General features: G+C 48.9%; 7 protein-coding genes across 37 annotated transcripts in view; 3 read left to right on the top strand and 4 right to left on the bottom strand.

The window, feature by feature from the left end:
* Positions 1-10,859: 10,859 nt before the first annotated feature.
* On the bottom strand, positions 10,860-26,679 carry ZNF251 (zinc finger protein 251). Its single transcript, XM_087447234.1, has 3 exons — positions 25,484-26,679; positions 24,933-25,046; positions 10,860-11,865 (listed from the first exon to the last, which is right to left on the bottom strand). Exons 1-3 carry the CDS (start codon positions 25,566-25,568, stop codon positions 10,946-10,948), a joined length of 1,119 nt encoding a protein of 372 aa, XP_087303360.1. The 5' UTR covers positions 25,569-26,679; the 3' UTR covers positions 10,860-10,945.
* A 19,500-nt stretch (positions 26,680-46,179) lies between these two features.
* Positions 46,180-48,347, top strand: COMMD5 (COMM domain containing 5). Of its 3 annotated transcripts, none has more exons than XM_004442990.3 (2): positions 46,180-46,254; positions 47,439-48,347. In XM_004442990.3, the coding sequence occupies exon 2, from the start codon at positions 47,496-47,498 to the stop codon at positions 48,162-48,164; it is 669 nt and encodes a 222-aa protein (XP_004443047.1). In that variant the 5' UTR covers positions 46,180-46,254; positions 47,439-47,495; the 3' UTR covers positions 48,165-48,347. The 3 variants fall into 3 exon arrangements, with proteins under 3 accessions (XP_004443047.1, XP_087303368.1, XP_087303369.1); XM_087447242.1 differs by lacking the exon at positions 46,180-46,254 and adding an exon at positions 46,285-46,793; XM_087447243.1 differs by lacking the exon at positions 46,180-46,254 and adding an exon at positions 46,285-47,022.
* A 5,473-nt stretch (positions 48,348-53,820) lies between these two features.
* Positions 53,821-75,718, bottom strand: ZNF7 (zinc finger protein 7). The gene is made up of 7 exons (XM_087447090.1): positions 75,697-75,718; positions 72,110-72,393; positions 71,404-71,988; positions 70,033-70,077; positions 69,514-69,640; positions 64,149-64,265; positions 53,821-59,804 (listed from the first exon to the last, which is right to left on the bottom strand). The coding sequence occupies exons 1-7, from the start codon at positions 75,716-75,718 to the stop codon at positions 58,018-58,020; spliced, it is 2,967 nt and encodes a 988-aa protein (XP_087303216.1). The 3' UTR covers positions 53,821-58,017.
* A 5,149-nt stretch (positions 75,719-80,867) lies between these two features.
* ZNF517 (zinc finger protein 517) lies at positions 80,868-93,325 on the bottom strand. 21 transcript variants are annotated; one of them, XM_087447208.1, is made up of 9 exons: positions 90,770-92,528; positions 89,431-89,789; positions 88,270-88,330; positions 88,111-88,163; positions 87,316-87,452; positions 86,923-86,980; positions 86,151-86,309; positions 85,753-85,866; positions 80,868-84,982 (listed from the first exon to the last, which is right to left on the bottom strand). In XM_087447208.1, exons 5-9 carry the CDS (start codon positions 87,397-87,399, stop codon positions 83,763-83,765), a joined length of 1,635 nt encoding a protein of 544 aa, XP_087303334.1. In that variant the 5' UTR covers positions 87,400-87,452; positions 88,111-88,163; positions 88,270-88,330; positions 89,431-89,789; positions 90,770-92,528; the 3' UTR covers positions 80,868-83,762. The 21 variants fall into 21 exon arrangements, with proteins under 21 accessions (XP_087303334.1, XP_087303332.1, XP_087303328.1 ...); XM_087447206.1 differs by having other exon boundaries at positions 88,270-88,327; XM_087447202.1 differs by lacking the exons at positions 88,111-88,163; positions 90,770-92,528 and adding an exon at positions 93,257-93,325 and having other exon boundaries at positions 88,240-88,327.
* A 383-nt stretch (positions 93,326-93,708) lies between these two features.
* Positions 93,709-96,194, top strand: RPL8 (ribosomal protein L8). 2 transcript variants are annotated; one of them, XM_004442989.3, is made up of 6 exons: positions 93,709-93,727; positions 93,934-94,080; positions 94,160-94,301; positions 94,574-94,792; positions 95,658-95,773; positions 95,998-96,194. In XM_004442989.3, exons 2-6 carry the CDS (start codon positions 93,943-93,945, stop codon positions 96,154-96,156), a joined length of 774 nt encoding a protein of 257 aa, XP_004443046.1. In that variant the 5' UTR covers positions 93,709-93,727; positions 93,934-93,942; the 3' UTR covers positions 96,157-96,194. The 2 variants fall into 2 exon arrangements, with proteins under 2 accessions (XP_004443046.1, XP_087303367.1); XM_087447241.1 differs by lacking the exon at positions 93,709-93,727 and having other exon boundaries at positions 93,788-94,080.
* A 2,159-nt stretch (positions 96,195-98,353) lies between these two features.
* ZNF34 (zinc finger protein 34) lies at positions 98,354-121,157 on the top strand. The gene is made up of 6 exons (XM_087447179.1): positions 98,354-102,836; positions 103,356-103,408; positions 103,808-103,895; positions 104,197-104,323; positions 104,774-104,893; positions 115,883-121,157. The coding sequence occupies exons 3-6, from the start codon at positions 103,863-103,865 to the stop codon at positions 117,481-117,483; spliced, it is 1,881 nt and encodes a 626-aa protein (XP_087303305.1). The 5' UTR covers positions 98,354-102,836; positions 103,356-103,408; positions 103,808-103,862; the 3' UTR covers positions 117,484-121,157.
* Positions 121,158-129,940: 8,783 nt separating this feature from the next.
* Positions 129,941-139,815, bottom strand: part of ZNF250 (zinc finger protein 250) — a 16,589-nt gene continuing 6,714 nt past the window's right edge. For 2 of the 8 annotated variants that reach the window (XM_087447182.1, XM_087447183.1), the window contains exons 2-6: positions 138,457-138,552; positions 138,058-138,199; positions 137,723-137,836; positions 135,814-135,876; positions 129,941-132,823 (exon numbers count right to left, since the gene is read on the bottom strand). In XM_087447182.1, the coding sequence (XP_087303308.1) occupies positions 131,502-132,823; positions 135,814-135,876; positions 137,723-137,836; positions 138,058-138,199; positions 138,457-138,498 (1,683 nt within the window). In that variant the 5' untranslated portion in view covers positions 138,499-138,552 and the 3' untranslated portion in view covers positions 129,941-131,501. Of the gene's footprint in view, positions 132,824-135,813; positions 135,877-137,722; positions 137,837-138,057; positions 138,200-138,456; positions 138,578-138,857 lie in introns of those variants that run through there. The other 6 variants (XM_087447185.1, XM_087447186.1, XM_087447181.1 and 3 more) reach the window with 4 other exon arrangements.

Raw genomic sequence — 139,815 nt, 5'->3', positions numbered from 1 at the left:
CTCTTGCTGGAAGCTGGGTGTGAGCTCCAAGTGGCCTGCAGCTGAGGGCAAGGCTGAGGCTCTCTGGGCAGCAGTCACCTGTGATTCCAGGACATGGTGACCTTTGAGGAGGTGGCTGTCTACTTCACTCAGGAGGAGAGGCAGCACCTGGGCCCTGAGAGTGCTTTACTGGGACGTGATACTGGAGACCTACCACACCCTGATCGCTCTGGGTGAAGGGGACTTGAAGACACTCTTGTTCAGCCTCTTGCCCTCCAGGCTCAGTCGGGCTGTGACTGTCTCAGGGTTATAGCTGTCTCTCCCTCGCCATAGTGATTTGAGGCAGTGGCCCTGGCCCCACCCCACGGTGACAGGTCTGGGCTCTCAACGCTCAATAGACCAAACACCTCCAGTCCATATTGGGGGCGCCCTTGTCCCTGTGGGGAGCACCCAGTGGTCTGGTTCCTCATTACTTTTCTTCTCTGAACCTCCCCTGGAGCCCACTTCCTCCCTCGGCTTCTGTGGCCCTCTGCTGGGGCCAGTTCTGATCTTCCAGGACTGATCATTATCTTCTTGATGAACAGTCTTTCCAGTGTCCAGACTCAGGGTCATCTCCCAGCTGGAGCAGGGGGAAATGCCATGGGTCGTGACCCTGCCAGGCCCCCCATGCAGGTGAGTGACAGGGTAGGTTTGTTAGGGAAGGCTGTGATGTAACGCGTGGGTGAGCTGTAAGGATGGAAAGGCGGGTGACCAGATTGTCCTTTTGGGCCCCCACCTTCCCTCTAAACGCAAGTCTGCTGTGATACACCGTGTACTGCCCTTCAGGGAGGATCGTCATTTTCCACTGGTGACTAGGCTCTCACCTGACGATCTGATGAGTACTATGTTTCAGAGTATAAAGAGAACTCTGCATTGTGTTTACATCCGGGACATGCCGTCAGAAATAGCATCCCCTCCCATCCTTTCACTCATTCATTCAACAAATGTTTTTTGAGTGCCACCTGTGTGCAGGCATTCCTCTAGGTGCTGGGGTTAAGAGCAAGCAAAACCAAGTCCTTGTCTTCGTGGCGTTTGCATTTTGGTTGGGGAAGAACATTCCAGTTTGGGGAGGAATTCTCTGTCCCTACCTGATGTCCTGTCATATATTTATTTGTGTATTGTCAGTCTCCTCATTAGAATGTAGCTCCAGGGAGCAGGGACTTTGGTCATCACCAAATCCCAGGCTAGAGTGGTGCCTGGCATGTGGGAGGCACTTGGCAAGCATCTGGTGAAATGCACTCATATGCTTGTTTGGTTGTCAGCACTTGCTTTGTGCACAGTGCCATCAAGATGCCACAGAGACCAGTGTGGGAAAGCACCTGCCCACAGCATCTCAGGTCCAGCTAGAGACACGAACAACTACAATGATTGAAGACAAGGTGGAATAAGGTCTTTAACAGAAGGGATGAAGCTCTGATCAGGCTGATGTGCAAGCTGCGTGGAAACTTGATTTGGCTCCATCATAAGAGTAACTGCTTCCTTTCTTCTTTTGCAGGGAAGCTTTTAGTCTCCATTCTTTGTTTCATATTCTCAGGTTAAGACAAAGCACAAACAGTCAACTCCAAAGGAAAAATCTTCTGAAGATTTTTGGAATTTTCCTGAGTCAATCCAGAGGTGTTTGAGTTTCAACAAGCTTGTGGGACTGAGACAGGAGCAGAACATTCAGATAAAATGCACAGTAAAGGCCAGGAGGAAGCTCTTTTCCCAAAAGAGAGATTCTGGGCAACTGTCCAGCTCTCCTGTCAAAACTAATGGAGCAGAAAGAGACCAAGAATGTAACAAACTAGGGAGAAGTTTGACTCTGAGCACAAAGCCTGTGGCACCTCAGAGGGACAGACCATGAGAGAGAGCCAGCCAACAGAGGACATGTGGCAGAGGCCTTCCATGTGACTCAGGCCAGAGTGGACACCAGACAAGTCCAGTGTGTCAAAGCTCCATGGGTGTGATGTGCGTGGGAAATCTTTCAGCAATAGCTCACACCTTATTCGCATCAGAAAATTCATACAAGGGAGAAGCGCTATGGATGTATTGAATGTGGGAAGAAGTTTAATCAAGACAATCCTTATATAACATCAGAAAACTCACACTGGAGTGAAACCCTATGTGTGTAATGAATGTGGCCAGGGCTTTAGGGAGACATCAAAGCTTGTTATACATCAGAGAATTCACACTGGAGAAAAACCCTATAAGTGTAATGAATGTGGTAAGTCCTTTAGTGGCAATTCAAACCTTATTAAACACAAATTGATACATACTGGAGAGAAATCCTATAAATGTAATGAATGTGGGAAAGCCTTTAATCAGAGAGCAAATCTCATTAAGCATCAGGGAATTCATACAGGAGAGAAATATTTTGAATGTAAAGAGTGTGGGGAAAGCTTCAGTTAGCCATCACACTTGATTCACCATAAAAGAATGCATTCTGGAGAGAAGCCCTATGAGCGCAGTGAGTGTGGAAAAGGCGTTGGTCAAACAGCACACCTGATTGATCATCAAAGAATACACCCTGGAGGGGGCCGGCCCCGTGTCGTAGCCGTTAAGTGCTCGCGCTCCACTGCTGGCGGCACAGGTTCGGATCCCGGGTGCGCATGGACGCACTGCTTGTCAGGCAATGCTGTGGCGGCATCCCACATAAAGTGGAGGAAGATGGGCACGGATGTTAGCTCAGGGCCAGTCTTCCTCAGGAAAAAGAGGAGGATTGGCATGGATGTTAGCACAGGGCTGATCTTCCTCACAAAAAAAAAAAAAAAAAGAATACACCCTGGAGAGAAGCCTTATGGTGTACCATGTGCGGGAGAGGCTTTGTTCAGATGTCACACATGATTTACCACCACAGACCACATTCTGGAGAGAAGCCTCTTGAATGTGGGAAATCCTTCAGTCAGAGCTCAACAATTATTAGACATCAGGTCATTCACACCATGGAGAGTACCTATAAATTACTTGAACATGACAGGCTCTCAGTATGAGCTGGCCTCTCAGTCACTACCTCACAATTCCCCCTGGAGAGGAATCCTTCAATTCATAGGAGGAAAAAACATCTGTAAATGCAACAAAGGTGGGAAAACCTTTTATTGTCACTTGTTATACAATGTCTGAGAGTCGCTATTGGAGAGAACCCTACAGATGTAAAGAATGTTGAGAAAGCATTTAGTTGGAGCTCACGCCTTATTCACAATTGGATAGTTCATATGGGATGTAACGGATATAGGAAAGGCTTTGATGTGTTATGGGCAGAAGGTGAAACTCCAGATGCCCACCATTGTCAGCCACTCCCTTTTGAACAAACCCCCAGCAGTTCTTGCCCGTGGACATGCTCTTTAGGTGACCTGTTGCCTTTAGACTGGGGTGTGGGATGGAGACAAAGGCAGCCTTATTTCCAGCGGTAGGGGAAGCCAGTAATCTATGATGTGGCTGGATCCCAAATAGCAGAAGAATAAAATGTGCAGAGAGAAGCAGGTAGAGAAACGAGTCCCCAAAGTGGATTTACAGAAAACAGCAAAATTGCTGGAGTTCGTGTTGGGTCCCTGGAGCTGTTTCTTTATCCAGAACAGTGACGAGCAATGATCAGGGTCTTCATGAAACCCAAATGGAGAGTAGCTGAAACAGTTTCCTGCATATCTGTACTAAGTTCCTTAAATCTGAAAGCATGTAGAATGGGTGTCAACCCTGCCTCCATGTAGCATCTGGGTTTTCATCAGGGAGCAATCAGTGGAAGTACTGGGTGCAGTGAACACTGCATTCTAAAATCAAGGGTCTGTGAAAGATTGCTTATTTGTGGTTCACACCTCCCAAAAGTAAGCTGAATTAAAATAATGATATACACAATAAGGTCATGAAAGCAGAAAATAAAGGTTATAAAGCCATCATGAACTTCAAACCATAGATATAACTGAATAGTTGGTTGTTTATACAAAAGGGCTGTTGAACAGTTTCTGACTATTTTTGCAATGGGTTTGCTCCCAGAACACAGGAGTCATGAAAATCACCACTAAATCTAGGCCAAAATGGGAAAGGAAAAGACTTACATCAAAATCATCATCATTGGACACACACCTTTGGGCAGGTCCACCATTCCTGGCTATCTGATCTACAAATGTGGTGAGATCAACAAAAGAATCATGGAAAAATTTGATAAGGAGGCTGCTGAGATGGGAAAGGGATCCTTGAAGTATGCCTGGTCTTGGATAAGCTGAAGGCTGATTGGGAGCCTGGTATCACCATTGATATCTCCCTGTAGAAACTTGAGACCAGAAAGTATTATGTGACTATCATTGATGCCCCACGACACAGAGACTTTATCAAAAACATGACCACAGGCACATCTCAGGCTGACTGTGCTGTCCTGATTGTTGCTGCTGCTGTTGGTGAATTTGAAGCAGGTATCTCCAAGAACGGGCAGATCCATGAGCAGGCCCTTCTGGCTTACACACTAGATGTGAGACAACTAATTGTTGCTGTTAACAAAATGGATTCCACTGAGCCACCCTATAGCCAGAAGAGATGGAAAGTCACCCATAAAGATGGCAATGCCAGTGGCCCATGCTGCTTGAAGCTCTTTCTGCCTGCCACCCCTGTCCCACCCACCCCTCTCTGCACAGAGGCCAAAGCGAGCTTTCTGACACTCAAACCCGATTGTGTCACCACACCCATGGGGCACCCAACTCCCGCTCTTCCCACTCTCCATCCCCACCCCCAGCACCAGCACCACCCACCGCCATTCATCGCGCCACACTTTCTCTTTGCCCTTAGGATAAAGCCATAATATTCAAGAGGACCAAGCCGCCACAACATTGTAGCAGCTGCAATTATTTACGATCCCAGAGGAAGGGACGTGGCCCTCGTGTTCACCGCTGTTTCTCGCACAGGGCCTGGCAAAGAATGGCCTCTCCGTAAATTCCTGAACCAAGGACTGAAGAGACGGTGCCTGCTGGGAACCTGCTCTCCCTTCTCCATCCCTGCCCGGGGCCAAGGAGGATGGGGCCGCGGAGCAGCCACAGAATCGGTCTTCCGGGCATCCTAGAGCAGCCCGAGAACGCGCGCGCAGACCTCGCCCCTGGGGCCGCTTCCCCGCGGCGCTGGACGACCCGGGCGCAGACCCCGCCCCGGGACTACTTCCCGCCACGGGGCCCTCCTGCCCGGTGGGTCAGTGTTCTCTGGGCTGCTGTTAGGCGGTGACTTGGGTCTGACCGGGCGGGCCAAGCCTCGGTGTCCGGGGGCGCAGGGGCAGCTGTCAGTCGCCGGTGAAGGGCTGCCCCTGGCAGATGTGAGCAGTGGGGGCCGGCAGCCCGAGGGCAGCCGTCTGACTGGACAGGCGGTGCTGGCTGCTGGGAGTCGGGGCATGTAGATGGTCAAGGGCCCGAGGGACGTGACGGGGCCGTGGCTGCCGCAATATGCGTGGTTTCGTTAAGTCCCCCAAAACACAGCCTTGGTCTGAATCTGAGAATCCTGTTTCTCTAGGTTTAACTTTTTGAGGAAGTGCCAAACTGTTTTCCAAAGCAGCTGCAGCAGTCTGCCTTCCCCTCCTGCATCCCCCGCACATACAGCAATACAGGAGGGCTCTGGTCGCTCCACGTCCTGCTCAACACTTGCTCCTGTCTGTCGTTTTTATTATGGACGCGCTAGTGGGTGTGACGCGGCATGTCACTGTGGTTTTGATTTGCGTTTCCCTGATGGCTAATGATGCTGGGCATTTTTTCATGTGCTTATTGGCCATTTGTACATCTTTGCAGAAATATTTAATCAAATCCTTTGCCAATTGTTCAACTGAGTTATCTTTTTATTATTGAGTTGTAAGAATTATGTGTTCTGGATGCAAGCTCCTTATTTCAGATGTATGGTTTGCAAATATTTTCACCCTTCTGTGGGTTTTCTTTTCACTTTAATAGTGAAAAGTGAAAAGAAAACTTTAATAGTATCATTTGCAGCACAAAAGTTCTTAATTTTGATGTGGTCCAATATTTATGTTTTTGTTTTGTCACTTGTGCTTTTGTTATCTTTTTCAAAGAATCTGCTTTTGGTTTTATTCATCCACTCTATTGTTCCCTTTTTTAAAAAGTTCATTTTTTCCTCTTTATTATTTCTTTCTATTTTCTTTAGATTTGTTTTAGTATTTTTTTGTCTAGCTTAAGTTGAACATTTAACTTTCTAACCTATTAATTCTGATTTAAATTATTAAAGGACAATAAATTATTTGCTAAAAGTTTATAAATTAATAGACTTAAGATTGGACTTAGTAATAGACTGATTTTTCAGCTTCTGGGTAACAAAAATTGAAGAAGGTAGGAAGGGAAGGGGGAAAGGGAGGGCACTGAGAATTTTATGGGAGGGAAATGGACAAAAAGAGAACAAAATTCAGAATAAATGGAAGAAGTAGTCAGCCTTTTTCTCCTCTGACTCCACGGAATTTGTTTAGTAAGTATGAGAGCAGGTGCAGGTATTGTAGTTTTTCTGTAGTTATCTTCTGTATGTCAATATTTCTTGCTTTTGGATCACATGCATTTAGAGAAGATATTAGTTGTTTATTTTTAAGCTTTTTTATTTAAACTTTTTATTTTGAAATAATTTCAAGCTTATGGGAAAGTTGCAATAATCCAGAGAACTCCCAAATAACCTTAATTCAGATTCATCAATTTTTAATTTGTGCCCCATTTATTTTATCATCTCTAATTTTTCCTGAGCCATTTGGAAGTAGGTTGAATAAATGGCTTCAAAAGATGGCTTTTTCTTTAACTTCCTTCTTGTGTTTGATCTCTCATTGAATTTATTCCTGTTTTTTTTTTTGGGGGGGGGATCCATTTTCATTCTTTGGTTTGAAAGATCTGATTCTAAGTGTTGTCAATATCGCTGAAAATTAATAAAATCATTTAAGATGGAGTCAGGAGGCTGGAAGGAGGAGCTCTCACATGGGACCACTTGAGGTCAATTATAGGAAAGACAGTCAATTACAGACCCCAACAGAAAGAAGTCATCAGGGCCGGCCCCGTGGCTTAGCGGTTAAGTGCTCGGGCTCCACTGCTGCCAGCCCGGGTTCGGATCCCGGGTGCGCACCGACGCACCGCTTCTCCAGCCATGCTGAGGCCGAGTCCCACATACAGCAACTAGAAGAATGTGCAGCTATGACATACAACTATGGGGCTTTGGGAGAAATAAATAAATAAAATTATTAAAAAAAAAAAGTCATCAACAGGAAGATAGTCAATTACAGGTCCCAACAGGAAGAAATGTACATTGCATCCCAAACAGAAATCAATTACCGCAGCAGCTCAGCCAATGAGAAACCATCACCATGTGAACTCTTGCTTTTCTCCAACAGACTTTTGCTCAAAACAACCCTCCCAATTTCCTCCTTTGTCCCCGTAAAATAACATTCCTCTTTTGATTGTTGGACTTGCCTATAGCTTTTGCCATAGCATGTGGGACCCGAATTGCAATTCTTTGGTTTTTCCCAAATAAACTGGTAAAATAACCAGCTGTTATTTATTTATTATTTTTATTTATTTTTTGCAGAGGAAGATTCGCCCTGAGCTAACATCTGTTGCCAATCTTCCTCTATTTTGTATGTGATATGTGAACCGCTGCCACAGTATGGCCACTGATAGATGAGTGGTATAGGTCTGCACCTGGGAACCAAACCTAGGCCACCAAAGCCGAGTGTGCCGAACTTACACTGGCTGTTATTTTTAAGGTTGACAGCTACAATGCTTGTTTGCAGATATTTAGTTCAGTTTGGTACATTACAGTTTTCTTCTGCTCCCTTTGACCTCTAGCCACCTTGGCCTCCTAGAATCCCAGCTCCAGCTCCTTGACTCATGAAGACTGCCCAGCGTATCTGTGCAAGCAGATAGAATTTCTTCTAGTTTATCTTACATAGAGAGTATAGCTCTCTGGGGCTCCAGCTTTGGACAGGGGCCTAGGTTCCCACCATCCTCCTGGAGTCACCCAGGCCTCATCTATTGTCTTCACAGAGGCTGTAAGTAGGCCAAGGCCCCCAGAGCTGCCATAGCATCAGTTTCCAAGACTGAAGCTCTGATTTTCATTTTTCTCTTCATTTTTCACCCTGGGGTGTTCCCTCACTCCCTTGGTGCCTAACCAACCATGAATTTTCCCACTAACATTCTCATCCTAGGTTCCACAGCAAACAAAGGCAGAGTGTTAGAGCCCCACACAAGCCCTGCCTGCACCAATGCTTCCACTGGACACAAAAATGAGATGTGGACCTTTCAGGGAAATGTCAGTGTGGGGCCCTCCGGTAGCTAAGGAGGGAAACTGGTTGTAATTCACCCAGCATGCTTCACAAACAAGACGCAAGCAGAAACGACTCACGACACAGTTTTCCTTTCTTTTCTTCCTTCCCTCCTCTCCTTTCTTCCTTCCCAAACATGTCTGAAGCACTTACCTGTATCATGTGCTGGAGATATAAAAGTGCCTAAAACAAAATCTCTGGCAGCTAAAAGCTAAAGGTGTAACGTAGGAGAACCAAATAGAAAGAGTAAAAGAAAATATGAGCTTAATCTGGTGTAGGTATGAAGGTTGTGCTGTGAGATACAAGAGTAGGAGAGTTACTTTTTCTGAAGGATATTTGTTAAATGGGGTAGGTATTTTTATCCCCATTTTAGAGACAAGGAAAAAGACCTAGAAGATGAAATGCTTTACCCAAAGTCATAGAGGAAGCCTGAGGCAGAAGGGGACTAGAATGCAGGCCTTCAGATGAGGTCTGCAGACCCTTCCACACAGACCACACTGGGGCTAGCCAAGCCCAAACTTAGAAGATGCTCTGTGCTTAAGAATTTTAGTAATATAACAAGAGAGAGAGAACATGAGCAGGTGGAATAAGTCAAGCAAATCACAGAACAAATATTAAACCAAATGCAGGGGGCTGGCCTCCTGGCTTAGCAGTTAAGCGTGCGCGCTCCACTACTGGCGGCCTGGGTTCGGATCCCGGGCGCGCACCGACGCACCGCTTGTTCAGCCATGCTGAGGCAGTGTCCCACATACAGCAACTAGAAGGATGTGCAACTATAACATACAACTATCTACTGGGGCCTTGGGGAGAAAAAGGAAAAATAAATAAATAAATAAACCAAATCCCACTCCTAGCTGTTTACCCAAGAGAACTGAAAAGTTAGGTTCCCAAAACAGCCTGTCTTAAATATTTACAGCAGCTTTATTCATAGCTGCCCCAAACTGGAAGCAACCCAAATATCCTTCCATGGGTGAATGGATAAACCGCCATATGCATACAGCAGAAAGCTATTGCACAGTAAAAAAGAATGAACTATTGACACATGCAACACCATGGATGAATCTCCAATACATTACATTAAGTGAAAGAAGCCAGATTCCAAAAGCTACACACAAAATGATTCTGAAAATGTGAGGCTACAGGGAAAGAAAGCAAACCAGTGGCTTCTAGGGGCTGGGGATGAAGAGGAGTTGACTACAAGGGAATTTTGGGTGTTGATGGAAATGTTCTATATCTTGATTGTGGTGGTGGATATATCACTGTGTGTTTTTGTCAAAACTCATAGAACTGTACGTTTAAAAGAGTGAATTTTATTGCATATAAATTATACCTCAATAAACCTGACTCATCAATAACTATAATTTTCAAAAGTAGAGCTACTTGGAAGCCCCCTGCCTTGCTGGCCCCGAGGTACCCTCTTTGGCTGAACTGTAGAGCTCTTTAGGGTGAAAAAATAAACCAAAGTGATGTTACAAATGCACACACTGGGGCTCCAGGCAAGGAAGGCACTCCCACCTGCAGTTACCCTGTGGGTTCGTGGGGAGATGAGCCAGACCATCCTGAGGAGGGGAAATAAGGCTTGGATGTGCCCAAGGGGCAAGTTTCTCAGCACTCACCTGGAGGCAGGTGTGTAGGAATGAAACTAGATAATCTCAGCTACAAGTCTGGGCTTAGGTAGGAGGGCAGAGCTGAGGCAAAATACATCAGGTTGAGTCGGTGCAGAACTGAGCAAGCTCCCTTTTCACGGCCTCCATTCATTCACCACAAGTTCCTCATGGCCACCTGAGCACACAGGTCACCTTCCAGCACAATGTTGACCTCTGCACATCAACCTTACTTTCCAGAATGAATTCTATTATGTTTACTTCCCAATTTAATGACTTAATAGTCATCTGAACCGTTTGCTTTGCTAGTAACATTTAGACCTTCTTACTTGACTTTCATTATGCCATCCTATCCAACATAAAATGAACAATTGCTAAATTGTTTCCCACATTTATCACATTAAAAATGTTTTTCTTAGAAAACCTTTTTGATATGAATAAAGTACCTTTCAGATTCACCATTTACAGGGGGTTTCTCTCCCACGAGTTCGATGATGCAGTGTGAGTTGTGAGCTCTGGCTGAAGGCTTTTCCACATCCATGGTGCTTATAGAGCTTCTCCCCAGCATGAATTTTCTGATGTTCAATGAATTGTGAAGTGGGACTGAAAGGTTTTCCACATTCATCACACCCAAAGGACTTCTCACTAGTGTGAATCATCCAATGCAGAACGAGGTTTGCGCCATGGCTGAAAGCTCTGCCACGTCCATCACACACAGAGTGCTTCTCTCCAGTTAGAATCTGGCCATGTGGCCTAAGGCTGGAGCTGTGAACAAAGGCTGGACCACATTTTCTGCATCCACGGGGGTTCTCTCCAGTATGAATTCTCTGATGCTGAGTGAGGGTTGACCTCTGGCTGAAGGCTTTCCCACAATCACTACATTCATAGGGTTTCTCTCCAGTGTGAACTCTCTGGTGTAGGGTGAGTTGTGAGCTCTGACTGAAAGCTTTCCCACATTCAATGCACTGATAGGGTTTCTCCCCAGTGTGAACTCTGCGATGCTGGACAAGAGTTAAACTACGACTAAAGGTTTTGCCGCACTCATTACAAACATAGGGTTTTTCTCCAGTGTGAATCCTTACGTGTTCAGTAAGGTGAGAGTTAAAACCAAAGGATCTGACGCATTCATTACATACATAGGGCTTCTCTCCAGCCCAGTATGAACCCTATGATGGAGAAAAAGGCTTGGACTTCGACCGAAGGCCTTCCCACACTGATTACATTCATGGGGTCTCTCGCCAGTGTGAATTCTCTGATGCTGTGTTAATTGTGGGCTCTGGCTGAAAGCTTTTCCACATTCATTATATTTGTAAGGTTTCTCTCCTGTGTGAATTATACAATGTTGAAGAAGAGTTGAGCTTCGACTGAAAGCCTTCCCACATTCACTACACCCAAAAGGTTTTTCTCCAGTATGAATTCTCTGATGGAGGAGGAAGTAGGAATTGAGACCAAAAGTTTTCCCACATTCATTACATTTAAATGGTTTATTTCCAGGGTGAACTCGATGGTGCATAAGAAGGCTTGAGCTATGAGTAAAGGCTTGGCCACACTGACCACATTCATAAGGTTTTTCTCCACTGTGACTTCTCTGATGTCTAGTTAGGTCTGAATTATATTTGAAGGTTTTGCTGCATGTTTCACATGTAAAGCCTCTCTCTCCTGTTTGATTTCTTTGAAGTCTAACAACATTTTGGTTCAGATTCAAGTTTCTATCAAATGCACCACTCTCCTGGGTTTTTTCTCCTGGAGAGCTTTCCCTACACACAACAGTTTCTTTCCTAAAACCTCTCTTGTGAAGATGAGTTTTCCTCAAATTCTGCCCATCAGAATTTCCCAGGTGTCCTTCTAGTTGACCCTTACAGTCCCAAGCTTCCTGCACCTTGGGTGCCTGTGGATTACCCCTTGAGAATCTTCTTGCTATCAATTCTGGGGTTTTTACTTCTTCAGAACACTTCTGGTTTAGAATGAATACTTCCTTCTCAGTCCCAGTCTCAGAATCTGTTACACAAAGCATAAAGGAATTACTAGAGAAAACCATCTATCAGGAACAATATCCATAATGTGTTAAAAGCTCCTATACATTGTCATGCAAAAGGTAGACACTCCAATAGAAAAATAAGTGGCAGGCAGAATTCAGAAGTAAAGATGGAAGGGCCGGCCCCGTGGCTTAGCGCTTAAGTGCGCGCGCTCCGCTGCTGGCGGCCCGGGTTCGGATCCCGGGCGCGCACCGAGGCACTGCTTCTCCGGCCATGCTGAGGCCTCGTCCCACTACAGCAACTAGAAGGATGTGCAGCTATGACATACAACTATCTACTGGGGCTTTGGGGGAAAAAATAAATAAATAAAATTATTAAAAAAAAAAAAGAAGTAAAGATGGCCAATCAACAGGATAAAAATATTTAAGCTCATTAGTAATTAAAGAAATAGAAATTAAGACAAATTATTATTTTTCACCTATAAAACTGGCAATTAATCCACTCAACAAAATAGAAGGCCAGGCATGTGCTAGGTAAGGAATATCACAGTGAGGAAGACAAATACAGTCTCTGACCTCATGAAGCTTACGTTCTGTTCAGATAGACAGATAATTAAGCAAGTAAATTTTTAACAAGGACGATAAACCATGTGACATGGGAATTACATGGAAATATGTGAAAATACATCATGGGCTCCAAGCTAGTCTACATGGTGAGAGAAGACCTCTGGGAAGAAGTGAGGTTTAAGCTAAAACCTGAAGATGACAGTTAGCAGTGGCAGACACGAGGGCCTGGATGTGATGTATGACAAACTCAGGTTCAAAAATTAAAAGAAACTCACTATGGACAGAGCAAGAAGTGTGAGGAGAGAGCAGCAAGATGGGGAAGGCAACAGATCACGAAGACACTAAAACTCAAGAACTTTAGACTTTATTCTAAATACTTAAAAAAAATAGTACCCAGTGTTGATGAGAATTGAAGAAACAATCACTGTCTTTTTCTGTTGGTAGGACTATAAATAAATATGACTTTTTAAACAGAAAGTTGGAAATAGGTACCAAAAGAATTGATATATGACATATTCTCTGTCCCAAAAGTATGCTTCTAGGAGTTATTCCTAAGTGCACAGTCATATGCACAAAGAGATGGTGACTCAAACAGTCACTGAAGAGCCCTTTTTAATTGTAAGGAAACAAGAAACAACCCAAATGTCCAAAAAATGGGGGATTGTTAAACTGGTTATAGACTACTCATATAATGGAACCGTTCTGCCATTAAAATCATATAGTAGAACAACATATAATTAAAAGTCCACGATCTATTATAAAGTAAAAATCATGTTCTCAAATTATATATACTGCATAAACCAAGTTTTAAAAATATATATGTAAGATAGGTGCTGTTTCTTCCTTGCATGTTTAGTACCAGTTGGTGAAGCCATCTGGGCTTGGCATTTTCTCTGAGGAAGGGTTTTAAATTGCTGAGTCAATTTTTTTAATACTTACAGGATTACGTAGTTAACCTTTTCTTGTGTCAATTTTGATACATTGTACTTTTCTAGGGTACTTATACATTTTATCTTTTTTTTTTTTATGATTATTTCTGCCCTTTTTTTTTGTGAGGAAGGTCAGCCCTGAGCTAACATCCATGCTAATCCTCCTCTTTTTGGTGAGGAAGACCGGCTCTGAACTAACATCTATTGCCAATCCTCCTCCTTTTTTTTTCCCAAAAGCCCCAGTAGATAGTTGTATGTCATAGTTGCATATCCTTCTAGTTGCTCTATGTGGGACGCGGCCTCAGCATGGCCGGAGAAGTGGTGGGTCGGTGCGCACCTGGGATCCGAACCCGGGCCACCAGTATCGGAGCACACACACTTAACCGCTAAGCCACGGGGCCGGCCCTATACATTTTATCTTTTTTTTTAAATAATTTTATTTATTTATTTATTTTTTCCCCCAAAGCCCCAGTAGATAGTTGTATGTCATAGCTGCACATCCTTCTAGTTGCTGTATGTGGGATACGGCCTCAGCATGGCCGGAGAAGCGGTGCGTCAGTGCGCACCCGGGATCCGAACCCAGGCCGCCAGCAGCGGAGCATGTGCACTTCACCGCTAAGCCACGGGGCCGGCCCTACATTTTATCTTAATGTTCAAAATTTTTGGCACAAATGTGGTCAAAGTATCTTTTTATCATATGTCTGTAGTATGTGTGTTGATGCCTCCTTTTTCATTTTGGTTATTTGTTCCTTTTCTCTTTAATTCTTGATCAGTTACATCTAGAAAATAGAAAGAGGTGATATATGCCCCAATTCCTTTTGTGAGGTTAATTCAACTTTGATACCAAAACTTGACAACAGCAATATGAGAAAGGAAAATTTCAGGCCAATCTTACTCAAAATTACAGACGCAAAAACCCTAAATAAAACATTAATAAACCAAAACCAGTAATACATAACAAGGATAACAAGTTGGGTTTATTCCAGGGATGCAAGTTTAGTAAAAATCAATCAGTGTAACTCACCACACTTATAGAAAAGGGGAGAAAAATCATATGATTGTCTCAACAGATGCAGAAAGAATTTTTGATAAAATTCAACACTGATTTCTCATTAAAACAAACCCCCGAACTCTTAGAGAACTATGACCAGAAGGAAACTTCCTTAATATAAGATTGGTATCTACAAAAACACCTACAACAGACACTATACTTCCTGGTGAACGTGGAAGTTTCCACTAGAGGTTGGGTATGTCTGCCATCACTTTCTATTTGGTATTGTCCGGGCCAGACCAGAGCAATAAGACAAAAAGAAATACAACAGTCAAAGATTAGAAAGAAAGAAATGAAATCATCATTCACAGGTAAATTACCAGAATTAATAATAGTTTATCAAGTTTGCTGAATAAAAAAATCAAAGTATTAGTTACATTTCTATGTACAAAAAGTAGTTAAAAATAAATAGGTAGAAAATTACAATGAAAAGATATCATTTAAGCCCAAATAGGAAACCACCCAAATGCCCATCAACAGCAGAATGGATGACTAAATAACGGCAAACCCATGGAAGAGATTACACAACAGTGAGAATGAATGAACCACAAGAGCACACAACAGCACGGACAAATCTTACAAATGTAATTTTGAGTGAAAGAAGCCAGACACGAAAGAATATGTGCTATATAAATTCCATTTATACAAAGTTCAAAACCAAGCAAAACTTAGTAGCTACCCTGGGGGGCAGTAGTGACCAGAAGTGGCATAAAGGGGGCTTCTGGGGTGCTGCTAATGTTTTGTCTCTTACTCTGGTGGTTACATGGCTGGGTCCAATTCATGAAAATTCAGTAAGCGATACAGTTACAAGTCGTGTGCTTTTATGTATGTATGTTACATTTCAATAAAAAGTATTTTTAAAGAAAAAAATTAATATACTGCCCTGACTGTAATATAAAGGACAAATAAAAGTAATTTACAAACAAAACAAACAGAGAGAAAGAGAGAGATACCATCTATATTAGCATAGAAAAAACATCAGACACCTAGGAGTAAATCTAATCAAAGAGATAAAAGACCTTCTCACAGAAAAATAATCATTATTGAGAGAAATTAAAGAGGACCTAGGTAAATAAAGAGATATAACATGTTCATGGATTGGGGTATTCAGATTGTAAAGATATCCATTTCTCCCCAAATTGATTTAATGCAACCTTGACCAAAAGCCCAACTATTTTTTTGTTTTTTTGACAAGCTGATTCTAAAATTAATATGGAAATGCAAAGGGTCAAGTATAGGTAAGATACCAATGTGGACAGACGGACAAGGAGGTGGAAGACTAGCTTTCCTGGATATCAAGACTGGTCAATCAAGACTGGTCAATGACAGACAACGGAACGATGGAGAAGAAATTAAATCCACGTGCTCTCCTGGCTTCACGGAGCAGGCACCTCCCCATGACCGGCACCAAGGGCTACTTCCTCGCTGGTCAAGAGCTCGGACTGCGAAGTCAGGCCCAGCTGGGGCAAACGCTCATTCACTTTAAGCTACACTTTTCCCTTTCAGAAATAAGTGATAATAATTTTCTTTAAAATTCTTACGTAAATAAGATTTGAAATTTTTAACATGAAATAAAAAACACATACACTACAAGAAGACGCGAAAATGTACATTTCTCAGTTTGAAAAAGCATTACCTGAAACATGAGATTAAAATAAAGAAAATCTCTATGGAAAATTAAATGCCCTTAAAAGTGGCTTTGTTTTTTATGCCCCTGGTAAGGGCACCATTACCAGACAATCTGAAAACGAAACACAGATATGGTACTTTTTAATCCATGTGAAGACCTGGACTTTTATACCAAAACAACTAAAACTGCTTATATTTCTTAAAATGGGTTTAATAATAACAACAAAGTGACCCTTATCTAAACTGGGACTTACTGTATGGAAATGCAGCACGAACATGGGTTACTAGTAAATGTAATATAATTTTTTAAATAAAAATACAAATGACCCTTTTGAGTGGAGTCTTATTACAAAGGAATTCCAACAATATTGTAAAATGCTGTAGACCAATAAACTTTGTCCACTTGATCTGAGTACAATATAAAGATTTATACAATTTTTAAACAATTGATGTTTAGTGATTCTTAAGGTTAATTTTGCATTATATTTTGCTAGTAATGTGTTTTTTTGTGTGTGTGTCATTCATAAATGATTTGGGAATCTTAAGACTATTTCAAAACTGAGATAATAAATGCCGATATTTCTATAAAAATTTTTAAACAGAGTTCAACCGTAAAGCTCCTTGTTATGAAAGTTAAAAGAAAAACTGGCAAAAAACCCCACCATTTTTCACGTCATTTTTCCTATGTTCTGCTTTTAGCAATCGTACAAATTCCCTGTTAAACGCTAGGTTCCTCCCTGATGTCTTACTTTAACGTAAATACAAGTTTAAAAATAGGTCTCACGCTGTCACAAACACTTGACCTCCTTTCTTGAGACCCCTCGGGTAACAACGTTCCACGCGGCAGGTCCCTGGCCCCGCAGAGGCTGCGCCGCCGCGGCCCGGTCCCGCGCGGGTGACCTCAGCCACCGTCCTGCGCGTCCCGGCAGGCCCAGCAGAGCCTCCGCGCTCACGTCACCGCCGGCCCTGAACTCGGGGAACGCACCCCGCACCGGCCGGGCGCAGCCAGGCTCCACCCGCCGCGGCCCAGGCTCCGCGGCCACCGGGGCCCCGCGGTGGGACAGCGCATGTCAGGTGAAACCACTCAGAGCAGGACGGGAGGAGGCCGGAGGACGCTAACGCACGTCCCTGTGACCACAGCCTGGACACAGTCCACGTGCAGGCACTGCCAGAGCCCCGCAGCGAAGATCAGAAGGCACAAGGACACGGACAAGAGCGTGCCTGTGGTTCCCCAGGAGACACCGCTCGGTGCTGAGAACTCCTCTCCCTGCATCCAAGCCCATCAGGTTCAGCCTAGGCACCCTGCCCCCAACAGACTCTGGGGAGTTTGGGGTAATTACTGTCAAAGCAGGACGCCTGCGCTCACCACTGCTCTTTTGCAGGAGAAAACCCAGCAGAATCACCTTTTCCCACGCGACTGAAAGGGATGCCCACGTGGCTCGGACACCCGGCCACCCTGCGGGCGCTGCCTCTCTGTCAGGGGTACCATCGCACCTACACTGTCTCCGGCGCAGCACCATCCTTCCTTAGGACCCATCCTCCTTCCACCGGCCCAGACAGGGCTCCAAGTCTTCCCATGACCCCTGAGGGGAGCCCATGATGTCAGATCCCACCTGCGATGATCCAGGTGACAACTGGACAGCAGAGCTACACCACACTGGGCATCTTGTTCTACGTGTGGCACTAACCATATATAACAGCCTAATTCCACTACAAGTTTAGAATAGCTCAATCAACACTTTAGTCAAAATTACCACAAAACAGTGGCTATTGGAACCATGGTTTTATAAAACTATTCAGCTCTTAATTTTTCTCTAGCCAGTAAAGACATATGTGTCCTCAATAAAATGTACTGCACACCAATGGAACTTTCTGGTGACTATGATGTTTGTTTTTTTTTTAAATTTTTAAATTTTATTTATTTTTTCCCCCAAAGCCCCAGTAGACAGTTGTATGCCACAGCTGCACCTCCTTCTAGCTGCTGCATGTGGGACACGGCCTCAGCATGGCCGGAGAAGCAGTGCGTCGGTGCGCGCCCGGGATCCGAACCCAGGCTGCCAGTATCAGAGCGCGAGCACTTAACGGCTAAGCCACGGGCGGGCCCTGTTTTTTTTTTTTCAATTTTATTTATTTATTTTTTTACCCCCAAAGCCCCAGTAGATAGTTGTATGTCATAGCTGCACATTCTTCTAGTTGCTGTATGTGGGACGCCGCCTCAGCACTGCTGGAGAAGCGGTGCGTCAGGCCGGAGAAGCGGTGCGTCGGTGCACGCCCAGATCCGAACCCCAGGCCCCCAGCAGCGGAGCGCGCGCACTTAACCGCTAAGCCACGGGGCGGGCCCCACGATGATGTTTTATATCTTGCTGGAGGTTTGGTTTACATGGATGTGTCTATTTATTAAAATTCAGCAAATTTACACTTAAGATTTGTACATGTCACTTATGTAAATTTTACCTCAAAAGAAAAAACTGAAGAAATACTTGTCTCCCGTTAATGATACACACGTATTAAAAGGAAGTGAACTGATGTCTGCGACTTACTTTGAAAAGCAGCAACAGATTACGTGGATGGAGGGATGTGTGAACACATGGGAGTCAAGCACAGGCAAACATTAGAGGCAGGATCCAGGGGCAGGCATACAAGCGTTCACTGTAAAATTCTTTCAACTTTGATATATCTTTGAAAAGTTTCATAATAAGATGTTGGGGGGAAAGCATTGCATATAAATTTTAGAGAATCCAGAACCTATGTGTGATTGACAGGTCACAGTAAAAAGAAAATTTTGGCCAGCTGCATCAGATTGAATGTTAGGACCTATCGGAACTCAAAAGCAAATTATACTAAGTAACATTATAGTAGTACTAGTAGTAATAATCGTTTGCTTGCATTTAACAGGAATATTGACAGAATGTTACTTAAGTCCACATCAATAAAAAAATCCCAAAGAAGTTCACTATACTAAAATATTGGCTAAGTGATAGATAACATGTAAATAAAATAAACTACATGAAGATGAAAATAGATTAGAAGAAACATTATGGAACCTTTACAAAATTCAAGCATCTAAATGGGTAATTGTGGAGAAGGGCATAGATCCCTCTCCCCACCCCAACCTAGAAGGAAATATAAAATCATAAAGTTGGATTTTAATATTATGTCTCAGTAGAAACACAGTTTAGTTCTGAATCTTCTCATGTCTTCACAAAGCCATAAAGAATAACAGGGAGTACAGACAAAAAAGAGCAACCCAACTTCCCTACACCAATGAAAAATCATCAGAAAAATGTTGTCATGAAGCAAAAGGAAATGGTAACCTAACATGCCAACATGAATTAAAAAACAAACAAAAACTTGAAGCTATGAAGGACTCCACAAGCAGAAATACCAGAACTCAACAGACAGCTAGACTCTAGGAGGTGAGGGCCAGACAGGAGGCAGAGAACAGACTGACAGAGTGGGAGGGGGAGGGGAAAGAAAAAAATGTTTAGTGAAGGACTGCAGGGAGAACAGACACCACACCAAACAAAGATAAAGAAATAAATTTTTTTTTAAAGATTTTATTTATTTATTTTGTTCCCCCAAAGCCCCAGTAGACAGTTGTATGTCACAGCTGCACATCCCTCCAGTTGCTGTATGTGGGACACGGCCCCAGCACGGCCGGAGAAGCGGTGCGTCAGTGCACGCCCGGGATCCGAACCCGGGCCGCCAGCAGCGGAGCGCGCGCACCTAACCGCTAAGCCATGGGGCCAGCCCAAGAAATAAATTTTTAAAGGATTGGAGAGAAAATGATAGATGTAGAGACAGATAAAGTCTCCAAAGAGCACTAAATAAATGGAACAGGACAAACAAACCTATAATTCAAGAATGCTTTTCTGAAATGAAATGCCTCAATCTACATACTGAGAGGGCAAACTAAACACCAGGGCAAACTGACCCAGAACAATAAACACTGAGGCATGCCCTAACAAAGTCAGTGGGCTTTAAAGATAAAGAATTTGGCGGAGCATCCAGGTGAAGAGGCCAATTCATTTAGAAGGGAAAGGAGGCAGGTTGGTGTCAGTGACATTTGATGCCAGAAGATGGTGGAATAAGACCTCCAACTTATTTATGGAAAGAAAATGTGAGCCAAGGATTTTACATCCAGTCAGGCGGTCTTTTAAGCGTAAAGGTCACATATGGCTTCTGCCTCTGAGTATGATGGGCAAAGATGCTATTGGACAACCTCCCCGACCCACTGCAGAAAATAGCCATAAAACCTGGACATAACACAAAAAGCAACCATCTGAAGGTAGTGGAGTGAACAGAAGCTGATGTGTGCTGGTGGAGGTGCACACCCACTCAGAGGAGGGGCCCGGGGCATTAGAGTGAGTCCCCTTCCATCGCTCGCAGCCTGAGGCTAAGGGCAGCCTTGCCATGTGCAGAGGCAGGTGCAGATGCAGGGGCACAGGTGAAAAAACACACAGCATTTGTGGCCTGGGGAGCCAGAAACGAGAGGCCAGGCACCGTGAACTCTAAAGATAGTGGAGGATTCCTGGAAAGGAAAGAGCCAGAAAGGGGCACCCCAAACTCTTTCCACCCACATCTCTGACTGATGCCTGAACCACATGCACAGGACAGACTCAAAGCAGCCCAGCTAAGAACAAAAGGCCTGAAGACACCACAGAGGCTGCATGGGAAACAAAGTTTTCAGTGCAAGCCCAGCCATGAAAAGTAGCTTAAATAAAGAGAGTAATGCTCATCAGAGAAAAATAACAGAATCCAGAATCTCCGCTCCAAAATTAGCCAACACACAAAGAACCAAGAAAATGCAACATTTTCATGAGAAAAGAAAATCAACCAAGTTGGACCCTGAAATGAACCAGATGTTGGAATTAACAGACAAGGATTTTAAAGCAACTATTACAATTATCCTCAACGAAGTAAAACAAAACATGAAAATCTCAGGGAAGTGAGAAGTCTCAGCAGAGAAATATAAACAATAAAGAAGAACAAAATACACATTTTAGAACTCAAAAACACAATTTCTAAATTAAAAAGTTCACTGATGGACTTAAGAGACAAGTGGACGTGGCAAAGGAAAGAATAAGTGAACTTGAATCTAGATTAATTATCTGAAGTGAAGAACACAGACAAAAAAGACTTTAAAAATAATAAACAGAGCTGTAGGGACCCGTTAGATGACATCAAATAGTCAAACATATGTATAATTGGAATCCCAGAAGGAGACCAGAGAGAGTACAGTGCAGAAAGAAATTTCAAGATATAAAGGCAAAAATTTCCCAAATTTGATTATAAAGACAGAAATTTGCAGAATCAAGATGCTAAACAACAGCAAGAAGAATAACCACAAAGAAGCCCATATGGAGGCACATCATAATCAAACTGTTGAAAACCAAACATAAAGAGCACATCTTTTTTGTGTGTGTGTGTGAGAAAGATTAGCCCTGAGTTAACATCCATTGCCAATCCTCCTCTTTTTGCTGAGGAAGATTGGCCCTGGGCTAACATCCATGCCCATCTTCCTCTACTTTATATGGGCCACCACCACAGCATGGCTTGACAAGCAGTGCGTCAGTGCACGCCTGGGATCCGAACCTTTGAACTCCGGGCTACCGAAGTGGAGCACCCGCACTTAACTGCTACGCCAGGGGGCCAGCCCCCAAAGAGCACATCTTGAAAGCAGGAGAATGACCTGTTACATCCAGAGAAACAATGATGCAATTAATGGCTGACTCATCATCAAAAACCATGGAGGCCAGGAGAGTGGAACAACATCTTTCAAGTGCTGAGTGAAAAAATGAAATGAAACAAAACAAACCAACCTCTGTGAATCCAGATTTCTATATCCAAAGAAAATATCACTCAAGAATGAAAGGAAAATAAAGGCATTTTCATATAAAAGAAAACTAAGAGAACTGACGGAGCAGATGAGCACCACAAGAAATGCTAAAGGCAGTTCTTCAGGCTGAAGGGAAATGACACTTGGCAGACACTCAGATCGTCAGAAAGGAATGAAGGGCACTGGACACGAAAAATATTGGGGTAAACACAAAAGACTATTTTTTGGCCTTTGTTCTCTTAATTTTTTGTAAACTACAAAACTGTTTAAAACTAAACATAACATTTTCTTGTAGAGTTTTAAAAAATACATAGACATATTACATATAACAATGATAACATAAAGGATGGGGAATGGTTGCAAGATTTCTGGATTTTTTGTGAAGTAGGACATAATGAACTGTGAGTAGACTGCAAAAACTAAAGTAGGAATATTTAATCCCTAGGAAAATCACTATAAAACATGCAAAAAGATTACTTAAAAAGCAAATAGGGGGCCGGCCCTGTGGCTTAGCGGTTAAGTGCGCACGCTCCGCTGCTGGCGGCCTGAGTTCGGATCCCGGGCGCGCACAGACGCACCACTTCTCCGGCCATGCTGAGGCCACGTCCCACATACAGCAACTAGAAGGATGTGCAACTATGACATACAACTATCTACTGGGGCTTTGGGGGAAAAATAAAAAAAAAAAAAGCAAATAGGAAAATTAAAATGGAATTCTAAAAAACGTTCAAATAACCCAAATAACAGCTAGAGAGAGGAACAGAGGAACACAAAACAGAGGAGATAGCTATAAAATAAAAAATAAAATATTATTCACAAATGCCTTTCTGAACCATATCAACAATTATATTAAATATTAATGGGCTTCACACTCCAATTAAAAGGCAAGGATCGTCAAGATGGATTAAAAAACAAGACCCAGGGGCCAGCCCAGTGGCATAGCAGTTAAGTTTGCACGTTCTGCTTCAGTGGCCCAGGGTTCACTGGTTCAGATCCTGGGTGCAGACCCACTCACCGCTCATCAAGCCATGCTGAGGTGATGTCCCACATGGAAGAGCTACACCTCTACAACTATGATACATAACTATGTACCAGGGCTTTGGGGAGAAAAAAGAAAAAGAAAAAGGAAGACTGGCAACAGATGTTAGCACAGGGCCAATCTTCCTCAAAAAAACCCAAAAAACAAAAAACAAAACAAGACCCAATTGTGGGCTGTCTACATGAGATTCACTTGAAGTATAAAGACACAGCTAGGTTGAAATTAAATGGATGGAAAAAGATATACCATGCTAACAGTAAGCATAAGATGGCTGGAGTTGCTATGTTAGTATCAGATAAAATATATTTCAAAACAAAATTTATGACCAAAGATAAAGAGGAATGCTTTATAATGATAATCATAAATGTGAATGACACCAATAACACAGCCCCAAAATACATGAAAGAGGGCCGGCCCCGTGCCTTAGCGGTCAAGTGCGTGTGCTCCGCTACTGGCGGCCCGGGTTCAAATCCTGGGCACGCACTGACGCACCGCTCCTCTGGCCATGCTGAGGCTGCATCCCACATACAGCAACTAGAAGGATGTGCAACTATGACATACAACTATCTACTGGGGCTTCGGGGAAAAAAAAGGAGGAGGATTGGCGATAGATGTTAGCTCAGAGCCGGTCTTCCTCAGCAAAAAAGAGGAGGATTAGCATGGATGTTAGCTCAGGGCTGATCTTCCTCACACACACACAAAAAAATACATGAAAGAAACATGGAAAAAATTACAGGGAGGAACAGGTAACTCCACAATCATACTGGATATTTTAACACCTCTCTCTTAGCAACTGAAAGAGTAACTAGACAAAAAATCAGCAAAGACACAGAGGATGTGAACAATGCCATCAACACCCCCACTCTATTGATATTTATAAACCCCACAACAGCAGTATCTCCATTCTTTTTAAGTACAAATGATACATTTACCAGGATAGACCAAATTTGGAGTCATAAAACAATAACAAATAAATGTAAAAACAATGAAATCACACAGAGGATGTTCTGGACTGCAATAGAATTAAATTACAAATTAATAACAGTAAGAACTAGGAAACACCAACTATTTGGAAATTAAACACACATGTCTAAATAATCATTGGGTCAAAGAAGAAACAGAAGAAAAATTAGATAATATTTTGAACTAAATGATAATAAAAGTACTACAACATATTAAAAATTTGTGGGATGCATCTAAATCTGTGCTTAGAGGAAAATTTATAACTTTAATTGCCTATAAGAAATATCTCAAGTCAATGATCAAAGCTTCTACTTTTAGAAACTAAAGGCCTCATATAACCAATTTTGAATGTGCACAAATTGTGGCTATATTATTCATAAGCGCCTTTCTGAGTAAACTACTAGAAGACAGTAACCATCCAACCCAGAGACGATGGAGAAAATTTTGGTAAAAGGACCAGGGGCAAACAATACATTTAGCTGTAGATCTAAGGCACTAACAAAAGAGGGGATACGAGTGAAGAAGTATTATATGCTTTGACAATGTACAAACAATACAATTGACCAAAAATTGGGAGAAAAAGGGAAAGCAGAGCAGTCACTGGTGTCTCAGTAGCTGGAAGTCAAAGTGAACACTTAGAGCTGACAAGTCAAACAGTAGAAGCAAGTTCAAAGGTAAACATTAAAAAAACAAAAAGGAATATTATTGACTAAAATTGGCAGATGGAGGAAAAAAGAATATGTTTATTTTACAGGTGAATCTGGTGGAGAACCAATAGCTATTGTCTAAAGAAAGAGGGTAAGAAGGTAATTATAGAAAGAGGGAATGAGGCTATTACAAGGTTTAACCACAGAGGAAATCACTAAATGCAAACTTCTCTAATAATCAGAAGAACTGTACATTTTTTAAAGGCAAAGCAAACAAAGCAGTAAGATGAGAGCCTTTACAGCGTGTGCCTATGTTTGCACAAGTATAGGCTGCTGTGTCCGTCTGAGGCTGCCCCCAGGAGCCCAGGGAAGTCAGCATCATTACCCAACCAGCACCCCACTCTGGGGCAGCCCCCAACCTCTCACCTGTCCTGCAGCCGCTCAAGGCCTCCGGTTCCTCAGCTCCCAGAAGATCCAGGACCCACAGCTCTTCGCCTTGTTCCAGCTGGAAGATCAGCTCCGGTTTAGGGACAGGGAGTCCTGTTGAGGACACGGCCCTGGGTGAGCTGGTGTGGACCTGGAGCTGGGGCAGGCCACTCCCCGCCGGGTCTTCAAGCCAGGTGAGAAGTGCAGTCTCGGGACCACCCTGGGCAGGTTGGAGGGGAGCTCTCGCGGTGGGGCGGGGTCACAAAGTGTGTGCTTGTTGGGGGAAAAGAAGGGGTTGGTCAGGGGAGGCAGGGGTGAGCGCTGAAGCAGAATGCACTCCTCAGTCCTCCCACCCCTAGAGGCACATGTGTGGGCGTGGGCAGCGCGGAGTGAAGTCGTTGGAATCGGGAGCAAGGCAGGCTCTCCCACCGGGAATATGCGGTACCTGGGGACAAGGGGCCGGACCCTCTTCTTTGGGCTCCAAAGTGCGGAAGCAGCCCCTCCTCCCAGCTCCCTAGAGGCCCCCACGCAGGCCAGGCGGAGAGCCTCACCCAGCGAGGCCACGTGCCCGTAGTTCTCCAGCATCACGTCCCTGTACAGCGGCCGCTGGTCCGGGCCCAGCCGCCGCCGCCCCATCGCGCGAGAGAAGTACACGGCCACGTCCTGGAAGGTCAGCGGCTCCGCCTCCTGCGACGACAAGTGGCCGCTACCCGGGGCCGCGCCACTGGGCAGACCCGCCGGCCTCTGCGCCGTGGGGACCAGCTGAGCCCCAGAGCCCCTCTCGCTGGGGGAGGGAGTGATGCAATCCCAGGCCCCTGTCTTTGCGTGCTAGGACTGTCGCCTTCTCCGGGCGCGGGGCTCACGGCTCCAGGCGAGGGAGGGCAGGGAGCACGGTGAACTCACGGTGAACTCACCGAGGTGCCGCTGCCATCCTGGGGGAGCGGGGTCTCAGGGAAGACTCAGGACCTGAGGACCTGCTGCCCTGGCCTGGGCCTTCCCTAGCGCACCCTCAGGGGAAGGGGACTCACACTCAGCCCCAGTGTCATTAAGTCACTCCTCTAACTCCCATGGCCCACGGGTGTGGAGGGGGGCCAGGTGAAGGACGGCAGAAATGGGTTCCTGCAGTGGCCTCTTGCGGCCACGCGTCAAGTCCGCCGTAGAAGTTGCTGGTCAGAGGCAGGTCACTGCAGCACGAGCCAACGCGTGTCCGATAGCCCAGAGGTACACGGAAACTCCCCAGAACCGGCAGAGGAGAGCCCCGGCGGGTGGAAGCTGGCAGCTCCAGTGGGCCACTTTCCCGGGCCAAGCTGGTGCGAAGAGCCGCACCCGGGACAGGCCGCGCAGCCCCCAGCCTGGCCCCACCAGGGGGGAGAGGACGTGGGAGGGCGGATGGCGCCGGCCTTCTCACGCCCTCGTCCCCAGCCCCTTGGGTCGGCCTCCCGCGTCCCTCGCCGCCCCTTAGGCCAGGCTGCGGTCGCATCCTCACTCCCCACAGCCTCCCCTCCGGCCTCCTCCACAGCCCTGCGGCCTCGCTGGCTCCGGCCCGCGGGCTCTGGCCGCCAGGACTGCAGGCACAGGGCGCGCGTCTCCCGCGCTCCAGGCCGGTCGGGCCGACCCTCCGCCAGGCAAGTCTCCCCCTAAACCTCGGCGCGGCCGCCCCTCGCCATCGCGACCTCGGCTGGGACCTCCCGAGACTCCGCCTGGACACACCTCGGCCCGCGGCGCCCGCCCCGCCTCCCAGGGAGCCCGCGGGCAGCTCGCGCCCACCGCCCCGGCCACAGCGCGGGAGTAGGAGCCGGGGGGCGGGGCCAGGCGGAGGGGCGGGGCCGAGATGCGCGCGGGGGACGCCCCGCCCCTACCCAGGTGGCCGCGAGGGCGCCCTCGCCCGCGCCGGCGTCTTACCCCCGAGATCGCCGACGCCGGAAACGGCAGCGCGGCCCTGCCCCCGCACTTCTGGGGCTGCTCTAGGACGGCGCGGCGTCTCTGGTCGGCTCAGAGCAAGCCTCGTGCGCGAGGGAAGCGGGTGGGCGGGCGGTGGGCGTCAGGGCTGTGGGACGCTGATTCTCCTCCCACTTCTCTGCTCCAGTCCAGGGAGTAGGTGTTGGGGCGTAGCAGGACCCGCCCCACGCACCTCTTGGCCCCCCGGGGTCACGCTTCTCGCCTGATACCTCCAGTTGGCAGGCCGCGCTCCCACTTATGTATTCTTCTAAATAACAACACATTCACAAATAAAGATGTTCAAATAAAACATGGTTTAAAAGTAGCACTTGAGGCAGCCTTGCAGATGAGGGGAAGGGACTGTCAACTTAAAAGCAAATTTGCATGTTATTTTATCCTCAAAAGGAGTTTATTGTGGACTAGCCAAAAGAATTGCAATTCAGGTACTGCATGCTATGATGAACCGTAGGGAAACCCAGAAAAGAAAGTGATACCTGCTCAAGACAAGGTTGAGGTAAGGGAAGCCATATTGTAGAAACGAAAAACTCTATTGAAACTTTGAATGCCCTCTGACAGACCAACCCAGCTGGATACAAACCCTCTGGGAGATCTAACTGCACTGTAGATATTACGACCCCTGCTTGTGCATGTACCTCCCAGCTGCGATAAGATGATAACTGCATTTTTGAATTACTTAGGAATGTGATGACTCCCGAACAGAGAATCTATGCTGATAGCCATCATCAGTGAAAACTGAAAGATCTGGTGTGGCACTCCCAGTCTGTAACACCAGAAGGTCAACATTCCTAACCCTCTCCCCAATAACCCAATGGCCTATATAACTACTGTAAGATTTCCTGCCCTCTTAGGTTGGTTCTTTTGGACATCAGTCGGCCATCTTCCCTCTTGCTAGCAAGCTGTAATAATAAAGTCCTTTTTCTCCTACCACCCTGCCTCTTGACTATTGGCATGTCTTGCCACCAGCAGAAGGCCCCACCTTCGAGGGTAACAAAAGGAGGGGAGCTGCTTTTATAGAGAAAAAGGGGAGCAGGGAGGGGCTGTTCTGAAGGGAAGTCTGTTGGGGGGAAGTAACACTTCAGGGCAGCAACAGCTTCTCATTGGCTGAGCTGTGATGTTTCTCATTGGCTGGGCTGCTGTGTTTCCCATTGGCTGAGCTGTAGAATTTCTCATTGGCCGAGCTGCTGTGTTTCTCATTGGCTGGGCTGAGGCATTTCTCATTGGGTGAACTGCTGTGTTTCTCATTGGCTGGGCTGTAGTGTTTCTCATTGGCTGGGCTGTAGTGTTTCTCATTGGCTGAGCTGAGGCATTTCTCATTGGCTGAGCTGCAACATTTCTCATTGGCTGGGCTGTTGCCAGGTTGGGAGAGAAATCCCTCAGTAGTAAAGTAGTTGTACTTCTTACCCAAGATGAAGTGTATCTCTTCCTGTTTGGTGTGATTGATGGTGTGTGATGGGGGCGAGAACTCCCCCTACAGGCCTTCCCCACTTTAGTTTAGTTGAGGTTTCTTTTACTAATTTCCACATTTCTCCCTTTTGATCAAGATCTTTCTCTGAAAGCATCACTGATCAATAGTCAGGTTCTCTGCACATGGTGATCTTGTCCCTCGGTGCCAGGAACAACTTTTCCTCGTTGTCATGTCCCACGTTGGAGGGAAAGTGCATAGTGATTGGAAGCCATATCAGCCACATTGAGTGACAAGGAAGGTTAGGAGGGAGAATTCACAGGCATTTCCCGTATAAAGTCTATATTCTCCAAGGTCATAGGCCTCGGAGATCATCTTCAAGTGCTGAGATAGCATCACCTTATTAGGTACACCATTTCTACAGAGCTTCACCAGGCAATAGGTACAGAACTTCACAACAAGTAGACAGAGTAAGATTAAGAGCAATACTATAAGCCCAGTTTGCAAATGGTTCTAAACCAGGAGCCCAGACCTGAAGGTACCAGCTGAACAAATCAAAAGACTGGATCGTTAGGTGAAATTGGTTGTAGACACTATGGCTGCTCTCCAATCTGATGTAACTGGGTTTCCACTTCCCCAGAGGCACTTATCCATGTGCACCAGGAGGCGTTTGCCACTGCACAGACACAGCGAGTGGATAATTGAGGGCTACACAATTATCCAAGACCACCTTGGCCAATGAGTTAAGTGACCATTGCTGAGCTGAAACTGCTTTGGCTGTGGAATCGGCCAGCTCTTCTAGAGTCAGGGAGAGATTCCTGATCATTTGTTCATTGCCACTCACTCTGATCCACGGGAAGAAAGTTCTTCCCACGGAGGCAAACCCGGAGTCATGTACGCCTCCTAGAAGTTCTCATTTAGGGTGGCTATGGAGATTTAATGGGAGAGACCAATGAGAGGTCTCTGGTTATGCAGAGAGAACAGGACAGTGAAGACGGCAAGGGCACGCTGTCCTTGTATTCTTCAGCTGTCAAGGCGATGAGTTGCCCAAGCATAAAGGCCATTACTGAATCCTCCACAGATGAAGACATAACCAGGGGGTGTGCATAAGGCCCCCACATAAGTGATAGCATCTATAGAGTTCTTCATTAGCATAGAGGCATTGGCATTATATAACCAAGGCTCAGATACTATGTTGTTACACACTGAGAGGTTGTCTAAATATATGGCTACATCAAGAAATTTAAGATGGCCTGGATTACACTGGCAGCCTCACAGAATTTTTTATATAAATATTCAAAAGATCTTGTTTTTCTTCCAAGGTTGGGTCAAATTAAAGCAAGGGATTAGTTTAGGTAGGCTTAGCACCCTGAGTCAGTAAAATGGGCCAGCAGATCAATTTACACAAGAAACAGCACCTGGAACCCCATTGAAATTACTTATAGGGTGTACTAAGGGGTCATTACTGTCTTGGACAGACTGAGGTTTCTGATGGCAAACCAGCAATCAGAAAGGTTTCCCTCTTTTGCAAGGGATTGGGAAATGCGGACAAGGGCATTGTCCCTCCAGGAAAGGGAGAGAGAAAATAAAGTAAGAAACAACAGTGGTAAGAGGGTGTACAGGCCTGGTCCAGTCATCTCGGGAAAGCTGTCTGCCTCAGATATCAGCTGCTTCTCTTCCTGGTCAATGTGATCTGGAGTCTCCAGCGTTTGTGAAGGACCAGATGTCAGGTGGAGCCTTCTTCAGCTGTGAGAGGTGCACCCAAGGCTTGAGTTTCTGAAGTTTGGCTGCCATATGGGTAGTGAGGAGGACCTATTATAGTCACTTCCAAGGAGATTTGAAGGGCAGTAAAATTGGAAATGTCGGTTTGGAGTATCATAGCTGGACATTTAAGGAAACTAGAAGAATTTAGGATCCAGTACAGCTTACAGGTATAACAAAACCCTAAGGATAATTAATAGGACTAGAATTTAATATCTACAAAGGTGCAAACATGATTTCTCTCTCCACAATAATCCTCATTTTAAAAATAAAGATAATCATAGTAAAACATTTGTTTGCATTAAGCTTGGCCTGATTATTAATATAAATGCAGCAAGAATAGTGATTGACCATATAAGCTCTTTTTTGAGATTGCTTTGCTGGAACCTTGTAAGCAAGGTACGAGGCTGATTTTTTAGCAGTTCCTTAAAGCTGTCTGGTCATGTCTGGATCTGTGTACGTCTTTCCTGAATATAATATTCTAGTCAAAGTCTTGGTAATGTAGCCAATACTTTCTATGGTGTCCGGTTACAAGGAGAACAGACCTTCACTGAACCCATGCAAATAAGTACGTAGTTATGAAAAGAATACTTACAGAATCAGCAGGGAGAAGAAGATAGATGCTTCAACCTTGTTGCAAAGATACATTTTACCAGATTGCTGCAAGTTATAGACAGCTTAAAGGAGAGGAGAAAAAAAAGGAGTCCTTTACATCTAGAAAACAAAACATCAAAGCAATCCTGAGCCCTCCACTCACTTCCAGGAACTCGCACCCAGTTCAATGTTATCAACACCTGTATTCAGAGTACTTGTCAAAGCCTTTTCCATAAGTCTCTTTGAAAATGAAACATATTTGTAAAAGAATCAGAGTAAAACAATAACTGTCTATAACCAACAGAAGACTTTTTTTTTAAAAAAAAGGCAATGAGTAAATACAATTGACAAGGAAATTTGGGTACTTTCGTGACACAGTTTAGATAGTAACTAGAATTACAGGTAATAACATTATATTAGGACATATCAGATGTTTAGGAATTTTATACAATTTCTAGAACACTTTAGTAACATTCGCCCATACAATATAACCTAAAAAGGTTTATTATTGTTTATTGGACTGTGCTTCTCATGTAATTGGACATACCAAATAAGCCTAATTAGTGTAATATCTTTCTTTTTATAAGGAGATGTCCCAGGTATCCTCTGGAAAATCCCAAAGTTACATCCTGGTAGAAAAAATGTCATTTAGAATTCAAATAATTTGGGAAGCTTGCCAAAAATATCAAAAGGTTTGGACACTTGACCAAATAGGATCACAGATCATTATTAAACAGTACTTAAGTATCTATTTGACCAAAGTAACAATGACAGGTTTCAAAGGCAAATACAAAAGGTTACATAGTTGTAAGCAAAACTTAACTCCTCAATATTATGAAGACTCAATTTTCTTACATAATTAAAGACATGATAGAAACAGCACAAAATTACTTTGACAAAAGACAAAAATCTCTGTTTTCTAGGCATATTGCTTACAGGTAAAGAAACTTTCGCAATATGCTATCAAGAGCAGACCAATAGCCAAAGAAAACTTTGTTCTCTTAACAGAAAATAAAACCAAATTTTTATTTTGTATCAGCTTATTTTGATATTAAAATTTATTCATTCCAGTCTTAGCCAGTCATGACTGCTCACAAAATTCTTTTCCCTCAACGGAATGTGTTTCCATTCCTCAGACCTCCTTTAACCGAAACACACATCCAACTTTCCCTGCATAGGGAAATGTTTCCCTTTTATTTCTAGTAGCTTTAGTTACATATATTAGAATTCTTAACCCTTAGGATCCCCAATTCCTAGTGAAAACTAAGCAGTAAGCAATCATGGACTGGAAGGTTTATAAATACATTTCACAATTTTTTGGAGCATATGCCCTTTTGAGTAGTGCAATCTTTCAATGTGGCACAAGACATGGTTACTAACAGACCCAAATTTATTTTTAGTTTCTTTGCAATAGGAAGCCAAAAGTAAATAAACTTATGTTCAGTAATTAATGTTTATCCTATTTGGAAATGATTTAGATATTTAATGACTATCCATTGTTTAGTTTAAACTTTGTAGAAACATTGATCTTATTTACATTTATTTTAATTACTCGGTTTTAACAATCATGCTTGGATTAGACATTAAATAGCCAACTAACATCCTAAGTTACTTTCTCACTGACAAATTTTGTAACAGAGACAGCATGAGCCTACTTGACTAGTAAACCCAGGCAGAGAAAAAAGTTGCACATTTGCATGACACCCAGTACTATCAACTCTGAAGACAAGCCTTTGTTTTTATTTACACCAACAAGCTTAAGCTAGCTTTTGTTTACTAAAGATTAATCCTAGATCATGAAAACTTGAAAATCACTTGAGTTAGTTTCTATATTTCTGAGATTTAGGAATACTTAATTTATAAGCACTTAATTTCAAACCAATTAAACAGAGCTCTTGGGGCCGGCCCCGTGGCTTGGTGGTTAAGTGAGCGCGCTCCACTGCTGGCGACCCGAGTTCGGATCCCGGGCTCCCACCGGCGCGCTGCTTCTCCGGCCATGCTGGGGCCGCGTCCCACATGCAGCAACTGGAAGGATGTGCAGCTATGACACACAACTATCTACTGGGGCTTTGGGGGGAAAAAAATAAATAAATAAATAAACAGAGCTCTTTACAAACCACGTGTAGCAATACCATCTGGAGGTAGAAATATATCACATCTCTAACATACATACATAGACACACAGACAGACATAAACAGAGATCTCATAGCTTTTTTTCACTGAGGAAGATTCACCCTGAGCTAACATCTATTGCCAATCTTCCTCTTTTCATATGTGAGCTGCCGCCACAGTGTGGCCACTGACGAGGGGTGTAGGTCTGCGCCTGGGAACCAAACCCAGGCTACCAAAGCAGCGTGCACCAAACTTAACTGCTAGGCCACCAGGGCTGGCCCCTTCATAGCTTTTATTTTAAAACTTTAGATATGTCTCAGGTACAAAACTCAAAAGAATAGTTGGAGGGGGCCGGCCCCGTGGCTTAGCAGTTAAGTGCACACTCTGCTACTGGCGGCCTGGGTTCAGATCCTGGGCGTGCACCAACACACCACTTGTCCGGCCATGCTGAGGTGGCGTCCCACATACAGCAACTAGCAGGATGTGCAACTATGACATACAACTATCTACTGGGGCTTTGGGGAGAAAAAAGGGAAAAAAAAGGAGGAGGATTGGCAATAGAGGTTAGCTCAGGGCCGGTCTTCCTCAGCAAAAGGAGGAGGATTGGCATGGATGTTAGCTCAGGGCCAATCTTCCTCACAAAAAAAAAAAAAGAAAGAAAGAAAGAAAAAGAATAGTTGGATCCAAATTGTATTTATGGCAGATGGACTAAGTTAAGATTACTTGTTCAGGTGGCCAAAGTCTTCTACTAAAGATTTTTATTTGCATGCTGTAAGGATCCTTTTAGAGCTATTTTTGGAGTCATTTGTCTATTGTCAAAAGTCTATGATAACTGCTATTTGAATTTTTTCTTCTACTTGTTTATTTGCTCCAGTTAACTTAGAAATAGTAATTAGGGGGTTAGCATTTGAATCCTCAGAGGGTCTGATTTAAAGGGGCAGGTTTTCGCAGAGGGGAAAAGAAGAAGATGGGATCAAGGATAGAGCCTGGGCACAAGGTGGCTGCTGGGGTGGAGTCTGAGACAAGCAGCCTGGGAGACAAACAAGATGGCGCCTGAGACAGAGAAGAATGTGGGGAGCACAAGGTTTCAGAAACCATTTTGTTCTCCCTCAGCTTTTTAATTGTTTCAGCTGATTTAGACAAGATATCCCATAGTGAGGTGATTTTTGAGCTTTGTACATATCCAGAAACCCCCAGGTACCAAGGAAAATAGACATACCACTTGTTTTGCTTAATTTTAAAGCCACAGTCTTCCAATTTGGTTTTAAGAAAAGCTAGTTTGGGGCCGGCCCTGTGGCTTGGTGGTTAAGTGCGCACACTGCAATGCTGGTGGCCCAGGTTCGGATCCCGGGTGCGCATCGAGGCACCACTTCTCCGTCCATCCTGAGGCCGAGTCCCACATACAGCAACTAGAAGGATGTGCAGCTATGACATACAACTATCTACTGGGGCTTTGGGGGGAAAAAATAAAATAAATAAAATCTTTAAAAAAAAAAAAAAAAAAAAGAAAAGCTAGTTTGGGGAGATCAAAAATTCCTCATAACAGCTATTGCAATTCTGGACTGATTTGGTCTTTTTGGCCCACTTAGTTAAAAATGCACATGCAGGGGACCCAAAGTTCTTAAACATAAACCCAACCGAGGTCCCTGAAGCAGGGTTTCCCTCAAAACATTTGGATGATTGGGATCCCACTTCTGAAATTTCCTCTGAAAACACAAGGAAGTTGCTAGAGTCCTAGCCCTGCTCCCCAAAGGAACTTAAAAACAAAAGAAAATTGCTAGATTTCCAACCCTGTTTCCAAAAGGCATTTGAAAACCAAAGAAAAACTCCTGATTTTCAGCAAGCCTGAGACCCAAAAGGAACTGAGTACTCACCAAGGACAGCGCCCTGAACCTGGAGGACAAAGTCCCTCCACAAGAGGACAAGCTTCTCTGGATCTGAAATAAAGTGTGAGAGCTCAGAACGCAAAGGAAGTGGAGCTCAAAATCCAAGAGGAGACTCACCAAACGGAAAGGAGGTGGCAACTCACAGAAGCATGAGCATAAGGAGCTCCGTATGGGTACCTCACTCTATTCTGGGGGTCACTGTCTCTCCGGGGGCCACCTCCTTTGGATCCCACTCTTCTGACATCATATATGTCAACTTAAAAAGCAAATTTGCCTGTTATTTTATCTCAAGTTTGTTTGGGAATAGCAAAAGAATCTTAACTCGATATGTGCATGCTGTGATGAACCATAGACAAATCCAGCAAACAAAGGAGGGGAGCTGCCTTTATAGAGAAAAAGGGGGAGTAGGGAGGGGCTGTTCTAAAGAAAAGTCCGGGGCTGGCCCCGTGGCTTGGTGGTTAAGTGTGCGCGCTCCGATGCTGGTGGCCCGGGTTCGGATCCTGGGCGCGCACCGAGGCACCACTTCTCCGTCCATCCTGAGGCCGAGTCCCACATACAGCAACTAGAGGGATGTGCAGCTATGACATACAACTATCTACTGGGGCTTTGGGGGGAAAAAATAAATAAATAAAATCTTTAAAGAAAAGTCCGTTGGGGGAAAGTAACAGTTCAGGGCAGCAACATCCTCTCATTGGCTGAGCTGCGGTGTTTGTCATTGGTTGAGCTGTGGCGTTTCTCATTGGCTGAGCTGCGGCATTTCTCAATGGCTGAGGTGCGGCATTTCTCATTGGCTGAGCTGCAGTGTTTCTCATTGGCTGAGTGGCAGCATTTCACATTGGCTGAGCTGCAGCATCTCTCATTGGCTGAGCTGCAGTGTTTCTCATTGGCTGAATTGTGGTGTTTCTCATTGGCTGGGCTGTTGCCAGGTGGGGAGAGAAGTCTTCCTTCGTAGTCAAGTGGTTTTCCTTCCTGTGGGAGATTCAAGTGTCCTCTCTCCCTGTTTGGTGTGATTTACCGTGTGTGATGGGGCATGGGAGCTCCTGCTACAGGCCTTCCTGACTCCAGTCTAGTTAAGATTTCTTTTGTTAATTTCCACAGGGCAAAATAAGGGAAAGAAAAATTAGATGAAGCCATCGACCTTAAAAATAAAACAGCCAGTTATTTTTCCAGCAAGATGAGTTTATTCAGGAATAACAGAGGAATTGAAACTTGGGATCAGTAAGCTATAGCAAAAGTCATAGGCAAGTGCAACAAGCAAAGGAGAGGAAGGTTGCTTTATAGAGAAAAAGGAGGGAATTGGGAGGGGTTATTTTGAACAAAAGTCCATTGGTGGGAAGTGAGAGCGACAGTTTCACAGTGGCTAAGTTGCTGGGGTAGTTGATTTCTTCCAGGAGATGCAATGTACATCTTTTCCTGTTGGGGTCTGTAATTGACAATTCTTCCTGTCATTGACGTTGATGACCTTAAACAAATAGACAGCCAGTTATTTCTCCAGCAAAAATGGGTTTGTTTGGGATCAGCAAAGAATTACAAGTAGAGATTTGCAACCATGGCCAGCCACATGCAAGTCCATAGCAGCAAGGGGAGGAGGAACTCCTTTATAGAGGGAAGAGGAAGTTGGGGGGGGCTACTGTGAACAGAGTCCTTTGGAGGAGACTGGGAGTTTGAAGTGTTGTAGCTGTTCGTTGGCTGAGTCCTGACAGCCTCTCGTTGACTGAGCTTCTTGCTTGTCAATAAGAGGAAGTCTGTCTTCTTCCTTTTGGGCTGTGCTCTAGGCCTAGGGCTTGAGAGCTCCCCCTTCTGGCCTCCATTTTAATGAGGTTTCTGTTTATTAATTTTCACGACATTGAGTGGTACTGCATGAGAGCTCCCCTGCCTGGTCTCCCATCTCCATTTTAGTGAGATTCCCCTTTATTAATTTTCATGAAGCCAAGATTGATCTTGTCTCCCAAATATGCCGTAGGCCCTGTACCGCTATTAGAAATCTGCTACAAGTTTAGGTTTGAGCTTGAGGCAAGCAACCAAGAAGGCAAATATCTGAAAGTTTAAAATAAGCACCATGCGAAGTCGTCACACAGGATTAAAAAGCTGCCCTGCATAATCAATATGCGGTTCTGGGAGAGTGCAGAGAGTTAGGCGCTGGTGCTGCTGGGAGTGTGATGAACAGGATCTTGGCAATCAGTCGAGCTGTACATAAAGAGCCTTAAACACTTCTAACTTGGTAATTCTACATCTGGGAATCTATCCCAAGGAAATAGCAAAAGTTATAAAGACAAGGGAGCCCATCCCAGGGTTTGTTCTTTTTTATAATGGGGAAAATTTGGAAAATATCTAGTTATTTGTAAAGGGGAAAATTTGGAAACTAAGTTTTCTACAATAGAGTAAGAGGCAAATCAGTTGTCTTCTATCCACTCAACTCAACATTGTGCAGCCATTAAATGTGATTTGAGAAGAAATTTTATTGGCACAGTAAAGCTCATGAAATAGACTATGAAAAATGGGACAAAAATTATATTTATGTTTTGATCTCAATTGTGGATGCGTTACCAAGCAATGGGCTCACTCTGCTCGCCGCGATCAGAGCCAATTAATCACAACAAGTTAGGCATTGAGAAACCAAGTTTTAATTCAATTAGCCAGCATAACCGGGAAGATGGTAGACTAATGTGTCAAAAAACCATCTTCAAAGACTACAGAATCTTGAGGCAGTTATACAGGGAAAATGGGCAGTAAGGAGGGGGTCCAGGGATGTTGGTCTCCAGGCATGATGGGCTCCAGGCATCACATTGTTCCATTCTTCTTTCAGCTGTGGTGGATACCTTGTAGGTGTGTTTCCCACCTGTGGTCAGCCTGTTCCTGGAGAGAAACTCACAGAACAAAGTTTTTAATTTATCAAGTTATTGGGGAGTACATACGTAAGCAGAGACTATAAATCAGGAGAGCATGAGAATTTTTTAGAGCACGTACAGAACAGTGAGTAGTCACACAGAGGAGGGGCTGGGGCCATTTAGTGTAACAAGATGGCCTCACTTACAATTTTCCCCCCTATCAGTAGTAACCCATAATCTTATGGTCAAGGGGGAGACAGGGCGCTGTAATTTCTCTAGCTACTTCTTGTTTAATCAGGACGTCTTGGGGGACCATAGTGTGGAAAAGAGTTACTTTTCCTTTGACCCCCAATAAATAGAACTGTGAGAAGATGGGTTAGATAGAAGAGATCAAGACATATTTTAGCTCTCCTTGGGGTTCCGTCAGCCAATTTTCCCTCAATACACATGGGATACTTTCCCATGATTTTGGGGCTGACTTGATCCAGGAGTGATGTATCCAGGGTTTCACGCCTGCAAGTTTTTTTTTTTTTATAATTTTATTTATTTTTTCCCCCAAAGCCCCAGTAGATAGTTGTACGTCACAGCTGCACATCCTTCTAGTTGCTGCATGCGGGATGCGGCCCCAGCATGGCCAGAGAAGCGGTGCATCAGTGAGCACCCGGGATCCGAACGCAGGCCACCAGCAGCGGAGCGCACGCACTTAACCGCCAAGCCACGGGGCCGGCCCATCACGCCTGCAAGTTTTATGATGAGTGAGTGGTGAGAAGAATCTCGAAGGGGCCCGTCCATTTGAGTGACAACTGGTTTTCAGGTCCCTGGTCTTTCCAAGTTTTCAGCAAAACATGATTGCCAAGTCAGAAGGTGTGTGGAGGGATGTCAGACAGATATGCAGACCTATGAGAAGCAAACTCATGGACAGAAGTTAATAAAGAGTTTAACGATTTAACATAATTAGTAATCATAAGATTCTTTAAAACGTCTAGAGATTTAGTCCCAGGGGAAGATGTCTGAAAGTCTCCCATATAGAATTCCAAAAGGATTCAATTTGAGTCCACTTCGGGGAGCTACTCTAATCCATAGCAGGCAAGGGGCGCTGCCTTATCCCAAGTTAGTTGTGTTTCCCGACAGATTTTGGCAATGTTTTGTTTTTTTAAGGTGTGATTTATTTATTTTTTTATCTTTCCAGTTGATTGAGGTCTCCAAGCTGAATGTAGTGTCCATCAGATATCTAAGCTTCTGGACACTTGTTGGGTTATTTGGGAGACAAAAGTTGATGCATTATCATTCTGTAAAGTATTAGGCAGACCAAACCTAGGGATGATTTTCTTAGTAACATGCAAGTGACTTCTGATGTTTTCTCAGTCCTAGTGGGAAAGGCTTCTACCCACCTAGTAAAGGTGTCCACAAACACTAACAAAAACCTGAAATTCCCAGTTGCCAGGGGCATCTGGGTAAAGTCTGTTTGTCAGTCTTTAGTAGGCCAATTTCCTTTATGCTGGGTTCCCAGATGTTGAGGACTGGAAGAGATCTTGGGGTCGTTTTTCGCACAGGTTATTCAATTTGGGTTGCCTGCTGTATAGTCTTTTGTAGGTGGGGCCCTATGATGTACTTCTGGACCCATTAGATTTTCCCTCTGGTGGCCACAGAAATGTATGATAGCTACCTGGGTAGGCTCATTAATAGCACCAAGCAGTTTTAAGCTATTAGGGCCATGTCTGATTTCCTTTTTTCCTGTTGTTTTCCTTCCAGACTGTCCCATGGGCATGAGCCACAGCAAAGGCATAACGGGAATCTGTGTATATATTTACTCTTTTCCCTTGAGTTAGATGTAGAGCCCAAGTGAGGGCGATGATTTCTGTCTTTTGAGCCGATATCCCTGGGGGTGGGGCTTTAGCCTCTAAAATCTTTTGTAAAGTTATGACTGCATGCCCCATGTGTCTCTTACTTTGATCCACGAAGTTGTTGCCATCTGTGAAGAGTTCCAAGTCTGGTTTTTCTAGTGGACAGTCCAACAAATCAGGTCGGCTAGGATACTGTTTCAATAACTTGTCAGCAGTCATGTTCTAAGGTTTCTGATGTCTCATTAGGGAGCAAGGTGGCTGGGTTTAGGGAGGACGACACTTGTATCCATACATTTGGATCGTCCAAAAGGATGGCCTGGTATTTGTTCACTTTTCTGAAGTAAGCCAGTGCCCCCTTTTTGTTCGGGACACTTGATGTGGCACATACACTGTGGTGGGTTGGCCCAGGGTGAATTTTCCAGCTTCCTGCAGGACGTCACAGGGAGCAGCCACTGCTCTGAGGCAGGGGGCCAGCCCTTGACAGTCTGATCCAATTGTTTGGAAAAATAAGTCATTGGCTAGGGGTCATGCCTAGATTTTGAGTTAAAACCCCCAAGCTTATTTCTTGTCTTTCTTGTACATATAGGCTGAAGAGCTTGTCCAAGTTAGGAAGCCCCAAGGGTGGGGCTGAAATTAACTTTGTCTTAATGGTATCAAAGCCTACCTGACACTCCTTTGTCCATTCTCGTGGTTCCAAGTCTAGGCCTTTTAAAGCTTCATGGAGGGGTTTTACTATGAGACCATAGTTAGGAATCCAGATCCAACAGAAACTGTCCATGCCCAAGAATCCTTGTAGCTCTTGCCAGGTGGTGGGAGGGCTCAAGCATGCAATAGCCCTTTATTTGGTCTGGCAGCAGTTCCCTCTGGCCTTTTGATAATGTAAACCCTAAGTATGTAACCTTTTGTTTTCAGATCTGTGCTTTCTTTTGTGAGATCTGTACCCATATTCAGCCAAATGATTAAGGTCTTTATTGTGTTGGCCAGACACTGCTCACAAGCGGGGCTTACTATCAGCAAGTCATCCACATACTGTAACAGCAATCCTTCCTGTAATTGTAAGTAGCTCAAGTCTTTAGCTAGGGCCTCACCGAATAGTGTAGGGGAGTTTTTGAAGCCCTGGGGGAGCATTGTCCAACAATGTTGTTGAGTGGGCTGAGTATCTGGGTCAAGCCATTTTTAAATGCCTTTAGGGGCCGGCCCCGTGGCTTAGCGGTTAAGTGTTCACGCTCCGCTACTGGCGGCCCGGGTTCGGATCCTGGGCACGCACCGACACACCGCTTCTCCGGCCACGCTGAGGCCGCGTCCCACATACAGCAACTAGAAGGATATGCAACTATGACATACAACTATCTACTGGGGCTTTGGAGGAGAAAATAAATAAATAAAATTTTTAAAAAATAATAAATGCCTTTAGGCAAAGAGTTGATGTGATTCTTCTGCGAGCAGTATGCAGAAGAATGCATCTTTTAAGTCTAAAACTGAAAACCAGACATATTCACCCGGAATGTTGTTTAGGCAGGTGTCAGGGCTGGACCCCACAGGGTGCAGGTCTGGAACCACCTCATTTATGGCATGAAGGTCCTGAACAAACTGATATTCCTCTGAATTCTTTTTTGTTGTTTTTTTTTTTGACTGGGAGAATAGGACTGTTATATGGCTACTGGCCAGGTCTGATTAATTCTGCCACCAGGAATTTCTGCAGCACTGGCTGAATGCCCTTCTGAATCTTCTGTTTTAGTAGACATTGTTTCAGGCTAGGCTTTATCTTTCGGGTTTTCAAGGGTATATGCATTGGCTGGACATTCTTTGCTTTCCCAGGCTTCCCTTCTGCCCACACGTCAGGTCTTATCTCGATGAGACTCTCCGGTGGCAGCAGGTCCAGTGGTGGTGTCTGAACACCTGGCAGGGCCATCTGGAACTGTGAGAATTGTTTGGTGGCACTAGCACCTCTAGCTGGCCCGGAGCAGGTCACTTGAGCATTCAGTTTACATAGAAGGTTTCATCCCAGGAGGGAACGTTCAGACATATAAAGGGAATTCAGGCATATAAAATTTTTCCAATTGAAAAGATCCAAGGTAGAGAAAGGAGAGTGCATCCAAATGAAGCCAGCCAGTTGCCCTTGTCCATTTATGCCTATGGGATATTGGTACAGTGGAAATTGCCCTGCTCTGGAAAGGGCCCCCTGACCGAATTGTGTCCCGTGCCAGGTTTGAGAAGGAAGGAGTCCCTCTCTCAGACCTGGTAATCCTTCAGGCATTTTCCCCTGGACACGCCGTGGGCCTGGGAAAAAGGGGAGGAGGAGGAGGGAGGAGCCAGGGGACTCCTCGGTCCATTGTCCCCCCTTCCTTGATCTACATAAATACAGATACAGCAGCATAAAAGCTTAAACATAGGGAATTTTATTTTCCTTTCCTTCCTTCTTATCGAACAATTCTAGATGCAAGATCATATCATAATTGAGTGACCTGTTTGGGGGCCACTTTTCTCCTGAGCCCCGTGTATACTGGGGCCAGGCTACATTACAGTAAAAGATCATCCTTTTCTTTGTCATGGGCTCATAACTGAAATCAGCCCAATTGGCCAGCATGCACCCTAGTGGGCAGTTTTTTTTGGAATGGATGGAGTGGTGCCCATGGTGATAAAGTTGTGTCTGAAAATTAATTCACCTGGAGAAGGGTGCAGGGCTTGACTCTGGGCATCCAGATAACTATGGGACTTATCCAAATCCCACTCTGCCAGAGCATACAGTTCTCACACCAGTGCTAAACAAGCCAAAGAGGGAAGAGGTGAGATCTAATTTCACAACGCCAGTGTAGGAGGTCAGGTGCCTGGCAGAAAGTTTCTATTTTGCAGGAAGTCCAAGTCCAGCTTACTTTAAGCCCAAACTTAACTTCCACACAATGACAGCAAAGAAGGTGCCCGACAAGACAGACAAAGGTGGGAAGGGACGGTCAGGCTGTGCTCTCACGGCTTCCTCCTGAGCATTAAAAACACACAAACAGCAGTGCCTGCACTGAGGCGTACAATTCCAGCTTGACACTTGACAGAAAAGGTTGCAAACTTCACGTCTCCACAGATGATGTCACAAGCACTGGAAGTATGCTGTGGGATTCTGATATGGAGAAAAACTGGCACACAGGTTAGTGGAACAACACACACACTCAGGAGAACACAACATACAGGTGTGCGCACCACAGAAAAACCAGAGACCAGTCTTCCAGATAATATACTGGGCAGTCTGTACTTTCCTTTATCCCTAAACAACGGTGCCTAATCCAGATGGACCTTGGCCTGCCCAAGGCCCCCAGACAAGGAAAAAGGAATTTAGTACCTGGGAGGCCCACTCCGGATGACTCACTTAGCTGCAGATGCAAACTCGTCAGCTCATGATCCAGTCCTTCGTTTCTGGATCACTGAAGCATTAGAGGCCGTCGGCAAGCGAGGAAGCCACCAGGGGAACTCCCCGGCTGGAAAAAAAGAAAAAGAAAAACCCGTCCAGCAGCTGTGGGGAAAAATCCCAAAACAGCTTCCTGCAAGTTGACCAGCCACGGGCAGAGGCTCATCCCATCTGGGTCGCCAGAGTTACTGAGCAATGGGCTTGCTCTGCTTCCTGTGATCAGGGCCAATTAATCACAACGAGCTAGGGATCAAGAAACAAAGTTTTAATTTGACTAGCCAGCACAAGCGGGAAGATGGTTTTTTGAGACCTTAGTCTACCATCTTCCCGGTTATGCTGGCTAATCGAGATACGCCCACCAGAAAGTGTATGTTTGAAAAGCCGGACGGCTCCACGTGTTGGCAGAGATGTGGGGCATTGGGAGCTCTTTGAAACTTTTTTTTTTTAATTTTTTTTAAATTTAATTAATTAATTTATTTTTCCCCCAAAGCTCCAGTAGATAGTTGTATGTCACAGCTGCACATCCTTCTAGTTGCTGTATGTGGGACGCGGCCTCAGCATGGCCGGAGAAGCAGTGCGTCTGTGTGCGCCCGGGATCCGAACCCGGGCCGCCAGCAGCGGAGCGCGGGCACTTAACCGCTAAGCCACGGGGCCGGCCCTCTTTGAAACTTTTGATGAGAAGACAAAATGTTACAGCCACTCTGAAAAACAATCATGCACTGTCTCATAAAGCTAAACATATACCCATTCTGACCCAGCAATTTCATTCCTAAACACTTACCCAAGAGAAGTGAAAACATGTACACAAAAGACTTGAAAGTTCACAGCAGCTCTGTGCATGATAGGCAAATCCTGGCACTATCTCAAGTGTCCATCCACATGAGAGCGAAGAAACAAACTGCGGTATATTCAACCTATTGAACTATAAAACTATAAAACAGAACAGATTCCTGACAGCAGGCAACCGCATGGATGAATCACAAACACATTATGCTGCGTGAAACAAGCCTTACCTGAAGGAACGTATACTCTATGTCCTCATTTATATAAAATTCCAGAAGGACCAAAACTGACCTGCAGTGGGAACAATCCCTGAAGGGTTCTGGGAAGGAGGGGGAGGATTGACTGAGCCCAGAGCTGTGAGTGCACCAGGGACTTATCACCTGAGGGGGCCAGGGCAGCCGTTGACATAAGTGACCCTTCCCAAGGCTGAGCTGTCCTCTCCCTAGGCTCACTGGCCTTCTGCAGGAAGAGAGATTCTGACTGACCCAGCCTGGGGCAGGGTCCCACAGCCCAGGCACATGTGTCCCTGATGTGGAGGTCGTCTGGACCACCACCTTCTCATAGGGAACACTGGAATAGATGCCTTGAGAAGGGCCAGTCTCTTTGGTCCATACGTCCACCAAGTCTTTTCTGTACCGATGCTTGCTTGTTGCTTTGCCTTCTTTCCCACCTTAGATGGACATTTCACATAAATGGAATCCTACAATATGTGGTCTTCTGTGTCTGGCTTCTTTCACTCAGCACAGTGTTTTGCAAGTTCATCCATATTGTAGCATGTCACTGTCAGGAGAGCGGGAGAATCTCCCTCTGCCCTTTTCCTTAAGGTTCTTATGGCTGGCCAAATAATTAACAAGACAGGTTAGCAGGAGAAAATAATACCAAGTTTAATAACATGTATACATGGGAGAAACTCAGAAATGAGCAACTCGTCCCTCTGTCTAAGCTGCTTGCTTAAGTATTGCAGCTAAAGGCGAGGAACGTGTTGGGGGTGTGTAGTGATCTGGGACTTCAGAGGGCAAGAACACAAGTCTTTTCAGGGTCATCTATAGATAATGTGGTCAGGGAGAGACGGAGTTTTTGATAAAAGGGGCTTGGTGCCTTTCCTATTGTAACCTCTATCCTACATTATCTTTACAGCCATCGTGATAGAAGATCTGTTCCAGGAAGGAGCCACCATGTCAAATTCTTTAGGCAGTTAGTGGGGGAGGTCAAATGTCCCTCAGAGAAAATAATCAAGGTAAAGAGATATATTTCAGGGTGGCCAAATCTTGATCTCCCACATCACTAATGCACTCCTTTTTATTGCTGAATACTATTCCATTGTACGGATGTAGCACAATATGTTTATGTATTCACCAGCTGACATACATACATTTGGGTTCTTTCCATTTTGGGCTATTATGAATAATGTTGCTAAGAATATTTTTGTGCAAGATTTTGTGTGAACATGTTTTCGTTGTTCTTGTGCATACAACCGGGGATGGAATTGTTGGGTCATATAAATATTTCTAACTTAAGATACTGCAAAACTCTTTTCCAGTGTAGCCATACCACTCTCTGTTCCCACCAACAATGTACAAGGGTTTCATTTTGTCCACGTCCTCTCCAACACTTGTTATTTGTCTTAGTTTGGGCCGCTATAACAAAGTACCATACAGGGTGGCTTATGAACAACAGAAATTTTTTCCCCACAGTTCTGAAAGCTGGAAGTCTGAGATCAGGGCGCCAGCATGGTCCGTTCTCGTGAAGGCCCTTTCAAGCTTCAGACTGCCAACTTCTCATTGTATCCTCATAGAGCGGAAAGAGAGCTAGTAAGCTCTATGGCCTCTTGGTAAAGGACACTAATCCTATTCATGGGATTCCATGCTCATGAGCCAATTACCTCCCAAAGGCCCCACCTCCTAATACCATCACATTGGGGCTTGCGTTTCAACACATGCATTCTGGGGGGACACAAACATTCAGGACATTGTACTGTTTGTCTTTTTGATGACTACCATTCTAATAGTGTGAAATGGCACCTCCCTGTGGCTTCAATTTGCATTTCCCTACTGACCAGCAATGCCGAACATCTCTTCATTTGTTCATTAGTCATTTTATATCCTCCTTGGTGAAATGTCTATTCAAATCTTTTGCTCATTTTGTTAATTGGGTTATTTGCCTTCTTTTCACTGACTTTTAAAAACAACAGCTTTATTGCGAGATAACCTACATCCCATACAATCCACGTATTTAGTGTGTACAGCTGAGCGGCTAAGCACGTTCACGTTGTTGTGCAGCGTCCCCGCAGCGCCCTCCCCCGGTGACCCCTTCCCCCGTGCCGCCACGCCCTGCCCCACGCGGGGCCGCCCTCCCTCGGGGACCCCCTTCCCCCTTCCCCACCACCAAGGCCTCCTCCCTCCGGGTCCCCCTTGCCCCAGGGCGCCGGGTCCAAGACTGGGTCTCCGCGCTCCCGCTCCTGCTCCCGGTCCCTCCCTCCGGCCCACAGGCCTCCGGCGGCCGCTGGTGTGAATGAGGGGCCCGCCACCAGGCCCCAACCGAGACCAGGCCGCCGGGGCCATGAAAGCCTCTGAAGGCACCGCGGAACGAAGACTGAAGGGCAGTCCCCCGCCTCGGCCCCGCCCCTCGGGCCCGCGGATCACGGAGGGCTGGGTCCTCCGGCGTCCTAGAGCTTCCCGGAAGTGTCTCTGGGACGCTTCCGGGGACCAGGCCCCGCCTCTGGTCCGGCTGCTCCGCTCAGGACCGCGCGCGCCAGGTGTGGGGGCGGCTGGGCCCGGGGCCGCGGTGAATAGGGTCGCCCTTCCCCCGGGCGGGGGCGGTGGGTCGTTGGCCACCGTGTCCGGGGAGCTCTGGAGGCCGGAGGCCGATCCGGTGCAGCTTGGGGCGGGGCCGGACGGCGCTGACCGCGGCCTGGGCCCGTTAGGTGGGCAGGGCCGCCGCGGCGTGCACAGGCAGGACTCGAACCAGGCCCTCCTCTGTCGGCTCCTTCCTCCGGGCGGGTGGCCGGAGAGGGTCAGCGGAGGCAGCACGCTGGCCTCCAGGGTGCAGGGCCTGCGCAGCGGGGCGGCTGGGACGTGGCAGGCCGTTCCCGCTGGTAGCCGGGCAGTAGGTGGTCCTTGACACCCACGTGCCGGGGGGACGCCCCGGCCCTCCGGACGAGGGGGGTCGATGAAACCGGTGGAGGGCGCGCTGCGCAGCACGCGGGGCTGTGAGGACCGCGCCTGGGCGCCGCGGGGATGGGCTGTGCCTCGCCGGGCCTGCTCCAGCGCCAGGCGCGCTCTGCTGCCTGAGCAGGTGTGTCGGTGACCTGAGACGCGCCGTAACTGCCCTTCAGGGGGCGTCAGCCCTTTTCTCCGGATACCAAGTATCTCTGTTGCCACGTGAGCCTCAGCCCGTCCTGCCGGGGGCTGCGTCTGGGTCCCGCGTGCTGTGGTGGGCACAGCGGGGACCTCTGTAGACAGGCCTGGGTTCTAGTCCTTGACTCGGGCAGTTGCGTCTGAGCCTCCGTTTCCTTATTGTTGAGGTGAGAGTAGTAACGGGGTCTTGCAGGGCTCTCGTGAGGGTCGAAGTTGCGTAGTTGTGATCCCGTTGTGGTGGGCAGCAGCCCTGGTGGCTGCAGTGTCTTTGTTCTCTGGACCTTTTTCCTCATCCAGGCTGTCGTTCCTTGTTCATTTGGAGGACTTGTGTGTGCTCTGCTGTTTCCTGGTTCTCTTCCTTCTCTTCTCCCCACCCAGGCCCCCTTCCCTGCCAATTCCTGCCTCCTCACTTCCTGGGACTACAGTGGGCCCTTCTCCCACCTGCTCTCAGGGGCCTCCCATCACATTGGCTGTCATCAGTGGTTCACGCTATCAGCGTTTTGAAGGCAGAGACCACCTCAGTCCTCATTTGCTGGCCCAAAGGACATGGGAGTCACTGGGCTTCTCCCCCCCCCCCCCCCAGGCAGGTGCAGCTGGAACCTCACCTCTGGGCTGGCTGATCAAACAGGACGAAGCAGCAATGTCTGCCATGGGGGCTGCATACCTACATCACCCTGGTGACAGTCACAGTGGCCGGGTGAGTTTCCTGGGGGCCCAGCTCCCCCCAGAGGTGGCAGCAATGCCCCGGCTCCTGGGGGACCTGGACAGGGGCACATTCAGAAAGTTGTTGAAGCTGGTGGTCAGCGGCCTACAGGGAGAGGACTGCCGGGAGGCTGTGCAGCGCCTTGGGGCTGGCGCAGACCTGTCGGAGGAGCGGCTGGGTGCCCTGCTCGCCGGCATGCACACCCTGCTCCAGCAGGCCCTCCGGCTGCCCCCTGCCAGCCTGAAGCCCGACGCCTTCAAGGAGCAGCTCCAGGAGCTCTGCATCCCCCAAGACCTAGTTGCGGACTTGGCCAGCTTGGTGTTTGGGAGCCAGCGCCCCATCCTCGACTCCGTGGCCAGGCAGCAGGGGGCCTGGCTGCCCCATGTTGCTGACTTGCGGTGGAGGGTGGACGTGGCGATCTCCACCAGCACCCTGGCCCGCTCCCTGCAGCCGAGCATCCTGATGCAGCTGAAGCTTTCGGATGGGTCGGCGCACCGCTTCGAGGTCCCCACAGCCAAGTTCCAGGAGCTGCGCTACAGCGTGGCCCTGGTCCTGAGGCAGATGGCTGACCTGGAGAAGAGGTGCGAGCGCAGACTGCAGGACTGACACGTGCTCGCCGTTCCCCTTCGGTCACCTTGGGACAGCAGGTCAAACAGGTGTCTCCAAGTGAAGCCTGCCCATCCCAGGAGGCGCTCTTCATGGAGTGCTGGGCTGTAATCATGTCGTTCTCTGTTTGAAAAAGACAGCTGTGTCTTGTCTTTTTTTGAAAGTAAAACAACTGTAAAAACATGTTCTCCTAAGTGGGTGTCCAGCTGCACACCCCTCCCCTGGCTGTTGGTCTTGTTGAGTGAGGGCACCCGCTGCTCTGGTGTGACCATGTGTGGTCCAGTCGTGGCCTGGGGTCCACACCAAGGCCTCTGTGCCGGTGATGGCGCAGCCCGGCCCCACATAGCCTCTGAGCTCCACTCATTTGCTTTTGTGACCCTGTGTTCCAGTGTGGACGTTTTGTTCTCCTGTCTCAAAGCCCTGACTTCACAGAGTCCACGGTCTAGTGGGAGGGGGAGATGCTACAAAACACTTAAGAAAGGTAACTAGTGCAGCTTGTCAGAGGACGGTAAGTGATGCAGAAAACAGCAGGGCGGGTGGTGGGAGGACTGGGCGCCAGTTTAGGTTGGGTCTTGGGGGGGCTCCTGGAGGACGTGGTGTCTGAACAAAGACTTGAGGTGGCGAGGGAGCCTCGTCATCTGAGGGGCGGGGACTCCGGGTGGAAGGAGCAGCTGGTAGTGCACGGGCCATGTGGCTGCAGCCACATGAGGGGGAGGTGAGTGGAGGATGCAGAGGGCAGGCCCCAGGGGCCTGTGTAAGAACTTGGCTCAAATCTGAGTGAAACAGGTTTGATCTGACAATTGTTTTAAAAGGATCCCACTGGATACTGTATGGAGAGCAGAGTGTATGGCACAAGGGTGGGGGTTGGGATCCTGGTGGATAGGCTGTTGCCAGAGTGGAGTTGGTGGTGGCAGGGGAGAGGGAAGCAGGGGCCTCTCCCTGGTGCCTCTAGGGTGGGAGTGTACAGGGCCCATGGCCAGCATTTCCACCTCCAACATAACTGCACACCAGGTAGGGAGCCTTGGGATACTGCTCTCTGCAGAGCCATTTGCCATCAGGCTGTGTTTCCCCTTGCTGTGTCCCTACCTCCGTGGTCTGCTCTTTGCCAGGAAAGTGGGTCACAAATCTCGTAGGATAAATAGGCCTGAGCAGCGTGCAGGAACTTCCTCTGAAAACAGCAAATGTGCTTGGTGCGTGCCTGGCACCATGCCCTTCCTCAGCTCCCCCTTCCCACGCCCCTGCTCTGTGCCTGGCCCCATTGCGAGGAGCAGTGTTTGCTCGGCGCTGCTTACAGACCGCCCCCGCCATCTCAAGGCCTTTCCTGAGTGAGGGTCATGGCAAGTTAGGTGTGGGCCAAGGGCAGGGAGAGCAGGAGGGGGGCTGAGGACGAGGTGGGGGGCCGCTGCAGACTCAGAGCTGGGGTTTCAGATGCCGAGTCCCCCGGGTGGAGCCTCCAGGTGGGGCCCAGGCCTGGCTCAGCAAAGAGGCGCAGACTCCCTCTGTCTCCTTTAGCATCAGCTGGCGTCCTCGGGCCCTGCTTCCCCAAAGACAAGGATGGGAGCTGAGCTGGGCTGTCCAGGCTGCCTCCCCAGCCCACCCAGGACACGTCCAGGTAAGCTGAGGGCTGTGTCTGCCTCAGCCGGTGATCGAGGCTTTCTACGGCTGTGGTTTTTTTTTTTTTTCCTGTGAGGAAGATCGGCCCTGTGCTAACATCTGCCAATCCTCCTCTTTTTTTGCTGAGGAAGACTGGCCCTGGGCTAACATCCGTGCCCATCTTCCTCCACTTTATATGGGACGCCGCCACAGCATGGCTTGCCAAGCAGTGCGTCGGTGCGCACCCGGGATCCGAACTGTCGAACCCTGGGCCGCTGCTGCGGAGCGTGTGCGCTTAACTGTTTGCACCACCGGGCCGACCCCTACGGCTGTGTGTTTCTATCTTGACCATTAGACACGTTTAGGGGATGTGTAATCATTATGGCACACTTGGAAAAACCCAAAAAGTAAAAACACTTAAATGAGGTTACAAGTCCTTTTACCCATAGACAGCCATGGAAACCATCCTAACCAGACTTCATACTTACGCTGTGTGTCTGTCTTTGTGTTAACACAGCTCTGTTGATTTAACGTGTCCTGAGTATGAGAGTCATGTCTCAAGGCTGCAAAACATGACATCTCCCCAGTGAGTGTGTTGTATTTTACTTATGCGTGACAGACAAAATATCACAGGCTGGGTGGTTTAAACAACAGATGTTTATTTAAACAACAGTTCTGGAGGCTGGAAGTCCGAGACCAGGTGCGGGTGTGGTTGGGTGAGGGCCCTGTTCCTGGTTGCAGACTTCTGGCTGTGTCTTCACATGGGGGAAGGGGCCAGGGAGCTCTGTGGAGTCTCTTTTTTCTGGGCACCAATCCCATCATGGGACTCCACCCTCATGACCCAGGCACCTCCCAAAGGCCCCACCTCCTAACACCATCACATTGGGCATTAGGGTTTCATCATACGAATTTTTGGGGGACACAACTATTCAGACCATAGCAGCTTCTGTGTGTTTTTCCTTTTTTATTTTTTGCTACTAAAAATCACAGTGATGGGCTGGCCCGGTGGCTTAGCGGTTAAGTGCGCGCGCTCCGCTGCTGGCGGCCCGGGTTCAGATCCCGGGTGCGCACCGATGCACCGCTTCTCCAGCCATGCTGAGGCCACATCCCACATACAGCAACTAGAAGGATGTGCAACTATGACATACAACTATCTACTGGGGCTTTGGGGAAGAAAAAGAGGAGGAGGATTGGCAATAGATGTTAGCTCAGAGCCGGTCTTCCTCAGCAAAAAGAGGAGGATTAGCACAGATGTTAGCTCAGGGCTGATCTCCCTCACAAAAAAAAAAAAAAAAAATCAGTGATGTTAGTGATAAAAGCATTTTATGTATTAAAAGTATTTAGAAGTAGGAACAGAGGAGGCCGAATGTGAATGTTTTAAAGCCCTTGATATTATTGCCAAACCCCGAGTACATCTTCAGTACTTATTTCTGAAGCGCCCCCTACGGGTCAGTCCCTGGCGATGCAGCCATGAGCACAAAGAAATGACAGGTGTAGCCAACAGGTGCAGATCGAAGTGCTCATGCCAGGCCCCAGTCTAAGCGTTGCACATGTGTTCATGCATTAACTCACAGTAAAGTGTGAAGTTTCTCCACTTCACCGGTGACGAAGCACAGAGATGTTAGTGCCTTGCCCAATGTCACACAGCTGATGGAGGAGCCGGTGGTCTTTTCTCCATCAGCCTTCCCTCCGCCCCCCCAGATGAGGCTTCCCTGTGACAGTGTCCTTCGTCTGCTGTCTTTTGAGCTTGTGACTGCCTAGGGTGGCAGGACGGGGCTTCAAGAGGCTCTCCCTGCTGGCTCGTGCTCTGAGCGGCTGCTGGTCCCAGCGTGAGGACACACGTTTAGAATTGAAAGCCACTGAGACTTGAGGCTTCCATTGTGCAGGAATTTGGCCAGTGCAACCAGGAATAGAGACCTGGGGTCTGAGCCCGGCCTTCATGCCCCAGCAGGGTGCTCTGGGCTCCACTGCCATGGAGGGGCCGTGTGGCTGGGACTCCATGGTTCTAAGCCATACGCCTTGCGGCAGAGGAGAGGCACCTCCCAGGCCACCCTCGTGTTGGCGTCTGTGAGAAATACGCACTCCTTCCCAGGGGACCCTCGGGAGGGGAGAACAGAGCATCCCTTGAAACCATCTCAAGCCTCAGCAGTCCTTGCAGGCTGGGTGCTTTTCCACTCACAGGCCAACAGGCTCGGAGTTGCACGTGGCAGAGATTTGCACACCCTTTCCCTGCCTGCCGGGCTGCAGAGACCCCCTTGTCCTTGTGAGCCTGGCCAGGTTGCCTGGCTGTTTGTGTCCACAGCTACATGGCTGTGCCCACTCTGCTAGTCCACTCCTCGGGCCCCTGGAGGATCTGAGGAGGGTCAGCTGACTCTAGGAGGGCCCCACACCCCTCGCAGGCACAGCATCTGGTCACACCGTCTGCTCCTGTCTCCACCCTCGCGGGATTCCGGGTGAGTGGGGGCATAGTGCTCTGCTTGCTCACCAGCCCCTACGCCGCAGAAGGTGCTGTCTGCCTTTTATGCCATCTGGTGAGGAACAGCAGGGTCAGAACATTGTTCTCCATCCTCGTAGACTGGATGTGGCAGCCGTGACCATGCTGCCCCTCCCACAGGAGCTGCGGGGCAGCCCTTCCCTCCGCTTCCCCTGCTGCTTGGCAGAGCTCCTGTGGCCAGGAGCGGGTAGCACAGACCTGCTCTCGGCCCTCGGATGAGCTCATCTCTGATACTGGAATTTCTTTTTTTTTTTTTTAATTTTATTTATTTATTTCTTCCCCCAAAGCCCCAGTAGATGGTTGTATGTCATAACTGCACATCCTTTTAGTTGCTGTATGTGGGACGCGGCCTCAGCATGGCCGGAGAAGCGGTGCGTCGGTGCATGCCCGGGATCCGAACCCGGGCTGCCAGCAGTGGAGCGCGAGCACTTAACCGCTAAGACACGGGGCCGGCCCAGGGAATTTCTGAGTTTGTCCCAGTTTGTGAGCCCTCGTACTTCTGTCTTGGGGGACGTGCAGGCACATGACACAAGATGTGTCAAGGTGCAGGTGGTTAAGTGGCTTGCGTGAGACAGGATGGGGAATGGGTTGTTCCCAGGACTGTTGGCTCCTGGGGCTGGGACGGAGCGAGGGAATGAGGGGCCTCGGCCTTAAGGCCGCACGTAGGATTTTGGCCTTACTGTGGGAGCAGTGGGGACAGACACGATCTGATTGGAGCAGGTCCCTCCAGCTGTGGTGCACCAACTTGCAGGCCAGTGGGGGTGGCCCTTCTCACCCACATCCTCTAACTCAGGGCATTGGTGAACTTTTCTGAAAAGGGCCAGAGAGTATTTTAGCTTCCAGGATGATAACGATTCTGTCAGCTCTGCCGTCGATCATGCCACGAAAGCAGCCAGAGACAATATGTAGACGAATGGGCATGATTGTGTTCCAATAAAAGTTTTTACAGGCACTGAAATTTTAATTTCATGTGTCATACAATATGTTCAACCATTTAAAAAACCATTCTTAGCTCCAGAGCTGTACAAAACAGGTAGTGGGTGGGTGGTAACTCTGTTACCTCCCTCACCCAGCTGTCTCGAGGCTCGGGTGGGCAGATCTTGTGTGCCCACAGGACTCCCCCAGGCTACAGAGGGACTGTCCACCCTCATCTGTGGTCAGTCTCCACCACAGACCCGGACTCGAGGACAGGGGCTGGCCCCGTCCACCTTTGCCCCCAGGCCCGCACAAGGCCTTGCAGAGAACAGATGTTTACACCTGGAAAATTACCTTTCAGTTTTGTTGACCTTATTTAGGTCTCTGTGGAAACTCTTGAAGCCGGGTATTTCCTCTCCCTAACGTCCTGACCTCAAAGCCTGGAGGCACCCCAAATGCATCATTCATTCATTGAACAACCATTTCCCAGGCTCTGAGTGTAAGCCGCACGCACTGGGCATACAGGGATGTGTAAACCCACCTGGGCTCTGACCCCCACCCCCACTTTATTTGTGAAGCTTCCAGAAAGCTCAAAATAGTTCCAATCCAATGTCACATATCAAAGCTTAATCTGATAATTGAGATAAAAAGCAATTTCAGGTCAAAGTCATGGGTTTAATTTACTGTCTCCAAGAGAGAAATCCAGAGTATTTTAAAATCTACCCTGAAACAGAGTTCTGGAAATTCTTAAAATGAGTTTACCGTCATATATACTGAAGCCCAAATTGGGAAATATAGCTTGAAAGTAGAACAGAATATCCCAAAATGTGCACCACCCTACGGATAGCCCTCCTCCTCTCTCCCCGAAAAAGAACCAGCAGCACACGTGACATGCACAGAAGCTTCTCGAGCATTCCTGGGACCTCAAACCTGTGCAGTAGTCTGAATTCAAAATGTCACACCAAGCAGGCCCTCAAGTATCAGGCGTCCTTTTCACATGGACTCCACATCCCATACTTCTGCAGCTGGTCTTTAGACTGGAACACAGGGCTGTAGGCTTTTCCATTGAATTCTCAGTTGTATTGGGACGTTTAAGTGAACAAAGCACATTAAGAGTTGAGAGAGGGCCAGCCCGGTGGCTTAGCGGGAAGTACGCACGCTCTGCTACTGGCAGCCCAGGTTCAGATCCTGGGGGCGCACCGAGGCACCGCTTCTCCAGCCATGCTGAGGCCACGTCCCACATACAGCAACTAGAAGGATGTGCAACTATGACATACAACTATCTACTGGGGCTTTGGGGAAAAAAAAAAAAGGAGGAGGATTGGCAATAGATGTTAGCTCAGAGCCGGTCTTCCTCAGCAAAAAGAGGAGGATTAGCATGGATGTTAGCTCAGGGCTGATCTTCCTCACAAAAAAAAAAAGAGTTGAGAGAAAAAAAATCATTTCTCCAAGGCTAGAGAGCATGACGTTTCTCCCCAAGTTAACAAGGTGAGACGGCTAGTGTGGTGAACTCGGCTCTCGCAGCACCAGAGCGGCCAGAGGTGATCGCAAACACATGGGCCAGCTGTGTGCCAGGACGCTTTATTTGGTCACATGGAAATTTAATTTCAATATGACTTTCAAATGTCACAAAAGTCTTGTTTTTTTCCCTCAACATTTAAAAATGTAAAAACCACTCTTAGCTCTTAGGCCTGTTAAAAGGTAAACTGAGGCATATTAAAAACCTGAAGAGTGTGTTTGAGCAGACGTGGACTGGAACCAGCAGCACCAAACTGAACGTGGTCAGGAGCGCTGTGCCAACGGGAGCTGGGAGGGGCCTCTATAGAGAAGATGCAGAAGCAGAGCAAGGAAACCGACAGGCTGTAGCTCCAGCAGTCGCCTCATTGGGGAAAGCCTCCTTGGCTGTTGGTGATTGGCTGTTTCCAAATTTCATTGTCTCTGATATGAATGCATTTACAGGAAGTGACTCTGGCTTAGGTTTCGGTCTGCTCACATGGGTACCGAGCCATTAGGGCCACCAGTCTAATGGCCTGGGTTTGATTACTTTAACAGGCTGCACAAGAGCAGGCAGCAGACTGCATCTGGCCCACAGGCCATAGTTTGCCAGCCCCTGATCTAGAACCCTGTCAGCCCACAGGGTTCAGGTGCTGGAGGGATTGAAGGCTGAAGCCTTGGGCCCTTTTGGCCAGCCTGTGGTTGCTGTTAGGGGAAAGAAGGCAGCATTAAGCCCGGGGTGGAATCTGGGGGAGTCCATATAACCTTCCACGGCTTTGTCCCGTCATCACCTGGGAAGTGGCTGGGAGATGATTCCCTTCTGAGGACAGCGCATTCAGTGACCAAGTTGCCTTCCTACAGCATGTGGGCTTGGAGGCGGCGAGGGAGGTGGGGTCGTTTGGAGAAGCCCTGTCAGCACACAACAGCACCAGGTGCCAGAGATAGCAGGAGTGTGGCGTGTCCACCCAGGACCGTGACTCTTGGCTCCTTGTTGGGTGACCCACAGAGCCTGGAATATTTACAGCCCATTCAGATAGGGCCCACCCCTGTCCAGACCTGAAGGTGGTGACCACCTAGTTGAGCACAGCAGCCAAGGTGGGGGACATCATGTCCATAATCTCTGCAGTTTACACAAGTTCCTGGCCCTCTGGTCTTGACCCTTCTGGACACAAGTTCTGGGTGGAGGAGGGGACAGCTGGAGACACTTCCATGTACTGAACTGGGCACACTGATTTCACGGCGTCCTGGCACCTGGGGAGGGAAGGTGCAGGTGCAGGTTGGGGGACAACCTTCATCCCCAGAACCAGCACTGCAGCCAGAGAACACGTGACACGTGCACCTGGCTTAGCAGCTGCACCGGCAACCAGGCTGACCTACTGCAGGGCTGAGATCCCTGTCCACGTGCTGGAAACAGCAACTCCCATGGACTCGACCGTCCTGAACTCTGCTGTTCCCAATGCCACCAAAAAGCTCTGGAAACTCCCAGTGCAAACAAGGGGCCAGCACTTGTTTCACCTGATACAAATCTGTAACCTACTCTGGGGCTGTGCCACGCATGATCAAGGCTGCAATGTCTCGGGGATCTGCCCATGGGCTCAACCAAAACCCAGGGTGATGGTGACCCAAATAAGTGTTGCAACAAATTCTGAAGTGACCCGTCCCCCTCTGGTTACCTGCCTACATGTGCAAGAAACGGGCTTCTCCATCTGAAGTGGGGGGGGGTCACCGGGGCCCAGATACTGCCCCTGTGATTATTGGCAATGACACCAAAGATCGGCAGGTCCTGAGTGGGTGGTACTGGGTGGTAGCCCATCTGAGTAAGACTCCTGGTCCTCTGGAATTGTTCAGCTGGTGGGTCCAGGACCTTGGGGCAGGGCTGGGGTCAACACTGCAGGCCGGCCTCATCTGGAGGCCTTAATTAGATGCTCTGTGAGAAAAAGAGGTCCCAGCCTGTCTTGTCAGATTCACCAGAGTGGCTGACGGAGTGGCCGACCCATGTGAAAACTCAAGTTCTGGCAAGAAAGCCTCCGGGCACAGGGCCGAGTGCTGGGAGAGGTAACCTCCCCGCATGTTCTTACCGCGAGTGCAAGAGCACCAAGTGGCCCTGACCACTCTTCACCGGGGCTGTTTCTCAAGGCTGTGTTGGCAGGAAACCCTGAGGGATGAGGTAAAGGCCCCACCCTGCCAGCTCCCAACAGAGCGAGCAGGCCTGCTCACTGCTGTCAACGTGGTGACTCCCCAAGCTGTTTCTCGGCAACACACACGCAGTGTACACGGCACCACTGGGGCCGTCACCCTGTGGGACTTGGGAACCGACGTGCCCACGCCAACATGCCGACTCCTGCTCAGCAGTCTCCGTCTCCAGCCAACCTCCGTGCAAAGGCACCAGGCTCACCTGGCGGCTCACAGACCCTCCCAGCTGGCAGTTTGCGTGGCAGGAGTTCTGAGGAAGTGTGGTAAGCAGCAATCAACAGTGCACACCCTGGCCTCTGCGTGACCTGCCGGGCTGCGAGAAGACGCTCCCGCAGTGCTGAGGCCCAGGCCCACACGCTCGGTGTGGCTGGAGACACGGGCTCGGGGTCTGCAGTGGGAGGGGCAGGGGTGTGATGCAAGCAGCTGCTTGTACTCGCCTGGTGAGAGGAGTTCTTTTACACAGCTTAACTCTTGTAACCACCCCATGACAACGCTCAGAGAGGCAGACAGGCTCTGGATCTCGGGGAGGGCAAGCAGCGCCCCACAGTTACAGAGCAGGTCCCCAGGCCCAGGTGCTGTTTCTGGAGGGCCCGTGCACGTCCACCCTTGAGGAACGGCAGTCACGCTGACCGGCTTCTCCGCAGAGGCCAGCACCCGGGTGCTCTGGCCTTGCATGGCTGCATCCCTGGGGTGCTCTGACGGGGGATGAGATTTAACGAAAAGGAGTCAGTGAAGGAGGCACGAGGGAATTCTCTGCACGCCTATTCTGGACTTCCACTAACGTGAGCTAACACATCCTGACCACTGAAGCCAGGCCGAGAAACTGGTGCTTAAAGGAGGACATTCTGGGTAAGTCCTTTCCACCTGCTCGTCTGGCAGAGCTCACCAGGCTTTTCTCATCCACAGGACCTGGGGCCTCCCCTCGGTGAACTCAGAACTCTGCACACATGTACCCTGACGCGAGGGACACAGGCTTCATGGAACAGGACAAAGTCAAACATTCCAGCAAATGAACATACACTTTGTATTATCTCTGGATATTCTCAAGAGAGCAATTCTGAATCTTTCCCAATGTTCTAAATCTTTCTCATTATAAATGATCCCATATAAAATAAGTAAGTTAAGGCTGTAGGTTTATTCACATTTATACAGAATTACAAAGGTCTATCCCATGTGAATTTTCTGATGCTGAGTCAGCCTTGAGCTCCGATTAAAGGCTTTGCCACATTCATTACATTTATAAGGTTTCTCTCCAGTGTGAATTCTCTGATGTATAATTAGATGTGAGCGCCATCTGAATATTTTCTCACATTCATTACATTTATGCAGTTTCTTTACAGTATTAGTTTTTTTACGGCTCACGGAGGCAGAACCTTCCAGGGTATTCCCATATTCATGATACCACTGGGCTCGAGTGTGTATTCTCTGGTGCTCAATAAGATAGGAACTCCGACTGAAGGCTTTCCCACACTCACTACATCCATAGGGCTTCACTCCAGCATGAATTATCTGGTGCTGGAAAAGGGTGGAGTTCTGACTGAAGGCTTTCCCACACTCACTGCATTTGTAGGGTCTCTCCCCTGTGTGGACCCTCTGATGTATGGTGAGCTGTGTGCTCATGCTGAAAGCTTTCCCACACTCGAGGCACTCGTAGGGCTTCTCTCCCTTATGGATTCTCTGATGGTAAATGAGGCTGGAGCTCTGGCTGAAGGCCTTTCCACAGTCACTACACTCATAGGGTTTCTCTCCAGTGTGAATTCTCTGGTGCTGAATCAGGTGTGAACCCTGGACAAAGCCTTTCCCACACTCATCACATTTAAATGGTTTTTCTCCAGTGTGAGTCCTCTGGTGGCGAATAAGCCGGGAGCTACAACCGAAGGCTTTTGCACACTTGTTGCACTTGTAAGGCTTCTCTCCAGTGTGAGTTAGCTGATGCTGGCTGAGGCGAGAGACCCACCTGAAAGCCTTCCCACACTCATCGCACTTAAACGGCTTCTCTGCAGCATGGATCCTCTGATGGGCAATAAGACTGGGACTATCCAGGGTTCTTGGGGCTTGGGGTTTCTCTCCAGCATGCATCCGCTGGTGCTGAGAGAGGGTCGAGCTCTGGCTGAAGGCCTTCCCACACTCCTGGCATGGGTAGGGCCTCTCTCCAGTGTGAGTCCTCTGGTGTCTGACCAGCTGCGACTGCTGGCTGAAGCCCTTCCCACACTCCCGGCAGCCATAGGGCCTCTCTCCCGTGTGGACCCTCTGATGGTGGATGAGGCTGGAGCTCTGACCAAAGGCTTTTCCACATTCCTCGCACCTGTAGGGCTTCTCTCCAGTATGAATTCTTTGATGCTGAATAAGTTTTGAGCTCAGGCGAAAGGCTTTTCCACACTCAGTGCATTTGAATGGCTTCTCTCCAGTGTGGATTCTCTGATGCTGATTAAGCTGTGAGCACAATCGGAAGACTTTCCCACATTCCTCACATTCATATGGCTTCTCTCCATGGCAGTTACTTTGATGTTTCCCCTGTAAGCAATCAGATACTTTTTTTTGGCACTCGTGACATCTGCTAGGTCTCTTCTGTGTGCTGATTTCCTGATGCAGAGCAACACTGGAAGCAGATCTGAAGCTCCTGCCACACATGTCGCATCTTCGGGATGCCCCTTCTGCAGTATTGCCCTGACTTTTACCCGGCTGACAACGCAGGCCACCACTGCTCCCCAGCTCGCCACGTCCCTGGGCGTCCTCCTTGGCAAAGGTCTTCCTGGGAGCCACGGTCCCTGTGTTTAAGCGGTTTCTCTGGAAGAGGAAGCCTGGCTTCCTCTCTGACCAGACCTCAGAATCAGAGGCGTCTCCAACGCCAGGACTCTGTGGGGGGATTCTGACCCTCACCGCACGGGATTCCGCTCTCAGAACGTCCACGTCCTCACAGGCCTGCTCACTATCAGTCCTAATTGTGGAATCTGGAAAGACAAAAAATGAAACGCTCCTTATCCCTGTGTTCAGAGAAAGGATGAGATGGGCGTGGGGTTCAGAGCATCCCCGGGAACTGAGCTCCCTCCCAGGATGGCCTCCACCAAGCACCGACACACCCCACTTGGGAAGACGCCACAAGAAGTCGACACCTGTGACAGCTCTCAAAATTTCATTTCATTCATACTTTTTACTTCATGCATTCCTTCAACTACTGTGTACTTGGCAGAGGGCTAAGAACCACCCACCTACACGGGGGATACACAGCAGAGAGGCTCATGCCACAGGGAACTGGTACAAGGAAAAACCCACGAAGAAGCCAAGTGAGCCTGAGAGGGTGGGAAGCGCAGTGAGAGGCAGGATTAGGCTGAGAGGTCAGAGGCTCCTGGGTCCAGAGGAGGTGGAGAATGAGGAAAGAGGGATTTACAACTATGAACAGAGGGATGGGTAAGTACTGAGAAAGGTGAGGCAGAAGAGCTGCTGAGGGGGTACAAGGGTTAGCCTGAGAGGGCTGGGCATCATGGGTTTCTGAGCGGGACCCCAGGCCTGAACTCTGCTTCCTCCAGCTACTGCCAAGCCACTCCCTCTGACTTGCGCCTGACCCTGTCCCACGCTAGTCTGCCCCTCGGCTTCCAGGGGGCCACACCCACTGGCCCAGACTGACTTCCCCTTCCCTTTGGTTTCTGGAGGGTCCGCCTACTCCTGCCTGGCCCCCATGAGGCCTTCCTGACGTCCACTTTCCTTCTGGACTCTCCAAATAAGTGTCAGCCTGCTTCCTACCCTGCAATCCCAGAGAGCACCTTTGCTGAAGTCAGACAACCTCCCTGGTGTCCATGATCACAATCAGGGTCACAACCAGCTTCATAACCAGTGTTATAACCAGCATCACAACCAAATCATAACCACCATCACAAGCAGTTTCATAACCACCTTCATAACCAGGGTCATAACCAGCTTCATAACCAGCATCATAACTAATCTCATAACCAGGTTTATAACCAGCAATACAACTAGAATCATAACCAGCGTCACAACCAGTTTCATAACCAACTTCAAAACCAGCATCATAACCAATTTCATAACCAGAATCATAACCAGCCCGTTTCTACCCCACAGTGAAACCCAAGGGCCCAGATACAGGGCTACTGCCAGCCCCCAGCATCAGCACCATCTCCAGCTACAGTGATCTACATCTCCGTCAGTCCTGGGGTGTGGAAGGGGCCACCGTGCACAAGCATCTTCTATGAACAAGGAACAGTTCCTGGTCATTCCTCAATCAGTCTTTACGACCACCCAATGAGGTCAGTAGTGGAATCGCCAGCCCACAGATAAGGATCTTGTGGCTCAGAGAGGTTAAGCAACTTGCCCATTGTCACACAGCTAATGAGAGGTTCAGGAATGGACCCAGGTCTGTTCTCCAAATCCACGCTCTTTCAACCTCTCCGTGCCCTCAAGACACAGGGCATCTCCCGCCTGGTCTTCGCCGCACAGTCACACCACCTTGCAAACCTGCTCCTTCAGCAGGGCGGGAGCAGCCACACAGTACTGCTCTCCTCTGCCTCCCACTGGAACGCACAGGCCCTACAGGCGGCCACGAAAGCGCGGTGGAGATGCCTGCCTGCCGAGCCAGCCATGAGCCCAGGACCCGGCTGCACAAGAGAAAGAAAGGAAATGCCACATGAAGCAGGACGAGGACGCCACAGACCGCCTACCCGCTCTGGAGTCGGCCTCCCCCTGGTTCCCTGTAACTTGGTCTGCAGGAGCCTGGGTGACATTATGAGATTCTCACCTCCCTACACGGCCCTGCCTTCCATGGCCCACAGCCTCCTGTCTGGATCAGCTCACCACACACTCCCTCCCTCCAGGCCCACATCACACCTCACGAAGCACAGCCCATCTCTTCCTGCCCCACTTACCAGCGACAGCCTCCTCTGACAAAGACCCTCTCCCGACAAGCCCAGCTCTTCTCGACCAGGCCTGCAAGGATGAAATACTCAAGGCCATGTCCCTAGGATGACCCAGCCCCCCTAAAGCACCTGCCTGAGAAAACTCAAGGCCTCTAGAAGAACCTACTGCTTGCCCCAGTCACACCTGAGGATAGGCCATCTCCCGACTGTGGGAAGGAAGGTCCCAACTTCCACAAGTGCTAGGCGGGTCACCTGGACCAGCCCCGGCCTGCTGTTGTAACCTGTCCCTCCCCTGGCTCTGCAGCCCCACTTGCCTCCACCTGCCTCGGGCACCTCTGAACACAGACACTGAGTTAGCCCACGCTGGACTCTTCCCCACTGCAGCCATTACTATGGGCTGAAATCTGTCCTCACCACTTTAACTAGTGTCTGGCTGTTTATCTACAATGCTGCCCACAAGGCCCCTCGGGGACCCGTGACTGAGGCCCAGGGCTCCTCCCCTTCCCCTGGAGCATGAAAGCCCTTCTGTACGAGCTCTGGGTAACCTCTGAGAAGATGCACATACTGAAAAACAGAGCCTCATTCTGGAGGTGGTTTTCCCTCCAAGAAGGGATGTGTATTCCTGCTGGCTGACAGGCACCAAGGCCACTAGCAACAGGGGTGGCTGTGATGGAGGGTGGGGCCACAGCTGCAGGCCCTGCCTTCTCCCGCCACCCTGCACCAGCCAGGCATAAGTAACACCTCTGAGCATGTACATTTTTCTGGCATGTTCCCACGTCCATCTCCGAGGCTGGCCTCCTGCCCTGTGTGCTCAGAAACGTGAGCAGCTCTAGTCTCATCACAGGGATGTTCTCTGTTGTCACCTTGTAACCATAAAAACCGTTTGCTGCACACAAACCCGTTGCACTACCTAACTCTGCCAACTCTGGCTGGCTCTTCTCCATGGTGCCCTCTTTGAAGTCTCCCCCAACCTTGGAAATATTTAATCGGGGGCTGGGTTTTAACTGGGCCAGGCTATAGCTTCACCTTCCTCCCAGGAAGGATCAGAAAGGGGCCTGAACAAGAAGGCAGGGCCCTCAGTTATGGAGCCAAGGATGCCAGGGGCAGGGTGTGTGGTCAAGGCTCCCAACACTCCTGCCCACACTTTTGCCGCCGTCCTCACAGTGGTGTGTGTGAAGAGGCCTCAGACTCGGTGACCCGTTTCCAGGAGGCCCTTCCAGGCAGGAAGAGCACCCCTGAACTGTCACAATGCTGAGTCTCCTGACTGCTTCCAGACAGCCCCAGAGACCACCACGTGGGGGCCAGGCCCAGCCCTGTTGCAGCAGTGACTATGGGATACTGAGGCTGGCAAGAAGGAGGACTTCCTTTCTTTGGCCAGGACGCAGGCAACCCAGCTCCCTGACCAAACTGGGTGACGTGTCTGCCAGGGAGGCTCAGCCAAGGCTGGAGGTGATGGCATCACTCCAAGAGGGCCCCATGGGAGCCAACGCTGTGAGGGGGCAGGTGCCCCTGTCATGGGCTGACTGTGCCCGAGAGATGTGCTTAACCTCCAACCCCAGGACCTTAGAATACGACCTTATTTGTAAACAGGATTTGCTGAGATAGAGTTAGTTAAGACGAGGTCATGCAGGAGTAGGGTGGGCCCTAATCCAATATGCTGGTCCCTTGTGAGAAGACAGAGACACAAGGACAAGGCTGTGTGACACAGAGGATTGGAGTGATGCAGCCACAAGCCCCCAGGAACGCCTGGGGCCAGAGAAGCTGCAAGAGGCAGGAAGAGCCCTCTCCTACAGGTTTCAGAGGGGACACGACCCTGCCGATGCCTGGATTTCAGACCTCTGGCCCCCAAAGGTCTCACAAGAGACCTCTGTCTCTCTTGTGAGACAACAAGTCTGTTGTTTTAAGCCTCCAGTTTGTGCTGCTTTGCTACAGCAGCCCAGGAAACTAACACCGCCTGGAGCCTGATCTGAGAGGCTGGGGTCACCCAGGGCCCTGATAAGCTCTAGAGGGAGCTGCTAGGGGGCTGGGGCGGGCCATCAGGGAAAGCTGATGTTCACCTGAGAGGCTGCTCAGAGCCAAGCTTAGTGCCTCCCTCGGATCCACATGTTTGTACCTCTGCTCAGTAAGAGTATTAATAAAATTAGAAACTGAACAAAATGTGGCTGAAAAACAAACTTTGTTTTTGTCATAACGAAAAGGTGTTTTGTGTCCTTGCCTTTCTGTAGTCCAGTTTCTCCCGAGGCAGCCCCACGGCTGGTCTATGCTTCCGTCAATGGGCCCACCCCATGGCCTCATGGCAGCCCAGCAAACCTGCATGGTTGGTCCCTGGGGTCCGCCTCCAGCCTGCCACCTTGCTGGGCGTAGGTTTTCTGAACCCCTCCTCACCCCTGCATCTGGAAGCTTCTCTGCCACAGGCCTGAGTCTCACCCGTCTGGGAGGTCCTTGGCACCTCTCTCCCCTCTGCTCCCTGCAGGTCGAGGACCCATGGCTCCTGCCCCTGCTCCAGCCGGGAGATCAGCTCAGGCTTGAAGACCAGGAATCCTGCTGTGGGGACGGCAGAGAATGAGATGGTGTCAGCGTGACTGGGAGCACACAGCTCAGCCCCCTGGTTTCTAGGAGTAAAGGGGTGACGGCTGGGGTGCAGGCAGAGCCTGTGAAGGGAGCATCAGGGGGTGAGAGTCTGGGCAGTGGCCCTCTCTGTCCAGATCTGTCCAGCTCCTGAGGATGGACAGCAATGGATGCCTGGACTCCCAGCCTGTCCCCATCTGCAGCAGGGCCAGGATCCCCAGGGTACCCTGTCACCAAAGAGTCTGCAAAGAACTGGCCAGCTCTATCCTGCAGAGAAAGAAGCCAGGCACTGTCAGCACTTCCCTCGGCAGAGACGTGCCGTCCCTCAGTGCAGAGGGCAGGGACACTTCCAGAGCCAGGGTGCCTAAGGAACAAGACAAGAGCAACAACAAAAATAAACCAACGAATTAAACGGATTTCAAACCAGAAGGTGCTAAGGTCCAAACCTCACGCAGTCACCCCCAGCCTCATGACCTTGTGTGAAGCCCTGGGGGCTTCGGCAGACTGGTGAGTGGTGCAGACCTGTGGCGCCCACCTAACACCCGCCTTTGGGGGCCACCAGCCCCCATGCTGGGGGCCGGCTGCGTGCTCCCAGCCCGTCCAGGGCCCTCTGGTTGGTGCTTCCCTCCAGCTTCCGGCCATGGGGTGGAGAAGGGCCGGCAGAAAGACCCGAGGTCGCAGGCCTCAGGTGCAGGCAGGAAGCACATGGAACGCTCACGTGGAATGCTCAGAGAAACATCCTGGGGCCAGCCATGAAGGGAGTCACGGCAGTCCACAGGCTGCATGTCCAACAAAATACGACTGAACGTGAAGGCCATCATGACAGCCAGCTCAAAACCACTGGCTACTGGACACTAAACAATGAAATACTAAGAGGCAACTGTATTTACAAGAAGTCAAAATTTGTAGGATGCAGCTGAAGCAGTACTCAAAGATAAAATTTTACCTTTTTAAATACACTGACTACAAATAAAAATGGTTGAACACAAATAAGGTAAATATTAAATTCAAGAATTTGGGAACAAAACAACACAGCAAACCCAAATAAATAAAAAGGAAGAAAATAGTAAAGGTGGGGCAGGATTCGACGAAATAGAGAACAAAGACCTAACAACCTCCACCCAACCCACCAAAGATCAGCAAAACTGAAAGCTGCTTCTCTGAAAAGATGAATTACAAGTCTTGTGGCAAAATCCATCAAGGTCAAAAGCGAAAAAACACCGCCAAGAAATAAAATAAAGAAGGGAAACAACCACAAACAGAGATTAAAAATAAAAAGAGTACTATGAACAAATACATGCTAAAAAAATTGAAAATCTAAATGAATCAATCAATTTGTAGAAAAACTAGAAATGACGAAATTACCACAGGAGGAAATCCACCAGCTTGATAACCATTAAGTATCAAAGAAACGTATGCTAATGGGAGGCCTCCCTCCCCAAGGGCCCAAGGCCCAGACGCTTTTACAGGTGAGTTCTACCAAAATCGTGGAGGTTCAATTAATTCCATCTATGTAAATTCATCCAGAAATTTAAAAAGATAGCAAAAGCTGCCCAGCTCATTTTATGAAACTTCTATGCCAAATGCCATTTGCCAAAAAATGCCAAAACTATATAATTCACAAAAAGAAACATAAGTCCATTTCGCTTATTAACAGGGATGCAAAAATCCAAGATACAATACTAGTTAGCTGAGTCCAAAAGGGTATCAAAATTTATATGTAAATATCATGATTTAAGTAAGGTTTATTCCAGGAATACAACAAAATGTCAATGTAATTTACTATACTAATAAACTAAAGAAAAAAAATCATGAGTACCTCAATTGACACAGAAAAAGAATTCACAACTTGATACACTTATTTATAATTAAAAACAAAACTCCTTAGCCAACTTCTTCTGTTCTTAATTAGATGCATTCCCTTTAAAATCAGGAACAAAGCAGGCCTGCACTCAGCAGTCCTGTCTAACACAGCCCCGGTGCTCTGGGCACTGCTACAGGTCAGGATACATGGGGGCAGAGAGAGAAAATACTCAACTCTCACCTGCAGGCCCCTCCTCCTGGAACACAACAGGGAGTTCAACTAAGCTGCCAAATACAAGATCAACCCTCCAAAACCAACAGCATTTCTGCACAACAGCAATAACCAGCTAAAAATATAGTCACATAAAAAAGATACATTCACAAATCAGCCAAAACCCAGACCACTCTGGAGAAAATTCCAGAACTCTAATAAATGACGCAGAAGGTAGGTGGAATAAATGGAGACACATTCCATTGTCTTGGATGGGAACAGTTAACATCAGAAAGATGTTAGCCCTCTTCATAGTATCCACAAATACAAAGCACTCCCAAGAAAAATTCCAGTGCAATTTTTAAGGAATGCAAACTTATTCTAAATTTATCTGAAACAATTATCCTATTACCCATGAGTAGGTAAGTGAAATTTTAAAAAGAATAAAAAGAAAACAACCAACCAAACAGTGGCGAGCTGGCTCATAAGAGACCGAGGAAGAGGCCAGGTCAGAAACACACCACTGCGGCGCCGGCCCCGTGGCTTGGTGGTTAGGTGTGCGTGCTCCACTGCTGGCAGCCCAAGCCCGGATCCTGGGCGCGCACCGACGCACCGCTTGTCCAGCCAAGCGGCGTTCCACATACAGCAACTAGAGGGATGGGCAATTATGACATACCACTATCTACTGAGGCTTTGGGGAGAAAAAGGGAAAAAAAGGGAGGAGGATTGGCAATAGATGTTAGCTCAGGGCCGGTCGGTCTTCCTGAGCAAAAAGAGGAGGATTGGCATGGATGTTAGCTCAGGGCTGATCTTCCTCAAAAAAAAAAGAAACACACCATTGCACACAAGAAAAAGGTGGTTCCACAAATCCCCGGGAAAAGATGGATTGTTTAGCGGATGATGCTGGGGAAATGGCTCAGCATGGACAAAAATAAAACAAGATTCTTACTTAACTCTGCACACATACCTGGAGCTCAGATCTAAATGAGAAAGATAAACTATAAAATCCACAGGAAAGGGCCGGCCCCGTGGCTTAGCGGTTAAGTGGCGGCCTGGGTTCGGATCCTGGGCACGCACCAACGCACCACTTGTCCGGCCATGCTGAGGCCGCATCCCACATACAGCAACTAGCAGGATGTGCAACTATGACATACAACTATCTACTGGGGCTTTGGGGAAAAAAAAAAAGGAGGAGGATTGGCAATGATGTTAGCTCAGAGCCGGTCTTCCTCAGCAAAAAGAGGAGGATTAGCATGGATGTTAGCTCAGGGCTGATCTTCCTCACAAATACAAAATAAAATCCACAGGAGAAAACACAGGCGATGACCTCAGAGCAGGAAAGAACTTTTAAATAAAACTTCAAAGGGACAACCCATAAGGCAAAAACTGACAGATTTAATTACATTAAAACACGACCTCGCAAAGTTAACAAACAAGAGAAATGGGAAAAGATGCTGACAAAGCACAAACCTACAGGGAATATGATGTACTCTAAACTTGGGCCACATCATCCGTCGGGTGGTGGCAGTGACCTGCCATTGTGCCTATGCGCACAAAAACTGGGCCACAGCTACTGAGACAAACATCACTTCAGCGGAGTCATTGGCAACACATGCTGAATTTCACTGCTCTCCACCCCATCTTCGAAAAGATTATCCTGTGACTTGACACTGAAGCAAGAAGTTAGCATAGGAGCAGAAGGCCGTGGAAAAGAGCAGCAGGGCGTACCTTTGAGATGGGAGAAGCAAAGCGTTTGTCACCGGAGCACTGACTGCAATTCAGTCACCTGCACATGTACACACCAGACCTGAGAAAGGAGGACGGGCACAGCGATGGGGCCGTCTGGTTTGTCACCAGATCCACACGGAAGGAATGGCTGCCAAATGCTGGCCAAGAAAGCGCGAGCATCAGCCTCGTTGAAGAAAACTTCAGCGACTTAAGAAAGGCTGCGTCACCCACACTCTTGATGGCCCACAGGACGCCATCAGGTCAAAGTGTGGACGTGGAAACCAAGCCAGAGTGATTAACCAGAGGACATGAGGTGACATGAAATATACCCAAGCCCATTTACTCCATGTGTCCTTCTCTTTCTGTTTGTGACACATGCTAAACCATGTCTAAATGAGTCTAAGAGCGCTCTTAAAAAGTAAAATAAAAATTTAAATGATAAGAAAAAATTGTGTTGCAGTATAATCAGCAGTCTTCTACCTCTTAACGGTACATAAAATAATGACGTTTCACAACACACTGCATTTTAGATTCGATGAAATCTAATACAAGAAACAATAAACACCTTTGATCAATAGGGCCCAGCACCCCCAGTAGACGACGGGCCAAGGCTCTGAGAAGAGCCTGTACTGAAAAAACTCTTAACACAAGTGAAAGACACTCAGGGTCAGCAGGAATCAGAGAAATGCAGGCTCAAACCATGACAGGCTCTCACCATCTGCCAAGCTGGGCCCTGCCAGGCTGGCTTGGACAGAGGGGTACAGGCCTGGGCCAGCACGCTGAGAGGCACCTAGCTGACCACCTCACCCCTGCCTACCCCACTCCTGGACCCCAGCCCAGACACTCTCTCGCTGGTCCAGGGTGCTCACATGCCGTGGGGCTGGAGACGGAGGGGGCCAATGCAGCGAGGGGTCATAAACCCCTTCCATAAAGGTGCATTCCAAGTAACAGGGCACATCTTGCAAGAACACAAACAAAACACAGACGGACATGAAGCGCCCTAGAGTGGCTGCCTCTGGTGGTCGGGGGGATGAGAGAAGATGACTGCCAGCAGGGCAGGAGGGGCAAGGGGTACCCTGAGGGTATCCACAAGCGGCCCCCAGGGCATCACTGCAGCCCTGGCTCTGCCAGGCAACCATTTCCTTAGACCCCACGAGCCAATAATTTCCCTTTTATTGTCTGAGCTATTTCTAGTTTGGATTCTGTGTCTTAAAACAAGTTAACCTATTAGTTCAAGCAAAAAGACGACTTTATTAGCTCCCAGAATTCCCTCTACCCCGTGAGGATGGAGTCATGTGACATGTGCAAAGCTTGGAGCCTGCCTGGCTCACTGTGACCTCTCCCGGGGTCAGCTCTGACCCACAAGGACTCATAGGCCCAAGACCCCACTTAGCCTGAGAGGGCCTAACCTCTGACAGAGGCCTGGCGAGGTGGGTGCTGACTGAGGACACAGGGGGAGGGGGTCCCGAGGTGCAGCCTCACCTAGTCCAGCCACACTGCTGTGGTTTTCCAGCATCACCTCCTTGTAGAGGGCCCTCTGGCCAGGGTCCAGACACTGCCACTCTTCCCGCGAGAAGTGCACGGCCACATCACCAAATGTCACAGCCTCCTGAAAGGACACACACCAGCACCCCAGGGACCCCTGGGTGCCAGCCCCACTCTGGTGCCGTCTCACGGTGTGTCTCAGGCACAGGCACCACAGGGTTGGGCGAGGCAGTCACCAGGCCCCTCTGGCTCTACATCGAGGGGAGGGGCAGTATCCAGGAGGGGGAGGGACCCAAACCACGGTGACCTACAACCCTCCCCCCTTGAGAGCCTCGGGGGCCCCAGCCTGGGCAGGAGTTTGTTCACTACCTTGGGGACGGGCATGCCTGAGCCTGGCAAGGGCCACAGTGAGGGGCGAGGCAGGGTTAAGGCCCAGGCTCAGTGGGCAGGGCGGGTGCCAAGGGAGGAGGTGGGGGCCCTCACAGGACCAGTGAGGGGAGGCAGTCAGACTCCTACCATGAGGCTCGGTGGGTGGGCATCCACGTGTCCTGGCCAAGAGACCTGCTGGCAGTTATGAAAGAGTCAGAGATCAGGGTGCGGGAGGCCCCCACCCCCGACTCCCCGGCTAGTTGAGGAGGTACTGTGTTTTCCGATCCTTCACCTTCAACTCCAGATGTTCTCTGGCAGAGACAGAGAGCGGGGCCCAAGTGGATATGGCACTTGAGTATCTGCCCCCCCAGAGCTTTGTTCATCTCTCAGTATGTGGTGTGTGTGAATCACTCCACAGACACATAGGGGGTGGTTGCCACGTGTGGCAGGTACTCAGCTGAGCACTAAGGATGCAGCAGTGAACAACGCACAAGGCCTCTGCCTTCGTGAAGCATAGTCTAGTGGACGAGTTAAATAACCACACAAATAAACGCAAAATAGCAACCTTGAAAGCGCTGGAGTACAAGAAACTCTGAAAGCATTTAAATTAGGAAACTCTGACTTAGTCTGACAGGTCATCTCCTTGAGATGATGGAGGTGGGGAGGCCACTCCAGGCAACAGGAACAGCATGTGGAAAAGGCCTGAGGCAGAAAGGAATGGGGCTGAATGAGCCAGCGGCCTCTCCAACCTCACAGCCTGCAAGGGGAAGATGGTGTGACTGGAGATTAGAGTAGACAAGGACCAGAATGATGGATTATAGGGAAAAGAGGAGAGGATGCAGGAACCCCTTTCCCGCATACATCAACCTGGCCCCCTCCCCAGACATCTCCCAGGAGGTCAGAATAACTGGGCTTCCTAGGGGAGCTTTTTGGCTCAGAAAGCGGCTTGTGGGTGGAAGCCCCAGGCCGTGGGCACAGCGAGGCTGACAAAGCCAGCAGCGACCACTCTCAGATGGGCCCTCACCTGGGCCTGGCCAGGAGGAGCGCAGCAGGCAGCGCTGGACCCCCGGTCCCCGGTAGAGAAGAGCAGGCCTGAGCGGGACCCAGGTCTCAGAGAAGGCGAACAGCCGACCTCGCCCAAGGCCAGCCCTTTTTGCCACTGTCACTACGTCCAGGTCTTCCAGAGGCATAAGTAAGGGAAAGGAGGCGCTGGAAGGGGGTGGTGATGCAGGAATGGGAGTCTGGACCGCCTGGAGTTGGCCTGAACCAGGCGGGAAAGCCCCGGGGGAGCCTGCGGGCCTCGGCCAAACGCCTCCCGCCCCCACGAGCCACGGCGGCTGCAGCTCGAGCACCTCCCCCGCCAGGCGCCCGCGGCCTCTCCAAGCCGCCCGCGCTTCCCCAAAGAGACGCGCAGGAGCGCGGGGCCCGCAGTGTCGGAAGCGAGAAGACGCGGGGCCGGCTACGACCACTCCGCCGAGGACAGACCCGCCAGAGCGCCCACCCACCGGGCCGACTCACCCTCACCGAGGACCGCCCGAGGCTCCGCACCCGCGGCGACGCCGGAAACGGGGCTCGGAGCGCGCGCCCGCTCCGGCCCGTATACTTCCGGCCGTTCTGGGCGGCTGGGAGGCTCGGCTGTCTCGGTGGTTCCCAGCCCAGCCACCAGGGCGCCGGGGAGGGGCGGGGCCCGAGCGTGAGGGAAAGGAGAGAGCCTGGGGAGGGCGTGGCCGGAGCCCAGGGAAGGGACCCGGCCAGAGTCCCGGGAGGCGGAGGACCCGCAGGCAACAGGGCAGAGCGGAACCCGGCACAACCGGCGGAAAGCCGGAGGGTCGCCCGGCCCCGGCCCGGCGCACCTCGGGTCACCAGTCTAAGGGCGCTGTCCCCGCACTGAGTGTGCCGGGCGTCTCTGCAGCAGAACGCACCATCCCAGGCCGTGGCCCCGGCTGGGGGTCCGTGTGGAAAGAGCGGGCGGTCCGCGCCGACCACCGCAGGGCCGGGGCGCCGAAGCCGAGAGCTGAGGACAGTGCGGACCACCCAGGAGCAGAGAGGCCCAGGCGAGGGTCGTATACCCGGACCCCAGGCGGAGGGCGGCGCGCCCCGAGGTCAGGCCCAGGCTTCCCCTCGCGCGCCCCCGCCCCTCCCCAGCTTCACGCGGACCCGGGGCCGTCTGTGCCGGGTGTTCCCCTAGATCCTCGCTCTGCCCTGCCCGTGGCGGCGGGCTCACCCCCGCTTCCTTAGGACTCGGCGGGAGCCTCCCCTCGGCGGCCCAGCTCCTGAAGACTCGGGGAGGACGCTCCTGCGTCTTCGGGAGCCTCCGCGTCCCCGGCGGCTCCGTCCTCTGCACCAGCCGGGGTGCGCCCTGCGCCGGGCCTGAGCCGCGTTCACACGGACAGCCCGGCGGCGGGAAGGGCGGGGCAGAGGGTGCGCAGATCTCTTTGTCGGGAGGGCCCTGACACCCGACTGGTCGATGACCAAATCCCGGGGTTCCTGACACAGCCACAGTGAAATCTGGCGCAAACCAAAGACGGGAAGTGAGCGGAGTCAATTCCCAGACCACCCTCCTGGGGTCCTAGGGGAGGTTAGGGTTCAGGCGTCCGCACCCCAGTCCCACAATCCTCACTGAGCCCCGAGCCCACAGAGCAAACGGACCGTTCACAGCCAGGGGCCTGAACGGTCCCTCAAATGGTCACAGCGCCCCTTCTCTGGGCCAGCTCAGATTGCTTTCTAGCTCTTTACAGCCTGGGATTGGGATTCCAAGCTGTAAATGTTCCCAGGGAAAAGCCCAGCTTAAAAATTACTTTCCAGGAGATGCATTTCCAAGGGCACTTTCTGTATCCTAGTAGATGGCCCAGAGCGATAATACTTTCAATACACGGGAGCAGACAGAGACCCTCCCCAGGCCATCACCATCCCTGGGCACTCAGGAGTCACAGTGTGTGTGTTTTGTTTTTTTTTTTTAATAATTTTATTTATTTATTTTTTTCCTCCAAAGCCCCAGTAGATAGTTGTATGTCATAGATGCACATCCTTCTAGTTGCTGTACGTGGGACGCAGCCTCAGCATGGCCAGAGAAGCGGTGTGTGGGTGCGCGCCCTGGATCCGAACCCTGGGCCGCCAGTAGCGGAGGGCGCGCACTTAACCACTAAGCCACGGGGCCGGCCCTCACAGTGTGTTAAAATGTGCCTGGGGTTTGTTTTAATCAGGTTGGTAAGACACGGAGACTCAGAAATGATTGTGATGAAGGAAGACATTTATACTCACGGTCCCTAGAAACAGGAGGCAGGACACACCACGCAGGGCCACGGAGGAAGGGCCACGGAGGAAGGGCCACGGAGGAAGCACCAGTCGGTCGGGAGGCAGAACAGGGGAGGGGAGAGCATGGCCCAGAGCCTTTATTGGGATTTTCGCAGGAAGGAGTGGGCGAGGCAGGGCAGGTACACTAAGTAAGTTTAGGATTGGATAGTTTGAATAATTTCAGCAGGCTCCAGGCTGCAGGTGTATCTCTAGTTGTCCGATACCTGGCCCCTGGGGTGATTTAGGGCAGGGGAATATTGGCCTGGTGTGTGCAAGTTTGACAAGGAGATGGTTGGGGGTGTGGGCTCTGAACTGGTTGGTGTGTATCAAAGCCTTGCTCTAAGGGGTCATTTGCCATCTCTAGAAATGCCTTTTGGATCCAGCCCTGCTCAGCTCAAAAGCTGGTGGGAGGAACCAGGAGACCCCAGGGCCCTGGACAGAAGCAGAAGTTCCCTGAGCCCCTCAGGGAAATGTTACCTGAGGAGGTCAGGGGCTGGGAATCGTGAGAGCGAAAGGAGGTAGATGTCGAGGGGGCCTGAGGAAGTGGGTCACAGGAGCTCCGGGTGACAGAGCCTGTGCCTAGCACAGAGAAGCCTCATCACCACCCCTCCTGGGCTCTCTGTGGCTTCAGGTGCTTCCTGAGGCCCCACCTCCTGCTCCTGTCTGACTCGTGTCCTGTACTTGACTTTTCTCCTTCTCAGACCTGAGTCCCTTGAAGGCAGAGCCTGTGATGTTTTCGTCCTCTCTCTCTGTCTTCTATGCTCAACAAAGACTACACATGCTCAATAGAAAATTGTTTGAAAGACCGACTAACCTCTGAGTCAGGAAAGTTATTTTTCTTTAAAGGAGAATAAAAGCTGAAATATAGGATTTCCAGAAATGAAACAGATTTCCTTCACTCAGAATGAAAGTTCAAGCTTAATCAGAATGGAACCCAAATATGGAAAAATATGGCTGAAGTGGGATTCAGAGATGCACCTTTTATAAAACCCACTTTACCAGATGTCACTAATACTTTTGGGTTCTTTTCCAAGAGGAAAGCTGCTTCCTGTTAGTGTCCATTTGAATACTGCAAGTTAAAAAATGTCAGGGCTCACATCCATTAAGATGGCTACTATCAAGAAAACAAGTGTTGGCGAGGATGTCGAGAAATTGGAACCCTTGTGCACTACTGGTAGGAATGTAAGATGGAAATTCCTCAAAAAATTAAACATAGTTTTAGCATATGACCCAGCAATTCCACTTCTGGGGATATACCCAAAAGAACTGAAAGCAGGACCTCGAAGAGATATTTATACACCCATGTTCATAGCAGCATTATTCACAATAGCTAAAAGGTGGAGGCAACCCAAGTGTCATCTATGGATGAATGGATAAACGTTCATTATATAATATTACTTAACCTTAAAAGAGAAAGAAATTCTGTCACATGCTACAACATGGATGAACCTTGAGGACATTATTGTAAGTGAAATATGCCAGTCACAAAAGAACAGGGGCCAGCCCAGTGGCGTAGCGGTTAAGTTTGCATGCTCTACTTTGGTGGCCCAGGGTTCGAGGGTTCTGATCCCAGGCTCAGACCCACGCACTGCTTATCAAGCCGTGCTGTGGTGGTGTCCCACGTATAAAGTAGAGGAAGATGAGAACAGATGTTAGCCCAGGGCCAATCTTCCTCAGCAAAAAAAGAGGATTGGCAACAGATGTTAGCTCAGGGCTAATCTTCCTCACCACAACAAAACAAAACACAAAAGTGTATGATTCCACTTCTATGAGGTATCTAGAGTAGTCAAATTCGTAGAGACAGAAAGTAGAATGGGGGGGGTGCCAGGAGCTGGGAGAAGGGGGATGAGGAGTCAGTGTTTGATGGGGACAGAGTGTCAATTTTGCAAGATGAAAAAAGCTATGGGGCTGGATGGTGGTGATGGCTGCACAACAATACGAATGTACTTAACACCAAACTGTACACTTAAAAATTAAGATGGTAAATATTATGTGTATTTTACCACAATAAAAAAAAATTCGGAAAGAACAGGGCTGAAAACTGACTTTCTTTGCATTTGGAAAAAAGGGCACCTCTTAGCTTAGTGAGAAAACTACATTTTACAAATATTTCAGGGATTTGCTAACATATTTTCAAATTCAGAAGGAAATCCCCTTTATGCTCATGCCAGTGAGCTGAGGATAAACTCAAAGTGAAAACACAAAGGCCCTGTCATGTATGTTTGCTGGACAATTCCAGAATATTCAGTTCTGCTTCAGGAGATAAGAACAACAAATGAGGAGGGTGGATGAAATGGAAGCAGGTGGCTGGTGAGACAGGTTCAACGCAGACGACAGAACCTGTGTGCTGACCCGGGACAGGGCGGAGCAGACAAACAGCTGTCTGTCAAGAGAAGGGGAGGGTGGACTAAGGGGGCCCCAAACACATCCCCCAAACATCCACGAGGCAAAGGAGCCCCTGCCTTCTGGCCCTCTGAGGCCTCCGAAACGCAGATAAAATCTGGAGCAGCTTCCCACCTGGTTGGCGGCCTGGCGCCATGGCCTGTGCCTGCCTCGGTGTGCCTGAGCCACAGAGGGTGTTGGCTCCAGGCGCTTCTCCTCTGCCTCACTTGCCCTCAGTGCTCATCCTCGCAACTCCATCGTGAGGCAGGAGTCAGGAACGCCTGGGATCCAGCATCGTCCGGATACCACAACCTTGAGCATCGCCTCCTGCCTCTGCAGGACCTTTCTGTGGCCCTCTGACACCATTCTCCCTTTAAGTGCCGGGCTCTCCAAGGCCCTCCCTGCCCCCCTCTCACGCTCCCGTGGTGAATTAACCAAAACCCTCAGCCACATCAGACACTCTCCACAGAGCTCCACACCCAGGGACCAGCTGCCGCCTGGATGCCCCCACTCACACCCAGCATGCACCAATCCCACCTCTCAAATGCCCTCCAGACCTCCAGGTGACCTGGCCTTTGTCACCAGGTTTCCCGAGCCAGAGCCCTGGGAGTGGGCGTGACTCCCGGCCCTGCACTGTCACCAACACTCCTCATTCCTCCTGGGTGCCTCGGCTCACCTCCTGCCGGCTGGGGTGGAAGTTGTCTCACAAAGTAAAGTGTATTTGTAGCAAATAGCAGGCCATGAGGAATCATTTCCAAAGTCATGGCATCCCCGGAGAAAGGGAAGCAGGAACTTTTATTTGGTTCGGGAATGAGGGAGAGGAGAGTACACTGCAGATTATGGTAATGAGGCTTAATGTCCTCCTGAAGAGACCTTCGCATTAACTCTTGTAGGCAGGCTTGGTTAGCTTCAGGGTGGTTGCTGGTTGTGTCTCAACATGAAAAAACAACTTGGGAAAACAGTTAAATGCTTCCAAACCCACCTTGAGTTCCTCAAGGCACTAGTCAGTGACAAAGTGACCTGTGAACTTCCCAGTGTCCCCTTCCCCTGCCCCCGACTGCCCAGGGTGTTGATCCAGGCTTAGCCAGGAGGACATACCACCCAACTGCGACTCCGGGTTGGCATGAGCACAGACTGGGCAGGTACGGTGGCTTGTGAACTAAGGGGCTGACAGCTGGGCAGATCGCTTCTGTGTAACTGGTGAGTGTGAGATGCTGCCCAGACACTGCTGAGAAGGAAACAGTGGGGCTGGGCCTGGAGGGGCTTCTGTGCCTGGTTAGCTGGGCTTGGACGCAGGTGCTGAAGGTCTGCAAGCGCTGAGTGAGCTGAGTTTGCTCTATGCTGTGGAAACAGGACACCACTGGGGGTCAACCTCATCAAGGCAGGTCAGGACAAGGTCTGTGAAGGTCATGTCAGCGCCTCTGCCTCAGGAGTTGCTGGAGGAGCACCACCAGCGCATGGTGATGGAGGGATGGGTTTGAAAGATAGCTGGGATACGGGCAGTACCTGGTATATATCCCAGAGATAGCTGGTATATATGGCAGACCTTGAACAAAGACCCCAGGAGGAGGGCAGGTTTGCACTACTGATTCCAGAGCCGGCATTGTGCTAGTGTTTTCACGGGCCATCCTTTACCCTCTCCACACCAGCAAGGCATGTACTATTATCCCCATTTTACAGGTTAGGAAACTGAGGCACGGAGCAGCTAAGTAACTTGCTGAAAGTCAAATGCCTGGGAAGTTATGGAGCAGGGATTTGAGCCCAAATGTTTTGGTTTTACAAATGAGTGACTAATAATCATGCTTCCACATCACTGAAGTTTATAAAGTGCAATAGGGACACAGAAGAGGCATTTTTCCATAAATCCAATCCACCTGCGGAAAGCTACAGCCAAGATGTGATGCCTAACCTGGGCCTTGAGGGCTGAGTAGGGCCTGCCAGGGAGAAAGGCGGACAAGGGTGAGCAAATACCCCAGGGCCTGGGCTAGGCCAGCCCCTGGAGGGTCCTGACACCCAGCCAAGTATGAGCCCCCTTGGGTGGGAGCAACACCTGGTCTGGGGTGGGGCTGGAAGTGCTTGGGGACAAATGGCAGTTGTCAGGACCAAACTCTGAACAATGAGCTACTTGGGGGGTGGTGATTTCCCCAGGAGGAGGTGATACCGAACCTCTTAATCTCAAGTTTGTGTGCCTGATGTGCAGTAAGCCAATCACTGAGACACTGAGTGCTTGGAGATGGAGAAAGTTTTATTCGAATTGGCCAAACAAGAACGTGGGTGCATAGGTTCTCTCAAATCTGCCTTAACAAAAGACATCAGGGGTTTTATAGATCTAAGGGGCTTGGGAGGAAGAGTTTCAGAGAAACAAAGGGGAAATCCGTGTTTCTTTCACTCCAGATAAGCCCTTGGGCAATCAGACTTCTAGGGGCTGGTTATCTGGTGATTGTAACTTCCTTGAAAGCATTCTTTTTTCTTCTGCAAAACAAGCTCATAAGTCCTTGTGACCTTTATGTCACCCTTCAGGTTAAACAAGAAAACAGCAAATTGACAAGATTAACTTTTCATCTGTGTCTGTGCTGGGAACAAGGTTGAAGGGTAATCATGTTCTTATTGTGTTCTTATTGAATATTTACAGTAACTCACAAGTACCCGGCCTCAGAGGCACGGTGGAAAGTTCCCCATGCCATCAGAGGGGTCTCTGAGTCTGAAGGCTCCTTGGAACCCAGGGGAGCTGGTGGTGGAGCACAGGAGGGGGCTGTGCAGCCCTGGTGGGGAGGTCTTGCACCTGAGCCAGGTCACTCACACTGCTCTGCCTTCCCCCAGCTTGGGCTGCTCCCCTGGTGCCTGCCCTTCCTGGAGGGAGCCGAGGGATGGCAGCTGAGCACCTTGTGGCCAGGCCCCAGGTGCGCTGCATCCCCAGCGGCCCTGTGATTTCTCTGCCTGCACATGCCACTGTGCTGGGAGCGATCTCCTCCTAGAGCTGCCTGGGCCTGTGCTGGCCCCCACCTCTCCCTCCTTCCAAAGATGGAGGTGTTTCCCCTGGCTGCTTATCAGAGGCCCCTGCTCCGCCTAGGCCAGGCAAGGCTTCCTTGGACTTCAGTTGGCCCGTCCTGGCCTCACTCCCAGGGATGCTGGGGCAATGGAGGGGGCCACTCAGTCTCTGCACAGTTCGGGGATGGTGGAGGCTTTCCAGGTGAACCCACTCTCCCCACAGCAGCAGGTCCAGGAGGGAGGGAAGGAAGGAGGAGGAGGCCTGAGGGCTGGCCTGACCCACAAGGCAGAGACCGAAGTCACTGAGCAGGCCAGTCTCCAGGCAGAGAGCTCTGGCTGTGTGGCCCAGCGGGCTGCTGTTGGGCCACAGGAGCTCCGAGGCAAGTGTGCGCACTCCCACATCACAGCAACTTAAAGGCCTCGCCCCGTCTTCTCCTGGGTCTGCACCCTTCGACACCTCGGGCCAGGCTTTATCTCTGTAGGTAGGTCTTTGAGAGAATATGTTTTGAGTGTCTTCTTTAAAGATTTTATTTATTTATTTATTTTCCCCCCAAAGCCCCAGTAGATAGTTGTATGTCATAGCTGCACATCCTTCTAGTTGCTGCATGTGGGACGCGGCCTCAGCATGGCCGGAGGAGCGGTGCATGGGTGCGCGCCCGGGATCCGAACCCCAGGCCGCCAGCAGCGGAGCGCGCGCACTTAACTGCTAAGCCACGGGGCTGGCCCGAGTGTCTTCTTTAAATGGACATAATTACTATTATGCCGTAAGTCTCATCTCCACCCCCACATTGTGTTTGAGATCAGCCTGCCCTTGTTTTGTGCAAATCTAGTGCATTACTTTTGCCTCTTTGAGTCCATGAAGGCCACGACCCACATCAGCTGGCCCCGCTTCCTGAAGAAGGACCTGTCTTCCAGCTTCTTAATCTCAGCTGACTTCAGCCTGCGCCTGTCTTCATTCTGCCCGCTGGCTGCCCCCACAACTGTTGTGACTGCTCTTCGTTGCCCTCCAGCCTCTCACTGTGCTGTGTAGGGCCCTCAGCACTGGCCCTCAGATTGGAGAAGTTCTTCCCCTCAGAGCAGGCCTGTGTACCTGCCTGGAGTGCTGCAGATTTGGGCCTACGGAGGGGGGCTTAGGGCTGGCTCACTGAGTTCCTGTCAGGGGTGACATTCTTTCTGGAGCGTCCATATGAGCTCCTGCGGCCACGGCAGCAAAGGGTGTTCAGGCCTCACAGAGCAGCTCACTCCAGTGCCTGGCGGAGTGGCGGGGGCTGCCTCCACTGCCTGCAGCCATCTCCTCTCCTCTCTGCTCTGCTCGATCTTCTGCCCAGACTCTCCTGCAGTAACTGCCCTGCCCTCAGGGCCTTCCGATAGCTTCTAGTTGGTCAGGCTTTGAGTCTCACAGCAGAAAATGTCAAACCTATCCCAAAGTAGACTGACCGGTGTCCCTATCACCAGCTTGGAGAGCCTGGTGTAATCTATGTCCACCCACAGCCCCTTCCAGATCATTCTGAAGCAAAACCCAGGTCATCTAATTTCATCTACAAATATTGTAGTGCATGTATCTGAAAGAAAAGGACGCTGTAAAAAGAGCTATAAGTCCTTAATATGGTCAACCATCCAGTCAGTATTCAAGTTTCCAGTTGTCTCAAAAGTGCCGTCGGGTGTTTTCTTGGTTCAGTTGTATAGTCTGTGCATGAACCACTCTCCAACTGGGACAGATTGGCTGGAAGTCTCTTCCTCTGCCAGGTACCCTCCCTCCTCTTGTTCCTCCTTGCAATTTATTAGCTCAGGAAACTGGGGTCTTTGTCCTGTGCAGTCTCCAACAATCTGGTTTCCTAATGGCTCTCTGGTGTTCCAGGAGCCACAGTCAGCACATCCCTGATCTAGGCTGGGAGAAGGAACAGAGAGCCATGTGTGGGCTTATGGCCAGCTTACCGGCCAAATGAGTTACAAAGCTGCGTTTGGTTTGCAAAGCTCTTGAGATTTTGGAACTGTGGCTGAAGGATTGTGCAGTGGTACCTTTAGTGGAGACCATGAATTACTTTGGAGCCCTGCCCTGTGCTGGGTCAGCATTGGTGCCTTCTTGCAGCACCGAGGCCCAGGCCCTGTGCCCGTTAGAGGAGCCTGTATAGGGACACGATGCCGGATAGCTATGACAGGTGGCCTGGTGAGGTGCGATCTCACCTCCAACCATCCCTCCATCTATCCTGTCAGCAAATTCACCAGTTATTTTACCCTCAAAATGAGTTTTTTCAGGAATAGCCAAAAGAATTGCAATTCAGGATGTGCATGCTATGGCAAACCAAAGGCAAATCCAGTAAACAAAGGAGAGAAACTGCTTTAATAGAGAAAAAGGGGGAGTAGGGAGGGGCTGTTCTAAAGGAAAGTCAATTGGGGGAAAGCGGCAGTTCAGGGCAGCAACAGATTCTCATCTGCTGAGCTGTGGCGTTTCTCATCTGCTGAGCTGCAGCGTTTCTCATTGGCTGAGCTGCGGCATTTCTCATTGGCTGAGCTGCGGCGTTTCTCATTGGCTGGGCTGTGGTGTTTCTCATTGGCTGAGCTGTGGTCACCAGCTGACACTTTCCACAGGCAGGAGTCTCATGGAAACCTTTTAAGCTTTTAAAGGCCTTCCAACTGATTAGGTCAGGCCCACCAAGATAATCTCCCTTTGATTAACTTAAAGTCAACTGATTAGGTGCTTTAATCACATTTGCAAAATCTCTTCACAGCAGCACCTAGGTTAGTGTCTGAATATTGGGGAGAAGGTGTCTGAGTTACAAATGGCCCCTTCCTTCCCCATAGCCCATCTTTCTGGAATCCACCTAAAAGGGAATTCTGGGGGCTGTAGTTCAGCCCAGCAAGTCAACACATCAAAAGCCCTTGCAAGCACATGCAGAACAATCCTGCTTGTAGAAAAACAGAGACACGTACATTGAATGTTTAAAATGCGAAGAAAAATATCTGGAATGAGCCACCAAACAGTTAACCAGGGGTGTGTCTGGAGTGAGGGGTGAGGGAAGGGGGAGGGGCTCTTATTTCCTGTTTCTCTATTGAGGTTTCCTTGCTGTGTTACTATAGATATGTATTACTTAGTAACTTAACCAAAGTGAGGAAAATGTTTTATAAAATCTTGGGGTGGGAAGGCTTTTCTAATCATATCAGGACAGACAGTTTTGGCCACAGGGGAATGTATTTTTCATATTAAAAACCTCATAATTAGGGCCAGCCCTGGTAGCCTAGTGGTTAAATTTGGTACGCTCTGCTTCGGCAGCCGAGGTTTGGTTCCTGGGTGTGGAACCACACTACTTGTCAGTGGCCATGCTGTGGTGGGGACGCACATACAAAATAGAGGAAAATTGGCAGAGATGTTAGCTCAGGGCGAATCTTTCTCAGCAGAAAACCCCAAAAAACACAAAACACAACCCTCATAATTACAAGCAAAGAAAGAACTGGGAGGGGCCAGCCTGGTGGCGCAGCGGTTAAGTTTGCGCGTTCTGCTTTGGCAGCCCGGGGTTCACGGGTTTGGATCCTGGTGCGGACCTACTCACCGCTCATCAAGCTATGCTGAGGCGGTGTCCCACATACAGCAACTAAAAAGATGTATAACCATGACATACAACTATCTACTGGGGCTTTGGGGAGGGAAAAAAAAGGAGGAAGACTGGCAACAGATGTTAGCTCAAGGCCAATCTTCTTCAAAAAGAAAAGAAAAAAAAGAACTGAGAAAAATATTTGTAATGTGTCACTTCCTCATTTCTGAGATGCAGTTTTCCTTCCACCTCCCCATCCTCAGGAGAGCCTGTGGTTTGTACCACAACTGACGAAAGAGAGATACTAAGGGAAAGGGATTGGAACAACACAGAAGTTCTACAAACCCAACAAAACTGGTGCAAGAGCTTACAGGGGACTCACCCCATGAAAAGGCAAAGAAATGCAAACAAAAACAAGAGTGGAATTTTTCATGATTAATGAAGTGATTAAAAACAGTCCCTTCCCCCCCCCAGTACCCTTCACCTGCAAAGTCCACCTCAACCCCAAGGAAGTCATCATGGATGTGAGCAGATGTGCACGTCCACTGTGGGGTAACAGCAACGATGTGGGAAAGAGAGGTCTGACCATAAGGGAGTTGCTAATTAAACCACAGAAAATGGCAGGTGTATAGGGCGTCACCCGATCATTAGGTATAGAATCCTAAGCAAAGCATAACCCCAATTTGTAAAACCAGTATCTATACATGTGCGTTAGAAAGAAACTAAGAAAACGCACCAAACATCACAGCAGCCATCTCTGGAGAGTGGGTCAAAGGGCAATTTTTTACATTTGCCTTTTTATAAGTTTCTGCATTTTCCAAATGTTCTACAATAACTTTTATATTTAGGAAAAAAACATGTTAATTAAAAAATACATATTCACAGGTCAAGCCCTTAGCTTGGCTCGGGGTGGTGGCTTCCTTTCTGGCACGTGTTTTGTAAGATGCCATGAAGCCTGTCAGCGTTCTCAGGGTTGCTGGGGGTGCTGATGGTGAGGAGGGGTCACTAAGATGGCCTCCCTGACCAGCAGGCCCTCCAGGGGCTGCTTCTCAGTGAGCACCTTCTGCCAACAGACCCGGTGGAGGCAGGTTACACCTAGCCTGGCTGGGGCTCGTGAAGCGCTGGCCAGACCCTGCAGACCCACCTCAAGTCCTGGCCTCAGCCACTACCACCCCGCTGGCCCTGGCTCATTTACAAACCCTCAGTCTGGCCCTGACTTCCAAATGTCCCCACGCCAGGCGCTGTGTGGACTCTAGTCCTGTGCCTCTCCTGCTCCCACTAGGTGGCTAGAGCCCCTGCAAATAGGGTGTGATCTTGGACAATCCTAGTAACAAATGAACCACCAAAGAAACAACATATGCTTTTTTCTGATCACAAGTCAATGTTTGGAAAACAGATGCATGCAAAAAGAAAACAGAACCCACGCACAACCCCACGTGATTAATTGGAGCCTGTGTGTGCATCCAGGCACAGACCCAGGTGGTTCAGAAACGCTGCTCTCCTGTGGGCATCCGGGCTCGAGTGGGTGGGGACCCACTCTGGCTCTGCCTTCCTCTCTGTCCCTCCCTCAGGCTGTCTGACCACAGCCCCAGCCCCTCCCTTCTCCATCCAAGACGAATGCCCTGCTGCACAGCCAAGTGGGAGGGTTGACAGCCCTGGCTAGGTTCTCTGCCTGTTGTCACCTCAACAGGTTGCCCAGCGTGGCACCTGCCTGTCCTCCCCGCCCTCCTGGGAGCACTCTTGGCCGTGGACTTTCTGGTGCTGGATGAGGGTGGACAGCCGGCTGCAGGCCCTCCCACAGGCCCGGCACCTGTACGGCCTCTCGCCACTGTGCAGCCGGTAGTGCTCGTTCAGTGTGTAGCTCCTGCGGAAAGCCTTGCCGCACTCCATGCAGGCGAAGGGCTTCTCCTTGGTGTGGGTCTTTTGGTGCAGAGTGAGGTTGGACTTGCGGCTGAAGGCTCTGCCACATTCCCTGCACTCAAAGGGCCTCTCACCTGTGTGCAGCCTCTGGTGCAAGAGGAGCAGGGAGTTGTGTTTGAAGGGCTTCTGGCACACTGGGCACTGGTAGAGCTTGTCCCCTGAGTGGATCTTGTGGGCCGCACTGAGCAGGGGGCTCTGGTACCCGCCGTCTTCCTGGGGGCTCTCCTCGACGTGCAGCCTGTGATGTTTGAGGAGCGAGGACCCGCGGATGAAACGCTGCCCACACTGCGGGCATGTGTAGGGCCTCTCCCCACTGTGGATGCGCCGGTGCTCCTTGAGGGTGAACCTGCGGCCAAAGGCCTTTCCGCACTCGCCACACTCGTAGGGCTTCTCCCCCGTGTGGAACTTCTGGTGCTGCCGGAGCCGGGAGCTGCGGCTGAAGGCCTTGCCGCACTCGCCGCACTCGTAGGGCTTCTCCCGGGTGTGGACCCGGTGGTGTGCGGTCAGCTGAGTGCTCTGCCGGAAGGCCTTGCCACACTCACTGCACTGGTAGGGCTTCTCCTCAGTGTGGATCAGCTGGTGTCTCAGGAGGATGGAGCTCTGCTTGAAGGCCTTGCCACACTCGGTGCACTGGAAGGGCTTGGCCCCCACGTGGATGACCTGGTGCCTGAGCAGCAGCGAGTTGTACTTGAACGCCTTGCCACAAGCGCACCTGTGCACTCTCTCCCCAGCAGCATCTGAAGGGCCCCAGCAGAGCCCTCCTTCCTCCAGGGACACGGGGGACGTGCCACACTCCCCACCAGGGCCACTTGCCTGGGGGCTGAGGAGTCGCCTACCTGATCCATCTTCAGGACTGCCCTTCGGTACAGGTAACTCGGGGCCCCCCCCAGGGAGCTGCCCCAAAACTGAGCCCAGTAGTCCCGCCTGCTTAGAGGACACTCTCCTCAGAGAAGACTCCTTCATCCCGGCCTCCATCCTGGAACCTGGAAGAATGGACAGAAAATGGAAGGATGATCCGGCCTCTCTACTCAAAGAAGGAACTTACTAATTTGAAGACAGAATCTTTATGTCAAAGAACCAGGGACGTTTGAGAACTTCTGGCAAGAAGCTTTAAAATCAGGGTTCCGGTGAGAAAGGGAAAGAAAAAGGGAGGTTAAAAGGGCTTCGGCACTGTGGGAGGCTGGCTTGGTGGGGAGCTCTCGGAGGGGGAGGGGGAGGAAGGCAGAGGACACCAGCTTGCCCCAAAGGATTGGGGGGCAGGCTAGGTGCAGGGGCAGGACCTGCAGGGAGCAGGGTGACCCTGTCCTTTGCTCCCCTCTCCCTCAGAGCACGCACCCACAGTTCATTCACTCAGCGGACGCATTGGGGTGCTGCCTGTGCAGGCTCCAGGGATGGAGGCCACTGCTTCTCCCTATCAGTAGCTCAGCAGCCCCCAGCTCAGAACCCAGCACTCGAGCCGTGGCGAACCGGGAGAATTGAAGCAGCTCAAGGGTCTGCCTGCTGGGTCTTCCCCACGCACCCACCGCCTCCACAGACCTGTCCGACACCTTGGGGCACTGGGACGCACGCTCACGCACTTGGGTTTCTTACACGAGTTAGTCCTGGGTGACTCTGGACCACAAGGGAGGCGTTCAGTAGGAAATGTGGCCCTGCTATGAGAAGCTAAACATATGCACGAGTGCCTCCTAGTGCGTGAGCCCCAGGGGCCTGCAAGGAGCTGTGTGAAGGCTGGGCCTCCGTGCCTCGCACTTGCCTGGGCATGGGCTGGCCTTGGTCTCTTGCTCCTCAGCTACCTGCAAAATCAAGGCCCCTGGCTCCTCCCCTTGCTCCAAGAGGGAGATCAGCGCTGGTTTGGGGACAAGAAAGCCTACGAGCAGGAAGAACAGTACATGTCAGAGAGCAGGAGGGAGGAAGGACACCCAGCTGCCTGGCTGGAGCCCCTGGGGGCACGTGGCAGTTGGAGTGGGTCAGGAACATCTACTTCCCCAGGAGCAGGGCAGCTGGGTGGCCATGGGGAGATGGGGGGCCCTCCAGCCCCCCTCCCCGAATGTCGGATTTCGCATTTGGAAAGGAACCAACTCCCCAGCATGGCTGGTGGCAGAGCCAGGGTGGTCTCTGAGCCCAGCCCCAGAATGGCCAGGGAAGCCTCACCCAGTGACGCCACGTGCTCATAGTTCTCCAGCATCACGTCCCTGTACAGTGCCCGCTGGTCAGGAGCCAGGCAACTCCACTCTATCCTTGTGAAGTACACGGCCACATCCTCGAACACAACAGCCTCCTGCAACCAGAAACCCCGCTGTCCACGGCTGGCTGGGCAGGAGATGAGGAGGCCATGTCAGGAGCACTCAGGGGCACTGTTCAGCTCTGGGAGTCAAGGCCTCTGTGTGTGGTCACTGCTGCATCCCCAGGGCCTGGCACAGAGGGAACAACCCAACACTCTCCAAGGGACGGAGCAGTCTTGCTGCCGTCAAGCCATGGGTGGGGTGGGGTCTTGACCTTGGCCTCATACTTCTTCATAGGCTATCAGGAGTGTGGGGAGGGGGCACCCCAGAGATACTAGTGGCCGAGCCTCCAGCTTGGTTCTCAGCACCCCGCAGAGGCTAAAGACTGTGTGCACCATGGAAGGGCTGACCATTCACACCAGGATGGAGACAGGCATTGGGGAAGGACAGGGACCCTGCCCTTGCCGGCTGACCCTGGTAGCTCAGGGGCTGAAGGAGGCTCCGGACAGCCACTTCTGCCCAAAGCCTCAGGAAGGAGTCAGCAGAGCCACTGTGAGGCTGCAAAGGGAGGAGGCTGACCCTTGGCTTGCAGACTCCATCCCTGTGACCCCCCTGAAGGAGTGGGAGCAACATGGGTGGGTCTGGGGCTCCCTGGGAAGGTACTCAGGACTGAAAAGCTAAGGCTCAATGGGAGAGCTCACCTGGGGTCTGGGCATCACGAGTGGCGCTGCCATTCCAGGGTCTCTGCCAGGGAAGGAGCTGGGGACAGTGAGTATCGACTAGAAGGAGCCCAGGCCTAAGGCCCCCCAACTCCCATCCCCTAGGAGGACCACCCAGACCCAGAAGACACAGGAGAGGGTGAGACATGGAGCAAGAACATCCCGGCCAGCACAGCTGCCTCCCTCATGTCCCAAGAAGAAGCCGTACCCGAGACCTGCTCACCCACATGGCTCCACCCCTCACTCCTCCCAACCTTCCCAGGAAGGCCTTCTGAGACCACCCTATTTAAAATGTCACCCCCACCCTGGAATCCATACCCTCCTTCCTTTATTTTTCTCCATAGCACCTATGTCATCTGCCTCATGTCAACTTACTTGCTTCTCATCTGCCTCCCCCTGTGAGACAAGGCCTGAGGTCTGGTTATTCATGCTGTACCCCCAGGGCCTGGCATCCAGCATATGCTCAGCAAGGATGTGTGGAATAAATGAGTTGATCCACGATGTGGGTGACTCTGCAACCAGTAAGACCACGTTGTGGAAGATCAGAAAATGTTCTTGCTACATCACTATGTGAAACAAGCAGACTGTAAGCAGAAAAATAAACCTGGCAGCACACACCCCAGCACATTAACCCTAGTTTCTTTCCGGGTCATAGAATTATGGGCAGTTCTTATTTTTCTTTCCATTTTTCTGATTTTCCCAAGACTCATTACTTATTTACAAATGTGTATTGCTTCTGCGGTTGGGGGAAAGTTATTTAAAAGCCAATAAATATAATTCTGCTCTGGCCAAGCGTTCGCAGAGAAGGCACAAGCCCCTCCCTCCCTCCCTCCATGCCCCTCCCTCGACAGATACTTGAGCTCCTGTGTTTGGGAGGAGGTCTCTGGGGTATCCTTTTCTGTGAGGTTTGAGCCTCCTAAATAGTTACCACTTTGTAAAGCAACATCCCCTTTAGGCATCAGTTAACGGAAAGCCTGCAATTATGATGCCATGAGGTGACATTTGGCAGGAGAGCCCTGTTAACATGTAAGGATATAATGGCTACTGAGGATGATCTGAGAGGCTTGGTGGACAGCACAGACTGCAAACGCACAGAGGAGCAGAACCACACCACTGTCAGCTAGCCCCCACCAGGCGGGCTGTCCAGGGCAGGCTGTGGGCAGGACCTGCCTGGGCCATTGCTGCTGCTCCTGCTGACACATTGATCTCCTGTCCTCCTCACCCTGACAAGGCAACCAGAGCATCTCAGACGACAAGCGTCTCAGGGGAAGACCTAGCCCACCACACCTTAACACATACCACCGGGCACTGCTAGGAGGGGGAAGTTACCACTGCTGGTTCTTGTTTGCTCATATCTGGGGAGTGCGTGTCCTCAGGGAGCAGCCGCCTGCTTAGAGGGGAAAAAACCTGCTTTTAGTTCTATCTCTGGAATCAGGAAATATGTCTTTAATCAAATGAAAACAGTGCTGGGTTGAGAAACAGTGTCAGGAGAGAAAATAGCAAGGAGAGGGGAGTGCTAACTTAGATGGAGGATCAGGGAGGGCTTCTTGGGGTTACATTTAATTGGGGCCTGGAGGACAAGCAGGAGTCATTTTTCCCTTCGATTTAAAATAAAACTTCTGTTTCTCGGGGGCCTAGGGCACCTTGCCCAGCTCCCTTGCCTGCCCCCTTGCTCACTACACTGCAGCCAGGCCAGCCTTCTCTCCGTTAACTCAAACCAGCCAAGGCATTCCGGTGCAGTTCTCTTCACCTAGAAGTTTCTCCTAAGGGATTGGCAAGGCCTCTCAGCCATCAGGTTTCAGTTCAAATGTTAACTCCTTGGAGAGGTCTTCCCTGACCACCCATAGCTAACTCTGACCCCTGATCTCTCAGAATCCTATCCCCTTGGTTTATTTTCTTCATAGCTCTTGTCACGGTCAAAAACTTTGCTTACTTGTTTATTGCCTCTATTACAAAACACGCTCCGTGAGGCCAGGGCCGCTGTCTGTTCACTGTGGAATCCCCTGGGAAGAGTGCTCTGGACACGGTGAGTACTTCCTAACTACTGACCGAATGACTGTCGTCCAATGAGTGACTCAACCCGGGGAGGGGAGGAACCGCACAGGGTGAAGCGTGAGAGGGAAAGGGCGCCGGGCTGACAGTTCTCCGCCAGAAACGAGGGCGGGGGAGAGGCCGCGCCGGGGGCGGCCAGCGCACCTGCTGCTCCCGAGGGGGTGCAGACCCGGACAGAACCGGTCCTCCCACCTCCCTCCCCTGCAGCCGCAGCTCTGCACGACCACCCATGCTCCGGGGACGCAGGACTCGGGGCCCGGCCCGCACGCCTCTCGCCCCAGCCGGGGGAGCGGGACCCCGGACCCTTCGCCCACCGGACCCTCCCCAAGGCCTGGCACCCAACGAGAAGCGAGGGGCCGCGGCCGGCTGCGGTCAGTCCCCTGCGGTGCTCAGAAGACCGCGACCCCAGGCCCCGCCCCATGGCCGGCACCGACTCACCATAGGCCTCCGCCCTGCACAGCGCCGAGAGTGGCGCCGGGCGCCGGGCGCAGACACCTCCGGTTCCGGCCCGTCCCCGGAAACGGTCCGCAGCGCCGCTCTAGGAGGCTCGGAAGAACACGCATCTCCATGGTGCCCTCCGGCTCCGTGGGCGAGGGGCGGGGTTATCGCGAGAGGCGCGCGCGCGCGGGGCGAGGGCCCATCCGCCAGGTCCGAGGGCTGGCCGGCTGCCGGATCCCCGGACCCGAAACCGAGGGTGCACTATCGGGGAGCAGACGCCTTCAGCGGAGACGTCTAGAAGTCTAGGGAGAACGTCGAACATCGCTTCAGGGACCCAGGTTCTGAGGCAGCGCCCCTCCCTTTTGAAATAAGTAGAAAAGCACAGCAAGTGGCAGAGGTGGTACAGCGAGGTCCCGGGAATCCTTCCCCACTTCCCCGCTTTTTAAAAACGCTCCTCCACGGTCGTGTCTTTCTACTTTTTCTGAGACTCGCAGTAAAAACTGCTTTACGTTGTGACCCAGCACGCGCATTCCTCTATTTATGGATAAGTGCTTATGGGTATATTACTTAAACAGCTCTTACAGAACTGTTCACTCTTACGGTTTGCCATGCAATCTCAAATACTTTCTTTAAATGTTTTCTCATTTAAAAAAAGTGCAAAGGCAGGGACTACACCTTTTTGAAGACAGAGGGAACATTAACAATAGCTGAAATCTACTAGGCCACGAGAGAAGCATCTGTTGCAGAGAATCAGCATCATACCAACTACATTCTCTGAAAATAAAACACTAAATTTAGATATGGCTAGATAGTTTAAACAAATCTTCTATGTTTGTAAACTGAATAGCAGCCTACTAAGTAACTCTTCGGATAAAGAGAAAATCATATAGGACACTAAGAGATACTTAGAATGCAAAGAGAATGAATACACTTTGCAGGATATTTACAGGGAAATTAATATATGTATCATATATATATTGTGTGTGTATGTGTATATACATACAACTTTCAGCACATATATTCAACTACTATAAACATGCATGAAAGAACTGATTCTTGTTTTTGTTGATTTTAAAGTTTGTTCTGTTTATCTCAAGATGTATATTTTATTTTCTTTCACTTTTGTTTTGTTTGGGATATATATATTCTGTTTACTCCAATTTTACCCCAAGTATTAGCTGGACTCCCCTTTTCTCCTTGGAGATATGGGCTTGGACCCCATCCCTTCCAGGGCTTTTGGAGGTCTGAAGACTTCCTAGGAATTTTTACCAGTTCCCATGCACACTTTTAAAAAACACAGTTTTTAGAAGTAGAATACAGAGAAAAGAATTACAAATACCTTCAGCATACAGCACAATGAGTCTTCACACCCTGAATGCCCTGTGAAGCTAGCACCACGTCAACAAGCAGATTGAGCCCGGGACCTTGAAGCCTCCTGGGGCTCCCTTCTGGTCAGTCTCTCAGACCACCTCTCCTGTCTGCACCTGAGCGTGGCCACTGTGTGACTTCTGCAGCCCTGGTGATTTTTTTGTGTATTCACTCATTTATCCCTCACAATAACCCTATGAAAGAGTATTACTCTTCCCATATTAAAGATGACAGAAGCATAGTGTTCTGTTATTTGCCTGAGGGCAGGTGATGCTGGGGGTGGGAAGCCAAGCAGAACAAGACAGAAGAGGGTCATGATTATGTGCGTTTATACCAAATACTCGTATGTGTATGTGACAAGAAACATTTACAGAACAAATTTAAAAGGAAATGCATAAATCATTTCTAAGAATAAAGTTTGAAATGCAGGGAAGAGGTGACATTGGACAGCAGGAGAGAGGGCACCGTGGCTGACAAGCATGAGCAAAGGCACCTTGTGGGGGGGGCATCTGGGGCAGAGGCAGGTGGGGCCCTCTTCAAGGCTGGAGAACCCCATGCCCAGTGCAGCTGGGCCCACCCAGAGTGGCCACCATCCTCGGGTTACCCAGCTCTGCAGAGCCCCTTTTGTGTGCCAGGCTTAGTGGCCTCACATGGTGGTGAACATTTAGATCAGCAAGACAGAGCCAAGTAACAGGTCTCTGGACTGTGGGGGGATGCCAGCCAGGACCCCTGTCTCTGCAAGGACAGATGCACCGAGCATGAGGCAGGGGCACGATAAAAATCAGGTGGGTGTCTGCATCTCCTAGAGACCCACCAGTGGCTGCCCTCCTTTGAGTCCACACCTGCCACCTCCAGGTAGGCCTTCGGGTGGAGCCCACCTGAGCAAGACCCCCAGAGCAGCACTTCTTGAGGCTTCTCTTGGCCCAGGGCCCCGAGTGGGAGCTCACAGCTGCCAGACACCCCGTGGGGCTCCTGGGCTGGCATTGGTGCCTGTCTCACCTCAGACTGTGGCACTGACCATCCACCTGTGGCAAGGCCCTGGACCCACACCCTGCAGTGGGCCTGGTCAGCCTCTTTCTGGGCGCATCCAGGGCCTCGGTAGCTGGCTCCTGGGCAGAGGGAGAGTTGGGGGCCCTGACCCCCAATACTCCATTCCAGGGACCTGTGAGACCCTCTCAAGGATCCCACAGCCCACATGTCCAAGCACTGTCCCCACCTCCATCCCACTCTCCCTCTGCCCTTCTGGTCCTCCAGGTCTATCCTGGGCTGACCCCAGAACTCCTCACTCTGCCCCAAGGAGGCCCAGGTGCCCCTCAGTCCCTGGCCCTGCTGTGGGCTGTGCTGCCTCCTGATGCCCCATCCCTGCCAACCTTGCTCTGTTGTCTCTCTTGGGGCCTCCTGCACCAGCCCCTCTGCTCCCCAGTGGCTTCAGCACGTGGCCACATGCCCCCCACTCCTGTCACCTTCTCATGATGTCATTCTTGCCTCTGCCCCTGCAGGGCTTACCTGACCACATTGGTGCTAGCAAACACCACCGTGGAGTCCAGAGGGCAAGCCTCTCCGCCCACTGGGACCCCTGCCCTTACTCCCTCCCTACCTTGTTGGCTCTCCCTCCACAGCCTCACCTGCACACTCAGGAGCCCTGCTCACGAAGCTCCCCACCTGCTGACAGTTCTCACTCAGACAGGGGTCCTACTTCTTTTTCTGCTAACTCCAGGGACCCTCCCCTGAAGGACCCCTCCCACTCCTCAGGAGCTCCACTCCAGGAAGCCCCCTCTCCACAGCCCCCCAGGAGGCTCCCTGCCCGGGTAGACTTGCACTTCATCTCCAGCTCAGAACCGCCCCCCCACACCCCCCTACTTCTCGGCTCCAACGCCACCCACCTCCTCCCGACAGGGTTCTGGGCAGGGCTACTCATCCAGTCTCCCTTTCCTCGTCCTCTCAGCAGCGTGTGACTTCGTCCACCCCCTCCCTCTTCCCCGCCCCTGGGACCCCCCAGCTTTGCCCTCCCCATGTCTCGGGCTGGCTTCCCCTCCTCTACCTGCCTGCGCAGGGCAGGGGAGTGGTTCTCCTCCTCCCTGGGGGCTCACCCATCCCAACTGAGACTCTCGTACCTCTGCTCTCGCCCCGTGTGTCCGCGGCTCCCACCTCGACCCCACCGACGCCTCGCCCTGGTCCCTCCAAGCAAAGACCGAGATCCCCCCGTCTCTCTCCCCAACACCCACATCCAGGTATGGCCGCTCTGACCCCTCCGAGGACCCAGCAGGGCACAAACTCCCGCCGCGCCGGCGGGAGTCGGACATTTGCAATCTGTTGCCCAGACCGTCGTCTTCTCACTCTGTAAGCCAATACGTCCCCCGAATCACCCCACCCCTTTCCTTAAAAGGGGGCCCTCAGCCTGAAAAGAGGCCCTCACCCACCGCTACGAGGGGCCCTCGGCCTACATGGGGGCTCTCACCAGGCCAAGACCGGTGCTCTGCGACCCCGCCCCCGGAATGAGTAGCTCAGTCGGGGGCCGCGTGACTCCGGACAAGTCATTCAACCTCTAGGAGCCTCCTCGGCCGCTCAGTGGGCGACGCCCACCCCCCCCAGTAGGCCACAGTGAGGGCCCGGCGCCCCTCCACCCTCCTCCCGTACCCCGCCCACACCACGGCCCCCCCGCGGAAGAGTAGCCTCCAGGACAAACTGCAGGACCGTGGACCCAGCGGGCCCAGCTCCCCCCCCCCCCCACCCCCCAGTGCGCCTGCGCGGACGCCCCGGCGGCGGGGGAGGTGCTGCGGGAGCCCGCGAGAGGACTACAGATTCCGGCGTGCACTGCGCTCCCGGCTGTGGTGCCTGCCCGGAAGGTCGAGAGGCTCTCGGCCCCGCCCCGGAAGATAAGGCGTGTAGCGCGCGCCGCGCCTTCTTTTTCGGCCGCGCTCCGCAGCAGGTAGGATGTGTTTGTGGTGAGATGGCCTCAGCGCCATCCGCCGCCATCCGTCCCCCTGGGGCCCGCGCGAGACCCCGCCGACTCCTGAGGGGACGCCGGGGCGCACGGCCGGGGATGTGCGCGCGCAGGGAATGGGGCCTGGAGGGAGGAGCCGGGGTGGCGGGGGTGCCTGGGCCACCCGGGCGCTGACCGTGAGCCGCCTCCAGACCGCCGCCATGGGCCGCGTGATTCGGGGGCAGAGGAAGGGCGCCGGCTCCGTGTTCCGCGCGCACGTGAAGCACCGCAAGGGCCCCGCGCGTCTGCGCGCCGTGGACTTCGCCGAGCGGCACGGCTACATCAAGGGCATCGTGAAGGTGCGGGGCGGCGGCCGGGGTGGGTCGGGGCACGGGGTGCCCCGCCGGGATCCCCCGCTCACGCCGCCTCGGCCCGCAGGACATCATCCACGATCCGGGCCGCGGCGCGCCCCTCGCCAAGGTGGTCTTCCGGGATCCGTACCGGTTTAAGAAGCGGACGGAGCTGTTCATCGCCGCCGAGGGCATCCACACTGGCCAGTTCGTGTACTGCGGCAAGAAGGGTGAGCCTCGCGCCTCGAGGGACGGTCGGGGTGGGGAGGGGGCGGAGGGTCGCCTGAGGAGGCTCACTCCTCAAGGGGGAGGAACAGGTAGGAGCCTCACCTGGTGAGACCTGCTTGCCAAACGTACCCACGGGGTGGCCAGAGAGGACGTTGAGTGCTGCGCCGGCCGTTTTGGGGGCTGTCTGGAGTGAGTGGATTTGGTTTGCCTCTGGCTAGCAGTAGTTAAGACAGTTCTTGCCGTGCTGACTGCCCCATGCTGCTTCCCTTTGCAGCCCAGCTCAACATCGGAAATGTGCTCCCGGTGGGCACCATGCCGGAGGGCACCATTGTGTGTTGTCTGGAGGAGAAGCCTGGTGACCGGGGCAAGCTGGCCCGAGCTTCCGGGAACTACGCCACTGTTATCTCCCACAACCCCGAAACCAAGAAGACGCGAGTGAAGCTGCCCTCGGGCTCCAAAAAGGTTATTTCCTCGGCCAACAGAGCTGTGGTCGGTGAGTGGCAGACAGCAGTTGAATGAGCAGCCAGCAGCTAGATCCTGGGCCCTGGAACCACCTGCCTGCTCCACTATAAGTGTAGGCTTTATAAGTTTGAGCACGTTGTGTAGTCTCTGAGTTCTAATGTCCGTAAAATGGACGCAGTAATACCTGCTTTATCGCTCGTTAAGAGTTGAATGAGACTGGGATCAGCCAGCTGGGGCTGGTCAGGCAGATTGGTCTGCACTCTGGCATAACCTGGACTTAGGTGATTCCCGCTTTTGCATCCAGTTGGTTAACAGCCTTTTGAAAGATGTGATTTCTTTAAAGCCACCCAGTAAGGGTGTTAAGAAGGATTTGAACCCAGGTTTGTTCGCTTTGCTGTTTGGCAACACCTTCGACTCCCTGTGGCAAACCCAGTCCTGCATGGGGGAGACTTTTCAGGATATATTCCTAGAATGGGCAAAACTATGGCTAAGATGTGGCAGACTGAGTCAGCCATCCTGTTGGGGAGTGGGGTTCAGAGGTTGAGTGACCTGCCCGGTGTCAGGTGGTGAAGCAGGGAAGGGTTCCCTGAAGAACTGGGGGTTGAGACGGGCATTCCAGATGACGTGGGCAAAGGCCTGCCTGGCCTGCCCCAAGGAGCCTGAAGACACTAGCCCGTGACGGGCTGCAAGGGGGTCACTGCTTGGGGGTAGTTGGAAGGCAGTACTGCAGCTCCTGGGAGCTGTGTGGTGGTGTGTGACAGGAGAGAAAGGGTGATGAGTACAAGGAGTGGGGCCCTTTCAAGGACCCAGCAGGGGATGTTCTCCCTGATGGCAGAGTCCTGCAGTGCTGGCGAGGGTGTGATACACCTCCCTGAGGTGCCTGATCTCACCAACAGGTGTGGTGGCTGGAGGAGGCCGCATTGACAAGCCCATCCTAAAGGCCGGCCGTGCCTACCACAAGTATAAGGCAAAGAGGAATTGCTGGCCACGTGTGCGGGGTGTGGCCATGAATGTAAGTAGCCCAGAAATGGGTGGTGGGGTGTTCAGGGTACGGGCATCACAAGGCTGAGTGGACAAGTCCCTTCCTGGAGTGTTCCCTCTCTGGTAGGTAGGGGGTCTGTAGTGTGAGCCTCGGGGCGATGGTTTGTAGGCAGAGGCCAGTTGATCCTGCTTTTCTCCAAGCCTCCTGAGGTAGGTCGGGGCCACCCCCACGTAACACCCCCTTTCTGCCTGCAGCCCGTGGAGCATCCATTCGGAGGTGGCAACCACCAGCACATTGGCAAACCCTCTACCATCCGCAGAGATGCCCCTGCTGGCCGGAAAGTGGGTCTCATCGCTGCCCGCCGGACTGGCCGTCTCCGGGGAACCAAGACTGTGCAGGAGAAAGAGAACTAGGGCTGGGGCCTCAATAAAGTTTGTCCTTCCGCCACCGAGCTGTGTTTGCCTGTGGTTTTAGAGGGTAGGACTCCTGCTGGGAGGAGGACAGCCCTGAAGCTCTTGGTACAGCAGAAGGAACGGAAGGGAGATGCGCCAGTGACCAATGGAAGCTCGGGAGAGAGGAGGGGAGGTGCTAGGTTGTTTCAGACCTTGACTCCTGGAACCCCCTCACGACCCGGGACATGGAGCAGAGAAGCCCACCCGTGAGAAATGGAGCCCCCACACCATTTATTACCTTGCCTTGAGCACTTGGAGAGTCTCAGTGAGAGTGTGGACGTTGCGCCAGAGCGCTGCTCCTGAAGCTGTGATTTCAAAAGCAGGGAAGCTGTCCTTCAGTGGAAGGACCAGGACTGAGTCAGGCAGGTTTCTCAGAACAAATGGGCTTTCTGTTGGGCAACAGCCCACAGCATGTTATCCCAAGCTTGGTGACAGGCTGGTGAAAGCTGATAGAACAAGGCAGACGCTGCTGAGACTTGGCACGAAGGTGCGAGTGGAGGTCCATCAATGCCTCAGAACTAGAAAGTTCTGGTCCCAGAAGTCAGCCAGAGCCCCTCTGCTCCTGTGGTTCCCCTTGTGAAAGGAGTTGTAGGGCTGACTGCTGGAGTGGCGGGCGGGGGGTGGATGGCAGGCTGAGGTGAGATGCTTCCTCTGCAGCCTGCTGGTGGAAATGCACTGGCCAGAGAATCTTCTGGCCTCCCAGAGTCTCAAATCAGGGCTGTTCAGAGAGGCTGTGTGAGCCGGCCCTTCCTGGGTGTGTTAAGGCCTCCCTATGGCTGCCAGCTGGCACCTTGCTTTCATGGTCCACATCTCTAGCATGAGCCTCACCCCCAGTTCTCACCTTTCCTGAGCCCCATCTCGGTCACCCATGGTGCGGAGGCCGTGACCCCAGCAGAGCTAGGACCTGGATCATGTGTAGAAAACACAGGAAGGCAGTGTTTGCAAGAGCACGAGGCATGGTCGCCTGGACATAACCTGGCACTGCTTTACTGCTTCCTTCTCAATAAAGTGGCCTGGGGCCTTGGCCAGAGGACTGACCCTATGGTTTTGTTCTAGCACCAGTCAGGCTCCCGAGGAGTCCCTTTCTGTAGTTAGAGTGGACACTGGGCCCTCTAGGAGTTGGGGCTGGGGGCAGTGAGTTCAACTCGAACATGGGCTTTGACCAGTGAGCATCTTCACCCAGCATTCTGGGTGATCGCGGCCTGAGAAAGGGTGTGGTTTTCTGTGAAGGAAAGCCTGATCTTTTGGTGGTTGCAGTGCTTTTAGCGGCTCACTACGGAGAGATTTTCACTGACAAAGAGAATTACTGTAATGTTAGTCTTCGAAATCCGTTCTGAGGCCTCGAGGTCATGGTTCTGGGTTGCCAGCTGTTGGCAGCGTTCCGGATTTACGGCGCTGCATTTACCGTTCCTCCAGGAGGCCGGCCACCGAGACGTGACGTCCGTTTTCCAGAGCGGCCCGAGGGCGCCACCTCCCAGGGCGCAGGGGCTACGTCACTTCCGGCTGGGTTCGATTGGCGGGGCCGGTGGGGGAGGCGGGGCTTGGCCGGGCGGCAGTTCTGCTGCGCCCAGGTGAGTGCGGGCCCGAGGGAGGCGGGTGCGGACTCTACCTTGACGACGGCGGGGAGACTGAGGGCCGGGGCCTGCCCCGCGGTCGGCGACACCTGCTACCCCGGAGTCTCCCGGCGGGCCCCGTCCCCCGTCCCGCGGCCTCTCCACCGGACTCCTCTTCCCAGGTCTCTTTCTTCCCCGGGACTCTGCCCTTCCCGGCGCTCCCCGCCGACCGCCCTGGCCGCTCCGAGTTCCCGGGGCCGGCCTTGCCCCGCACACGCTCGGGGGCTGTATTCCCGCTTCTCCGCCGGCCCGGCCCCTGATCCCGCTGCCGCTCTGGCCCCCGCCCCGCTTCCGCCCGCTCGTGGCTCCTGGCTCGGGGTAGCTGATCCCGGTACACGCTCCCTGTCGACCCCGGTCCAAGCCCCGTCCCGCGCCCCCCGCGGACGCTCCTCGTGTTTCACCCCCCACCCCCGCGCGGGCGCGGCGGCCCTCCTGGCCCCCCCCCCACCCCCGCGCGGGCGCGGCGCCCCTCCTGGCACCCCCCCCACCCCCGCGCGGGCGCGGCGTCCCTCCTGGCACCCCCCCACCCCCGCGCGGGCGCGGCGCCCCTCCTGGCACCCCCCTAACCCCCCGCGCGGGCGCGGCGCCCCTCCTGTGGGCCGAGGTTCCTCCCCCTCCCACTGGCGCCGGGGCCTTTCTCCCAGAGCCACAGTTTGGTTTCTCTTCGTACAGGCCTTTGTTCAAGGTCTGAAACCTTTATATTTGCCCCGTGGTTTTGTGCTTTTAATACATGTTGAAAAAAATCTTATTCGAGAAAATTTAAAATAAAAGAAAATACGGAGAATGGGTTAGCAAACACCAGTGAAGGGGCTTGCCGGTTTCTTTTTTGCCACATTTGTTTCAACCTGTTTTATTTTTTTTAATTTACGAAAACTGTGAAATGAAATCACTCTTGGATCCCGAGTCCTAGTCTCGTTCGCTTCCTCAGGCAACCCCTGTTTTGAATGATATCTTTTCAACATTTTCGTTTTTGGTTTTACTGAGATATAATTGACAAATGGGAATGGTGTATATTTAAGGTGGACAACCTGATGTTTTTATCTATGTATACGTTGTAAAAGAAATAGTCACCACGTTGAACCTAATGTATCCATCACCTCACAAAGGTACCATTTTCTTTGTTTTTTTCTTTGTGGTGGGGACACTTAAGATCTACCCTCTTAGCAAATTTCAAAGTGTACCATGCAGTGTTGTTCACTATAGTCACCATGCTGTGCTTCGGGTCTCCAGAACTTATTCATCTGCAAGTTTGTGTTTTGACCAACATCTTTCCATTTTCTCCGACCTCCATACCCTGGCAACTACCATTCTACTCTCTGCTTCTATGATTTGGGCTATTTTAGATTCCACGTACAAATGAGATCACACAGTATTTATCTTTGTCTGTCTGGGCTTGTTTCACTTAGCATAACGCCTTCCAGGTTCATCCATGTTGTTGCAAATGGCATGTTTTCCTTTTGTATGGCTGAATAATATTCCATTGTATGTATGTATGTGCCACATGTTCTTTATCCATTCATCCATGTTTGGACACTCAGGTTGTTTCCATGTCTTGGCTATTGTGAATAGTGCTACAGTGAACATGGGAGTGCAGATATCTCTTTGAGTGCTCCAGGTTTCATTTCTTTTGGATAAATATCCAGAACTGGGATTCATATGGTAGTTCTATTTTTAATTTTTTGAGGAACCTCCATTCTGTTTTCCATAACGGCTGTACCAATTTACATTCCCACAAAGCGCACAAGCGTTCCCTTTTCTCCACATCCTTGCAAACACCTGTTATCTTTTACTTTTTGATAATAGCTGTTCCAGGAGGTGTGAGGTGACATCTCATTGTGGTTGTGTTTTGTAATTCTCTGATCAGTGATGCTGAGCATCTTCTCATGTGCCTTTTGGCATCTGTGTGTCTTGGAGAAATACCTATTCCAGTTCTTTGCCCATTTCTGAATCAGGTTATTTGGTTTTGCTATTGAGTTGTGTGCGTTCCTTGTATATTTTGGATCTTAACCCCCTTGTCAGATATATGGTTTGCAGATATATTCTCCCATTCCTTAGGCCCATTTTCACTGTGTTGATTGTTATTTTGCTGTCAGCGCATTTTCTTGTGCTTCTACATACCTAATGGTGTTTCTGTATTTTAAAATCTACGTACATATCATACTGTTGATATTCTACACTTCACAGTTATGCTCAACCTTAGAGCTTATGCTCTGTCTCCATGACATTGATGTGGTTCACCCCTTTCAACCACTGTGACCTTGCCTGTTCCTTGATAATGGATATTGAGGTTGTTTCCCTTTTTTTTCTCTTACATGGCATTTGGTAATGTTCTTGTGTGCATTAGCCCGAGTTTCTATAGGGCACATGCCTAGAGTCAGGTTTCCTAACGGAGGGGTTTGCAGGGTTTCACCTCTACTGGGCGGTGCCAGAAGGTTTCCAGAGTGACTGTACTAATTTACAGTCCTCTGGGACTCAGAGTCTCCATGTTTCCTCGTGTCTTCAACGTTGGATATTATGAAGCATTTTATATTTTCCCCAATCTATGGGGAGAGAAGTCTTGTTTTAATTTGCCTTTCCCTAATTCTTTTTTTTTTTTTTTGTGAGGAAGATCAGCCCTGAGCTAACATCCATGCCAATCCTCCTCCTTTTGCTGAGGAAGACTGACCCTGAGCTAACATCTGTGCCCATCTTCTTCCACTTCATGTGGGACGTGGCCACAGCATGTCGTGACGAGCTGTGCGTCGGTGTGCGCCCAGATCCGAACCTGGGTTGCCAGTAGCGGAGCGCACGCACCCAACTGCTATGCCACAGGGCTGGCCCCCCTTTCCCTAATTCTTAATGACACTGAAAATATTTTCAGATATTTATTGGACAGTTTGATTTCTTGATCTGTGATTTACCAGGTCACATCCTGTGTTCATTTTTTTAATTGAATGGTCTTTTTTCTTTTTGTATTTTTTAACGTAGTCTGTATATTTATCTTTTGTTACATATCTTTGCAAATCTCTTCTTTTACTCTGCAGCTTGTCTTTTAATTTTGTGGTGTCTTGTACAGAATTTTTTTTTTCTTTATTTTGTGAGGAAGCGCAGCCCTGAGCTAACGTCTGATGCCAATCCTCCTCTTTTTGCCAAGGAAGACTGGCCCTGGGCTAACATCTGTGCCCGTATTCCTCTACTTTATATGGGATGCTGCCATAGCATGGCTTGACAAACGGTGCCTGGGTTCACACCCGGGATCCGAACCTGCAAACCCCGGGCCGCTGCAGCAGAGCCGTGCGCACTTAACTGCTACGCCACTGGGCCGGCCCCCAGAAGATTCTTTTTGATGGAGTAAAATTAAACAACTTTTCCTTTATGGACTGTGTTTTTTGCATATTATTTTCTTAAAATAGCTATGAACGTTTTTTTTTTTTTAAACATTTAGGTCTTCAACCTGCCTGAAATATATTTTTGTGTGCCAAAGAAGGCAGAGTTCTAATTTTATCTTCCTATGGAAAATCAGTTGTGGCAGCACCGTTTATTGAATAGTACATTGCCGCATTGCAGGTATGTCATTAATATGTGCCTGGATCTGTTCTATTATCTTGTCTCCTATGCTCGGACCTCACTTTATTACCAGAGTCTTGCAGTAAGTTTTGGTATCTGGTAGGGCATGCCTCTGCCAACCTTAGTTCTTTTTTGGCATTGCCTTGGTTAATCTTGGATCATTATTCTTGTGCTATTTAGAGTCATTTTGGTCAGATTTCATGATATGTCTTTTTGCAGTTTTGATTGCACACAATTAACAGATTGATCTGGTGAGAATTGACATTTTCATGATATTGAATCCTCCTATTTACGAACATTGACTGCTTCTCCATAGGTCTTTTTGATGTCCTTCGGTAAAATTTTATCATTTTGTCCATAAAGTTCTTACATATTTTTTGTTAGACTTCTTCTTAGGTGCCATATAGTTTTTGTAGCTGCTGTGAATGCCAGTTTTTGGTTGCTGATGGCTAGTATATAGGAGTGGTGTTGATTAGTCTGTATTGACCTTGTATGTGGCAATCCTGTGGAACTCTTATCTCAACAGTTGAGACTCTTGGATTTTCTATGTGGATGATCTTATTCTCAAATAATGGCAATTTCATCTATTCTCTTTCAATCCTTATGGCTTGTATTTCTTTTTCTGTGGCTTACTGCATTAGCTAGGATCTTTGGTACGATGTTGAACAGCAGCAGGGTGAGGGAGCATCCTTTCCTTGTCACTGACTCTCACGTGAATGCCTCTGTTGTGTTGTCTTAGTACTGTTATGGAAACAGACTTGAGTCCTTGGAACCCTAGGGTCTTGGACCACACTCTGAGAACCACTGCTGTGTGTGTGGCATTAGCGGTATGTCCCTATTTTTGTTCTTAATAGTATTTCCTTTTCTATCTCTTCCTGCCCCCCCCTTGGACTTGCTAGATGTTTGTGTATATTAGCATTTTCAAAAAACAGGGTTGAGATTGTTTTCTGTTTCTTTAAATCATGTTTTCTTTATTTTCTTTCCTCATCTTTCCTTGAATTGCTTTCTTATTCTGTGTCTGATTTCTTATTGAACACTTAGATCATCTATTTCAGTCTCTCTTGTGTTAAAGTAAGTACATTCAGAAGCACATTTTTCCCTAGGTAGCCTTTGTTTCCACTTTTAACTTAGTTTCTGTTTCTATGTTTATCTTGGAGGGGTACTTTTTTTTTTATCATATATTTCCAGTAGAACAACAATATGGTCAGAGAATGTTTTGCCAAATGACGTCAGTCTTTGGAATTTGTTGAAACTTTCTTTGTTGCTTGGTATGTGATGTTGTTTATAATATTCAACGTACATCTTGAAAAAATGTGTATTGTCTATGCTTTAAATAAATATTCTCTACTTGATCCACTCGTTTCTGAGTTGTACTAAAATCTCTCATTCCAGGGGAGAGTTTGCCAGTTCCCCTTTGCTGCTTCAGTTAGCTTTGGCTTTCTACATTTTGAGAGTTTGTTGGTCGATATGAACATACTTGTGGTGGGTTTTTCCTTTTATTAATAGTGTCCATTTTTGTTCCTATTAATGATTTTTGCTTTCAGTTCTGTTTTAATTGGTATAAGTATCACTAAACACACGCAGCAATGCATGTTCAGCTCACAGACACTACACCGAGGGGAAGAAGTCAGCACAGAGCAGTGTAGACAGTATAGTTCCTCTAATAAGGTTCTCGAGGGGCACAGCTGGTCTGTGGTGTGGCAGTTGGGATAGAGGCTGCCCTCTGGAACTCAGGAGGGAAGTGGTGCCTGCAGGGGCAGGAGGGCTGATTCTGGGGCGTGGGCCTGACTGGGGGCTGGTTCCGTGGGTGTGGGCCTGTTGTCACTGCCCCTTGAGCTGTGTTCAGGATTTATTGACTTTTCTGTGTCATACTTCAATGTCATACTTCAATAAAGAGCTTTAAAGATACAGAAAAAGTATATAGCTTTATTTAGAGCTTTACTTTAATTAGTGTTTGTTTGGTCTGTCTTATTTTCAGCCTGTTGTTTTATTTTATTTTAGGTTGTATAGGTGCATTTTGTGTATCTAATTGGACAGTCTTGTGCTTCCAGTAGGTGAGTTTAATCCTTGTATTTCTTACTATTACTCATCCGTTGGACTTGCTTCTACTAGTTTTGTATTTTTTACTTTCTATACTTTGTCTTGGCTCTATGCCTTCTATTGATTTTTTATCTTACTTCCTTTTCCTCCTCAACCCTTAACGTGTTGTCTTTATTTCTTCATATAAAGTGAGTGAGTGTCTCTGTCCTCCTCCTGAATGAGACAACTTCACATGCCAGGGAGGAGTGGGGAGACAGATGACCGGCGGAGTGAGGCTGTCCATGCAGTGGGGGTGGGGCTGAGCAGGGCTGCTCCAGGCAGGGAGGCCAGCCCTGTTGGGGGTGAGGGGAGCCCTGAAGCCTCTGCAGGAGGGGCCAGGTTGGGCCTGCATGTGTTCCTCTTTCTTCCCTCAGCACCTGAGTGATTGGCTCCTGCCTGCCACCCCCGGGAAGCCCAGGGTACCAGGTGATGGCGGCTTTGCAGCTGTCTGCCCCACCCCAGGTGAGCATCTGTCCTCCCTGGGAGATGTAAGGTCTCTACCCAGGGCTTCTCTGCCTGCTCTGCTTCAGCAGACACTGTCAGGCATCTCTGGTCTGGGGCGCTAAGCAGAGGAGGGGTGACCCTGGGACTCCCATAGCCTCCCTGAGTGAGGTAGCTCAGTGACTAAAGGGTCAGGCCACCCCTCTGGGCCATGTTGGGGGCCCATGCCTATGGTCACTCCTGTGCTGCTGCCCCTAGCATGCTTCTGCTGCCCTTGGCCCCAGGGCCACCCTGAGCTGCACCTGAGCCTCTGTCATTCCAGGCTGAAGTGACCTTCGAGGATGTGGCCGTGCTTCTGTCCCGGGACGAGTGGGGCCGTCTGGGCCCTGCTCAGAGGGGCCTCTACAGGGACGTGATGCTGGAGACCTACAGGAACCTGGTCTCCCTGGGTAAGGCCCTTCTCTGGGATGTGGCTCAGGGAACAGCCCTGGGGACTGAGGGCTCAGCAGGGCTGCGCTGGGGGCTTCACCACTTGAGCCCAGAGATGTGTGTCACTGACCCAGGCAGCCTGGTCTTCGCAGAGGAGGGGCTGGATGGGACTGGGTTAGCCCTTCCCTCCTCTGAGCTCCTGGATAAGACTGCCTCCCTACCTCAGACCTGAGGCAGACCCCTCCCCATGGATCTTGCACACCTCCTGGTGAAGAGAGCCCCCTGCACTCTTGTTCCCTGGGCTCAGCTTTTCATCTTCGTGACCACCCCCAGCCCTCCAGAGAGTGTCCAGACTTCCCATCACCCCACTGTACCTGTGCTCCCCCTTCCCCCTACAGTCCCAGGGCGAGACCACGCTTGGTGCAGCCCTGCATCCTTGGCACTAACCCCAGTCCCCTTCTTCTTCCTAGGAGCTGGACCTGTAGGTCCCAAGCCTGGGGTGATCACACAGCTGGAGCGAGGGGATGAGCCGTGGATCCTGGACGTGCAGGGTGCTGAGGGGAAAGAGCAATGGAGAATTGATGGCTCAGGTGCGTGAGGGGGCTGCTTCCCTAACTCAGTTGCTGAACAAGCATTTGTTGGGGTTCAGGGTGTGTGGTTAATGACTCAGGAGTTTGGAGGAAGATGCATCAGGGCCAGCATGGCAGCCTTGGGAGTCGCCTCTGCTGAAACCCGGGTCACCTCCTTTAGCCTTTATGTCTCAGGGGAGTGAGTCTTGAGCTGAATCTTCTAGGAGGATGAGAAGGAAAGTGTTAGCAGAGAAGAGGGAAGGGACCCCATGGAGCCTGCCCTCCAGAGCTCATGCCCTACGAGGGGGTTCAGATGGGGACGTAGTGATGGAGAGACCATTGCTTCATTCCCCCTGTTATAAATTAACCCACTTGACCATGATAGACCATTACAGGAAAGTGAGAGAATACATGTCACCCCAAATCTCACCACCCAGACAAATGTGTTCTAGAATGTACCCTGCTTTCTCTTTTCTAGTGTTGTCAATTCCACACCTGTAGATGAACATTGCTTCCTAACAGGAATGCAGTGATTCTGTGTGCACTGCTGTGTCACCCTTTCTTCACTAAATGTATTTCCATTTCGGTACACGAGTCTTGGTCACTGCTTCACTGGAAGTGCCAACGGGAAGGGTGTTCTCTAGTTTCATTGCCATGAACAAGGCTGATTGTTATGAGAGGTTCGGGGATTCGATCGGAGACGTAAAAGACACTTTCCACTCCAAACAAATGGACTGAAGGTATATTTTATTATATAGAGGATAGTAAAGGTGATAGTCTGCAAACAGATCCAAATAGGTCAAGTATTAAAAGGGAAAAAACATCAGCCCGACTGGAAAGGGAAAACACCCACATCGGCTGAAGAGAAATGACACAAATCAACCGGAAAGAGAAACACCAGGTTGACCGAAAAGAGAACACATCAAATCAATTACTTCATATCAAATCAGTTACTTTACATCAAATCAATTACTCACAACATCCATGCCCCACTGCCGGGAGAGCCCTGTCAATAGACACGGCTGGGCAAGGATCACACATCCTGGGCACGGCGTTCCTTCCACAGGTGGAACTCTCACTAGGGCTCAGTTTCCAGCAGTTTTTATACCATCAGTAATTTTCAGAGTAAGCAATTACAGAGTTTGCAAAGCAAGCATTTAGTCTTCCCATGCACAAAATGGTAATCAGTGGCGTACATGCACTGAGCCCCTTGGCTAATGTCCCAGCCCAGTAGTTGTGTACGTGCATTGTTCTCTTTGGTTATCGTCCCAGCCCGGCACAGATGGCCAGTCCATCCCGTGCTACGACGCTCCAAGAGCCTTGAAATGTTACAACTTGCAACTCCCTCCGTGAGAGAAGGGCCAGTTCCCACCACGCAGAAAGCAGCTTTCATATTTCTTTTTGTGCTGGTGGCTGTAGGTCAATGGAGTGGCCAAACGTGGCTGTACTCATGTCAAGACATATTCGGCCGTGGCCGTCTCCATTAACCATAAGACACCATACGCACAGACAGTGAACTTCGTACACAAGTACATAAGGCACATCCAAGAATCCAAAATCCAATGACTACAATAATTATAAAACTATCTCTCAATAAAGGACCCAAACCCCAAGGTAACCAATCAAATAACCCCTTAGAATATGAAATGTTATTAACTTGATCTTGCAAATCATGTACAGCATCAGAGATAACATTAGTTTGATCTGATACATTGAAACAGCACATACCCGGTATTTTAGTACAAGGTGTTTGAAGAAGAAGAAACAAATAGTCTAAAGCAGCTCGTTGTATAAGAGTCTCTCTACACAGTTCTTGTAATTCTTGAGATATAGCCAAGAAGGCTCTAACAGTATCATTCATTACATGCGTCAACAAGCAGGAAAGGTGTTCAATTTGACGATGGTTGTCTACAATGAAGCCAGGATCAGGTAGTAGGAGGGTGGCCAGCGTGGCCACAGTGGAGATGGGAAGAAGGTTAACATGAGGGTCACAATCTGCAGTGAGTGCTCGTCTCACTCGGGAATTCTTGGTAGGGAAAGCGGCTATAAGGGGAACTATTGGGCCAATACCACATGCGGCAGATGTGTCAGCTGGAATGTGTGAATATGCAGCATTATCACATAACCAGAAATATCCAGCAGGTAATCGTGAGGGGGTAGGAATACTAACAGGGATAGTCTTATTACAATAGAATGGAATATATGTACAATTAATACAGTAACATGTAGTGGAAGTCACTCCTGATATGGGCATAGTTACTAAAGAAGGAGGAATAGTAGCTTTAACATGTAACACATTAGGTAAAGTAACACCTAGACCCAACAGATTAGCTTGCAGAAGTCCAGAAGGATTATTACTGTTTCTGAGACAAAAAGCAGTTTCATTAAGAACTGTATGAGCTAAATGTAACCACAGATTAGTGTTTTTAAGAGGAGTAGTGGCATTAGGAAGGATGCTAATAAATCGAGTTTCTTTAAGAAATGGGGAATCTGGATTTCCCTTCTTCCATTTAATACAAGAATACCAGCCCCCGTCACGGAGGGTAACAGAAGGCAGAGCAGTGGAGAAATTATAACTAGTTCTGCATGACTGATCAGATATGGGCTTGTACCGAGAGATTGCTTGATGTTTCTGAGACCAAATTTCTCAGCCATTCATAGCCCAGGTTATAGGTCCCACTGGTGTAGAGCAGTTGGTCCAGCAGTGCAGGGTCAAAGGTTGTCCTACGGAGACATTAGTTGGCATGTAGGTCTGCAGCAGACATGGAAGTGCAGCACAGCATAGCAAACACAGCAGGAATATCTATTCACGCAAAGAAACAGAATTTTTAGGAACATGATATATTGTTCATTTCCTGGATACATAACTATGAGTGTTGCAGTGGGCCCTTGGGCCACTACTTCACCGGCACGGGGAGCCGCATTGGGTGGATGTGTCACCCACACTTTTGCTCCAGGTTTCCATCCATCTGTAGACCTAAATCCTTGCATTCCTCTTTTAGTTAATTCACTTGGAGGTTGTCTTTGTGACACATTTGGAGTCAGGAGGGGAAGCACCAATAATTGTCCCACTCGTTCCCCAGACTCTACAGTTAGTACTGTGTCACTACCATTATATAATATAAATTTTATTTCTCCTTGGTAATCTGGATTAATGACTCCTCCCAGTACATCAATACCTTTTGCTGCCAGTCCAGAGCGTCCTTTTAACAAACCAAAGGTATTTTTGGGAAATTGTACCCCTATCCCAGTAGGGACTATAGACTGCTTCTTAGGAGGCAATTGAATAGAATGAACAGTAGATAAATCCAATCCAGCCGCTTCGGCCGTGGCACGAAAAGGCGGTTTGGCAGACTGAGTCAGGGGCCAATAGGTTAAGGTCATAAGCTCATGGGTGGCGGCTGCCACTTCTGTAATCTTTGCTGGTAACAACCTTGACAGAGGAGTCTCATTAGGGCCTAGTGGCCTATTATTTAACACATTTAGAGCAGTACTTATATGGTTGTTGTTATGAGAGGTTCGGGGATTCGATCGGAGACGTAAAAGACACTTTCTTTAAAGATTTTATTTATTTTATTTTATTTTTTGCCCCCAAAGCCCCAGTAGATAGTTGTATGTCATAGCTGCACACCCTTCTAGTTGCTGTATGTGGGACTCGGCCTCAGGATGGACAGAGAAGTGGTGCCTCGATGCGCACCCGGGATCCGAACCCGGGCCGCCAGCATCGCAGCGCGCGCACTTAACCACCAAGCCACAGGGCCGGCCCAAAAAAGACACTTTCCACTCCAAACAAATGGACTGAAGGTATATTTTATTATATAGAGGATAGTAAAGGCGACAGTCTGCAAACTGATCCAAATAGGTCAAGTATTAAGAGGGAAAAAACATCAGCCTGACTGGAAAGGGAAAACATCCACATCGACTGAAGAGAAATGACACAAATCAACTGGAAAGAGAAACACCAGGTTGACCGAAAAGAGAACACATCAAATCACTTACTACACATCAAATCAATTACTTCACATCAAATCAGTTACTCACAACATCCACGCCCCACTGCCGGGAGAGTCCTGTCAATAGACGCGGCTGGGCAAGGATCACACGTCCTGGGCAAGGTGTCCCTTCCACAGGTGGAACTCTCACCGGGTCTCAGTTTCCAGCAGTTTTTATACCATCAGTAATTTTCAGAGTAAGCAATTACAGAGTTTGCAGAGCAAGCATTTAGTGTTTCCATGCACAAAATGGTTATCAGTGGCGTACGTGCACTGAGCCCCCTGGCTAACGCCCCAGCCCGGTAGTTGTGTACGTGCATTGTTCTCTTTGGTTATCGTCTCAGCCCGGCACAGATGGCCAGTCCATTCCGGGCTACGACGCTCCAAGAGCCTTGAAATGTTACAACTTGCAACTCTCTCCGTGGGAGAAAGGCCGGTTCCCGGGAAAAGGCCAGTTCCCACCACGCAGAAAGCAGCTTTCGTATTTCTTTTTGTGCTGGTGGCTGTAGGTCAATGGAGCGGCCAAACATGGCTGTACTCATGTCAAGACAGTTGTGCCACCCCTTTAATGAGCCATGACCAAGTTTCCTCAATTGTTGTTTAAGCAATCCATTCATTCGTTCTATGAGGCCTGCAGCTTGGGGGTAATAAGTTATATGATAAATCCATTCTATATAATTTTCCTTGGTATAGGTTTGAATCAACTTACCTGTAAAGTGGGAACCGTTGTCACTCTGAATTTGCCTTGGTGTTCCATAATATAACTTGATTATATCTAATAATTTTATGGCACTCTGTTGGGTGGCCACTTTAGCTGGTATAGCCAATAAATAACCAGAATATGTATCAACAACAGTGCAGGCATAAGTATAGCCACAAGAATTTGGCAATGGTCCAATAAAATCTATTTGCCAGGTATGGGCGGGAAATAATCCCTTTTGGATATGACCTTGGTAGGGGTGTGAAACTCCCCGTTTATTTAAGTGTTGGCATAACTGACATTGTTGTACTGCAGTGGCAATATCATCATGGGTGACAAGGATTCCCCTTTGTTGTGCCCACCTGTATGAAGCTTGTTCTCCCAAGTGTCCTCTCTTTTCCTGGACCCATTGTGCTAAGCCTGGGTTGTGCGTTGCACGAATCTGCACCAGCTGATTAGCATGAGAATTATGCTTTCGTTCTGTAGAAGTTAAAGAACTGTGAGCATCAACATGAAATACAGTAACAATCGTGTTTTGACACCATAACCATATGTCTTCCTATAATTTCTTTCCCCGTATTTCTTTATCATTAATTTTCCAATCATGTTTTTTCCATTGTGGCATCCACGTTGCCAAACCTTGTGCCATTGCCCATGAATCAGTATATATATGACATTGTTGCCCCTGTTCTTGTTGAAGTGCCTGATACACTGCATAAAGTTCAGCATATTGGCTACTCATATTATCTCCGGTGGTGACAATTGTTTGTTGGGTGGATGGGTTATGGGTAACTGCTTTCCATTTCCGTGAGCCTGATATCATTTTGGCAGAACCGTCTGTAAACCAGGTATGTTTTTGTTGTTCTTCAGTCAATTGATCATATGAGACACCCTATTTAACAGGAGATTCTGTTATATCAGTCTTGGGTGACACAGTTGGCTCACTGCTATATTGAGACACTTGTTCATGTAATAGAGACAACCCCTTTGGGCCAGGTTTGGCCCGGTCTTGAATATACCATTTCATTTGATGATATTAAATTCTTGTGCATGTCCAATTTTATGAGTAACAGCCGTGCTATGAATCCATTGCATGATGGGTATTTGAGGTCGCATAATTACCTCATGTCCCAGGGTAAGGCTTTCTGAGTCAGGCTAACAACTGTTTTTCAAAAGGACTATATCTTTCACTGGAACAGGGAAGCTTGCGACCCCAAAATCCCAGAGGATAATGTCGGGCACCTTGTTTTTGCCATAGACTCCAGCTGGCATACTGATCAATGACATCTACCTGTAACTCAATGGGTCCCGGTTTAATTGGCCATAGATCTAAAGCAGTCTGAATAGCATGCTTGGCTGCTTCAAAAGCTTCTTTTTGTTCCATTCCCCATTCAAATTCATATTTTTTCCTGGTAACTTTATATAAAGGTGCAAGGAGCCGACTTAAATGTGGAATATGTGCCCTCCAAAATCCAAATAATCCAATAAATTTTTGTGCTTCCTTTTTGTTACGGGGTGCTGCAAAATCTAATATCTTGTCTAGCTTTAGGTAAAATTTCTTGTTTTCCATTATTCCAAAGTATTCCCAAAAATTTAACACTTGAACTCGGGCCCTGAATTTTAGCTGGATTAATTTTCCATCCATCCTCCTCAAGTGTATCCATTACTTTTTCTAACTGTTGTACTCTTTCTTCTTCATTTCCTTGGATCATAATATCATCTATATAATGTACTATTTGGACATCATCAGAAGCAGGTACCTTTGCCAAGGTTTCAGCAACCTGTCGATGGCAGATAGTGGGACTATGCACATATCCCTGAGGAAGTCTAGTAAAGGTATATTGTTATCCCAGCCACGTGAAAGCAAACTGTTCTTGGACACTTTTAGGTATAGGTATGGTGAAAAAGGCATTAGCCAAGTCTATGACTGCATACCAAGTGCCTGGATAACATTGCACTTTTTCTATAAGAGTAATCAAATCAGGGATGGCCGCTTGAATAGCCAGAGTCACTTTGTTTAGCTCTCTATAATCTACAGTCATTCTCCACGTCCCATCACCTTTTTTAACAGGCCAGATAGGATTACTCCAGGCCGTAGTTACTCTGCAAAGGACTTTTACAGCCAAATAATCTTCTATGGTCTCAGATATTTCTTGTTGTCCTCCAGGGATGTGTCTTTGATTGACCACTTGCGTGGCAGGTGGAATTTCTACTTCATGATGCAAAGATCCCACAATTACAGCATTAATATGAAAAGACAAAGCTCTAATAGCAAATTGGTATTGTCCATCAGCCAAATTTAATGTCAATCCTTTTAGAATATCAATCCCAATTATATATTCTGGTATTGGCACAATCATAACTAGATATGTGCGCCGGGGTAGTTGCCCAATTTGGATAGAAAGATTAGTGGTAACTGCCTGGATTTCTTTTCCTCCCAATCCAGTTATCAGAATTGATGTACCTTGAAACTTAGTTGGATTCCCATAGATAAGGGTGGCCTCTGCCCCTGTATCTACAAGTGCCTTCACACTAGTTGTAGATCCATTCTTCCAAAATATTTTAATTGGTACATGTGGTCTAATATCTTTTCTTATAGTGGCACCAATCGATACAGAGGTTTGGCCTTCCCCTCAATCACATAAGTCAGCAAGAAGAGGATCCAAGGGAGGAGGTGGTGCACTAGGCACAGTAGGCACTGGGTTGGAAGCATTCTCCATACTGTCCCTTCTATTCACTTGTTTTACATTCAGCCCTTTTTCTTTATATAGTTTCCATAATTCTCTAGTGTCAACTCCATCAATCTGGTTTTTAGGTACTCCTGCCTGGAGTAGGGCCAAAAACATCACCTCGAGTCATTTTATCCTTTTTAAAGAATGTTTCTCTTTTTTCCCTTCTTGGAGAGTTTTCAGTTGTCTGCCAGTCTCCCAAGTCTGCTAGCTGCATAATCTTATCTGCAAGTGTTGATATAGGGCTTTCAGTTTCATTCATGAGAAGGGTTGTAATTATTTGTTTGTATGCCGGAGGTGCAGTTTTTATCAACTTGTTTCGCACCTGGACACTTAAAGTCATTTCATTTAAAGCTTCACCACACCCCAGAAACACAGCCCGTTTCATGGTTTCTTCTCTCATCTTTTGGACACAATCTTTTAAAGTATACCATGGTCTATTAGTGTCTGGCCACGTATCATCTGTGGGGTATTTATCTTGAGCTCCTTTTACTGCAAGAGCCAATAAAGTTGTACCAGCAGTGTCTTGTCCACGATCATTTGGGGGGTGAGCATTCATGCTCCAATCTCTGAAAGCTCCCCGTATTACTGGATCATTGGACAAAATTACAAATTTAAAAGCATTTCCTGCATCCGGATTAATTCCTGTAGCGCCCATATCATATAGGCGAACAAGCCAGGTTATAATGGCTTCTCCAGGCTTTTGTGTAGCCCGGGCTAAAATATCAGAAATTTCTTGTTGGTTAAAATCCTCAGTCACATCTTTCCTTACAGAATGATTACCATCCATTTCCATCCGCCGATGGCGAAGAGGATGTGCCTCTGTGCGTTTGGGCGGTTTTTCCTCTTCCTCATAATCAGTTTCAGAATCATCATCCCAGATATCACCATCCCATGTGTCTGGGTCCCACTTAGGACCGGCCGATGCTATGGCCATATGAACTTTCCGTTCATTTACCTTTCCTCTCCTCTTTCTATATTTATATTTGGCAACTCTTACAGCAGCCTTTTCTGCTATAGCTTGGTAGTTACGAGCCTGATCTCCCAGTGCATGATATTGATATTGAATCATAGCCAAGCGAGACTGCAAATCTGAATTTTCTTTTTCCGAGAGTGCCTTCTCTTTCTGTATCTTATCCCTATCTTCTATAGCCCGGTGATATTCTGTTTCCAAGAGTGCCTTCTCTGTCTGTATCTTATCCCTATCTTCTATAGCCCGGCGATGTTCTGTTTCCAAGAGTGCCTTCTCTGTCTGTATCTTATCCCTATCTTCTATAGCCCGGCGATATTCTGTTTCCAAGAGTGCCTTCTCTGTCTGTATCTTATCCCTATCTTCTATAGCCTGGCGATAAGCAGTCAACAAACACCAACCTCGCCGTGCCAAAAAAGAAACATCATCTTTTGCTTTCCTTTCCACCGTCTGCAAAGCTTTGGTCACATCCAATGGTTCAAATCGTCGCAGACGAGCATCCCAAGCTTCACATAACCCTGACCTACGAGCCCACTCCCCAGCCAGAGTGCAAAAGGGAGGGTCCTCCCATCCTGGAATTTCTTCCACCTTGGCTTCAGTTACCTTTCGTTTGAATAGGAAAGGCATCTTCTTAATCGAATCCTGCTCACAGCGCCAATTATGTTATGAGAGGTTCGGGGATTCGATCGGAGACGTAAAAGACACTTTCCACTCCAAACAAATGGACTGAAGGTATATTTTATTATATAGAGGATAGTAAAGGCGATAGTCTGCAAACAGATCCAAATAGGTCAAGTATTAAAAGGGAAAAAACATCAGCCCAACTGGAAAGGGAAAACACCCACATCGGCTGAAGAGAGATGACACAAATCAACCGGAAAGAGAAACACCAGGTTGACCGAAAAGAGAACACGTCAAATCAATTACTTCATATCAAATCAATTACTTTACATCAAATCAATTACTCACAACATCCACGCCCCACTGCCGGGAGAGCCCTGTCAATCGACGCGGCTGGGCAAGGATCACACGTCCTGGGCACGGCGTCCCTTCCACAGGTGGAACTCTCACCGGGTCTCAGTTTCCAGCAGTTTTTATACCATCAGTAATTTTCAGAGTAAGCAATTACAGAGTTTACAGAGCAAGCATTTAGTGTTCCCATGCACAAAATGGTTATCAGTGGCGTACGTGCACTGAGCCCCCTGGCTAACGTCCCAGCCCAGTAGTTGTGTACGTGCATTGTTCTCTTTGGTTATCGTCCCAGCCCGGCACAGATGGCCAGTCCATCCCGTGCTTCGACGCTCCAAGAGCCTTGAAATGTTACAACTTGCAACTCCCTCCGTGAGAGAAGGGCCAGTTCCCACCATGCAGAAAGCAGCTTTCGTATTTCTTTTTGTGCTGGTGGCTGTAGGTCAGTGGAGCGGCCAAACATGGCTGTACTCATGTCAAGACACTGATGCACATCCTTTTGCATGTGTCTTGATGATGTCCTAGGAAGGAACTACTGACTCAAAGGACTTGAATTTCTCATTGTAAATTTGTTTATTCAAATACAAATACCTACAGAAGTGGGACAAACCCTACAGCTCAGTGAACTTTTACAAAAATCCATCCTCCAGATCGAAATACAGAATGTTTCTATTTCCTCGGGTTCCCACTGGGCCTCCTCTGTCATTTCCCACTGCTCCCCACAGGGCCCTTCTCTCTGCTCCTGGAGGCTGCTCTGCCCCTTGGCTTTGTCTGTCTGGACACGTGCGGGCATCTGAACATTGCGAGGGTCGCCATGTTGCATGGAGTTTGTTTTGTTTCATTGCCATACAGTGTTCTGTTGTGTGAACATACCACAGGTTATTTTCCATTCTACTTGTGGAGGACACTTGGTGCTTGTGCGTGTGTCTCTTTTGGCTCACAGAGAATGCATTTCTGGTGGGTGTGTTCCTGCAAGTGGAGTCGGTTTGTGAGTGTCTAGTCAAAGAAGGAAGGAATGGAGGCTTGAGGGCACCAGGAAGCATTCTGTATGGCATCTTGAGTTTAAGATACTGGTGACTCACCGGGTGACCCTTCAGGCCCCTGGGAAGAGCCCTGGGAATGGGGGTGGCCTACTAGGAAGAGCTGAGGGACCCCAGCCTCCGTTGCTCTGCCCTTGTCCTTCACAGTTGGCATGAGCTTGGCCCTCTGCCCTCCTGGGGAGGTGGCTGGTTTTCCTACCATGGATTAGCTGTTGTTAGTCAGCCTTACACTCGCTTGGCCTTAATTTCTTTGTTGGATGTCCTCCATGACTTTCCGGGCCCCTCCTTGCTATGAAGCCTCCATCTTCTGTCCCTTTGTAATGAGGACAGGCATCCTACAGCCCCATTCAGGCAGGTTTTGTGGGCAGAAGGCAGGCAGGAAGGGTGTGGATGTTAGAGTTGGTCAGACCTGGGTTTAAATGCTTGCACTGCCACATGACTGGGCTTGGATGAGGTCTTTAAGCTTCTGGGCTCCAGGCTCTCGTCTCTGCAAGGCGTTGTGACTTTGGAGATGGTGGAATTGGTAATCCACAGGTGATCAGCTGCATCTTCATACCTTTCTTCCAGAGTCAGAACAGGTGACCCTGACATGTTCTGTTTGCTGTTTCAGCTTATGAGACCAGGACAGAGTTGACTTCAGAGAAGATGCTTGGTGGGGAAGAACTGGGCCGACTCAGGGGGACTATTCCGCAGGGGCCTGAGCCAAGAGAAGAATGTGAGCATGTCGGGGAGCTAGAGGAGAGCCTGGACAAGCCCGTGGTTCAGAGAGGCCCCAGGCCAGTCACACTGACGAATGAGGAGAGTGGCCAGGAGTCTGGGGGAAGCCTCACATTGGGGTCGAGCCCTGTGTCTGATCAGAGACCTCACAGATGTGATATATGTGAACAGAGTTTTGAACAGAGATCATACCTCAATAACCATAAGCGTGTACACAGGTCAAAAAAGCCAAATGCAGTTCATGATTCTGGGGAAATCTTGAGTGTGAATTTAGTTGTTAAAGAAGATCAGAAAATTGTTATTGGGAAAAAACTGCATTACTGTGGTTACTGTGGGAAAGCCTTCAGGTACAGTGCTAACCTTGTCAAGCACCAGCGGCTTCACAGCGAAGAGAAGCCCTACAAGTGTGATGAGTGTGGTAAAGCCTTCAGCCAGAGCTGCGAGTTCATCAATCACCGAAGGATGCACTCCGGGGAGATCCCCTACCGGTGTGACGAGTGTGGGAAGACGTTCAATCGGAGGCCCAACCTCATGAAGCACCAGAGGATCCACACCGGGGAGAAGCCCTACAAGTGTGGCGAGTGTGGGAAACACTTCAGCGCCTACTCGTCCCTCATTTATCACCAGAGAATCCACACTGGAGAGAAACCCTATAAGTGCAACGACTGTGGGAAAGCCTTCAGTGACAGCTCAATCCTTATCCGACATCGTCGGACTCACACCGGAGAGAAGCCATTTGAGTGTAAAGAATGTGGCAAAGGCTTTACCCAAAGTTCTAACCTTATCCAGCATCAAAGAATTCACACTGGAGAGAAACCCTATAAGTGTAATGAATGTGAGAAAGCCTTCATCCAAAAAACCAAACTTGTTGAACATCAGAGGAGCCACACGGGGGAGAAGCCCTACGAATGTAATGACTGTGGCAAAGTCTTCAGCCAGAGCACGCACCTCATCCAGCATCAGAGGATCCACACGGGAGAGAAGCCCTACAAGTGTGGTGAGTGTGGGAAGGCCTTCCACAACAGTTCCAGACTCATCCACCACCAAAGGTCACACCATGGAGAGAAGCCGTACAAATGCATTGATTGCAAGAAAGCCTTCAGCCAGGGCGCTTACCTCATCCAGCACCGGAGGATCCACACCGGGGAGAAGCCCTACAAGTGTGGTGAGTGTGGGAAGGCCTTCCGGCACAGTTCCAACATGTTCCAGCACCAGAGGATCCACACCGGGGAGAAGCCCTACAAGTGTGGCGAGTGTGGGAAACACTTCAGTGCCTACCCCTCCCTCATTTATCACCAGAGAATCCACACTGGAGAGAAACCCTATAAGTGCAACGACTGTGGGAAGGCCTTCAGTGACAGCTCAATCCTTATCCGACATCGTCGGACTCACACTGGAGAGAAGCCATTTGAGTGTAAAAAATGTGGCAAAGGCTTTACCCAAAGTTTTAACCTTATCCAGCATCAGCGAATTCACACTGGAGAGACCCTATAAATGTAACAAATGTGAGAAAGCCTCCATCCAGAAAACCAAACTCATGGAGCATCAGAGGAAGCCACACGGGGGAGAAGCCCTGTGAGCGTGGTGAGTGTGGGAAGGCGTCCCAGCAACAGAGGGTCCACGCAGGAAGGCCCCCCTGTGGTGGTGGAGGCGGGCCTGTGGGTTCTGTGCACTTGCTCCATGTGACCCACCCCACCCCTTTATTTATTGTCCACAGTGTTGTCACAAGTGAAAGGGCATTCTTGTCTAATTAAAAACACCTCTTCTTAAACCAAAAGCAGTGCGTGTTCATTTCAGACAAATTGAGAGAGAGAAAGATAAGCAAAAAGCAGAAGCTCCTGTAATCTCCCTGACTGAGAAAAAGAGAATTTGTCACTGCTGACTTAGTGTAGGTTTCCATTCAGACTTGTCATCACAGCACCCAGGATCTTCACCTCTGCTGTTTCCTCAATACCAGAAAAGTCATACTGGAGAGGATGCCACATATTTACGTGTTTTTACATATTTTAAATTAAAAATAACATTCATACTTTTTTATGTCACTGAATAGAAGTGGTAATTGCCTTTTTTTATTGTAAAATATATGTAAAATTTACCATTTTAATCCTTTTTAAGTGTACAATTCAGTGGCATTAAATGCATTCACAGTGTTTTGTAACTGTCACCACTATGTATTTCCAAAACTGTTTTGTTATCTCAAGCAGAAATTCTGTGCCCATTAAACAATAACTCGCCATACTCCCTTTCTTTTAGCTACCCCTATTCTACTTGTATTCTATTTTCAGTCTCTGAATTTGCGTATTCTAGGTACCTCATATAAGTGGAGTCATTTGCCCTTTATGTCTGGCTTATTTCACTTGGCATAATGTCCTCAAACTTCATCCATGTTATAACCAGTATCAGAACATTCTATTTTATGGCTGAATAATGTTCCATTGTTTGTAGATACCACATTTTGTTCATCCATTCATCTGCTGATGGACACGTGGGTATTTCTACCTCTTGACTGTTGTGCATGATGCTGCTATGAACATGGATCTACAAGTATCTGAATCCCTACTTTCAATACTTTTGAGTATAATCCTAGGAGTGAAATTGCTGGATCATGTGGTAATTCTATGTTTAACTTTTTGAGGAAGGGCCAAACTCTTTTTTCCACAGCAGCTGTACCATTTTACATCCCCACTAACAATGCAGGAAGGTTCCAATTTTTCGACATCCTTGCCAACACTTATTTTCCATTTTGTTGATAATAGCCGTCCTGATGGGTGTCTCGTTGTGGTTTTGGTTTGCATTTTCCTAATGACTAATGATGTTGAGCATCTTTTCAGGTGCTTATTGACCATTTGTACATCTAGGGAGAAATTCAAGTCCTTTGCCCAGTTTTGAATTGGGTTGTTTTTTGTTGTTGAGGTGTAGGAGTTCTTTATATATTTTGTATAGTAATCCCTTATCAGATATATAATTTGCAAATATTTTATTCCATTCTGTGAGTTGTCTGTCTACTCTCTTGATAGTGTCCTTTGATGCATAAGTTTGTAATTTCTGTGAAGTTCAATTTATCTATTTTTTTCTTTGTTGCCTGTGTTTTGGGTGTCAGATCCAAGAAATCATTGCTAACTCTAAGGTTATAGAGATTTGCCCCTCTGTTTTCTTCTAAGAGTCTGATACTTTTAAGTCTTATGTTTTGGTTTTTGATCCATTTTGGGCTAATTTTTATATAAAGTAAGGGTCCAACTTCATTCTTTTGCATGTGGATATCCAGTTTTCCCTACAGCATTTTTGGAAAAGACTTTATTTTTCCCATTGAATGGTGTATTTGCTCATGCTGCCATAACAAAATACCACAGAGTGGATGGCTTAAAAAACAAATTTATTTTGCATAGTTCTGGAGGCTGAGTCCAAGATCAAGGTGCCAGCTGATTCAGCTCGTGGTGAGGGTTCTCTTTCTGGCTAGCATACAGCTGCCTTCTCATTGTGTCCTCATATGAGGGAGAGAGAGATCTCAGGTGTCTCTTCCTCTTCTTATAAGGGCACCAGCCCCACGCTTATGACCTCATTTCATCTTTATCACCACAGGGTCTATCTCCAAATACAGTCACGTTGGGGGTTAGAGCTTCAACATATGAATTTAGAGGAGGGGACACAAACATTCGGTCCATAACAAATGGTCTTGGTGTGCTTGTCCAAAGTCCATTGGCCATATGTGCAAGGGTTTATTTCTGGGCTCTCTGCTCTATTCCTTTAGTCTATATGCCTGTCCTTATGCCAGCAGTGTACTGTTTGATTACTGTAGCTTTGTAGTAAGTTTTGAAATCAGGAAGTGTGAGTCCTCCAACTTTGTTATTCTTTTTCAAGATTGTTGTGGCTAACTGGGGTCCCTTGAGATTCCATATGAATTTTAGGATGGGTTTTGTTATTTCTGCAAAGAGCATCATTGGGATTTTGATAAGGATTGTATTGGATCTGTAGATCACTTTGGGTAGTATTGACATCTTCACAATATTAAGTCTTCCAGTCCATGAACATGGATGCGTTTCTATTTGTTTATGTATTCTTTAACTTCTTTCAGGGATGTTTTGTAGTTTTCAGTGTAGAAGTTTTTTGCCTCTTTGGTTAAATTTATTCCTAATTATTTTATTTCATTTAATGCTATTTTAGTTTTTTGCTTTTTTTTTTTTTTGGTGAGGAACATTAGCCCTGAGCTAACATCTGCTGCCAATTTTCCTCTTTTTTGCTGAGGAAGATTGGCCCTGAGCTAACATCTATGCCCTTCTTCCTCTACTTTATCTTTTTTTTTGGTGAGGAAGATCAGTCCTGAGCTAACATCCGATGCCAATCCTCCTCTTTTTGCTGAGGAAGGTTGGCCCCGGGCTAACATCTGTGCCCATCTTCCTCTACTTTTTATATGAGACGCCACCACAACATGGCCTGACAAGCGGTGCATCGGTGCATGCCCAGGATCCAAACCTGCGAACCCTGGGCTGCTGAAGCAGAGTGTGCAAACTTAACCACTATGCCACCAGGCTGGCCCCAATGCTATTGTTAATGGAATTGTTTTCTTTTTTTTTTTTTCCGATTATTTATTGTTAGTGTATAGAAATGCAACTAGTTTTTGTGTCTTGATTTTGTATCCTGCAACTTTGCTGAATTAGTTCGTTAGCTCTTTGTTTGTGTGTGTGCACAGTCTTCAGAGTTTTCTACTTGTAAGATCATGTCATATGTGAACAGAGATAATTTTACTTCTTGTCCAATTTGGATGCCTTGTGTTTTCCTTCCCTAATTGCTTTGGCTAGAACTGCCAGTACTATGTTGAATAGAAGTAGCAAAAGTAAGCATCCTTTACTTGTTCCTGATCTTAAAGCCTTCAGACTTTCCCCACTGTGTATGATATTAGGTTTTTCCTATATGGCTGTTATCATGCTGAGGAAGTTTCCTGCTATTCCTAGTTTATTGAATGTTTTATCATGAAGCTGTTAAATTTTGTCAAAACGTTTTTTTTTTTGGGTCAATTGAAATGATCAAGTGGGTTTTCCTTCATTGTATTAAAGATTTTATTTATTCAGTTTTTTCCCCCCAAAGCCCCAGTAGATAGTTGTATGTCATAGGTTCACATCCTTCTAGTTGCTGTATGTGGGACTCGGCCTCGCGTTGGACGGAGAAGTGGTGCCTCGGGGCGCTCCCGGGATCCGAACCCGGGCCGCCAGCATCAGAGCGCACGCACTTAACCGCTAAGCCACGGAGCCGGCCCTGCTTCATTGTATTAATGTGATGTATTACAATGATTGATTTTCATATATTGACCATCCTTGCATTCTAGGAATAAATCCTATTTGGTCCTGGTTTATAATCCTTTTAATATGCTGTTGAATTCAGTTTGCTAGTATTTTATCGAGGATTTTTGCATCAATATTCATAAGGGATAGTGGCCCATAGTTTTTGCTTCATTTCTCTTTGATATCGGGGTAATGCTAGCCTCACAGAATGAGTTAGGAAGTGTTACTTCCTCTTCAGTTTTGGGGAGGATTTTGCGAAGAATTGGTGTTTATTCTTTTTTAAATTTTTGGTGGAATTGACCAGTGAAGCTGTCTGTGTTGGGCTTTTCTTTGTTAGGAGGTTTTTGATTACTAAATCAATCTTTTTACTAGTTGTAATTCTATTCTGATTTTCTGTTTCTTCATGAGTCAGTATTGGTAGATTATGTGTTTCTAGGAATTTGTCCATTTCATCTAGGTTACTTAAATTTGTTGGTTTATAGTTATATAATCCTTTTTATTTCTGTTAGGTCAGTTGTAACATCCCCATGTCCATTTCTGATTTTACTAATTTGCATCTTCTCTATTTACTTAGTCTAGCTAAAAGTTTCTCAATTTTGTCAGTCTTTTCAATGAACCAACTTTTGGTTTTGTTGATTTTCTCTATTTCTATATTTTTAAATTCATTATCTCCACTGTGATCTTTATTATTTCCTTCGTTCTTTTATCTTGGGTTTATTTTGTTTTCCTTTTCTAGTTCCTTAAAGTGCACAGTTATTGATTTCAGAACTTCCTTTTTTTTTTTTTTTTTTAATGTGTGCATTTACAGCTGTAAGTTTCACTTTAAGCGCTGCTTTCACCACATCCTATAAATTTTGGTATGTTGTGTTTTCATTTTCATTTGTCACTCAGTATTTTCTTCATTCTCTTGTAGTTTTCCTCTTTGGTTGTTTAAGAGTTTGTTGTTTTAATTTTCTAGTTTTTCTTCTGCTATTGATTTCTAGTTTTATTTCATTGTGATTGGAAAAGACACTTTGTATGATTTTAATCTTTAAAAATTTATTATGACTTGTTATGTAAACCATCATATGATCTAATCTGGAGAATGTTCCACATGCACTTGAGAAGAACATGTATTCTGCTTTTGTGGGGTGGAGTGGTCTATATATGTCTTTTAAATCTAATTGGTTTATTGTGTTGTTAAGTCCTCTGTTTCCTTATTGATTTTCTGTCTGGTTCTATCTATTGAAAGTGGAGTACTGAACTCTCCAATCATTATTATAGAACTTTTTTTTTTTTCAAATCTATCATTTTTGCTTCATATATCTTGAGACTCTGTTGTTAGGTATGTATATGTTTATAATTGTTATATCTTATTGATGTATCAAACAGCTTTATGAATATATCATGGCTTTTGTCTCATCTAACCTTTTTTGTTTCAATGTCTGTTGTGTCTGATAGTAATATAACCACTTCAGCTCTCTTTTGGTTACTATTTGCATTGAATATATTTTTCCATCCTTTTACTTTCAACCTCTTCGTGTCCTTAAATCTAAAGTGAGTCTCTTGTAGACTGCATGTAGTTGGATCCTGATCTTTTAATCCAATCTGCCAATCTCTACCTTTTAATAAGATAGTTTAATCCATTTACATTTTATGTGATTACAGCTGAAGGACTTCTGTCATTTATCTGTCTTATGTTTTTTTATTCTTCAATTTCTCTATTACTGCCTGTTTTTTGTATTTAGTTGATTTTTTTTTTTGTAGTGTACCATTTTAATTCCATTCTTTCCTTCTCTGTATATATTTTAGTTATTTTCTTAGTGGTTACCTTGTGGATTATATTAACATTCTAAGCTTATAACAACCTAGTTTGAATAATACTGATAATTTTAATAGCATAAACACTCTTTCTATACATATCTGTCCCTCCTCGTTTTTTATTGTTATTGTCACAGATCACATCTTTATACCCTGTATGCCTATTAAATCATGTAGGAAAAAGAGAAGTTACAACCATAAGAAAAGTATAGTAATACTAGTTTTTTTTTTGCTGAGGAAGATTTGCCCTGAGCTAACCTCTGTGTCAGTCTTCCTCTATTTTGTATGTGGGTTGCCACCACAGCATGACTGACAAATAGTGTATGTCCACACCTGGGATCTGAACCCGTGAACCTGGGCTACCAAAGAACAATGTGCTGAATTTAACCACTACGCCATGGGGCCCCAATACTAGCTTTTCTATTTACCTATGTAGTTACTTTTACTAGTGGTCTTTATTTTTTCTTATGGCTTTAAGTTACTGTCTAATGTCCTTTCTTTTCAGCCTGAAGGACTCCCTTCGGCATTTCTTGTAGAGCATGTCTATTAGTAATGAACTCTCTGAGCTTTTCTTCATTTAGAAATGTCTTAATTTCTCCTTTATTCTTGAAGGATAGTTTTGATGGACATCAAATTCTTGGTTGACAGTTTTTTTCCTTTCAGTCTTGTAAATACAGCATCCCACTACCGTCTGGCCTCCATAGTTTTTGAGGGGAAGTCAGCTGTTCATCTTACTGAGGAGCCTTTGTACGTGAAGGGTTGTTTCTCTGTTGCTGCTTTCAAAATTTTCTTTGTCTTTGAGTTTTGACAGTTTGACTATAATGTCTCTCAGTGTGGATCTCTCTTAGTTTATCCTGTTTGGAGTTCATTGAGTTCTTGGACATGTATATTCATGTTTCCTCAGATTTTAGAAGTTCCTGGTCATTATTTCTTCAAATATCTTTTCTGCCCCTTTCTCTCCTTTTCTTCTGGGAATCCTATAATGTGTATGTTGGTATGTTTGATGGTGCGCCATAGGTTTCTCAAATCTGTTCATTTTTCTTCATTCTTTTTTCTTTCTTCTGCTTATACTGGGTAATTTCAGTTGTCATATCATCAAGTTCATTGATCCTTTCTTCTGGCTGCTTAAATCTGCTGTTGAACCACTCTGGTGAGTTTTTCACTTCAGTTAGTATACTTTTTAGCTGCAAAATTTCTGGTTGTTTCCTTTTATAAGTTCTGTCTCTTAATTAGTATTTTCATTTTCTTCATACATCATGTTCTTGATTTCCTTTAGTTTTTTTGTCCATGGTTTTCTTTGGGTTATTGAACATATTTAAGACCATAGATTTAACACCCTTTACTAATAATTCCAGTATCTGGGCTTCCTTAGAGATTATTTCTGTCAAATTCTTTTTTCCCTGTGAATGGGTCATCCTTTCCTGTTTCTTTGTATATTTTGTAATTTTTTGTTGATCTCTGGACATTTTGAGTGTTACGTTGTGGTGACGCTGGAATTCTGTCTCCCACCCCTCAGAGATTGCTGAATCTTGCTTGTTGTGGGCTGGAGCCATCTGTTTGTGACTTCTCCAAACCTTCTGCAGAGTGTATTCTTTGATGTGTGTGGTCTCTGAAGTTTCTGTTCCATTATCTGTGTGGTCATCTAGTGACCTGAAAAAGATTTCCTTAAACATCTGGCTCCCAAAAGGGGAAGAAACAAGTGTTATCTCTTTAATTCCCCCTAGAAACCGCTTGAATGGTTAAAACACTGGCAGTCAAGCCTGTGCCAGCCCTGTAGTGATCAAGTGGTCACCAGTTGTCACAACACACAAGCCTGGTATTTGGAGGAGGAGGCCCTTAGTGCCCATCCTGGCTTCAGGGGGCTGCACCAGCACCAGGAATGCAGGCGCAGTCCACACAGCTGCCTGTCATGGGGCCGGGGGGTAGGCATGGTAGGTGCTATGCTAAACGTGGAAATTCACTGAAATTTCCTGCCCTCTCCATCAAGCTGTGTCCTGGACACTGCAAGTCTTGGACTAGACTCTCGAGTTACACAACAGTTACTTCAGACAGTTCCTGCCAGCCTGGTGGTGGTTCAGGTGGAGGGACAGATTCCTGGAGCTTCCTGCTCTGCCATCTTCCATGACATCACTCCCTGATAATTGCCTTTAAAACAGCAACAAGATTTCTATTTAATTGACATAGTTTATAAAACTTATCATTTGAACATATATTATTCCATAGTGACTAATTTCAGGCCTTTAACTTATTCTTTCAAATTATGTCTTTAGGATACATTCCTAGGAACAAGATAAACTTTTTAAAGGACAATGATGTATATATGTAAATACTTTCCAGAGTGGTTATACCCAATATATGATGTTACCAGCACTGAATCACTGAAAAACCATTTACCTGCCTGCCAGGATGCGAAGTTGAATAGAGAACAGTGATTTCCACACAGCTTCTCTGCACTGGACATTGTAGTTTTAACCTCTGCTTGCTAATTAAATAGGCATGTCGTTGTGGCTGGTTGTTGCATTTGACTGATTACTCAGGAAACCTGCTTTTCTTCATGTTGGTTTCTGTGGGAACCACCTCTCCTTTCACATGCTTTGCCCTGTTCCTGCTTGTGGCCCAGATGCTCTTTCATTGGGTGTTTGTTAAGAATCCCTGCTCTGGGGCTCCCATCAGCATAGATGTCCCCTGAGCCAGTGGTACCCCAGGGGACTGTGGCCCTTGAAGGGAGCCTTAAAGCCCTGGGTGGAAGGGCCAGAGAGGCAGGGAGGGATAGTGGGGCACTGTAGACTGAAGAAGCATATTTTTGTAAAGTATACCTGGAAAAAGAGAAATACACTAGTTGTTTCCATTGTAGAAAACTAGAGAATATGTGGTTTGACAAGTTTTCTTGGTTGTTTGGTTTTGGGTCCAGGGCTGATAACATGAGTTACCACACTGTCACAGGGCCCAAGTGTCAAGCCTGTCTAGGGATGGGGAGGGAGCATGGGCAAAGGGCCCCATTGGTTCTAGATGTTTCCACTGGGCCTTTTTGGGCAGTCACTCCTGGGCATCTGGTGGGCTAACTCCTTGCAGCTGTCCTATTGTCTCCTCAGCTCACAAGATCAGAAACGAAGTTGTCAAGTCTGCTGATGACAGAGAGCCTTTGGGAGCCATGTCATCTCAGACTGTGGGCTGCTTGTTAATTAATAATTGTTAATAGCTCTGGGCAGCTAGCAGTGAGTCAGGAGATGGGGAGAGAGTCAGACAGCTGAGGACCCTGGCTTATTAGAAGAGTCTTGAGTCAGCATCTCCGGGTAAAAGAGGTAATGGACCCACCCTGAAGGTCATGCTGAGGCTGGGTAGGGTCACACTCATGACGTGCATGAATGGTGCCCACATCCTAGGCCTTTGTGGCTGGCCTTGTGGACACCCCTGGGGCAGAGAGACCCAGGTAGGACATCAGAACCGTGCTAGAGGGTTGCTGGGAGCTGGATCTGGGCCCTCTCACCTCTGTCCTTGGGCTGGGCCAGTCTCTGGGTGCCCACTGACTAGGGGCCTCTAGGCTGTCCTTGAGTCCCCACTGGAGGTGGCTGTGTGGCCTCTCACGCTGAGGAGGGAATGAGGCCTTGCCTAGGGCCAGCTGTGCCCTGCCCGGCCCCAGCCTGTCCCAGTCTGTCCCAGTTTCCTGCATGCGTCATGGGCTTCTCCAAGATACTGAGGGGTTGTGGAGCATTTGGATGCCTGTCCGTGGGGGGGTAAATGGCTCTCCCCACCTGTTCCTCTCTATGGCCCCCAAGCCCCCGTGGTGGCTGCACCTATCCATCCAGAGTTGCGCTAACTCACAGTACACAGAACTGAGTGCTGGGCTGGTCTTCCTGTAGTGATTTCATTCAATTTTCATAGTGACCCTGTGACCTGGATGGTGATATTCCCTTATACATGTAAGAACTCGAGGTTCAGGAAGGGAAGTGACTGGACCAATGTCTCAGAGCAGTTGGAGGCAGGCCTGAGCTCCAACCCATTCTTAACCACCTGTGCTGAAGGTATCAGCCCAACCTCATGAGTGAGCTGGCCTTTGGCCGTGCCAGATAGTCTACCCTAACTGTGCGATTTACGGTGGGGGCTGTGGGCCATGTGGCATCAGCTTGACCTCTGGAGGGGCTGGAGACTGAGGTCAGTCGTGCAGGTGGCCAGCTGTCAATGTTACTAAGCCCCAATAACAACTCTGGATCCAAGGCTCAGGTGAGCTTCCCTTGTTGGCAATACCCTGGTGCCACTGTCACACATGAGTGCTGGGAAAGTAATGCTGTCTGTGACTTCACAGTGAGAGGAAAACAGAAGCTCACAATTGGTTACTTTTCCTGGATTCTACCCCATGCAATCCCTTGGCCAATTTTAATCTCTGTTCCCTGTAATACAGTGTACCTATGTGTATATCAGATTTCAGTGCGAGTTCTGTGAATCTTTGTAGCAAATTACTGAACTTGAGGGTGATCTTGGGGACCCCCCAAACTTGCAATTGGTGTCACAAGTGAGGACAGTCTTTGGGACCCCTGAACTTTACATTACTTCACCTGCATTTCTCAGCTTGGGAACTTTTACACATGAAACCAAGTGTTCCCCAACCTCATCCAGATGGGCCAGAGTAGAGACACCCCAGTGCTGCTCTCATTACCACCTCCTATGATTTCCCTCTGCCCCAGGGCAAGTCAAACTCCTGGGAGAGAACCTCCTGGGCCTTCACCACCAGCCCCTCTGAGCATGGCATGACCTTTGGTGGCCTGAGCTTCCCCAGCCTGTCCTCCAGGAGTGCCCCTGCCTCCCTTGGGGCTGCCTCTGGGCTACCTGGCACCTGCCAAGTCTTGGTGTGCAGTCATCTTCCTCCAGAGAAGAGATGGGTCACACTATTGTGCCCCCACACCTGGCTCAGGGGGATTGTATTAACATTATCAGCAATGCACAAAAGCACCCATTTTCCCATACCTTCACAGTGCTGCGTATTATGGGATAACCTTTACTGATTGATTAGGGGGAGGTGGCATGTTTTTGTTAGTTTGGAATTGGCACACTTGAGCCTTGTCCAGGCTTTCCTGGTTGTCTTTTCCCTTATTGGGAATTGCTGGCTCATGTCCTGTGGCCATTGATTTGTGGGAGATCCTTATGCCAGTTATTGATCTTCCTTCACCCACAAATATGTGTTCCAGTCATTGCTTTTTTATTGGAAAATGTCAGATTATACACAGTACACAAATAAATTCCAGGTGGACTAAAACGTTTCCCAAATAATAGAAAATTTGAAGTGAACCAAGTGTCAAATTCTTGGTAGCTGTAAGGAGAAATAATCAAGATTTAAATACATAAAATGTAAAGACTTCCAAATAAAAATAAAAAATCCAAAATAAGTGTGGAATACTGCCGACAAGTCAGAGGTGGGAGGTAATGGCTGAGAAGGCTGTTATCAGGGTGACGGGGACCCCAAAGATCATTTTGGCCTCTGATGCCACTTCCAAAAAAGGCAGGCTGCCCACCTGTTCCAGCAGGCCATGTGCTACCTCCTGCTCCTTGGAGAGGAGGTGAGAGGCAAAAATTCGTGGCCCTGGGCTCCTGCCTTGGGAGAGGGGCACTGGAGCTCACTGCCCAGCTCCATGGACACCGGAGCCTGCATGCTCACCAACGTGTCAGTGGCAGCTGATAGCAAGAAAAGGCAGAATGATACTAAGTACACTTCATTTAAGAAGGCGGGAAAGCAAACCATATATTTTGGAAAGATGTTCCCGAAAACCCTAGGTTATCTGGAGGATTTAACAATTCAGAATGACTTGTACTGTGAAACTTAAGTTGTTCTGTGATACATATAGAGGGTCTTTCCAAACAGTATTTCTGTACATTGAATTTAATTGGACTCCTATTTTCATCTTGACTGGAACATGAATATTTCTTACTCTAACTCTTCCGCATGATTAGGGAATGCCCCGAGTAGTGTGGGCTCTGAGCAGCAGCCACTGAGTCAGACGCCAGCTGTGGACTCAATCAACGAGGGTGGGTAGCTTCCCCTTGTGTGAAATTATGAGATAACACCTCACAGATTTCAGCTCTTATGGTGCTTCATTTCACTTACTTCAGCCTCTCTGTAGTAACACCTGAGTGATCTCAGCTCCTCTGAAGTAACTCCTCAGTGATCCATGCTTCTCTAAATAACTCAGTGATCAGCTCCTCTGAATCACCTGAGAGATCTCAGCCTCTCTCCACTAATGGTCAGTGACTTCAGCTTCTCTAACCAATCACCTCATGACCTCAGCCTTTCTAAAGCATCACCTCAGAGACTTCAGCCATCTCTGAAGTAACACCTATGTGATCTCAGCTCCAGTGAAGCGACACCTCAGCGAGCTCATCTCCTCTCTGAAATAACACCTGGATGATCCCAGCTCCTCTGGGTTTTTGCTTCAGTTATTTCAGCTCCTCAGAAGTAAGCCTTAGTGGTCACCGCTGCTCTGCAGTACTTCAGTAGTCAGTACCTCAGCAATGTCCATTCCTTTCAGAAGTAACACCCAGTGAGCTCCTCTCCTCTCTGAGGTAACATCTCAGTGTCCTCAGATCCTCGGAAGTCACATCTCAGTTATCTCCGCTGTCTAGAGTTTCAGTGATTTCAGCTTCTCTGAACTAAAACATCAGCAATTTAAATTCCTCTCCCAAGGAACACATCAGTGATCAGCTCCTCGGAAGTAATACCCCAGTGGTGTCAGCTCCTCTCACCACTGTCTGCAGAGAGGGGAAAACAAGCTTTTATTTGTGTCACAGTGTACTGCACGGACTTAAGGATCAACACTCTAGTGCTTACTTTTTCCTGAGATGCTGATAATGTTTTCAAGAGAAAGAGAAAAAAAAAAACTTTAAAATTATTATTTTTTTAATTTATTTTATTTTATTCCCCCAAAGCCCAAGTAGATAGTTGTATGTCATAGCTGCATATCCTTCTAATTGCTGTATGTGGGACATGGCCTCAGCATGGCCGGAGAAGCAGTGCGTCGGTGCACGCCCGGGATCCGAACCTGGGCCGCCAGCAGCGGAGCGCATGCACTTAACCGCTAAGCCACAGGGCCGGCCCCAAACTTTAAAATTATAAGCCAGATTCATCCCAATATATGACAATGGATACCAGGCTATCTTGGAACCAAGAGTAAAAAAATGAAACAAAACAAAAAAACCCTCAAACATAGGACTAGAAATATTAGAGACAGTAGAAAAAGAGCTATCTGAATTTGAGAATTTTATGTTTTATTTATTTATTTTGTGAGGAAGATCAGCCTTGAGCTAACATCCATGCCAATCCTCCTCTTTTTGGTGAGGAAGACCTGAGCTAACATCTATTGCCAATCCTCCTCCTTTTTCTCCCCAAAGCCCCAGTAGATAGTTGTATGTCATAGTTGCACATCCTTCTAGTTGCTGTATGTGAGATGCGGCCTAAGCATGGCCGGACAAGCGGTGCGTCAGCCGGCGCGCGCCCAGGATCCGAACCCGGGCCACCAGCAGCAGAGCGTGCGCACCCAACCGCTAAGCCACAGGGCCGGCCCCGAGAATTTTGTTTTAAAAATATGCACCAGAGAACTGTCTTTTTAGAAACATTTTTTAAAAAACACCAATAATGTGTAAAGAGGCACCCACTTGGTGTAGCAGCCATGAGGTCTGGGCTTTGAGATCAGAGATCCCCTCCTATGCCCAAATGGAACCCAGAGGCCCAAGACAGCCCATGATTTTGGGGGCACAGGGTCTGTAGGTCATGAGGCTGGGTTTTGAGGAAAAGATCCACTTTTGAGTTGAATTTTCACTAAAATGTTAGGACATCCCTTCTGATCTTGAATAAAGTGGAAGTACCGCTATAGGGTTTTCTAAACTTACATCATTTCTCAATTAATCTCTAGACTTTTTCCTTTTTTCCATATAAAACAGGTGGTTCCACACACTTAAGATTTCCAGCAAAATTGCATGATACTTGATGACAATGTTTTTTTAATATCATTTTATCCACACAGCACTTTAGTGTTTTAACAGAATATTGAAAATAGTCCAACTTTCTCACTTTAAGTGCAATAATTAGACTAATCCTTATATTTAGGAAAGGCATGTAACATTCTAAGGAAAAAATTTTATTTGGAATGTAAGAAAGTTTTATTGTGACAGTAATCCTTATGCCTTAACTTCCTTTAGTTTCTCACTTCAAATAAACTGTCTAATGTTAAAGAAAGAATTATGGCTGTCTTTACAAAATTCAGAGTTGTGGGATTCCTCTCCAACATAACTTCAAGATGTTGAGAAAAACAAAACAGGCATCCTCTGAAGTTTTTCCACAGGAACAACATTACCAAAGATGGGCTTCTGTAGAGTTAACAGAAGCTCTTCCTGGGCTGCAGGCTTCCTGGTCTGCGTGCAGGAGTCTGTGTCTCCTCGCGGCAGCCGAGGTCACAGCTTCCTGTGCACCTTCTGGTGCTGGATCAGGTGCCCATGCTGGTTGAAGGCGCGCCCGCACTCCCCGCACTCGTAGGGCCGCTCGCCCGTGTGGATCCTCTGGTGCTGGATGAGCACGGAGTACTGGCTGAAGGCCTTCCCGCAGCGGCTGCACTCATACGGCCTCTCGCCCGTGTGCGTCCTCAGGTGCACGATCAGCGTGGCTTTCAGGCTGAACGCCTTGCTGCACTGCGTGCAGCGGAAGGGCCTCTCGCCGGTGTGGATCCGCTCGTGCTGGACCAGAGACCGGCGGGCGCTGAAGGCGTGCCCGCACTCGCCGCACACGTAGGGCTTCTCCCCAGTGTGCACCCGCTGGTGCTGGATCAGGTGTGAGTGCTGCACGAAGGCCTTCCCGCACGCGTAGCACCCGTAGGGCTTCTCCTCAGTGTGGATGCGCTCGTGGTTCATCAAGGTGGAGCGGTGGCTGAAGGCCTTGCCGCACTCGCCGCACTCGTAGGGTTTCTCCCCGGAGTGCACGTTATGGTGCTGGATGAGCACGGAGCGGTCGCTGAAGGCGCGCCCGCACTCGCTGCACGTGTAGGGCTTCTCGCCGGTGTGCACCCGCTGGTGCTGGAGCAGCGTCCTCTTCACGCTGAAGGCCCGGCCGCACTGCCCGCACTCGTGCGGCTTCTCCCCGGTGTGCACGCGCTGGTGGCTCCGCAGGACGGTGCTGTGGTTGAACGCCTTCCCGCACAGCGGGCACACGTACGGCCTCTCTCCAGTGTGGATCCGCTGGTGCTGAATGAGATGCGAGAGCTGAGTGAAGGCTTTCTGGCATTCGTGACATTCGTGCGGCTTCTCTCCCGTGTGTATTTTATGATGCTGAGCAAGATCCGAGCTCACTCGAAAGGCCTTTCCGCACTCATTACACTCGTAGGGCTTCTCGCCCGTGTGGATTCTCCTGTGTTTACTCAGGACTGAGCTCTGGCTGAAGGCCTTCCCACACACCCCACACACATAGGGCTTCTCTCCAGTGTGGGTTCTCTGATGCTGGAGGAGATGGGAGCTCCGACCAAAGCATTTCCCACACTCGATGCACCTGTAAGGTCTCTCCCCGCTAGGGACGGCCTGGTGCTGAGTGGGAAGCACCCTCTGGCTCAAGACCTGAACTTCGGTGGGGCCAACAGGGCTCGGACTCCGACAGAAGCTCTGCTCAGATTTATAATTTCCTTGATCAATCCACATCTTGGGTGTTTTCCCCAGAATCATTATTTCCTCTGAAATGAATGGCTTCAGACTCAAGTCTCTATTTTGGTTCTCTCCCTTGTTTTCACATTCTGAAACAAAACCAAAGTGAAAACAGTAACTAAAATGTTAACCCACTCTAAACCTGAAAGCAAGTGGAACCATGAGGTGGCTTTGCTGACGCGGGATGGCCAGCAGGAATGTGGTCCCTGAACACACATCGCTGTGAGCTGCAGAGGAGCAGAAAAACCACAGCTGTGTCAGACAACTAGAAATGTGCCCAGGCTGACAGCGCAGGTTAAGAGAAAGGTGCCGGCTCTCTCTGAGGTCATTCCTGTGTGAAGTGCACATATGGCACACAGTAGTGGGGTGATGGCCCACTGCTGCCTGAGCCCTGCCTTCCCTGGAGTCCTCATGTGCACTGAGCTTCCAGAAGCCATTGGAACAGGAATAAATTCAGGACCACACCTACGACTGTGGGGAGCCCTGTCGGGCAGACAGCAACACAGCAAAGCCTAGTGTGGAGCAGGTGGGATATGCGAGCTCTCATATGCAGGTCCAACAGATATGTACACGGGGGCGCTGTGACCTCCTCTTTGGAGAATGCACTCGGGGGCAAGACGAGACACGGAGACATGATGGGAATCCTGCCAAGTCTAGGCCAGAGACGAGGCCTGAGGAGCGGCAGCAAGCGTGACAGAGTAGGTGGGACATTTCTACGATCAGGTCGGGAGCTCTGCGGGCTGACTGTGTGAGTGGAGGAGAGCAGTGGGTGCTCAGGAAAATAGTTTTGTAAATCTTGGAGACTGAGCAATTGAGATGGCAAAATGCCACTCAGAGACCAAGACTTCACAAGGGGAACAGGTATGTTCTGGGAGGACAGGCTGCGCTCAATGATCTTCATCAAGGACACTCAACAGGTGGAGCTGGCCCCACGTTAGGGCTGGAAGGAGCAAGAGGCTGGCTCCGAATGACAGCAGGACACGCGGTGAGGCCCTTATGCTTCCTCCTCCTGGAAGACAGGCTGGTAGCCAGGCCTCCTTGTGAACTTTCCTAGCACCCAATCTAAGCCCTGCAGCTCGGGATGCCAACTCCACCCACCATGCTGCTGCCTCTAGCTTCCCAAAGCCCTCCGGGGGGACACAGTTAAAAACCGTGTCGTCCTTGAGTGATATTCCAGAATGAGCAGCCCTGTGGGCAGAGGAAGATCCAAGGAGGGAATTATCTTGTGTCTAACAAGAACACATCCGGGGCCTGTGACAGGTGCTGGGGCCAGCAGCCCTTTGAGGGGAGATTTACAAACACTGCCCAGAGATACCAAGCAATCTTGTCTCAGGAAAGCATCTGAGTGGGTGTGTGGCGACTACTTCTTCCCCCTCCCTCCTCTCCAGGGCAGGCAGAATAACTTCTTTTAGTTTGTTTGGGTAAGAACTGGGCATTATCAGCTCAGGGAACCCACATTCTGCTCTGCTCCTCCACTTTGAAAGACCTGAAGAGGCAGGCCCCAAGATGGGGGCCTGTGGTGCTCCCTCCCTGGGACGGGTGGCCAGAATCTGGTCGTCAGTGTCTCATTCTGGGGTTCTTTATTAGGAAGCACTGTGATATGTTCTATTAAAATACCATAGGTTATTTATATCTGTTCCACTGTTGATGGACATTTGGGTTGTTTCCAGTTTTTTCTATCATGAAGCCTGCTTCTACGAAGATTCTGGTATGTGATTCCTGGTGCTTCCACACAAACGTCCTTATGGTATACGTAAAGGAGTGGAAGTGTTTAACATAGGGATTCCTATTTTCAACTTCATTAGATAATGCCCCACAGTTTTCCAAGGCGAGTGTGTGCCCTCACATCTCCAGCAGCTGCTCTGCAGCCTCACTCACACTTGGTGTCGTCAGATCTTTCCATTTTCTCCATTCTGAAGGTGAACATGGTGTATCAGAGTGGTTTATTTATTTATTTTTGTGAGGAAAACTAGCCCTGAGCTAACTCCAATGCCAATCCTCCTCTACTTTATATGGGACGCCGCCACAGCATAGCTTGACAAGCGGTGCATCGGTGCGTGCCCGGGATCTGACCCTGTGAACCCCGGGCCACCGAAGCCGAGCCCGCGCACTTAACTGCTACACCACTGGGCTGGCCCCCGAGTGGTTTTGATTTCCATTTTACTGACGAATAACGAGACTGAGCATTTTTTCATTTTTTATTGGCCCTTTGGTTTTCCTCTTCTAACAACTTGTTCAAGTTTTGTGCCTACTTTTCTTATTGGGTTTTTCTGCATCTTTTATTCTCTTCAGAGCAATTTATTTATTAAGTGTGTACTGTACTGATAAGTGGTAACACTATTCTTCAGGCTCTTCATTAAAAAATATCTGAGTTCACTGGTATCTGTTTAATAAGATTTTTACATATCTTATTTTTAAGAAGTTATAATACTATGTGTTTTTTCAACCGGTAAACAAGTTTTAGTTCTTTGTTTTTTGAGTTATAAGCCTCATTTTCACAAAATAAAGCCGATGGGTCAGAGAAATAATTACTCATTTATATTGAAAAATATCATTTCTATTGTTTGAAGCTTCCTGAATGGATGGTTTCTGGCCTGATGCCCAAGTAACAAGATGAGTAGGAGGACTTTAATAGCAAAAGTGGAAGAGGTTACTCACTCAGTTGTCCAGTGCATAAAAGCGACACATGACCAGACGCTCATGTTCACAGACAGACTCAAGCCACTGTGAACGCCAGCGACAGGCCACCTCCCATCCACGCCGTACGGGGGCTGGCCTTGAGCAAAGAGCCCCTCACTTTCAGAATGATGGCTTCAGTTGTTGTTTCAAGTATAAGGGATGGAAGAATGTTTTAAGTGTAACAAGATAAATAAAGAGAAAAAAGCAATTCCACTGAAACAAAGTTTTAATTTAGAACCCCCCCCCCCAAAGTTTTGCAGAGATTGTGTGTGCTGTATAACGAGAACACACGTTCTGCATCAGAGCACCCTGGGAGCCTCTTTACCTTCTGGTGAATCACGGGCACTAACACCTTCAGGGACTGTGCTGGATTAAAAAGAAGATCAGACATAATACTTACCCCATGGACAGGATGAATTGTCTTGTCGCATACAAGCTGTCATGTGGTCACATTTGAGGTTGTCTGCAAAAGGAACAGAGAGTTGAAGTGACAACAAAACACTTCTCGAGAGTGGAAAAATCCTTTCATCTGCTGTTACAACATGGAAGTGCAATTCACTGAGTTAAAAACAGCAGGGCAGGGCAGGCTCACAGCTTATCCATCCTGCAGAGGGCAAGGCTGTAAGCTGTGCAGGCCCCTCTGCTCCTCCTTGCTCTAATGCTCGTGGTAGTGCCCCAGGCTGCTGCAGGCCGGCTTCTGGTCTATGCACATCATTAATCTCTCAGTGCCCAGAGCCTCCAAGGCCTATGCATGGGGCAGAGTGACCAGGTTCTCCTGTACAAAAACTTCTCATCTCTGACCCACTATGCTCTTGGAGAATTTCACAGTCACTTTGGCATCAAATCTGAAGGTCACTTGTCTGAGATCTCCATCAGGTGAGACCACAGCCAGCCACCAGGAAGCCCAGGTATGGTTTGGTTGTGGATCCGAGTTTTCTCGCCCACTGTGGCTTCAATCAGCAAACAGTTTAAAGTTCTGTGCAAGATTTCCACAACAAAATGCTGTGTGTTTTTTTATATTCACTGGAAAACTGAATTCCTCTGGGGCTGGCAAAATTCACTGTTTCTCTGAGGATATCTGATTTTGCAGGTCAGTAAGAGGTGGGCTGTCTGTAACACCTGGTGCCCTGTCCACACAGCCCCTGGAAACAAGGTGGAGAGCGCCACACCTGAGACTCTGAAGCTGATCAGCCACGGGGGTGGTGCCGAGCCACACCCCACACCCGAGGGGCTACAGCCCGCAGGACAGGCTGACCGAGGTTTTCCGGAGACTCAGAGGTCCTCTTCCTTCATCGGACGTCTTCGCCTAAAGCAACCACTGAACACCACCTTCAGGGTTGGATGTACCTGCCATCGCCTTCCCTTTTATAATTTTCTCCATAATGGTCTTGCACATCGTTTGTTAGATTAATCACTGGATACTTTATATTTCTGATGTTATTGTAAATATTATCTTTTTAAAAATCACACCTTTAAAAAAACCTTTTTTTTTTTCTGTTTTTTTGTATCTATATGAGATGGTGGATGTCAACTAAACTTATTGTGGTATCATTTCATAATATATGTAAGTCAAATCATTACGCTGTACACCTTAAACTTATATGGTGCTGTATGTCAATTATTATCTCAATAAGGCTGGAAAAAAGAAATCACACCTTTGTGCTGACAAATGGAAATAAAACTGATTTTGTATCCAGCAAATTGGTAAACTCTCTGGTGAATTCTAAGCAATCTTTTTCCAAGCAGACAATCATATGAACTGCAAACAACACTTTTCTTCTTTGTTTCCAATTCTTATAGCTTTCGTTGTCTTTAGTTTTGTTTGCTGTTTGTCTGCCTTATTTTGTGTGTGGGGCCCCCAGGACAATGCTGCACAGACGTGGGTGTAGAGCCACACATGGCTCCCTGGTCTGGCTCTTCATCTCACACACATGCCTTCAGCCCTCACCTAAGTATCAGCTTAAGCAACTTCTGTCTACACTTAGGATGCTTCATTCGTTCTTTTATCCATCAACCAGCTAACCCTCAAAATCTGAATTTCCCATAAGGACAGGGACCAGGGACACGGCAGGGGTGGAATGTGCGCTCTCCCCATCGCCCTTCCTATGCTGCCCAGCTCACCGCCCATCTGTACTCACCTCTCCGCTGGCTTCCTGCCTCGGCCTCTGCTTGGCTCAGCACTGCCCCCTGCAGCCTCGCTGCCGGGAGAGGCCCCAGGTGGAAGCCACTCCTGCTGTCTCCCGTCAGAGCCCACAACCACCGGGACCTGCTCTGCTCACAGTGAAGGAGAGCCGGTTCCTCTCACTCACCTGAGTGGCTACTGCCTGGGCCCCTACTCTCCTCTGTCCCCTGCCCGTCCAGGACCCATGGCTCTTCCCCTCGCTCCAGCTGAGAGATCACATTGGGCTTGGATCCTGGAAGTCCTGCCCGTGGGGAGAGAAGTGCTTTTGTCTACACAACATCTGTGAGCGCCCCCACCCCACCCGCGGGCCTGCGGGCCTGAGACAGACAGTACTGAACTCCCTCTGGAGCTGAGCACCCAGGAGGCAACCCTGAGGCCCCCGCCCCATGACCCCTGCCCCTGGGACGCCCCCACCCCCTGCTGAGCACACAGACGCAGACAAGGCCTGCTGAGGGGCCATACCCAGCGAGACCACGTTCCCATAGGTCTCCATCATCACGTGTCGGTACAGACCCCGCTGAGCAGGGCCCAGGCGGTCCCACTCCTCCTGGGAGAGGAGCACGGCCACATCCTCGAAGGTCACCTTGGCCTGGAATGACAGGGGCTGCTGCGGGTTGGACTGAGTCTCCACATTCGAGATGGAATAGGTGCATGCAACGTGGGGGTGGGTGGGGGACGCCCTGGGATGGGGGGATGCCCTGGGACACGCAGGGAGGGCACCCTGTGAGCCAAGGGGTCAACAGGAAGGGGCCACAGAGTTCAGGGGATACAGTGACACTCAGGCTGCCACCGGGAGCCCGGGGCGTAGGAGGACCATGAGGAAATGCAGGGCTGCTGCATAGGCCTCAAGGGGCAGCTCACCTGGGGTCCTGCCAGTGGCGGCAGGAGCCTGGCTGCTGCCATCGCCTGGTCCCCTGGGGTCTCTGAGGAAGATGGAAATCAGAGGAGCCTGTGGAACTGAGGAAGAGAAGGGAGCACATGAGAGGCCCAGCCTTGCCCCTGCAAACCCTGACTTCCAGGGGAGCCCTGCCCCCTGTGAACTCTGACCCCATAGCTCAGGGGCTGCACAAACAAGCAGCTGCTGGGATCTCTGGCCATGGGCCCAGGAAGGTCCTATCTTTAAGATGTCTGGGGATGCTTGTGGACCCCGAGGACTCCAGCCACAAGGCTTTGCTCTCCAGACTCCTGGGGTTCTCATGGTTGGCCAGTCACACCTGTGGCTAGGGAGCCAGCAAGGGCTCTGGGCCGTCTGCCCAGCTTACCTGGCCTGGTCCATGGTCTGTGCACAAGGACACCCACACAGGTGTCAAGTTGTCATCAGGTCTGTGTAGGCGCCAGGCCAGGCCGCCACCAGAGACTACCCCCCAGTGAAGAGAGGCTGGCAAAGGATGCTTCTGCTTGTGGCCCAGACTCCTGTGGGGACCCCACCCCAGGCCCTGCATGCTTGGCTTGACCACAATCCTCCTGTGGGCATGCTGATGGCTCTCCAAGCCTGATTGTGCCCTGATGGCCCTGGTGCTCGATGAGGCAGGGGCTGTGAGCCCGGCGGTGGCTCCACAGTAGTTGGCAGTGAGGCATGAGACGCGCCTGGGTTCTGGTGGATTCAGTCCAGAGTGACCCAGGGATTTGGTCTGAGCACCTGACCGAGAGGCCTGGGGGTGGGCAGGCTCTGGGGATATATCAGGAGAAGTTTAGCTAAGATGTCTGTCACACCCAAACTGCTGGAAACAAGGGGGGACCGAGAGCTCTCCTGATGGGGGAACAGGGTTCACATCTCCTGGAGCATCGAGGCGGGTCTACAGCAGAGACACAGAAGACCAGCAGGCAGAAAGCCCACTCTTTCAAAGGAGTGAATAAAACTACTTAGAATTCCTACGAACAATGGATGCTGGGGAATAGGCAAGAATAGAATTTGAAAGAAGGGGGGCTCTGCTGCCTTGCCAGGTCTCAGAACCAACAGTGTGGAAGCCACTGCCACCATGTGCTCTGCCTCCCGCCCTCCTGGTGGCCTCTGGCGTATCCTCGAGGAGCAGCATCTTCTTTCCTGCCTCACCCTGTCCCATTCTTGAGTCACCCACAGACCTGCCATCTCTTGTGGTCAGTCATTCTCCCGAGGGCCACAGCCTTGTCTAGATGCCTCCCCATGAGTGCTCTCCCCTGCCAAGTGGCCCTGGTCAGGGTGTTCTATGACCTCCACGTGGCCAAACCCTTGTCTACTGT

The sequence above is a fragment of the Ceratotherium simum genome, chromosome 23 (assembly GCF_057802395.1).
Source record: "Ceratotherium simum simum isolate JZ-2026a chromosome 23, ASM5780239v1, whole genome shotgun sequence".
Lineage (NCBI taxonomy): Eukaryota > Metazoa > Chordata > Mammalia > Perissodactyla > Rhinocerotidae > Ceratotherium > Ceratotherium simum.
The sequence above is the reverse complement of the archived record's forward strand: the minus strand, read 5'-3'. Positions and strand labels throughout refer to the sequence as shown.

Excerpts from the sequence above, each read along its gene's own strand:
- ZNF34 (XM_087447179.1), top strand. The coding sequence starts at position 103,863 with ATGGCGGCTTTGCAGCTGTCTGCCCCACCCCAG. Across the intron at positions 104,324-104,773 it reads CAGGAACCTGGTCTCCCTGG|GAGCTGGACCTGTAGGTCCC; the intron begins GTAAGGCCCTTC and ends TCTTCTTCCTAG. Across the intron at positions 104,894-115,882 it reads ATGGAGAATTGATGGCTCAG|CTTATGAGACCAGGACAGAG; the intron begins GTGCGTGAGGGG and ends TTGCTGTTTCAG.
- ZNF251 (XM_087447234.1), bottom strand. The coding sequence starts at position 25,568 with ATGGGGCGGCGGCGGCTGGGCCCGGACCAGCGGCCGCTGTACAGGGAC. Across the intron at positions 25,047-25,483 it reads CGGGCACGTGGCCTCGCTGG|GACTCCCTGTCCCTAAACCG; the intron begins GTGAGGCTCTCC and ends TGTCCTCAACAG. Across the intron at positions 11,866-24,932 it reads CTTGAGCGGCTGCAGGACAG|ATTCTGAGACTGGGACTGAG; the intron begins GTGAGAGGTTGG and ends TTTGTGTAACAG.
- ZNF7 (XM_087447090.1), bottom strand. The coding sequence starts at position 75,718 with ATGGCGCCAGGCCGCCAACCAG. Across the intron at positions 64,266-69,513 it reads CAGCAGTGTGGCTGGACTAG|CAGGATTCCTGGTCTTCAAG; the intron begins GTGAGGCTGCAC and ends CCGTCCCCACAG. Across the intron at positions 59,805-64,148 it reads GCCAAGGACCTCCCAGACGG|ATTCCACAATTAGGACTGAT; the intron begins GTGAGACTCAGG and ends TTGTCTTTCCAG.
- ZNF517 (XM_087447202.1), bottom strand. The coding sequence starts at position 87,399 with ATGCTGGATGCCAGGCCCTGGGGGTACAGCATGAATAACCAGACCTCA. Across the intron at positions 85,867-86,150 it reads TGAGCACGTGGCGTCACTGG|GCTTTCTTGTCCCCAAACCA; the intron begins GTGAGGCTTCCC and ends TCCTGCTCGTAG. Across the intron at positions 84,983-85,752 it reads CAAGGCCAGCCCATGCCCAG|GTTCCAGGATGGAGGCCGGG; the intron begins GCAAGTGCGAGG and ends CCATTCTTCCAG.
- COMMD5 (XM_087447242.1), top strand. The coding sequence starts at position 46,668 with ATGAAACCGGTGGAGGGCGCGCTGCGCAGCACGCGGGGCTGTGAGGAC. Across the intron at positions 46,794-47,438 it reads GCGCTCTGCTGCCTGAGCAG|GCAGGTGCAGCTGGAACCTC; the intron begins GTGTGTCGGTGA and ends CCCCCCCCCCAG.
- RPL8 (XM_087447241.1), top strand. The coding sequence starts at position 93,859 with ATGGGGCCTGGAGGGAGGAGCCGGGGTGGCGGGGGTGCCTGGGCCACC. Across the intron at positions 94,793-95,657 it reads GGCCAACAGAGCTGTGGTCG|GTGTGGTGGCTGGAGGAGGC; the intron begins GTGAGTGGCAGA and ends TCTCACCAACAG. Across the intron at positions 95,774-95,997 it reads TGCGGGGTGTGGCCATGAAT|CCCGTGGAGCATCCATTCGG; the intron begins GTAAGTAGCCCA and ends TTCTGCCTGCAG.